At 40.8% G+C, this 139,184-nt stretch overlaps 15 protein-coding genes, 1 long non-coding RNA gene, 1 other non-coding gene and 1 pseudogene across 27 annotated transcripts; 10 read left to right on the forward strand and 8 right to left on the reverse strand.

Annotated features, from left to right (window-relative positions):
- The first annotated feature begins 4,827 nt into the window (after positions 1–4,827).
- Positions 4,828–6,496, forward strand: LOC107275750 (benzyl alcohol O-benzoyltransferase). Its single transcript, XM_015782896.3, has one exon. The coding sequence runs from the start codon at positions 4,880–4,882 to the stop codon at positions 6,278–6,280; it is 1,401 nt and encodes a 466-aa protein (XP_015638382.3). The 5' UTR covers positions 4,828–4,879; the 3' UTR covers positions 6,281–6,496.
- Positions 6,330–12,600, forward strand: LOC136356528 (uncharacterized; annotated as a pseudogene).
- A 7,043-nt stretch (positions 12,601–19,643) lies between these two features.
- LOC9268709 (uncharacterized) lies at positions 19,644–23,398 on the forward strand. The gene is made up of 3 exons (XR_010741694.1): positions 19,644–19,789; positions 21,819–21,874; positions 23,213–23,398. It is a non-coding gene; the product is annotated as an uncharacterized lncRNA (long non-coding RNA).
- A 3,352-nt stretch (positions 23,399–26,750) lies between these two features.
- LOC4337857 (uncharacterized) lies at positions 26,751–29,693 on the forward strand. Its single transcript, XM_015782490.3, has 3 exons — positions 26,751–26,974; positions 27,581–27,678; positions 28,865–29,693. The coding sequence occupies exons 1-3, from the start codon at positions 26,846–26,848 to the stop codon at positions 29,502–29,504; spliced, it is 867 nt and encodes a 288-aa protein (XP_015637976.1). The 5' UTR covers positions 26,751–26,845; the 3' UTR covers positions 29,505–29,693.
- Positions 29,694–30,406: 713 nt separating this feature from the next.
- LOC4337858 (protein disulfide isomerase-like 2-1) lies at positions 30,407–33,775 on the reverse strand. 2 transcript variants are annotated; one of them, NM_001402498.1, is made up of 11 exons: positions 33,546–33,775; positions 32,982–33,066; positions 32,674–32,771; positions 32,529–32,584; positions 32,067–32,184; positions 31,946–31,973; positions 31,762–31,853; positions 31,362–31,518; positions 31,155–31,279; positions 30,969–31,068; positions 30,407–30,878 (listed from the first exon to the last, which is right to left on the reverse strand). In NM_001402498.1, exons 1-11 carry the CDS (start codon positions 33,716–33,718, stop codon positions 30,810–30,812), a joined length of 1,101 nt encoding a protein of 366 aa, NP_001389427.1. In that variant the 5' UTR covers positions 33,719–33,775; the 3' UTR covers positions 30,407–30,809. The 2 variants fall into 2 exon arrangements, with proteins under 2 accessions (NP_001389427.1, NP_001389426.1); NM_001402497.1 differs by having other exon boundaries at positions 30,969–31,071.
- Positions 33,776–35,995: 2,220 nt separating this feature from the next.
- On the reverse strand, positions 35,996–36,069 carry TRNAN-GUU (transfer RNA asparagine (anticodon GUU)). The gene has a single exon. It is a non-coding gene; the product is annotated as a tRNA-Asn (tRNA).
- A 2,872-nt stretch (positions 36,070–38,941) lies between these two features.
- Positions 38,942–43,433, forward strand: LOC4337860 (dnaJ protein ERDJ3B-like). The gene is made up of 10 exons (NM_001420213.1): positions 38,942–39,210; positions 39,466–39,614; positions 39,858–39,990; positions 40,858–40,978; positions 41,183–41,299; positions 41,421–41,507; positions 42,059–42,118; positions 42,215–42,292; positions 42,705–42,776; positions 42,885–43,433. Exons 1-10 carry the CDS (start codon positions 39,143–39,145, stop codon positions 43,041–43,043), a joined length of 1,044 nt encoding a protein of 347 aa, NP_001407142.1. The 5' UTR covers positions 38,942–39,142; the 3' UTR covers positions 43,044–43,433.
- A 231-nt stretch (positions 43,434–43,664) lies between these two features.
- LOC4337861 (tubulin gamma-2 chain-like) lies at positions 43,665–48,317 on the reverse strand. The gene is given in 12 exon segments (NM_001420212.1): positions 43,665–44,079; positions 44,515–44,576; positions 44,651–44,755; positions 45,068–45,196; positions 45,277–45,321; positions 45,397–45,471; positions 45,638–45,742; positions 45,832–45,885; positions 46,088–46,488; positions 46,701–46,812; positions 47,004–47,204; positions 47,961–48,317. Coding segments are annotated over 11 exon segments (1,410 nt in total). The 5' UTR covers positions 48,090–48,317; the 3' UTR covers positions 43,665–44,079; positions 44,515–44,522.
- An 854-nt stretch (positions 48,318–49,171) lies between these two features.
- On the reverse strand, positions 49,172–55,535 carry LOC4337862 (dihydrolipoyl dehydrogenase 1, chloroplastic). 2 transcript variants are annotated; one of them, XM_026025310.2, is made up of 15 exons: positions 55,133–55,535; positions 54,146–54,292; positions 53,537–53,671; positions 52,839–52,956; positions 52,015–52,139; positions 51,566–51,691; positions 51,398–51,478; positions 51,072–51,134; positions 50,906–50,980; positions 50,733–50,811; positions 50,537–50,637; positions 50,167–50,280; positions 49,880–49,993; positions 49,712–49,783; positions 49,172–49,578 (listed from the first exon to the last, which is right to left on the reverse strand). In XM_026025310.2, the coding sequence occupies exons 1-15, from the start codon at positions 55,436–55,438 to the stop codon at positions 49,462–49,464; spliced, it is 1,773 nt and encodes a 590-aa protein (XP_025881095.1). In that variant the 5' UTR covers positions 55,439–55,535; the 3' UTR covers positions 49,172–49,461. The 2 variants fall into 2 exon arrangements, with proteins under 2 accessions (XP_025881095.1, XP_015637430.1); XM_015781944.3 differs by having other exon boundaries at positions 49,172–49,615.
- Positions 55,536–58,789: 3,254 nt separating this feature from the next.
- LOC4337863 (uncharacterized) lies at positions 58,790–70,340 on the forward strand. 2 transcript variants are annotated; one of them, XM_015784215.2, is made up of 25 exons: positions 58,790–59,074; positions 60,634–60,714; positions 61,232–61,331; positions 61,420–61,504; positions 61,590–61,639; positions 61,723–61,788; positions 62,753–62,832; positions 63,057–63,122; positions 63,878–63,977; positions 64,051–64,128; positions 64,282–64,349; positions 64,422–64,490; positions 64,602–64,679; positions 64,771–64,866; positions 65,679–65,749; positions 66,750–66,827; positions 66,926–67,031; positions 67,593–67,697; positions 67,846–68,057; positions 68,163–68,277; positions 68,374–68,505; positions 68,582–68,689; positions 68,773–68,882; positions 68,986–69,081; positions 69,273–70,340. In XM_015784215.2, the coding sequence occupies exons 1-25, from the start codon at positions 59,003–59,005 to the stop codon at positions 69,733–69,735; spliced, it is 2,685 nt and encodes an 894-aa protein (XP_015639701.1). In that variant the 5' UTR covers positions 58,790–59,002; the 3' UTR covers positions 69,736–70,340. The 2 variants fall into 2 exon arrangements, with proteins under 2 accessions (XP_015639701.1, XP_015639702.1); XM_015784216.2 differs by lacking the exons at positions 58,790–59,074; positions 60,634–60,714; positions 61,232–61,331; positions 61,420–61,504 and having other exon boundaries at positions 61,589–61,639; positions 61,723–61,792.
- A 714-nt stretch (positions 70,341–71,054) lies between these two features.
- On the reverse strand, positions 71,055–75,561 carry LOC4337864 (pyrophosphate-energized vacuolar membrane proton pump 1). Its single transcript, XM_015782402.3, has 4 exons — positions 74,607–75,561; positions 72,947–73,326; positions 72,460–72,546; positions 71,055–72,362 (listed from the first exon to the last, which is right to left on the reverse strand). The coding sequence occupies exons 1-4, from the start codon at positions 75,441–75,443 to the stop codon at positions 71,354–71,356; spliced, it is 2,313 nt and encodes a 770-aa protein (XP_015637888.1). The 5' UTR covers positions 75,444–75,561; the 3' UTR covers positions 71,055–71,353.
- A 1,078-nt stretch (positions 75,562–76,639) lies between these two features.
- LOC4337866 (DNA-directed RNA polymerase V subunit 7) lies at positions 76,640–80,318 on the forward strand. 3 transcript variants are annotated; one of them, XM_066310389.1, is made up of 2 exons: positions 76,640–76,776; positions 79,511–80,318. In XM_066310389.1, exon 2 carries the CDS (start codon positions 79,521–79,523, stop codon positions 80,046–80,048), a length of 528 nt encoding a protein of 175 aa, XP_066166486.1. In that variant the 5' UTR covers positions 76,640–76,776; positions 79,511–79,520; the 3' UTR covers positions 80,049–80,318. The 3 variants fall into 3 exon arrangements, with proteins under 3 accessions (XP_066166486.1, XP_015639920.1, XP_066166487.1); XM_015784434.3 differs by lacking the exon at positions 76,640–76,776 and adding an exon at positions 77,828–77,934; XM_066310390.1 differs by lacking the exon at positions 76,640–76,776 and adding an exon at positions 78,498–78,625.
- Positions 80,319–80,852: 534 nt separating this feature from the next.
- LOC4337867 (universal stress protein PHOS34) lies at positions 80,853–82,972 on the reverse strand. Its single transcript, XM_015784435.2, has 4 exons — positions 82,688–82,972; positions 81,418–81,527; positions 81,217–81,335; positions 80,853–81,120 (listed from the first exon to the last, which is right to left on the reverse strand). The coding sequence occupies exons 1-4, from the start codon at positions 82,878–82,880 to the stop codon at positions 81,039–81,041; spliced, it is 504 nt and encodes a 167-aa protein (XP_015639921.1). The 5' UTR covers positions 82,881–82,972; the 3' UTR covers positions 80,853–81,038.
- A 1,566-nt stretch (positions 82,973–84,538) lies between these two features.
- On the reverse strand, positions 84,539–88,520 carry LOC4337868 (uncharacterized). Of its 2 annotated transcripts, XM_066310388.1 has the most exons (13): positions 88,323–88,520; positions 87,934–87,982; positions 87,666–87,799; positions 87,431–87,583; positions 87,026–87,162; positions 86,871–86,940; positions 86,592–86,682; positions 86,425–86,494; positions 86,243–86,338; positions 85,876–85,975; positions 85,696–85,782; positions 85,374–85,450; positions 84,539–85,108 (listed from the first exon to the last, which is right to left on the reverse strand). In XM_066310388.1, exons 3-13 carry the CDS (start codon positions 87,709–87,711, stop codon positions 84,962–84,964), a joined length of 1,074 nt encoding a protein of 357 aa, XP_066166485.1. In that variant the 5' UTR covers positions 87,712–87,799; positions 87,934–87,982; positions 88,323–88,520; the 3' UTR covers positions 84,539–84,961. The 2 variants fall into 2 exon arrangements, with proteins under 2 accessions (XP_066166485.1, XP_015639918.1); XM_015784432.2 differs by lacking the exon at positions 87,666–87,799.
- Positions 88,521–93,217: 4,697 nt separating this feature from the next.
- Positions 93,218–100,252, forward strand: LOC9270066 (uncharacterized). 2 transcript variants are annotated; one of them, XM_066310391.1, is made up of 9 exons: positions 93,218–93,664; positions 93,767–93,907; positions 94,380–94,501; positions 94,800–95,069; positions 95,161–95,291; positions 99,411–99,618; positions 99,696–99,761; positions 99,857–99,934; positions 100,033–100,252. In XM_066310391.1, exons 4-9 carry the CDS (start codon positions 94,974–94,976, stop codon positions 100,054–100,056), a joined length of 603 nt encoding a protein of 200 aa, XP_066166488.1. In that variant the 5' UTR covers positions 93,218–93,664; positions 93,767–93,907; positions 94,380–94,501; positions 94,800–94,973; the 3' UTR covers positions 100,057–100,252. Both variants share the same exon structure in this region; 1 of them encodes a protein (XP_066166488.1).
- Positions 100,253–104,731: 4,479 nt separating this feature from the next.
- LOC4337870 (uncharacterized) lies at positions 104,732–108,302 on the forward strand. The gene is made up of 9 exons (XM_015782559.1): positions 104,732–105,189; positions 105,318–105,458; positions 105,895–106,016; positions 106,482–106,751; positions 106,838–106,968; positions 107,373–107,580; positions 107,683–107,751; positions 107,841–107,918; positions 108,015–108,302. The coding sequence occupies exons 1-9, from the start codon at positions 104,811–104,813 to the stop codon at positions 108,036–108,038; spliced, it is 1,422 nt and encodes a 473-aa protein (XP_015638045.1). The 5' UTR covers positions 104,732–104,810; the 3' UTR covers positions 108,039–108,302.
- Positions 108,303–118,289: 9,987 nt separating this feature from the next.
- Positions 118,290–121,896, forward strand: LOC107276124 (uncharacterized). 4 transcript variants are annotated; one of them, XM_026025372.2, is made up of 4 exons: positions 118,290–118,527; positions 118,737–119,651; positions 119,731–121,441; positions 121,513–121,896. In XM_026025372.2, the coding sequence occupies exons 2-3, from the start codon at positions 118,737–118,739 to the stop codon at positions 119,995–119,997; spliced, it is 1,182 nt and encodes a 393-aa protein (XP_025881157.1). In that variant the 5' UTR covers positions 118,290–118,527; the 3' UTR covers positions 119,998–121,441; positions 121,513–121,896. The 4 variants fall into 4 exon arrangements, with proteins under 4 accessions (XP_025881157.1, XP_066166475.1, XP_015638514.1 ...); XM_066310378.1 differs by having other exon boundaries at positions 118,290–118,504; XM_015783028.3 differs by having other exon boundaries at positions 118,290–118,504; positions 119,755–121,441.
- A 12,797-nt stretch (positions 121,897–134,693) lies between these two features.
- On the reverse strand, positions 134,694–135,456 carry LOC136356529 (uncharacterized). Its single transcript, XM_066310546.1, has 2 exons — positions 135,318–135,456; positions 134,694–135,211 (listed from the first exon to the last, which is right to left on the reverse strand). The coding sequence occupies exons 1-2, from the start codon at positions 135,454–135,456 to the stop codon at positions 134,694–134,696; spliced, it is 657 nt and encodes a 218-aa protein (XP_066166643.1).
- Positions 135,457–139,184: the final 3,728 nt, after the last annotated feature.

Raw genomic sequence — 139,184 nt, forward strand, 5'->3', positions numbered from 1 at the left:
GCAGAGATGAGCAGATCCATCGACGTGTACTGCCGTCTGGAGATAATTATGTGATTAACATGTCTAATGACAGTGAGCCCCATATGTTTAATCGCCACAGCCAATGACCATGCATGCTCATAGTAACAATAGCACTTGCTTATTTATTTTGTTTTAATAGCTTCAATCTTTTTGAATCGTACATCGGGTTTAAAATCCATTTGAACCATTACTTTCTATTCGAATTATACAACAAAACGAGTCCAATATCGAATATATTCGGACACCGTGATATTTAAAATTTCTGGGCTCACATGTCATATAGACACGTCTCGTATATATTTAATAAAGTTAGGTGGCAGATAATATTTTCGTACAAAATTAAATGCCCAATTTTTTTTTGCACAAAAACTCATCAAACACATATTAGATGGGTAAAATATGCTATCTGGCTGTCATGTCTTTTCCAATTGTGTCATATTTTTAACATTTACTAATGGGCCCAATAATATAATATTTTGTAACATAAATTAAAAGTAATTTGCCCGACAGCTAAATATCAAAAAGCTATTACATTACACCAAACGAGATTATCGTAATCCTCAAACCCCTTAAAAATCAGCGACAGATACGATAGTTGGAGAAAAGGCAATAGAAAAACAGCCTTTTAGCCAGCTCCACTACCACCACTATGAAGTCCAATATGACGGTGGCACCATCAACGACGACTCACCCCAGCTAGCTTCAAAAGTCCAAGGATTTAGATAAGAGATGATATGAAAATAAAAATAAAAATTCAGAGTAGATGGGAAGAATTTTATTTAAATTTTTTTTTCACTTCCAATATAGTTACTTCAATTATAAAAAAAGAGTGACATTTCCAACAAATAGCCACGAGTAAAATTAAATCAGAATTGCTTTGCAGCCACCTTACCAACTACTCGCTATGTTCTCTATGTTCACTTTATAAGGCGTACTTTCATTTTAGAAAGTCCTTATAACTAAATTTTGACGTTAGTTTCTCTCTTATAATATATTTCTAACTTGTATAAAAATCAATATTGAGTGGAATTACTTGGAAGCAGGAGCAGTTCTATTGTGTTAGTGTAGGTAGGTGACACCATCGACTTTTGATAAAACCTATAGCAGAATTACTTATTCATTTATTATCAGCCTCATCATTTCGCTTATAATTATGCTTATAAGCTAAAATTTGAATTTTTAACCTTAAATTTAGAGTTGATTTAGAATTTTTTTTCTCATAGTTTATTTTTCAGTATTTGCTTTTAGATCGTTAAGAACACGTATATATAAGTTTTATTCACAAATTATTTTTCGTTTGCAAATATGATGTTTGACGATGACATCGTATAACACTATGATCTGCGTATAATTAGCAATGCTATAACATTGATAAGCACGTCCAACAACTAACCAATTTTCTGGACCCACTACCTTGAAGTATGAATCTAATGGTGTAATTTTTATACATAAACATACTCGTATGTTAACTTAATAAATTGTTGGTCAAAATATTTGAACCTTAACTTACTAATTAAAATCAAAACACGTTTTATGAAAATTGTTCAACTTTTTTTGAACGTACAAACAAAAAAGTTGGTCCAAGCCTATCCAAGCCCTTTGGGTCAACTTCTTTCCTACTGAAGACTATTCAGAGTGAAGTTTAATTTGTCAAGACTTAAAGGTTATTAATAGCAGTCAACCGACCGAAGTCTGTGGTGGCCTTGTTTGGGGAGTTTTACTCGCTGCGGCTTCTCCTTTGCACAATGTAGATTCGATTCTAATTTGCAAATATATAATTCAAAAAATAAAATAGAATATAAAAACTGGAAAACCCAACCTAGAGTACGAGAAGGTGGCTAGCTCTATCTAGGAGCTTCTGATATAGTCGTAGTTTTTCCCCAGAATCAAAAGTAAAAGTTTTCTCAATCAGTCTATTTTTTTTTATTTTAAGAAGCTGCAGTTGTTTAATCAAAAAATAAAGAGAGAATCTCTTATGCCACTGAAAATTGGTCTGATCCCTTATATGCCACTGAAAATTGGCTCTTCCCTTATATGCCATATATTGGTCCAAATTTACGCACCCTCTCATGCCACTACCGTCAGTTGACCGTGTGTTGACCGTTAACTCTCAAGTAAAAAAGACATATTTGCCCTCTCTGAGTTGTTAGGCATGCCCTATACTCAGAAGGGTAAATACGTCTTTTTTCCTTGAGAATTAACGGTCAACACATGATCAACTGACGGGAGTGGCATGAGAGGGTGTGCAAATTTGGATCAATGGCATATAAGGGAAGAACCAATTTTCAATGGCATATAAAGGATCAGACCAATTTTCAGTGACATACAAGGGATTCTCTCAAAAATAAACTCAGTTGAAGCTAGATGCCAACCATATGCTTATAAGAATCTTAAACACCCCAGACATATCCTACATATCAATCAACTAATTTTCAGAATTTTAAGCTTCTCAAATACGATCTTAGTGTAGTTTTATCTTTCCTGTAGTTTTATCTTTCCATGGAAGATTATTCAGGCTGCGTTCGTTTCTCCAACAAATAAAATTTTGGATACTCGTGACACGCTTTTCAAACTACTAGATGGTACGTTTCATGCGAAAACTTTCTATACGAAAGTGCTCTAAAATAGTATAAGATTAATCCATTTTTCAAGTTTGTAATAATCAAAACTTAATTAATTAATCTTGTGCTACTCCTTAAAGCTAATTAATTAATTAATGGTGCCAACCAACACCCAAATCAGTGGTGACCGGTAAGATCATCTGCCACCCACTACCGCCGTTTCCTATACGCCGGCATGCACAATAATTAAACTAAACTAGATGAATACTCTGCCGTGTTGCTGTGAAAAATTAAGTTAAATAATGTGTACATATAAAATGTAATTTTATTATTAAAACTAAAATAATTTGATATCATTTTGAGCCTAAAAATAATTAAGATTGTATGTTTTTATGATAGAAGAAAGAAGAGACAATTTAGACCATAGATATATCATCTAAATGTTATAGAAATAATCAGGGTGATGTGGCTCAATGAGAGAAGAGAGAAATAGTATTATCTACAGAGGATGAACTATATATAAGTATATATAAGTATATTGGATTCCGGCCCCGGTGCACAATAATTAAATTCCGGCAAGGCGGCGGCGCTGATCGATCGAGCTGACCGGCGCTGTCCACGAAGAAGAGGTCGTCGATCGTGGGCTGTGGCTATAGCTCGTCGCACGCATGAAATCTCAACGTCGTCGAATCTTGAGGAATTCGCACTATGCCACTATCGCTTTTTACGCTAAAATCCGGTGTAGTGGTCAACAGATGGAAGAGTATTTCATCCAAATTCAAAAGATGATGGAATTAAGAAGAAGAGTCGTCTAGCTATACAGTAGTGCATGCTGGATCACTTAATTTATGATTTGATCATCATTTGCTCAACACATTCCTGGTTTGATTGATTGACCAGGATGCATCAGCTGACCGGCCGTTGATGGATGTATAGTGTGTGACAACGTTGAAGATTAATTAAGATCAAAGTATATGGCATGTGTGTTAGAATTTCGTAGGTGAGAGTAAGATCAAAGCTAGCGTGTATGACTGGCTGTTTTTTCTTTAAGAGTAAATTTTGCAAAACTATAAAAACTTTAACCAAGCCATTGCAAAATTCGTACAGAGATTTTGAGTGACATGTCGCATAACAACGGTTTTAGTACTAAACTTATATAAAAATACATTATTAAGACGATGTATTGCAGATTAATAAATTACAGTTTTAATAATAAATTTACGACAAAACTATGAATGTTAAAGTTTAGATGTCCATGTCAGTACTGTTTTGCTAGAGTTATAAGTATACAGTTTTGAGATTAATTAAATTGGCATTCAAATATTTAGTTTTACAGTATTTTTTCGAAAAATCTATAGTTTTCCTTAAAAGGGTTAAACTACTATATGAAATCAAATAATCAAACATATTGATGCATTGGTTGCAAACATTTGGTGGACCATTTCGAAGGATAATCATCGATGCCCCTAGGGGCTAGGTGGCCAAGGCATATTATTTCCATCATTTACCCTTCTACTTAATTATAAGAAGCATCTAAAATTTGAATATTAAAATTTGATTTTGTAGTTAATTATAGGTTTTTTGTCGTAGTTTATTTTTCAGCATTTAATTTTAAATTAATTAAAACAAATATATATAAAAAATCAAAAAACCTAGACAACGGTATCCCGTTGGAATGGGATATCCTTCTATGAGACAGTACCTGATACCTGATAAGTGATAACTGTTGTGGTACCAGCTACATGGTACCCGATACCTGTGATACATATTACCTAGTATATATGATACCTAGAACTTGATACTTGTGATACTTGTGCAAAAGAATAGTTAATATGTCTATCTCGTTGGTACCAGCTACATGGTACCCGATACCTATGATACATATTACCTATTATATATGATACCTAGGACCTGATACATATGATACTTGTGCAAAAGAATAGTTAATATGTCTATCCCGTTACAACGGGATCCCGTTTTATAGCAGCCCTCACAAAACATTACATGCAAATACTTTTTTATAAGCTGTTATGGCTTATTACCTCCGGTCTAAAATATAACAGCTTTCAACCATGAATCCAAACATCTAGTTGTGCAGCTAAAAATCCTTATAAGACGAAGGAAAGCATAATACAATCATAAATAAAACGATGACGGTCAGGAATTCCATAGGTTAGTCTATACCTACCACCACAACGCCCATGCACGCGTATATATATTGCTCACATCGCCAATCACAATGCAAGCAAAGCAAGCAGCAGAAGAGCTCACGAAGAGATTGTCCAGCTAGTGTGAACATGGCGAGGACGATGTCGTCGGTGCGCCGCGGCGCGGCGGAGCTGGTGGCGCCGGCGAGGGCGACGCCGCACGAGTTCAAGCCGCTGTCGGACATCGACGACCAGGAGGGCCTCCGGTTCTACCGCTCGGGCCTCTTCCTGTACCGGCGGCGCGCCGCCATGGACGGCGTCGACCCCGCCGCCGTGCTCCGCGCCGCGCTCGCGGAGGCGCTCGTCCACTACTACCCGCTCGCCGGCCGCATCGTGGAGGCGAGCCCCGGGAGGAAGCTGCTCGTCGAGTGCACCGGCGAGGGCGCGGTGTTCGTCGCGGCGGAGTCCGGGGTGGCGATGGATGAGCTCGGGGAGGTGACCGGCCCGCCCGTGCCGCGCCACGAGGAGCTCCTGTGCGCCGCCGACGGCGCGTACGCCGACGGCGGCGTCGTGGGGCGGCCGCTGCTCTACTTCCAGGTCACGCGCATGCGGTGCGGCGGCTTCGTGTGGGGGCTCCAGATCTGCCACTGCCTCGCCGACGCCGCCGGCGTCGCGCAGTTCATGACGGCGGTGGGGGAGTTCGCGCGCGGGGTGCCCGGCGCGCCGACGGTGAAGCCGGTGTGGGCGAGGGAGCTCCTCTCCGCGCGCCGGCCGCCTCTGCCGCGCGACGTCGCCGCGCCACGCCACCCGGAGTACGAGGCGGTGCCGGACGCCGGCAGGGACAAGGTCTCCCACTCCGACGCGCTCGTCCACCGTCCCTTCTTCTTCGGCCGCCGCGAGATCGCCGCGCTGCGCGCGCTCGCGCCGCCGTCGCTGGCCTCCCGGAGCTCGCGGTTCGACCTCATCGCCGCCTTCACGTGGCGGTGCCGCGCCAACGCGCTCCAATACGACGCCGCCGACGCGGTGCGCGTCCAGTTCGTCGTGAACGCCCGCGGCGGCGGCCGCGGGCGCCGCAGCAACGCCCCGCCGCTTCTCCCCGACGGCTACTACGGCAACGCGTTCGCGTTCGCCGTCGCCGAGTCGCCGGCGGGGGAGCTCCGCCGGCGCCCGTTCGCGCACGCGCTCCGCCTCGTGGTGGACGCCAAGGCGCGCGCCATGGAGGAGGGCCACCTCCAGTCGGTGGCCGACCTGATGGCGGCGCGCGGGCGGCCGCGGTTCGCCGTGGCACGCACCTACGTGGTGTCGGACCTCACGCGGTCGGGGCTCGACGGCGTGGACGTCGGGTGGGGCGCGCCGGCGTACGGCGGGCCGGCGACGGCGACGCTGGCGACGTTCCACGTCGCCGGGAGGAGGAGCGGGGACGGCGAGGAGGGCGTCGAGGTGCCTATTCGGCTGCCGGCGCCGGCGATGGAGAGGATGGTGGTGGAGGTGGCGAGAGAGCTCGGTGGCGTCGATGCACATACTGAAGCGTGCTTAGCTGCAAGGCTCTAGGCAAGGGATGAAATAATATTGGTAACTCCGTATCAAAATATAAAAACTGATGAAGTTAGGGTTAGGGTTTTGGCGGCGCCCGGGCGACTGGCGCGCGGCAGCCATTTTCTCCAATGGGAGAAGAAAATGGATGGAGTTCTACTCCGATCTACTCAGGACGTCTGCAGAGCCTTCGTCTGCGTTCCTTCCTTATCAAGGTATTCATACTTTCCGACCTGTTCCTGGTTCCTTTCCCTTTGGATTCTTTGTTTTCCAATATGGGAGGAATCGACGATCGGTGCTGCAAAGGTTTCCAACATGGTCCATTATGAATTATGGTATGAAGATTGGATCTGCTATATTCTGGTTTGGGATAACGGGGTTTGATCTTGGTAAACAAGAATCCTTGGGTCCGAAGGTTTATCAAGATATCCTCGGATTAGATGTTTTGAGGAAAATATCTGTTACGATTAGTTTTCCTAGCCTGTGGCAATATATACCTGCAGAAGTAAGGGAGGCAATTACACAAAATTCTCGATCTCGTCACACGCCTCGATCAGGTTCTAATCTAGGGTTCTTCCTCCGAGTCCTTGCGAGTCTTCCCATGGCAGCTACTGGTGGTGGGGGCGACAAAGGGACTATCAATGCGATAGTTACCCGCCCGAAGCTACTCGGTGCTGCGATGGCGACGTCCAAGAACATGAGGAACTATGAGGATCTGGCTATCCAGGTTGTTCAATCTGAAAATTTGGAGGAACAAAGTTCTGATCTGAAGACTCAAAATCCAGCGCGGGATAAGAGTCTGACTGGGGGAGACCATGAGAATACTTCATCAAGCCAACGCCCGACAGCGTTCATGCAAGGTGAAATAACAGTTGAAGATGATGATGCAGTGGAGATTGAGTTGGAAGAGGATGAAGTGAAGAAGGCCGGTCAATGGACTGTTCTTGCGAGGTTCTATTCCCTTAAGTTCCCTAACCAGGTAGCATTGTTTGAGGATATGCGAAGAGCTTGGCGCCTGCGAGCAGAGATGAGTTATAAATCTTTGAAGGATAATCTGTTTATAGTATCCTTTAGTGCAGAAGGAGATCACAAGTTCGTTCGTGGCTTCATAGAGGCGATGCACTGCTAGTCGCAGACTTTAACGGGTTGGTGAGTCCTTCTATGGTACCCCTAGAAACAGTGCCTATTTGGGTCAGAATCTACGATCTTCCCCTTGTTATGATGAACAAAGAAAGAGGTGTAATCTATGGCAGTAAACTAGGCAAGGTTCGAGAGGTGGATGTTCAGGAGGACGGCTGTAATAAACATGATTTTTTCAGAATCCGTGTGGATCTCCCAGTCAATCGTCCACTGAAGAGGATGTTAGCTATCAAAATCAAGGTGAAGGGGGCTGAGGAAATTCGGAGATTTAATCTGAGATATGAGAGGATACCACACTTTTGTTTCTTCTGTGGATTTATTGGGCATTCAGATAAGGAGTGTGAAAAAAGGCTTGCAAATGAGGAAGATCCCCTGATGTTTTCTGTTGAACTTCGCTGTTCTCCTTTAAAACCTTTTGAGAGGAAGGTGAGTAAAGTGAAAGCTTTTCAGAGTTATGGGGTTCAGAGGAAGTTGTCCTTCAGAGGTGCAGGAAGCGCAAGCTCTTCTTCGGCTGGTCAGATGCAGAGAGTTAATATCCACGAAGATACTCTACCAAGAGTTGATGCATTTGATGGGTTTGATTCCAAAGAGGGAAAAGGGGAAGAATCGGTTGATGCACAGTTAGCGGATAAAGCTAATCTTCTGTCTGTTTCTGAGCAGAATTCCTCGAAGAAGAGGAGTGAGCACAAAGTCGGGCCTGTGGAGGAGTCTGCCTCTCTGCCGTCAATGGAAATGATCCCAGCAATCCGCAATTTGAATTCTCACCAAGAATCCCTTGAAGAAAGCTCTAGTGCAGACTGTATTAGTCCTACTAAGAGGAAGGCTTTGACGGCTCCTGTTGCTAAGGGCTTGGGGACTGTAAAACAAGCTATCCTAGAGTATGATCAGACCAATACAGGAGCCGTGTCAGGGGTGACACCAAGAGCGTTGAAGCGCCTTAAAAAGGGAGCGGATATGAATGCTAATGGTAAAGATATGGAAGCAACCAGCCCCGGGGCTGCTGGTAAACTGGCGGGACCTAAGAATGGGTCTCGCCAGGAGCAATGAGTTGTCTAGCCTGGAACTGTCGCGGTCTGGGGAACACGGCGACAGTTCAAGATTTGCGTGCCTTAATCCAAAAGGCAGGTTCCCAGTTAGTCTTTTTATGTGAAACTAGACAAAGTGTGGAAAAGATGAGTCGTCTTAGAAGGAAGTTGGCCTTTAGAGGTTTTGTTGGTGTCAGTAGTGAAGGTAAGAGTGGTGGTCTTGCTTTGTATTGGGATGAGTCTGTTTCAGTCGATGTCAAAGATATTAATAAAAGATATATTGATGCGTATGTGCGATTATCCCCTGATGAGCCTCAATGGCATATCACCTTTGTGTATGGCGAACCTCGGGTTGAGAATAGACATCGTATGTGGTCACTACTCAGGACAATTCGACAGTCATCCGCTCTGCCTTGGATGGTTATTGGAGATTTTAATGAAACCCTTTGGCAGTTCGAGCACTTCTCAAAAAACCCACGTTGTGAAACTCAGATGCAGAATTTTCGTGATGCCTTATATGACTGTGATTTACAGGATTTAGGCTTCAAAGGGGTTCCGCATACATATGACAATAGAAGAGATGGATGGAGAAATGTGAAGGTCAGGTTGGATAGAGCAGTGGCTGATGATAAATGGAGAGACCTTTTTCCAGAAGCACAAGTCTCACATCTTGTGTCCCCCTGTTCAGATCACAGTCCTATCTTGCTAGAGTTCATAGTGAAGGATACCACTCGACCCCGTCAGAAGTGTCTTCATTATGAAATTGTGTGGGAAAGGGAACCAGAGTCTGTGCAGGTTATTGAGGAAGCATGGATTAATGCTGGTGTTAAAACTGACCTCGGCGATATTAATATTGCCCTCGGTAGAGTTATGTCTGCTTTGAGATCCTGGAGTAAAACAAAGGTGAAAAATGTTGGAAAGGAATTGGAAAAGGCAAGGAAAAAGTTGGAGGATCTTATAGCGTCAAATGCTGCTAGATCTTCTATCCGCCAAGCAACTGACCATATGAATGAAATGCTGTATAGAGAGGAAATGTTATGGCTTCAACGCTCTCGGGTAAATTGGCTAAAGGAAGGAGACCGAAACACTCGTTTCTTTCATAGCCGCGCAGTTTGGAGAGCTAAGAAAAATAAGATCTCTAAGTTGAGAGATGAGAACGGTGCTATTCATAGTACGACATCGGTGCTGGAAACTATGGCTACTGAGTATTTTCAGGGAGTTTATAAGGCTGATCCGAGTCTTAACCCAGAAAGTGTCACCCGGTTGTTCCAGGAGAAAGTCACAGATGCTATGAATGAGAAGCTCTGTCAGGAATTCAAGGAGGAAGAAATTGCTCAAGCAATATTTCAAATTGGACCCCTTAAATCCCCTAGGCCGGATGGCTTTCCAGCCAGATTTTATCAGAGAAATTGGGGCACCTTAAAGAGTGACATAATCCTGGCAGTCAGGAATTTTTTCCAATCTGGGTTAATGCCTAAAGGAGTGAATGATACAGCTATAGTTCTTATCCCAAAAAAAGACCAACCTATTGATTTGAAGGATTATCGGCCGATAAGTCTTTGTAACGTGGTGTATAAAGTGGTTTCTAAGTGTCTAGTTAACAGGTTGAGACCAATTCTTGATGATCTGGTTTCTAAAGAGCAAAGCGCATTCATACAGGGTCGAATGATAACTGACAATGCCCTATTAGCGTTTGAATGTTTCCACTCGATTCAAAAGAACAAGAAAGCTAACAGTGCTGCTTGTGCGTATAAGTTGGATCTCTCAAAGGCCTATGATAGAGTAGACTGGCGATTTTTGGAGTTGGCTTTGAACAAGTTGGGTTTCGCTCACCGTTGGGTTAGTTGGATTATGTTGTGTGTAACCACGGTGAGATACTCGGTTAAATTCAATGGAACCTTACTTCGCTCTTTCGCTCCAACTAGAGGTCTCAGGCAAGGAGAACCTCTGTCGCCATTCCTATTTTTATTTGTGGCCGATGGCTTGTCCCTCTTGCTCAAGGAAAAAGTGGCACAAAATTCCCTAACTCCGCTCAAGATTTGTCGCCAAGCCCCGGGAATTTCATACTTATTGTTTGCTGACGACACACTGCTCTTCTTTAAAGCTGAAAAGAAGGAGGCAGAAGTGGTGAAGGAGGTTCTGACCAATTATGCTCAAGGAACTGGACAGCTTATTAACCCTGCCAAGTGTTCGATCCTCTTCGGTGAAGCTTCTCCCTCATCAGTAAGTGAGGATATAAGAAACACTCTGCAGGTGGAGAGGGATAACTTTGAGGACAGATACCTAGGCTTCCCTACACCTGAGGGAAGAATGCATAAAGGGAGGTTTCAGAGTTTGCAAGCAAAAATCGCGAAAAGGGTAATTCAATGGGGTGAAAATTTCCTTTCTAGTGGGGGAAAAGAAATCTTGATCAAGGCTGTTATCCAGGCCATACCAGTCTATGTGATGGGGCTTTTTAAGTTCCCAGATTCAGTCTATGATGAACTGACTAAGATGACAAGGAATTTTTGGTGGGGTGCAGATAATGGCCGGAGGAGAACACATTGGAGGGCCTGGGATTCCCTGACGAAAGCAAAAATCAATGGGGGTTTAGGGTTCAGAGATTACAAATTGTTTAACCAGGCCCTGTTAACTCGTCAAGCTTGGCGATTGATCGAATTCCCAAACAGCCTATGTGCCCAAGTGCTCAAGGCTAAATACTTTCCGCATGGTTCTCTGACTGATACAACTTTTAGTGCAAATGCTTCTCCTACTTGGCATGGCATTGAATATGGTTTGGATTTATTGAAAAAGGGAATCATCTGGAGAATTGGGAATGGTAATTCAGTCAGAATATGGCGCGATCCCTGGATCCCGAGAGATTTGTCACGAAGACCGGTATCAAGTAAAGCAAACTGTAGACTGAAATGGGTGTCAGATCTAATTGCAGAAGATGGAACTTGGGATTCAGCCAAGATCAATCAGTATTTTCTAAAAATAGATGCAGACATCATTCAGAAGATCTGTATTTCTGCTCGCTTGGAGGAGGATTTTATAGCATGGCATCCGGACAAAACTGGCAGATTTTCTGTTCGAAGTGCTTACAAGTTGGCCTTGCAGCTCGCCGACATGAATAATTGCTCAAGCTCGTCCTCGAGCAGACTTAATAAATCTTGGGAACTAATCTGGAAATGTAATGTCCCACAAAAGGTCAGGATTTTTGCTTGGAGGGTGGCTTCTAACAGCCTAGCAACCATGGAGAACAAGAAGAAGAGGAACTTGGAAAGATTTGATGTTTGTGGCATTTGTGACAGAGAAAAAGAAGATGCAGGACATGCACTGTGCCGTTGTGTCCATGCAAATTCACTCTGGGTGAGTATGCACAAATCAGGGAGTATCTCCTTGGACGTCAAATCAATCCAGTTCGGTAATTTTTGGCTCTTTGATTGTCTAGAAAAGCTTTCAGAGTATGAGAGAGCTCTAGTTCTCATGATCATTTGGCGGAACTGGTTTGTGAGGAACGAAGTTATGCACAATAAACCAGCCCCACCAATGGAGGTTTCGAAAAGATTTATAGAGAGTTATGTGGACTCTCTGTTCATGATCCGACAAAATCCCTAGGTGAACTTGGAGAAAGGTAAATATGTGGTGAGTGTTAATTTCCCGAAAACTACAGCAATCAAACATACCCCTGGAGCGGAAAACCGTCGTTGGGAAAGGCCGAGGAATGGGTGGATGAAGCTAAATGTGGATGGCTCCTTTGACATTAATTCTGAGAAGGGAGGTATTGGAATGATTCTCAGAAATTGCCTGGGTAATGTGATCTTTAGTTCCTGCAGATCTCTTGATAGTTGCAGTGGCCCCTTGGAAGCCGAACTGCACGCGTGTGTGGAAGGTCTTCACTTAGCGCTCCACTGGACTCTTCTTCCAATCCAAGTGGAAACTGATTGCAGTTCTGTGATCCAGCTCTTAAATCACCCAGACAAAGATCGCTCAGTTCTGGCTAATATAGCTCAGGAGGCTAAATCACTAATGGCTGGGGATCGGCAAATTGCCATAAGCAAAGTTCAGCGTAGTCAGAATGTTATTAGTCACTTTTTAGCAAATAAAGCTAGAGCTGAGTCCCTCTCTAGTTTTTGGCTAGGAGAAAATTGTACCTTTATCTCGCATTTTGTTGGCGAGGACTGTGATTAATTTATTCTCCTTCCCCCGCAAAAAAAAATATAAAAACTAAAACATATACTCCCTCCGTTTTAAAATGTTTGACACTGTTAACTTTTTAGCACATGTTTGACCGTTCGTCTGATTAAAAAAAATATAAAATATGTAAAACTATATGTGTACATGAAAGTATATTTAACAATGAATCAAATGATATGAAAAGAATAAATAATTACTTAAATTTTTTGAATAAGACGAATGGTCAAACACGTACTAAAAAGTTAACGGTGTCAAACATTTTGAAACGGATAGAGTAGTTTTTATATTTTGAGAATGATGGAGTACAATATATTCGTAGCTACTTCTACGTGTGGAGTGTATTTGTTCATAAGAAAGTTGGAGCATGTATAATTTACTAATTTTCACGCAATAATAATGAAAGAAGCTATTATTATGAAGAAAAAATTGTGGGTTAGAAATTTTCGTTTCACAATTTTGAGTTGAACGCCCACATAAATTGTAATTTAGCAGCTTTTGGGGAAAAAAGAACAGGCTACTCCATGTAGATACATATACCGGAATCAAGTACTCCTATGGACATCATGGCTATTTTAGGGCAGTAGCAGTGCGTCGCACAAAAGCGAGGAGCAAGTTTGTCCACATAGGAGAGAAACTCAAAAAAAGAAGTCAAGCTCCTCACTCCACAGTGCACGCGCACGCGTAGGCGTGGCTTCAGGGACGTAATTTTTTTAAGGCCGGTCCCATCACAAATTTTGCTACAGGACACCATGACTTCGCAGTTTTACTGTAGCACATTGCACGAAGTGACTTTTGGGGGAAAACACTCTTAAAAGTTGGATATTTGCTGGTGGACACCGCATTCCGATTGAAGATGAGAGAAAAATCGTGTGGAATGTCAGAAACGCCCTTGGGCCCACATGTCAGCTCTCCTATCTCTCTTCTCTCTATCCCCTCCTTCACTTCTCTCTCTAATTGATCTCTTCTTTCTCTATCCCACATGTCAGCGATGACGGGCGGCAGGTGAGGTCAAGCGGCGGTGGCATCGGGAGGGTAAGTGTGGAGCGGCCGCGATGACGGGAGGGCGACGTCTCCGGCCAGCGGTGCGCCCAGACAGCGGCACCGGCCGCTGACGGAGCCCTTCCCTCCTTACTCCGCGCACTGTAGCCGTCATCGTCCAGCCACGCCGCCGCTCCTCCATACACAGCTCGCTTGCTGTTCGGGCGGTGCTGCTGTCTAGGTGCGCCGTTGGTCACGTCCGCTCTTCCCTCGCCCTCCCGCCGTCGGACCTCACCTGCTCACCGCTGTCGCTGACAAGTGGGATAGAGAGAGAAGATATTAGAGAGAGAAGTGAAGGAGGGGATAGAGAGAGAAGATAGATAGGAGAGCTGACATGTGGGCCGAAGGGCATTTCTGACATTTCACGAGATTTCTCTCTCCTCTTCAACCGGAAATTATTACTTTAATACGTGCGATGTCCATCAGCAAATATCTAACTTTTGGGAGTGTTTTCCCCCAAAAGTCACTTCGTGAAGTGTCCTATAGCTAAAACCGCGAAGTCACGGTGTCCTGTAGCAAAATTTCCCTTTAATATTTGATGTTAGTTAGTAAAAAAATGTCGGGTCCCAAAACTAATGATTCAGTAACCGACATGTTTAGACTGTATCAAGCCCTGGATTAGTAGATTGATACAGGTTCAACAATCTGGATCTTCATTGCATACGTTTGATCAAGACTCCAGAGGAGATGTTATTACAAAATATATGGGTATTTACAAACTTGTGGCTAACTAATACAGCAGAAGCTATATGATGACTCAACTCTGCCGTTTTGCTATAGAATTAAACCATCTAACAATACTAGACTTCAAGACTAGGTTTAAAGGGAACTAACTTATGTGATTGAACTCTCGGCTTCGATAAGAACTCCAAATGGACTCTGAAAAAGGTGGGGGTTGAAGCAAGGGTGAGTACAACGTACTCAGCAAGCTATTATATTCAATATGAATGTATGAATTAGTAGTATTTGAGTAGGGCTATGATTACTTGCAGAAAGCAGAGAATATAGAAGGAGAAATCCTGCAATGTGTTTGATGCAACAGTATTTAATAAAATCTGGAATTAAGTTTCTAACCAAATACCATATGAGTCTCGGTACTCAATTCCGTGAGCACAGCTATTCGAATAGTTTCATGAATATTCTACTGCAGTAGATATATGCTTTACCCGCAGTCCACGACTTGCTAATATTCATTAGCTTAGTCATGGCCCAGTATTAGGTTATTAACAATAGTGGCACATGTTCCATGAACTCTAGTCCCCATGCGCTCTGAACGTAACGTTATCAGCAGCAAGAGGAGTTCTGGCGTTCCCGGGGTTTCTAGAGAGAACTGGATGAGAGACCCCATGTCATCTCAACCAGGTTTCCATAAAATCACACACACAGCTCATGAGCGAAAATCAGTATATTTACCTGCGCCTCGGTAAATATCATAAGATGCCCTGCTCAGCATAAGATTGCCTCCTGCGCGAGGACTTACAAAAGGAACCACTGTACAGAGGTACCACATTGTTAATTAACATAATATCTAGGTCTGTCCCCATTCTAGAAGCTGCGGTCGTACTCGTTCGTTCGACATAAGTATTTGGTGGCAATTATATCGACCGGGACAGTACTAGCCACCCGGAAATCAACCAAATCTTACGTACTGTCCCAATCTAAGTTCATTATATTTTTATGCAGTCTAACTAGGCAGGGCTAAGCAAAAGCTAGCATATCTGGTTTGCTATATGTTCAGGTTATGCATTCAAAATCATGAATGGCTAATGCATAGAATAGAAATATAGAATATAGGGTAATTATGCTCAAGGGGAGGAATAATAACTTGCCTTGCTCCAACACAAATAAATCCGAGATAGGCAACCTGATTATTCGATCCTTGAGATACCACAGGTTGCCATCCAAAATAAAATAGACTCTACTAAGAAAGATGAAGAACCAATTTCAATAAAATCCATAAAATAGCAAGAAAGAGATAAACGGTTAGGAGGGCTAGGGTTTAGGGTATAGTCTATCTCTTTTATAGGGTATATGGATTACTGTGCTGATATTTTATGCGGAGGTTCTAGAGAGTTGGAGGCTAGAGGGGATTAAGCAACTACTGTTGCTTATATTTCATGTGTGGGTTTGATTAGTAGGAGGATGGGAAGTATACTGGATGATTGAACTGGTTGAACGGTTATATAGCTAGTATCGGCTGATGGTAGGTTTTGGTAGGATCATACCTAGGGTTTAGTATTTTTGGGTAGCATATCGGCTAGACTCTATATTTTATGTGTAGGTTCTGGTAGACAGAAAGTAGGTGGCTGAGAATATGGTGGATAGGTAGTATTGTAGAGGGTATGGAATTTGGATGACAACTGGGATTTGACTAGCAAGGTATCGGCTAGGGTTTGGTTGTTTGCTAGTCGTTGCTAGAGTTGGCAGCATAACGGCTAGATTTAGTGTCTTCTCTAGCCGGTGTCGACCGACAATATATCGGCTAGAGGAATATGAGGTTGGTGTAGGTTTGGTGGGGCGAAAGTGTTACTCCGACAACCGTGAGTGGCGGCGGAGCGGCTAAGATCACACAGAGCCCGAGAGCTAACTGTGCGGCGTGCTGTGGAGGTCGAGGGAATAGTGAAGCTCCGACCGCTATACGCATCAAGGCGTGGGGTGCCAGGAGCAGCACTTCGACCTTAGGTTTGGTTTTTGCCGGGCTTTACAACCAACAGTCCGACGTCGGGGATAGTAAACCGCGAACGTCCCTGTGGAAGGCGTAAAGTTCCAACTGGCGGCTTTTTAGTGGCTAAAGGGGTAATTTGGAATAAAAGAAAATATTTGAAAAGCAAATATAAACTTAAGTTGTAAATTCAATTATAAGATTTAATCAAATATTTATCCAAATAGTATTTGAATAAATTAAGGAAATTCAAATAAAATCTTAAAATAGCAAATTTGGTATCAAAATATAGATTTTGAATTTATATGAATTTAGGTCCAAGTTTGACTGGAATCGGATCTACGGTTTAGGAGATATGGGCTTCTAAAGATTAGGATTTGAATTAAATAGAGAAAATACGAAGAGTTACTGTGCAGGGGCCCACCTGTCAGCCTTTCTTTTTCTTTTTCTTTTCCTTCTTCCTCCCGTTTCTTTCTTTCTCCTCCTTCCAGCCGGGTAACAGAGGGGAGAGAGGGAGGAGGGGCGCCGGCTCTTCGATAGTTGGAAGACGGCGACGCCGGTGTCGGGTGGTGTTCCCGAGTACCGCATATCCAGGGAAGGCGGTAGCTGGCAGAGAGGGAGAGGGAGGATGCCGGAACGGCGACAACAAGAGCTCTCTTCGGCCGGCAATGGTGGCTAAAGGAGAGGGGAAAGGGAAAAAACGGATTCACCTCGCCGAGACAAGGCCGATGGCGCGAGGGTTTGGGTTGTGGAGCTACGGAAAGGGAGATCGGGTGGGGGCGGCAATGGCCGGACATGGCTAAGAGAGAGAGAGCTCGAGGAGCTCGGCTTGTGTGGAGGAAAGGGGAGGGGTTGCTGGCTATTTATAGGTCTCGGAGAGGCGGTTTCCGAAGGCGGTTGTAGAGGCGGTCGTCGACTCGGCCACGGCGACGCTGTCGTGAAGAAAAGACGGCGCCGCTTCGTCTCTGGATTGGTCGACGACGGTGATTCGTTCCAGGGACTGACGTCGACGGTATGAGGTGGCGGATGACGTCGGAAACGATTTCTTAGCGTCGACGGCAAGCTAGCGGCGGCGGCGGTAGGATTGTGGGCGACGGCGCACCGATGGCGCACGGCGGTGGCGTCCACAGAGAAGGATGGAGCGGCTGCTTCTGTGCGGTGGGGCCGGCTGGGCTAATTGGGCCGACTTGTACTGAGGAAAGGAAAAGGAGGAAAAGGAGAATTCGGCCCAAACGTAGAAGGAAGAAAGTCTAATTTTTCCTGGGGCTGAATAATTTGATTTAGAGGAGAATTTGTATTTGGAAGGAATTTGAATAGAAGATTTTGAAAGGAAAATATATTTGGAGATAATTTGAATAGGGAAGGTTGAAAGGAAATTATATTTGGATCTAATTTCCAAAAGAGATATTTTCTAATTTGAGTGCAATATTTTTGGAAGTGGAATATGGTGGAATTTAATGCACTCAAATGAGAGGGGAATTAACAATATAATTCCTCAATGTGTGTGTGTGTGTGTGTGTGTGTGTGTGTGTGTGTGTGTGTGTGTGTGTGTGTGTGTGTGTATATATATATATATATATATATATATATATATATATATATATATTGTAACGTACCTGAATTCTAGGATTAAGGAATTTCCATCAAAACTAGTTGAAAGGGAAGTTCTTCAATTTTGTAAACCAAAAATTTCTATTTTAAACCTAGGTGGAGTTGATCCAACTCTTGCAAGAATAAAATTTGAGAACAAATTAAAAACTTTTTCACCTTTAACCTAGGACTTGGATGCAACCCAAGTGAAAGCATGCATACTTGCATAAATCATATTTTGACTTGAGTCCTTCATATGCATTTGGATTTTCGATTTGCATTTCATAATAGGTCTCATGAATATAATTGCAATCTAGACAAACAACTAAACCATTAGGGCCTAGTGCTAACTAATGGAAAATAATACACAGAAACCATACACCTTAAAAAAAATCAACATGGCTAATGTCAAGCCTCACAAAACTAATTTGGATATCCATCTGAAGACATGTCATGAACATGAAAGTGAACAAATAAATTATATCATATAGGGTATATTCTATTTTAATCATCTCTATAAGCATTCTCTTAATTTAATACTAAAGTAAACTTATGCATAAATAGGGAAGGAGCTTATGACATGTGTAAGGTAAACTGTAATTCTAACATATCAACATCACCTCATGTTAATGAGAGTCCAAATATAACTTTTATAAACATTTTCATGCATTTAGGAAAGGGAAACACATATAAGACATAAGTCCTGCGAATTATCTAAAATAATTCATGCAAGATAAAATCATGGGAAAATTCATGTAGGCTCTACTCAACACATACAACTCACTGTAATTTTGGTATAATTTAATAACTAAATTTGGTACCTCAAATAAATTAGTCAAACTAATAAAAACTAGATTAACTGTAGTTCTTAATCGGCTAAAACCATACTTTGTCTAAAAGTGCATTTAACTGCATAAAAGTGTATAAGTAAAATAATTTATTCAAATACTAGGTAATTTATCATGAATAAAAATAATTTTTCCAGAATTTATCTTCTCTGTTTAGGTCTCCTAAAAATTCGAACTAGTTTCCAAAGAACCCATATTCCTCTAATTTCTGTGAGTAATCTATCCATAATTTTTGAGTGCAATCAAAGAAAATGGAATCTAGGTATCTTCATCTACCTTCAGAAAAATCCACACTAAATTATTCTACCCACAAATTAAATAATTGAAATACTAAAGTGGGAGAGAGAAATAATCCTTAAAATCATTCAAACCTTTTGTTCACCCACGTTTCTGCCCAACCCTCTCACCCTAGCTTAGTTTGCCACGACCTGGACCCACTTGGCAGCCACTCTGGCTCGTCCTCACCCTGTGCAAATCTTCCAGCCGGACCAAAGACAGCCGAGAGAGAGAGATTGGCGCCGGCTGTGTACGACGCGTGGCCTCGACGTGGCAGCGCCGAACCGAGGCTTCACCTCCACCCAGCTGCGTCGCCATTCTTCACCCACCATCCCAGTGCCAATCCAACCGAGGGAGGAAGCTCCAGCTCTCCCTCTCCACCTCTCTTTCGTCGCCGGCCGCCAAGAAGAGGGACATCGCCAACCGTTGTCGAGCCCTCTTCATCTCTAACTCATACTCGTTCCATTCTCATCTCACCATGACGAACAACTTTGGTTTTGATCCCATTCCATTTCATCTTCTACAGCAGCGGGAACGCCGCCATGTCATGGTCGCTCTAGAGCGCGCTCTGTGCACCGCCGCAGCGACATCATCGCCGTTCCCGCTTATCTGGACCAAGCCGGGCCAAGCTGTCGCGCCAGCGTCTTCGCCTCGACCTCCTCTCCATTTCCCCTCAAGAATCTCGAAGGATGGTGCTACGAGTGTGGAGATCGTCCACCGTCTTCTCCACCTCCGGTCACCGTCGCCGTTGCCGAATCCACCCCCTCCGGTGAGTACCAACCCAATTCCATGCATCAGTAGCATCTCTGGGGCCTCTCTAACCTCATGGACACACATGCATGATAGTTCTTGGAGCTGATTGAGCCATCGCCGTTCACCCAGAGGTTCTTGCCGCCGCCGAGCCGTTACACGAGCCACCGTCATAAACCTAGCTACCCCAGCCATGTCTACCATCTCGGTGAGCACCCTTCAGCCTATAGAACATACATGCATGCACCCAATTAACCAATACATGATTGTAGAAGCACATGCATCACCACCCGAAAACATCCTCCTTTCGGACTCGCCGCCGGCGTTACTCCGATGTCCACTGACCGAGAAAAGTAGAAGAATGGAATCGCAATAACATGATCTTCATTTTGTATTTTGGTTGCACCCCCAAACGAGCCATCGTTTGTCGCCGGTGAGCTCGAGATCGAGCTCAGCCATGGCTGTTCTGCCTCTGTGCGTGAGAAAAGAAGTCAGGGACCTTGTTTCGAGAATTTAAACAACTATAAGGTTTAATGTGCAACTTTTCAACTCACTGACATATGAGGCTAGGTCTGCGGGTTGATTCTTAGAAACCTCAGGGATCTTTTTGTATATTGATCATTCACTGACAGTGGACCCCTTGGAAACAAAAATCTGAAATTATAAAAGGAAAGTACCTAAAACTTGTAAAATCCATATAAAATTAAATATAGCTCATTTTAAGATGATACAAATTTCTGTCAACTCACCAAATTGTGAACTTTAGTGTTATGGAATAAAAACTTGCACTCACAGTACAAATTTAGCCTCTAAAATTTATCCAAGTTAAATCACACATAAAGCATGCACAAATTTATAAAATGCATACAAAATTCATTTCAACTCATTTTGGAGCAAACTCAGTTTCTACAGATCCACCAACTTATGTTCTCCTATAAAGCAAAATGAAATAGTATACATACTATACATCGAATGCCTCTAAAACTATTACCTTTAAAATGACTAGTTTTACATAAGCTGAACTTTAGAAGTTTATATAAAATTCATCTTAGATCCTTTTTGAGTAAACCCAAATTCAGTAGAATCATAGGGTTGTGCACTTCAATGTTATAAAATAAAAAGACATACTTACAGTATAATGAAAACCCCTAAGTATTTAAGTAAGGAATAAGCAACATGGAGCATACCTTAAATAGTAACATTTGTAGAAAATTCATCTATAGTCTAAATGAAGTGAACCAAATTTTCTATAGAACCAGCAAGTAATATACTTCAACCTAGTAGAGTGAATTATAGCACCCTCTTACAGACCATGGCTCTGAACCTTAATTTGGTAGAATAGGTACTAAACACATAGTAATGGTTAAACAATACATATGAAAAAGTATATATATGCTTGGTAGCTCCAAATAAATCCAAATAAAACTTGTTGAACCAGTGAAGGCATAGATCCATCCCCTTCCACCAAAACTTAGTATCCTTAACTTATATAATAATCTCCAGATTGATATGTTAAGTTTCTAACATAGAACATCCCCTAGCTTATAAAATGTGAAGTAAAGTAATTTGAACACTAAAATTTTATAAACTAAGATTAGATTAGTTAACTAAAATACTCATTTTATACAACACTAGCAAGTTAGAGCAAGTTCTGGACCTAAATCTCCAAAGCCATGTACACATAGGGAATATATGCCTAGAACACGTTAAAACTTGTAAAATACATAAATAATTCATATTAACTCTAAAAATTATGAAACCAAATTTGTTAGTCTTAGAAAACAAATATCTTCACCCCAGCAAACATAAACTTAATAAGAATCACCTTACAACAGCATTTCACAATAGTAACTAAGTAAATCCTACACTATACCGACGAAACTTCTAAAATTCATAACTCCCAAATAAAATGAGATAAAATAGAAATTCTTTCACCTAAATTAATTTTAGACCGGTACCTATTCACTGTGCACAAATCATCCATTTTAGAGCATTTTGGATTTTTCGCATATTTCGGTGTTTAATTGCATAACGTGTACTTTGTATAGATGATTGCTTAATCGGTGAAGAAGTGATTTAGGTGCTGACATTTTCCAGTTGCAAGGCAAGTCCCACCTCCCTCTCTTTGATCACTTTGAACCTATCTTTTGGAGGTTATTGAAAATGTTTGCAAATCTTGCATGTCGATTGTACACTAATAAATTAAAATTTTGTTAAACTTGTTAGATAAACTCCTATTATTTGCATTATCACCTTAACTCCACATATATCCATATTCCTCATTCCTAACCTTAGGAACAATATGGCTATACCACTTTATATATGAGTTTTGGTGACACTAGGTTACTATAAAGCATAGCCATGCTTAGAATGGTCTTCCTTGTCATTATGGGCTCATTTCAAACATGAAAATTGATTTTTAATTAATCTGGACAGAACTTTAATACTTGTGATTTTGATAAATAAAATGGTGGAAAGCATGGATTTTAGGTTTGGGCCTCAAGTGGTGCACATATGGTGATTAGTTGTGTACCGATAGGGGGAGAGTGCGCCCAAACCGACCTAAGGACTTCACTCAATGTCAGTTCATTTCGTATACAGTACAACCACATGTGCTAGTATGGGATAGTCCAAACTTAGTAAATTATTTATGGTTTAGCCTTACATTCTGGTAGGCCGGTGTGTATGAGTTCGGATAACTCAGAGGAACTTCCTATTTACCCCGACGTGGTAGTTTAGGTGACTAAGTCTGTCCAATACAACGGTATTGTGCCACGTGGGTGGGTTCCCGTTGTGTCCGCCACCACGGCGTTAAGTTCAAGGCGTGGGCCCGCCACTTAACGGTTCTAGGTCATATTTCCAGTATGACTAGGATGGAGGAACACGTATCGTGCTGGTGTAAGGCTAAATCATGAATTTTGGAAAAGCTTTGTTGCGGGTAATAAATCGGGTACTTATGTATCGCGTGCCATGCTCTTGCATGATTATTATTTCGCATCATGTGGGTAAAGTGTACAAACTCTGCAGAGTTAAAACTAATCGATTAGCCGTGCTCGCGGTCATGAGCGGCGTGTGGATATGTATTGAGTATAGACTTGTGTTTATTCTCCTAAATGCTGAAATTTACCTTCAAATTGTGATGAGATTTGAGAATGATCTCTTTGCTGCCATGGATGGCAATGAGGTGAATATTTATACATGATTAATGCCTACTTTGATGCCCATATGCTAAGTACTAGCTTGCTGAAATTTTATTTGAAAGCAAATCCGTTTTGAATGTGTTTTATGCAAATAAAACTTGCTTTATGCTAAAAAGAACCATACTATGCCTTCCTTGATTATATACCTTGCAAGTAGGGTGTTAGGCTTGTCTTGGTGCTTGCCAGTACATTATTTCTAATAATGTACTGACTCTTGCTGTTGAATTAACTTTTGCTTGCAGGATTTAGACTTAGTCTTTGAGTGATGCGGGTTATCGACTGCTTCTTCTAGGACTTGAACATAATGGGTAAACCCCTAGTCGGTGTGCTTGTGGATTGGGTAGACAAGTTTCCGCTGTTCTATTATTTATTTGGCCGGTCGGCCAATGTAACTAAAGTAGATGTAGTTTATAATCGCTTTCATCTTATTTGTGTTTGCTATGTATAATCATGCTTGAGATGAAAATGTGAATCTAGTGCACATCCTGGGAACTAGATTCACATGAGTATGAGTTAGGAATATTTGAGATGTTGTAGAACTTTAGCCATTTTTGTCAAGTCTCCTGAATGTGTAACACATCTGGTCGCCGCCTTCGAGTGGTTTGACGGGCACGTCTCAGGCTGAAGTTGACTGGCAGGCTAAAGGCCTAGCAATATCTCCAATATTCCTCTCTCGAGGCGTCGGATATTTCATTATGCTTGTTTGATGACTTGAATTATTCACTTCATCTCTCAATTATAATGGAAGGTCCGGAGAGCCTACGACATATATATATATATATATATATATATATATATATATATATATATATATATATATATATATATATATATATATATATATATATATATATATATATATATATATATATATATATATATATATATATGTTTGGAAGAGAATGATTGGAGGTAAAATAAATAGGATTTGAATCCTAAATTTGATAGTAGAAGTATTTGAAGAATTATTTGTGGCTAATAGGGAAAGTTGAGTGAAGAATATAAATTGGTATTTTCTTAGCACAAGAGCAATTATTCACAATATTTGCAATAATATTATTCTTGTGCCAAAAAGGAAATCAAGCCACAGGAATTAAATCAGTGGCTAGATCAAAAGGAAGAATTTGGATCAAGAATCAAATAATAGGTTTAAGATCAAAGGATGGGTTAACAATTAATTCTAATAAAATTGGAATTGCTTTGTTTTAGGTTCTAGGACAGTATGGGAAGGTTTCTTGGACCATAATTCATAAAAGTAAAAAGGGTTTTCAAACTAAATTTGAATAAAAGAATTTTAGTCAAAGGAAGGTTTTAAATTAAAACCAAATCAAGAAACACCTTAATTTAACCAACTATATTTTTAAATGAAAAACACAAAAGAAGTTAAATACCAGAAAGAGATTTTATGCAAGTTAGTTTTAGAAGGTCCCTCTAATTGTATTTTCCTAGGTTTAGGAAGTTATTGAAAACATAAAAAGCGGCATGATGCAGGATTAGAAAATGGTTAGTTTTCAGTATGTTAAAAAAAAAAGGGCAAATTTTGTGATAGGACACCGTGACTTCGCGGTTTTAGCTGTAAGACACTGCGTGAAATGACTTTGAGGGAAGACACTATAAAAAATTGGATATTTGCTAGTGGACACCACACTCATTAAAATAATAATTTTCAGGTCAGGAGAGAAATCGCGTGAAATATCAAAAATGCCCTTGGGCCCACATGTTAGCTCCCTTATCTCTCTTCTCTCTATCCCCTCCTTCCGGTGATGCATCGCATCACGCCGCATCTCGGTGGGAATGTGAGCGTGCGTGACGGCTTGGCACGTGCCCGTTGGCAACGGGCGGCGCAGGGGGTGGCTTGGCCGAAGGCCGGGACGGCTATAGTGGGCCCTCCCGCACCTTCTAGAGGCAGCGACGTGGCCAAGGGTGGCTAGAGTCAGGGAGCGCCATGGCCGGCGGCGCAGTGGGTTTGGGATGGCGATGGCGATGTGGCTATGGTGGATGGCGGCTCGATTAAAGGAGAGGAAAGGGCTTTGGAACTATTGAGAGGCAGTTTGGAGCTGCGCAGCGGCGAGGTCCCGAGGCGGCCGGCGGCGGCGGCTCTCCGCTCAACTTCCCTTTAAATTTTTTGAGGGAATAGAGTTAGAGAGGTCTTGGGAGCGTGATGGCGCGAGGAAAAACAGAAGGGACTCAACGAGGTGTTGGTTTGTTTGGTGCAGGGGATGCGGCGTTGCTCTGGCCAGCGCAAGGCAGTGGCGGTGGTGCGAGCAGGTCGCTAGCGCCGACGTGGTGACGGCTGCGACCGAGCTGATGGACGGTGGCACAATGAGGAGGGCACGCACCAAGGAACTCGCCGTGAGGGCGAGGGCGACGACTGTCATGTGGATCCAGGGCGGCATCGCCGGAGCTACGCCAGTCGGAATTGGTGTGGTGCCGTCGCCGCCGTTCCCTGTCATCGTCGTCCGCGTTGCCTGGGGAGTGGGGTGTCGAGGAGGAGTTCCGGAGGCCATGTCGAGCTCCGACCCGATGCTGCGCTAGAAGGAGGGGATCGAGAGAAGAGACATATGAGAGTTGACATGTGGATCAACCCAAGGACATTTTTGATATTTCACGCGATTTTTCTCTCCTCCTTATCCGGAAATTATTATTTTAATAGATACGGTGTCCACTAGCAAATATCTAAGGGCATGCCCAACACAGGGTATAGCCCCATAAAAAAAGGTGATGCCAAGTGGGATGAAACCACACCGGTGATATCCCTCACACAGTGCAAGCCATACCCCTATCTTATTTTTACGTTTCAGTACCTGTCAGTCGGTCACATTTTGCATTTTAACCCTTGGATTATTTTTATTTGCATATACATACAATATTTGCAATATACCCCCTAAAAATCACAAACATATATAAATACCACCATCAGTCCTCTCATGACCATCTCCCCTCCCAATCTCTCCCCGGCGCTCCCCTCCCTGGCGGTGCGCCTCTCTCCCCGACACTGGATTGAGGCGCAACAGCAACGGATGAAGGCGGCGGCGGCGAATCGAGGCGGTGTCGCCGGATCGAGCGGCGGATCGAGGCGCGGTAGTGGCAGATTGAGGCGCGGCAACGCCGGATGGAGGCGGCAGGGGCGGATCGAGGCACGTTGGCGCCGGATGGAGGCGGCGGCGCCCCATCTTCTTCTCCCCTGCCTACTTCCTCGCCATCTTCGACCTTGGCGCAGGAGGTAGTTGGCCTCAACGTCCTGGGGCTACGGGACAGAGCGACACCTCTCCCCCAATTCGGTTCCTCGCCCATTCCTCACATTTTCCTCGCCAAAAGCTGACGAAACCATACGACACTCTGCAGGGGGTCGCGGAGCTCTGCGAGGGCACGGTCCCAGTCGAGCTGGCACAAATATTCGCGTCAAGAGGGGTGAGACCACACTCTAGCGTGGAGCGTTGGGCATGGCCTAACTCTTGAGAGTGTCTTCACCTAAAAATCACTTTGCGCGATATCCTACTGCTAAAACTGCGAAGTCACGATGTCATGTAACATCATTTACCTTAAAAAAAAAGGGACAGAAGGAGTACAACTTAAAGGTAGGAGAAAAATAGTCATACGAGTGAAGAAAAACAGAACAGAATATTATCATTGGCTCAAGTATTATGCATTAATGGGGCCCCATTTTGCTTTCCGGGCCGTTAATCGGCCGGCCCAATTGCAAATGATACTTTCTTTTTTCTGGAGTAAAAAAAAAAAGGAAACAAACGAAAAAAAGACCAAAGCTTCTCCTCCTCCTCCGGCTTTCCCTTTTCTGTTCTTCCTTCCACTCGCAAACTCTCCAAGAAGAAGAAGTTGCGAGCCAATCCCCGCTTGCGATCCCGACCTGGCCACGGATGGTGGGCGGCGGCGGCGGCGGGGAGGCGGCAATGTCGCCGCCTTCGGGCGGCGGGAAGCGCGGGAGGGATCCGGAGGAGGACGTGTACGTGGACAACCTCCACTCCCACAAGCGCTACCTCAGCGAGGTCTCTCTCTCTCTCCCTCTCCCCATGGGCCATGGCAGCGCCCGCCCTCTGCGTCCGGGGAATTTTCGTGGCTCGGTGTTCTTGGGGGGTGGCCGCCGCGGCTCGGATTCGGGGCGGTTTCGTTTCTTGGTTAATTTGGGTGTCGGTAGAGAGAGAGGATTTTCTCCGTTGTTCCGTCGATTTGTGTGGCCTTTTTTTACTCTGTGATTATTGGAATTGAAGCGAAATGGGACTCAGGGATTCGGGTAATTTACTTTGATTTATTACTGGTTATATCACTAGTCTTTTTCAGGTTTAGGGGCTTTTTTTTGGTGCTTTGCACGTTCCCTTCATTCTATTAATTAATTAATTACCTATTCTTGTTTGTCTCGATCCGTGTTCATTTGACTCTGATTCTTGGGCGATTTCGTCGTTTTGGATGCTGAATTGTACTATGTTCTTCTGTTTCTTTCTTTCCTCTCGCTCTGTGAAACGGTGCTGCCTTGCTTCAGTTCTTGGTGTACTAGTTCATATCCCACTCTAGAATGCAATTCATTTATATTATTACTGTGAGACCAAAATTCCAGTGTTTTACTTATATGTTAGATTGGATATTGGCTATTGCAGATAATGGCATCCAGTTTGAATGGATTGTCTGTCGGAGATTCACTGGTTGACAATATCATGGAGTCCCCTGCGAGGTCGGAGAATACCTCTTATTTCAGGTATGTGTGCTCAGATTTTATCTACATTTTTCTTACAAAGTTGATGAACTTCGTCTGTGCTTGTTCATGTATACATGCTCAATTTTGTGGTGTAAGAAATCGGAGTATTCAATATTGAAGGTAAGAAGATGATGGTGAAGGCCTCATTATTATGTGTGCATTATTCATTTACTTGCCGAAGTTAATAGTTAGTCTAACTTGTAGAGGCAAATAAAGTTCTATGTCAACTTCAGACTTCAGTTGTAACGTGATCCATCTTTTGCCCCCAAAAAAATGGTTAAATGGATAGGTGTGATCAAAATTTAGAAATTTATCTATGTTTTTTTTCCTGGATCAGAATGTTTAGCAAGTTAGTAAGTTGTAAGCATGCTTTATGATTGAGGGGTTGTAACCCATGATCAATGGGAAGTAATCGGGATTGGCTGTCCTTTTCGTCTTAATTGAACGACATACAGACCTCCTATGGGTTCTTCAAATTAAAATCAATAGTTATCCTCGATATCTCTACTTTAACCGAAAGCCATATTTATAGGTAGCTTAAGGCACCTCACAACATGACATTTTGTAGGGTGAATATTTCAATTTCTTATTGTTGCAAACTTCATGTTAATTTCTCATACCATGATGGATGTATGAAATTTCTAGATTTTTTTTTAGTTGGTTCTAGTAGTTTTGCATGTGCACTGTTTGCTCATGGATAATCTGGACAGCAATCTGTTGTCTGTATGCTTTCTGGGTGAACTGGTTGTTCTGGAGAGCGTGATTTGATCTCCTCAATGATTGCTTGAACACTTGCACCGGCATGTTGACATTGAAACTCATGAAACATAGGTCTTTGGCATGTTCCTGCACATGCTAAGCAAACAAGATGCCCACAAACTTACATATCCATGGCACAGGCCATGTGGAAGGAGCACTTTGTTTGATGACAGAAACTCTGGCACAAGTAACATTTTTCAACATGCCGATGAATACACACTTAGATACACATGCTGATGACACAAGTACTTTACAGTAAGATAATTAAATATCATCCAGAATATAATTTTCTAATTAGCTAATATATTCGATAGAATGCATTGCTAGTTTTGTTCAATCAAATTTAGCTCTTATACTTCTCAGCACATATCATGGTCTAGTTCAGGTCTGTGTTTCACCATGAGTCTTGTTATATGTCTCCTTGCAGGGATGAAATAATATCCCAATACTCACCAATGTCTGAAGATTCAGATGACTACCGGTGCTACGACACTCAATTACCCAATGGAAGTCAAACCGATGCAATGGTTAGCCCTTCAACTAGTCCAATGTCATCCCCACACCGATTCCAGAAACCACAATCTGGTCTTTTATCCGCAAACCCGTACCCTCTGCCCAGCTGCTCACTCTCGTCGGTCGTCTGCTCTAATCCTCGTCGTGGCTCTGAAAATGAAGGCCGGTTCCCATCTTCTCCAAATGACATGTGCCATGGAGGTGACCTGAGGAAAACAGCACTACTGAGGTCAGTGCAAATGAGGGTTCAGGGACCACATGCATATGAACTGTCGTTCTGTGGCAGACAAGAACAAGAACATGCACACGACCATGAGGATGAACATCAGCATGAACATCTAGAGGGTTTGGAAGGGGCAGAAAGATCGTCATCACATAGAGAAACAATCAGTGATGGAGTCAGTTACCAGATGCCGGAAAACAGCTATGGGCGACCAGAGCATGATATAGATTACATTGAGGATTGCACCCCGCATGGTTGTCTGAGTGACCTCAAGTTTAAGCAAGAGGACAAGGACTGTAGTAAACTAACCAGCATGGATAAGAATAGGTAGCAGAGAGATCACACCATATGCCATTTTCCTGGAAATTATTTTTGTGGGAGATTATGGCTCATATGCTTATGATAATTCTGATTGATGTTCAATCCACTGTAACCCCTAGTATGAACATGTGCTTTTCGAGATCCTGAAATTGTAACCTTTGAGTAAAATTAACCCCTGAAATGCGGTATTTTAGCGCCATTTGATTGTCTACACAACCTCAAAATGGTATGAACTGATACATCATTCTGTGCTATAGCTTCGCCGGTTGGGATCATGTACAAATGGAACTAAATGTTCCTGGATGAAATTTAACCTTAGCAGTTACTGCTGCAGAACTTTATTTTCTGGATTTGTGCATATCACCTCAGGTTATTAGTACTTGACAGTATTTACTGCTGCAGAACTTCTTTATTTTCTGGATTTGTGCATATCGTTCTTATTTAACTCTCAGGTTATTAGTACTTGACAGTATTTACTGCTGCAGAACTTTTAAATTTTCTGGATTTGTGCGTATCATTTTTGGGCAGGGCCATTATTTTTTTTTCCTCTTATCTTATATGTATTGTTGATTTGTTCCAGCTCTACCGGATGTCTGCAAAGACACTCCGCAACTTATAATATTCAGTTGATAATCTGAACGAACGGAATTACAGTTGTCGTTCAAAATCGTTCCAATTACAGTTGTTTTTCTGCATCTACAAGATTAAACTTATTATGGTTGGTTTGAATAAACGTTTTGTAGTCTATCTCAGCTGAAACTGGTTTCTACAGTTGCTTTCTAACTATATATAAAACGCTGATATAATTAAAATATTTTAATTTCGAACCAAGCTCGAAGAAGGCAGAACTAGCTTGATGCCCATCCCCTACACATACACTGAACAAAACAAAATAGGAGCAACTCCACATTCTTCAAACCCAAAAGCAAAAGCAACATATGCTCTCTTTCACCAGGGTAAACAGAAATAATGTAAACTGAATTATCAAATTATTGGATTGACAAACGTAGAACGGTGTCATCACTCATCACGGGATGGTTACAAAACCTCTTGTGTTCTTGAGTAAACTAGCTGATTGCTATGTCAATCCCTGTAACCACAAAAGCAAATAGCAGAAAGAAAAAAAAAAGATCATGCCGGGCAGTGGGATACATGTTTGTTCAACAGAATACCCAACTAACGAACTTCCATTGCCATCTCTTGCTGATATCGATATTGCCTTTTCTTTTCATTTCTTTCTGTTTTCCATTCTTGGAGACAGGCATTGCGCTACTGACTATACCCCAATTGCTCGTCGGGGTACGTGGGACACCCTTTAAGAGGAGAAAGTCGAAAGGATGTTCTTCTTGATGACGAATTCATCGGCTTTGGAAGGACTGATCGACTGTCATATGATGAAGCATGGAAATCAGATTCTAGATTAAGTAATATGATGTCCAAAGTGAATTGAGGAATAGAAACTTTTGTTGCTCACCTTCTCCAACATGCGTTGAAGCCTCTCAGATTCCTTCTTAGTGTATTCAGAGCCCTTCTCCATGATCTTCTTTGCAGAGTTCACATAGATCTTTCCGTACCTGCTTTAGCAAAATGGTTAAATTCACACAGTGACGATGCCAAACCTACATAACAAAATTTAAAAACAGAGATGAAAATTTAGTACTTGGCAGCAGGGCCAGTGAGCTTCGCAACATCCTCTTCCATTTTGGAGAGGGCTTCTTTCCGCTTATCATTTGCTGCACCAAGGAACTCCTTCACAAGAGGAGCCAAGCTTTCGACAATGCCAGCCTACAGAAGCAACCAATAGATTATATTGGAATTGGATTATGTAAATTTAAGTATTTAAGTACCTTCTATATAAAAGCACTACCTCTGAAGTAAGCTGACCCTTTGAATCACGGCTGGTTCCACATTTCTCATTAATAAACTTGACGAAGTCATCCAACTCGCGACCGCCATCATAATCTTCACCAGCTTTGTTTCCCTTTGGGAAGAATTTCAATGTGGGGAAACCAGAAACTCCATACCTGAAGTGGCATGCATGATTAAAAATTCTCTTATGGGGAAGAAAAACATACATGACCAACCACACATCCTATAAAAACAGGTATGTGTATGTTAGATCTAACAGTTAGGAGAAGTACAATAACAGTAGAAAATTTTCTTCAGGAAAGCAAATACCATTCCAACATAAGCTATGCCGTTACATCGAAATGTCGAGGGTAATCAATGTAGACAAGAACTATTAGAACAAAGTTCAGAAAGCATACTTCTCTGCCAAGGCAGTGTGTTTGTCAGCATCAAGATTGGCAATAACAACACCCTCATCTTGCTTATAAACAGAAGCTAGCTTCTCATAAATCTAAAACAAGTGCAAGTTTGAGTTTAGACAAAATAGAAAAATGACAATGCATTATTTTGCAACTTTGCAAAATACTGAGGTGTACTACTAACCGGAGCAAGATGCTTGCAGTGACCACACCTGCAAAACAAAGCAGCATCCAACAAAATTAAATTCATTGATACAGCATGATAAAAAGGTTTGATGAACAACAGGCTGATCATAATAGCATACCATGGGGCATAGAACTCTACAAGGACATCTTTGGTTTCATCAAGGACAACAGAGTCGAAGGTCTCTGGGGTAAGAACCACGACACTAGAAGGAACTGCAGCTATCTTTACATTGGTGGCTGAAAGACAAGGCAGAAAGATTTACAACAGTGTTGGGACTTTGAAAGCTAATATAGCATGTTGGTTTGCCAATAGCCAACTGTTCAACAAATAATGAAAATGAGACATGACAACATGTAATGAGAAAGCAGTGATATGTAATTAGCTGCAACAGCTTTTGGGCTCCATAATAGCAGGAAGTAGCCAAGTAGCATTGATATTTCAGTACTTATTGCTTATGAAATAATCCTCTGACTGGTGAAAACTGAAATATCATACATAATATGTTTCATGGTAATAAAAAATGCAGTTAATTTTCCAAACAAGGAGACCGATAGCTTGGTTGGAAAGTGCGTTCGTCTACCTGCTTCAGAGTTAACATATTCTGCAAGGGCTTCCGCGGTACGTTGACCTTCATACCTAAACAGTAAGTTTAACATTAGGGTCATTGTTCTTTACGACAGAAAATGTAGTGATTGAGTAATCAACAAAGAAGCATGTATTCTCACTTCTTGGGCTCCAAGGAACCTTTGGGGAACCATTGGATTGTGGGGTACCCAGAAACTCCATACTTGCTGCACACACTCTTGTGCTCATCACAGTCAACCTGGATAGACAAAATGGAGTCAATTCATCAACAAACACATAAAATTATTAGATCCTAATAACATATATCCACTAAACAGGAATGCCATTTTTATTTTCTTTCCATATGGAATGCAAACGATAGAGAACTACTGGCATGCAAACAGCGAAGATATGACACAAAACGGCCTTGACATTAAATTTCCAAACACCTAAAAAACATGAGATTTACCTTCGCAATTAGGACTGATTTGGCTTTCTTGAAACTTGCACCGAGTTTTTCGTATTCAGGGGCAAGCTTCTTGCAGTGACCACACCTGAAAACAAAATCAATCACAAACATTTAAAAAATATCGAATTTCTCTATACATAAACCCTCCCCCAACACCAACCACCGCAAGATATAACATAAAAGCCCTAAAAACCTTGCAAAATCTCACACATCTGATCGATACTACAAAATAAGGGACCGGAAAAGTAAACGAATCTGTGATGTCAAGAAAGATCCACGCAACACTCCGCGGCCAAGATCGATACTTCAGCCAAAGATCCGAATATTTTTCCAGCCTAACATCAACTCGATCCACTCCACACAAGCCACCCAAAACCTCACCGATCTCAAGAATCCGCTACGAAATTCCGAGAATGAGAGCTACGCCGCCACCGATCCAGCCGCGATCCCGAGCCCATTTCATCATCACAGAGATCCAGAACACACACACGCCCCGCGCGGATCCGAAAAAGAAAAGGAAGAAGAAAAACCCAAAGATGCACGCACACCATCATCGCTTATTACCATGGCGCGTAGAACTCGACGAGGGCGGCGCGGTCCTGGCCGACCTCCTTCTCGAAGGTGGACTCGGTGAGGGCGAGCACGTCGTCGGCGGACGCGGTGGAGACCGCGGCGGCGGCGGCGACGAGGAGGAGGAGGGAGGCGAGGGCTTTGCGCGAGATCTGAGGAGTCGCCATGGCTGGGTGCGCTTGAGCTGCGAGCTCGTGAGAGGAGAAGAGAAGATGGAGGTTAACGAGTTTGTGGGAAAAATCTCCGGCCGTTAAATCAAACGGAACGGGGAGTTTTGCGAATAGGACCCGCACGTTTGGTGATTTTTTTTCTACCTAAATACCGGTGCGTTGCAACGGGAATTTAAAAAGAGAACCCTCAACACTTTAAAGCCCTCAAAAATATTAAAAAAATATTCTCTCTGTTTGATGGTTTGAGGTTGGGGAAGGGACAAAAGTCCACCTACCCACTATTTGAAGACCCATATGGCAGTAGTGATGGCTTGTGGTGGATTCACCATTCACCATCCACCATCACCATTGGGTGTTTTAAAGGAGTATAGATATAGATATTGCTATAGTCTAATAGTAGTATTCAGTTATCAAGTTGTTCAATTGTTTAATTTTCATATACTGAGTGCCTGGTAAGACTGTCAATGGCATTATTTTTTTTACCTCTGCACTTCGTAGAGAGCTTATTTACTACTTCCTCTGTTTTATATTATAAGATTTTCTAGCATTGCCCATATTCATATATATGTTAATCAATCTAGGCATATATGTATGCCTAGATTCATTAATATCTATATGAATGTAGGCAATACTAGAAAATCTTATAACCTGAAACGGAGGTAGTAGAAAGATTATGTTAAGAAAAAGTTTTTTATGCATTGAAGAAGGCATCCACGTTTTAGGGTTTCACATGCGATGGTTACCGTAGTAACCAGGTTTATTGTTCATCGCCGGGGTTCAGTAACGGTAAGAGCTTGGCAACCTCACCAAGTTCAACGGAATTAAAATGGAATTTTGATTATTTTTTAATAAATTGTATCCGCTTTTTTATGGTTTACCACAGAAACTAAGCTTACCATCCATCACGGAGGTAACCCCTCCTCCCCTAGTAAGAAAAAACCATGGCTCCTTTTTGAAGCATAGGTTTTGCAATTTTGTAAAAATGTATTTACTAGAGTGAGAAGAGAACTATGCAGGATTTTGTAAAAAAATATCTACTACAATAAGAATAACGCAGGAAATACATAGAATTTTGTACAAATTTAATTACTAGAGTGGGACTACTCATTTGGAGAGTGCTAGGGTGAGAATTATATAGAATTTTGCCAAAAAATATCTACCATAGTGAGACTGGTCCATTTGAAAGGCTATATTTGCAATTTTGTAAAAAAAAATCTACTAGAGTGAGAATTGTGTAGGGAAGAAAGAAAAGGAAAAAATTAGACTTAAGAAAAAAAAATGAAAGGCTATGGTTGCAATTTTGTTAAAAAAAATTAGCTTAGAGTGAGAATTATGCTACGTAAAGAGAAAAAAAAAGAAGGCTATGATTGTAATTTTGTAAAAAGTTATCTACTAGAGTGAGAAATGGTCCTTTTGGAAGGCTATATTTGTAACTTTGTAAAAATTTGTCTGCTAGAGTGAGAATTTACTGAATATTGCAGTTTATAAAAAAAATGAAAATTTAGTGGGGAGAAAGAAAAGAAAAAAAATGGAAGAATTGGAAGGCTATGTTTGCAAATTATAAAAAAAATTAGAGTGAGAATTTAGTGAATATTGCAATTTGGAAGGCTATGTTTGCAATTTTTAGAAAAATTAAAAATAAAAAGTTAAGAAAAAATTGGAGTGAGAATTTAGTAAATATTGCAATTTGGAAGGCTATGTTTGCAATTTTTAAAAAATAAATAAAAAATAGAGTGATAATTTAGTGATTATTGCAATTTGGAATGCTATGTTTGCAATTAAAAAATTGAAAAGAAAAAATTAACAAAAAAATATAGTGAGAATTTAGTGAATATTTCAATTTGGAAGGCTATGTTTGCAATTTTTTTAAAAAAATGAAAATAAAAAAAGAATGAGAATTTAGTGAATATTGCAATTTGTAAGGCTATGTTTGTAATTTTTAGAAAAATGAATTTAATGAATATTGCAATTTGGAAGGCTATGTTTGTAATTTAAAAAAATAATTTGGAAGGCTATGTTTGCAATTTTAAAAAAACTGAAAAGAAAAAAAGAGTGAGAACTTAGTGAATATTGCAATTTGTAAGGCTATGTTTGCAATTTTTAGAAAATGAATTTAGTGAATATTGCAATTTGGAAGGCTATGTTTGTAATTTTTTAAAAAATGAAAATAAATAATAGGATTTTTAGAAAAATGAATTTAGTGAATATTGCAATTTGGAAGGCTATGTTTGTAATTTTTTAAAAAAATGAAAAGAAATAATAGAAAAAAAATAACGCTAGAAGGAGGGCTTGAACCTCCGACCTTGTGGTTAACAGCCACACGCTCTAACCAACTGAGCTATTCCAGCTACTGATTAGTATGTCTCCAAAAGTTCTAAAAACAAGTATTGCATCAGTCCTGTATTAGCAGTTCGCTTGTGCAAAGGATGTAGCGTGTTTGGTTTAATCTATGTTATTTTTACATATTTTTATCAAATTATTGTCGTAGATTGTTTGTTCCACGATTTAATAAATATGATTTTCTTTTTCAAAGAAAAACTTTCTCATGCTTCTTATGTTTCTTATACCACTTAGTTATTTGTTAACTTTACTTTTTAAAATATTCAAATTATCTCTATAATTAAGTAGATAGATTGTGAAATTAATTTAATTAATGAATAATCTGTTTCAAATGCTACCTATCAGCTTATAGAGAAAGAGAATGTCACTGCTTCGGCGAGAGGATACAGTTTCCTGAAAATATAACAGAATCTATCTTTCAACGAGCTATGCATAGTTTTTTCTGTTTTATGGACTAGCAAAAATGCTTGTACGTTGCAACATATGAAAGAAAATTTTCATAATTAATAAAAACCCTGTTAATTTAAACGATAAACTGAAACAAGACAAAACAAAATTAGAAATCATATAGCATTGAGCCAAGTTGCGCTTGCTTCATACGTCGTCACATGAAAAACACCACATGTACACATTTACATAACCTCACAAATCGATTGGGTGGCTCTTCCATAAGTTGATGTATTTGTATTTAGATACACTTCATCGACCGAAGTTTGAAATTTTGAATATTCAGTTAGTGGAAGTTTTTTTTATTGTAGATACAAGTTAAACAATGACAATTTCAAAAGACAAATATTTATGAGAAGAGAAAATAAGAGGATGAAAAAAGAGAAAAAAGGAGAGGAGATTGGAAGGGGAGGGAGAGGATCAGGAGGAAGAGAGAGAAGATGGTGATCGAGTGAGGAACGGATGGGAGGGGGTAAAAAACCCCGTATGTACACATTTTCATAAACTCACAAATCGATTGGGTGGCTCTTCCATAAATTGACGTGTGTGTATTTTGATACACCTCATTAACCAAAGTTTAAAATTTTGACTATTCAATTAGCGGAAGTTTCTTTTTACTGTAGATACAACTCAAGCAATGACAATTTCAAAAGAAAGATATTTACGATAAGAGAAAAATAAGAGGATGAAAAAAGAGAAAAGGGAGAAAAAGAAGAGAGGAGATTGGAAGGAGAGGGAGAGGATTCAAGATGATCATGAGGAAAAAAAAGAGAGAAAAATGACGGCGATCAGGGAAGGGACGAGCGGGAGAGGATGGCGAGATGATGTGGGCCGGTTGGGTTGGGCTGGGAGGGGGATGGGTTGGGTTAGGTTGAGATGGAGAGTGTATAAATATAATAGTTATTTTAGACTCACATCGAATTGGATACGAGCGACATAAAACCTATTCAAACATGGATGACGTAACGACTCAAAAACCAATTCAAACACGGCTGTCATACCTAAATTTCAGCGAAAACATCTTCGGTTTTTATAATAGTAGAGATAGAGATAAATGACACTGGCTAAATAACTGAATGATTTATAATAATCATCCGCGTGTACAAAAGATCTGCATGCACTTATGTGAGGCATTCCAACACCTCAATCGACGAGGTTTAATTACATAAAGAATGATGTTTTCTTGTCTTGATTTCGATACCATTTTGCAAATACGATAATTAAAATGGGATGAGAAAAATATAGCCTACTCACTCCGTATCAAAATATATGGCAAAACCAATTTTCCTAAGTCATAATATAAGACGTGCATGTATGCATACATAACTATCGCCTCTTGGCCCTTTAAATTTGGTTTATTTTAAATCCTCTAACATTAAGCTCCCCAATCACATTGCCTACATGTATGAATATGATCAACGAGAAGGTGATTAAATTATTTCTTGGTTTCTATGTTAGGAGTGATTGAGCCTTATATTTAGGATATGAGGAGTATAACGGTGGCTCTATTTTTTTTTCTCTCATATCTTTCTTAATTAACTTTTGTATGAGAGCCGACCCTTCTCATTATTTATTCTCTTTCCTCCATAGGTGTTTGTAGACGGTTTAGAGTTTACTACTCCTTCCGTTTCAGGTTATAAGACGTTTTGACTTTGATCAAAGTCAAACTACTTTAAATATGACTAAGTTTATGCACAAATATAATAATATTTATAATACCAAATTAGTATCATTAAATCAATAATTGAATATATCTTTATAATAATTTTGTGCTGAGTTAAAAATTTTATTATTTTTTCTACAAACTTAGTCAAACTTAAAGCAGTTTGACTTAACCTGAAACGGAGGGAGTAGTAGAGCAAGTTTAATAGTATAGGCAACTACTAGCTCCAATTCATCTATAGCCAATCTAATAGCTCATTCATACAATAGTTACATACTACACTATTGATACTTGGCCCACCTGTCATACACACACTATATCTTGAAGTCCGTGCTACAGCTGGTTACAAATCTGTAGCCGCTGCTCTTCTATCTTCTCATTTATCTTCTTAAAATATGTTTGCAGCTGACTTATAGTCTGCTATTGTACTGCTCTAATAGCACGTATTTTATTTATTGTAAAAGAATACAACCCAAAATTAATGGAAAAAAAATAATATTGTACTCATCAGCGTGCCATGCGGGGCAAGTTGGGTTTACCAACGACGCACACGACAGGTCAACCCACCGTTTGCTGACGTGTACAATCCTCCGGTGCATCGCCTGACTCAAAAGGCAAAAAGGACTTCCCACGTGGCGCCACCCCATTCGCTACCGCCACCCGTTCCCCGTCCCCGATTGGTCCACGTCATCACCTTCCACGTCTCCCCCCCAACCCCACCACAACGCCCTCGGGTTTCTTCTAGAAGCTTTTAAACCGCGAGTGAGAGAGAGAGAGAGGGAGAAAAGACGAGACGACTCCGACTCGACGGCGGCGGCGACGCGGAGGCGAGGCATCGCCGGCGAGCGCGCGGAAGGAGGAGGAGGAGGAGGCACACCCTCTCGCCTGACCCTAGATCCGCGACCCACCCGCGGGGAGACCCTAGGCGCCCTTGGCCGCTCGGTGAGAGGGCGGCGCGGGAGGGGACGGCGATGGCGGCGCCGCGGTGGATAGGGCCGCTGCTTCTTCTGCTGCTGCACTTCGTGGCGGCCGTCGCGGGGTAGGGTTTCCGATCAGCTCAGCTCTCCCTCTCCCGCTTCGTGTGAACTTCTCTTCTTTTTTATCCCTCCTCATGATCTGATCCAGTTTATCTCCCAATCGCAATGGGCTCTCCTTTTTTAACTTTTTATTATTAAATCAGCTTGAGATCTGTATGTATCATGTTGGTGCGCATTCTGTTCGAGGATTATACTGGATTGGATTCAACTGAAATTTTGGTGGATTTTTTTTTCCTTTTTGGGTGTTTGTGAATCAGGAAGAGCTACTACGACGTGCTGCAAGTGCCCAAGGGCGCGTCCGAGGATCAGATCAAGCGTTCCTACCGCAAGCTCGCGCTCAAGTACCACCCCGACAAGAATCCCAACAACGAGGAGGCCAACAAGCGATTCGCCGAGATCAACAATGGTAACGAATCCACCCCCCTTTGTTAAGACTGCAAAGTTGGTGCCCATTGTTGGACTGAAAAATTGGAGCCCATTGCTGGACTGAAAAATTGGAGCCCATTGCTGGACTGAAAAATTGGTGCTCGTTGTTGGACTGAAAAATTGGAGCCCATTGTTGGACTGAAAAATTGGTGCTCATTTTTAAGACTGAAAATTTGGTGCACATGAGGGGGAATTAATGGGTAAAGGTGTTGTATTGTTGCAGCTTATGAGATCTTGACGGATCAGGAGAAGAGGAAGATCTATGACCGGTATGGCGAGGAGGGGCTGAAGCAGTTCCAGGCCCAGGGTGGGAGAGGTGGCGGCGGCGGGATGAACATTCAGGACATCTTTAGCAGGTGAGGCCAATGTGCTATCTACTCCATCCGTTCCAAAATGGATGGTGTTTTGGTTTTGTCATAAGTATGGTGTTCCAAATCCTGACTTTGACTAGGTTTATGGAAAATTGTGCCAACATCAAATTAGTTTCATTAAAATCCACCATGAAATATGTCTCAGTAGTGTACTTCCTCCGTTTCATATTATAAGACTTTCTAGCATTACCCATATTCATATAGATATTAATGAATCTAGACATATATGTGTCTAAATTCATTAAAATCTATATGAATGTGGGTAATGCTATGTCTAGATTCATTAATATCTATATGAATATGGGTAATGCTAGAAAGTCTTATAATATGAAACGGAGGGGGTAATTATTTGGTATTGTAGATATTAATTAGGTTTCTATATACTTGATTAAAGTCTTTGACTTGGGACAAAACTAAAACAACTTACATTTTGGAATGGAGGGGGTAGCATTTATTGTTTTAGCCTTCTCTGAGCTATAACTGTACATGTGAGCTACTTTTATAGGTGGTAGTAACAAATTGAGTCTGAAGATAAATGCCTGTACGCCTCCATATATCAATATATATCTGATTTAAGAGGTCTTTTCATGTAAATATCTAGCTCTTTGTTCGACAATAACACAAACCCCTCCATTGTGGAACAAAATTCTAAATGTGTTGGTGATGTGCTCACCAGGAACTAACTGAATATATAAAGTTTAAGATCAGGAAATCTAATGTCAACAGTCTGCATGTAAACACATTAGACAGTAGTATCTTAGCTAGATGCAATTCAACCTAATTGGCATTTACTTTTATTGTATCATTTTGTTCTTAATCATCGCTTTACTGTTTTGTTCCTGAACTCTGTAGCTTCTTCGGTGGTGGTGGTGGTGGGATGGAAGAGGAGGAAGAGCAGATTATAAAAGGTGATGATGTGATCGTTGAACTGGATGCTTCATTGGAGGACTTGTACATGGGCGGCTCACTAAAGGTAACCAAGTTTGACTAGCTGAGGAATGAGGACAAGAAAGATGTAGTGTAGATAAGTTATATAAATTACATAAACAATATGTAAATCAAGTGATTACATTACCTTGCCGCTCTATTCAGTAGCATGCTTGAGTGTCCGTGAAGGCTGCACTGACATGGAAATTACCGCTCCAAATTTACTTTGTTATTTTTGTTTATATGATAGGTTTGGCGGGAGAAAAACGTCATAAAGCCAGCACCAGGAAAGAGGCGATGCAATTGCAGAAACGAAGTTTACCATAGACAAATTGGTCCAGGAATGTATCAACAAATGACCGAGCAGGTATTGATTGCCCCTTGCTGTGTTATTCCACAGTTTGGCATGATTTAACATAAATATCTTTATTTTTATTCTTTTATTGTTTTTTTCACTCCATAATAATAGGTTGCATTTGTCTTTTTAGGTCTGTGACCAGTGTGCAAATGTGAAGTATGTGCGAGAAGGTGATTTTTTGACTGTTGATATTGAGAAAGGAATGCAAGATGGGCAGGTACAGAGCAACTGTTCTGTTCACTTTCTAGACATTTGTGCGATGCGCTGTGATTTAGTGTGTGCCTTCCTCCATTATTTTGTCAACATTAGATAAGATTATATGTACTATGGTTGTAAGTGTACCACATGCTATTGCTACTTCTAGATGCTAAACTGCTAAACTAATAAGCTGTCATTTATGATCAGCACTTCATTGTTTACTATTAGAATTTGAAACCTTCAGTCAAACTGGCTGATTCATGGATCACAACACTAATCAGTGGCTTGTTAATTGGTATTGTTTGCTTTTTTTATGTTAAAGCCAATCAATGCTTCTTTTTACCTGGTAATTGGCAAATTACTAGCAGCTTTTGGAATTTGGCCTGATACAGGAAAGAGATCTTGATCTTTCATGTGAACTATTGAATTTATGTGGTGGCCTTTAATTTCCTCAGGCTACTAACATGATCAGAGACAGTTGTTTGTCATGAACATTATATTCTATTCATCACTATAAGTTCTACTTTACAGTTTGGATGTTGATTTGGCCGCACCATTTTATATTTGCAGGAAGTTTCATTCTTTGAGGAAGGAGAGCCTAAGATTGATGGTGAACCTGGAGATTTGAAGGTTTGCTTAGCACCTTTTTCTGGTTGGTTAAAGTTTATTGTGAGGGGGTGATCTGTTTTACTAATATTTATCATCAAATGAATGCTTCATGAGCAGTTTAGGATCCGAACAGCACCACATGAGCGATTCAGAAGAGAAGGCAATGACCTGCACACAACTGTTACAATCTCCCTGGTACTGCTCACCCCCGTCTGTTATGCATGTTCTAATTAACTCTCTTTAAAGGTGTAGTTATCCTGTGAAAATTAGCCTGATGACAACCTTGCGTGAAAAACTTGGTCACATTATAAGGACCAAAGTCCCAAGATGACAAAGAAGTTTATCATCTTATATGGATAAAAAAAAATCCAAATATGTTTCCGGCTTTTCAGCCACTGTGGATGGGAGGAGTTCCATGTCCAGCCACCTCAGTAACTTGATAAAATCCAAGATCTGGCAAAACCCAAATCTTGGAGTGCCAATCTAGCAGTGGAAACCATGAAATCCCTTACTACTAATCATTGTAACTAACTGTAGAGCTTGGGCTGTTCTTTTAGTTTGTTCATCACTTTAGCCTGTATTTCCTGACCATCCTTTGGTCCTGCAGCTCCAAGCTCTGGTCGGCTTCGAGAAGACCATTAAGCATCTGGACAATCATATGGTGGAAATTGGCACCAAGGTTTAATCCACCCCCCACACCATCAAGAATTCTTGTACACTGTAGTCATTCTCATTCATCACCTGCAATACTGCAACTGATCATCACAATTTCGTCGTGAATATTTAGGGGATCACCAAACCCAAGGAGGTTAGGAAGTTCAAAGGGGAAGGAATGCCATTGTACCAGAGCAACAAGAAAGGCGACCTATATGTAACTTTCGAGGTTTTATTCCCGAAAACCCTAACCGACGACCAGAAGTCCAAGCTGAAGAGCATTCTCACATAACCGAAGGCCCAGGTTTTCGCTTTTATGCTGCAGCTAGTTCGTTCTCATTTGAGGTGGGAAGGAAAACTGCCTCAAAAAAGGAAATTTTCCCAGCTTACAAGCACCAGCAGCTGCCTTTTCTGTGGGTGTGATTTTGCGTTGGTAATTGTTAGCAGTTCAGCAGTTTAATTTCTCTTTTACCTTATTTTGTTTCTCATGTCATTAACAACCGGGTGTAGCATTTAGGAAGTTGGATGATCATGAGCTGTACCAAAATATTTGTATTGCTGGAAGAATATATTGATGGTAGAATTGTAGCTTACACTTCCCAAAAATGTATTTACTGGTTGTACAACAGTCAGCAGTAAAATTAAATGGAATTTAAGTCAGGGTCATTCGTTGTCCTGCTGGTGAACTATACTCGAGTACGTCTAGGGCTCATCTGGTGAATGATCAGACCAATACGAAAGAATTCCAGCTAGTAATTTATCACATCAAATTAATCATAACTCACTTTTCAGGGCTTATTTACTTCGTTGCCTAATTTTGGTAAGGTATTGTATAGACCGATGGTTTTTACTTTGAGACCTTACCAAATTTTAATAGAAGTTTTGAGAGTAGAAAGTTATGGAATTACCAAAGTGAACAAACTGGCTGGCTGGATGCAAAACCATAGGCGCAGCCAAAGACGCGAGCTGTTTTTACACTCTAGTACATTACAGTAATCAGCCAGATCTGTCAAACCATTTGTCTGCACCAACAATTAGAGCTCTGCATGCTATTCTGGCACAAAACCCATCAGTATCAGTACATCACACGCATCCACACATACAAAGCATCCCAGAAGGGATTGCAACCCAAAACGGAACAGCACAAACTACGGCCAGTTCGAAGTGGGTCAAGATATACACTCATGTCGCACAGGCTGTAACACTAACACGAGAAGCAAACTTGAAGAATGCTGAGGAAACGCATCTAGCACTAGAGTGGGAACGAGTCGAGCAGCTGCCATCGAACTGATGACCATCAGGCAATTAGAGTTGCATTCTTGTAGGACCTGCATGTACAAGTCATAGCTCATGACAAGAGGTTTAAAAGACAATATTATAACCCCTTCGTCCTAAATTCCAGGTTTCAAAATTCTACTCACAAGCATACATCATTTAATAAGGGACATTACTGTCTTTTATTCTTAAACTTAATCTATGCTAAACAACATAAAAGGACAACTATATTGGGACGGGGGAGTAGCTAACAGAGTGAAAATCAAAGGAGTAACGAATTTAGTAGTGTCACTGTCGATACACCTAATTTAACACCATAATATCTCCAACTCTCCACAACACAAGGACTGCTGATAAAATAAATGCACTTCTTTAGGAGAATAATGTGCTCATCAAGGCCATGTACAAAATATTTCTCCAAAAAGTTCAACAAAGGTTCCAGGTACCCGTACAGCAAGCTATATCAGGAATGGAGTCCAATGCGTTACCTTCATATTTACACCACTAACTTCGAATCAAGTGCGGCCGCAACGTTTGCCTCTCCAGCATCCTATTTTCCAACAGATTGCTCAGCATTTCACATAAAGTAAATAACAAATATACTGAAATGGAGCAAAGACGTACCTCCATCCCCCATTTGATGTAGTCTGGTGATTCGCAAGCCTTGTACTCATCAACTAAGCTCTCTATTATTTCTCGAGATTCATCAAATTCAGAGAGATCATTGTCCTGTATAGAGAGGCCAAAACGTTGAGTATTTTGGACAGAATAATGGACAGGTTTCCTCACAAGATCATATATAGTACTGAAAGCATTTCACTTCAAGAAAAACAAGAAACTTATAGTGCTACAGTTCATGTTTGTTTTATACTTTAATGTAAAATTGCTAGTGGAATGTTCAAAATTGTTGGTGTCAAACAGGTTTTGAACAGGGAATTACATTGTAGCACTTCAAACATACCTAGTTTAACCAGAAACTTCAAATTTGGAAATTACTCAGGTAATGAAAATGGATGAAATTGAAGGAATAGAGTTTCTTACCTCAAACATTGGGAACTTTCTGTAGTTGTCAAGAAAAGCTTGCTTTTTCCTTAGCTTTTCATACTGTCCCAGGCATTTGCTGAATAAGTGACGGATACTAGTATGATTCGCCAGCATCAATCCACTAACCTGTAGACAAACATTAGTGATTCAAACATTGCACTTGAATTGACAAAAAAAAAGATAGTGAGAGAGTGAGAGAAAGGTACCCTATGCGTGGTTTGTACATATGGAGATTTTCTTGATAAGGCAACCTGTGGCAGTTGAAATAACAATAAATCAATATGTCAAAAAGGTTTAACCTAAAATTATTCTAGTTGTATAATGACCTGAATGCTTGCAGGTCCCCACTCAATGAAGTTAACAAGCTTCCTTTCACGTATCCTTTGTAGGCTCTCATGGACCTAAATGCATGAGAATACCAAAAGATAAGAATGGAATGAACAAGCAATTCCAAAGGATCAGAAGAACGAGATCTTCATTCTGCTTCAGAACTAGGCAAATTTCATTTCAATATTCCAGCTGCTATGGATAAAGCTAAACTAATAAACCCATTTAACAGAACTTTACCTGTGTAGGATCCACCTCTCCCTGAATGATGTTAAGTATGGAGATGTATTTAGCCTGACTAGCTTCCTTATTTCGAGCATATGATGACACCATTATATTTTTGGTCTGCAAGACAACAAATAAAGGTCCAAAATTTAAATTTCATAAAGATCATAAAGTGGCAAGCATCCTATTCCTAAGGAAGCAAAGAATACCTGCAGAAGTCGCCTCATAACATCTAATACTGTTGTCTTGCGTATCATGTTAACCTGCAATTGAGCATATCATTATATCATGAACTGAATTTTTCCCCATTTGTCACAAAAGAAGGCAGGGAAAGTAATATGTATTTGACATAGTATATACTAGTCTACCAACCCCCAAACTAAACTCAAGAAAAGTAGTTACTAAACAGATAAAATGTGAAATCAAATGTTACATGAACCAATGCAACAAATATGATCAAATCACCTGTCGTTCAACAGTCAATGGAGTGTAACCTGTCATCAGAAAATGACACCTTGGAGTAGGGATCAAAGAGGCAAGAAGGCCAACCAGGTCATTGTTCATATATCCAGGATACCTCAGAGTAGTTGTGCTTGCAGACATAACTGTTGAGACCAAAGAGTTTGTTTGTGCAAAAGTAGGATTTGCTAAATGAAGACGTTCCACAGCAATCCTATTAAGGGCCGTATTGTCAAGAACAACCACACAGTCAGCATTCAGTGTCAGCCGCTTCAGAGTTAAAAGCGAATTATATGGCTGGACAACAACATCACTTGTTTCCATCTGATTTGGGAAAACACTGTATGTCTGGACAAGCTTTTTGCTGTATCGGTCATTCAGAGTCTCCAACAGGTAAGAACCCATACCTAAATGAGGGAAGAGTGAACAAAATTAGATAACTATTGTAAGAAAACTGACATGTGGAAATACTACTTTTCCATATTGCAACTACAGCATCCCATATACACACTAAGCCACATGTTAAAACACCAATATACGCTCCAGTTACAATAGATGGTGATTTACAGAAAACTAAGACAAATGAATGAAACCAAGAAAGGAGATCGAGATAAATGACCTGAACCAGTTCCACCAGCAATTGAGTGGCATAACACAAAACCCTCAAGGCTATCACTTCCATCTGCTTCTCTGTCTATCATATCCATGATATCATCAACAACTTGCTCACCCTATAGTGTGTAAATAGGAAAAAAAACATTAATGTGAAAGATATATTAAACTCTGACTGAAGAAACACAGGCACAATTGATCTAATGACAGAATATAACAAAACCTATAGCATTGGTGATCGGCTGACAAACCTACAGAATTGATTAGCAGTGTAGCAGATGAAATATGGATAAGACAGATCAAAGTATACCTGGTGATATCCACTAGCCCAGTTGTTCCCAGCACCACCTCCATGCTCAGCCACAAATATATTCTCATGATTGTATAGATTCCTGTACTCACTGTTCTGTATTCCGTTGATCACTCTCGGCTCTAGATCCACAAGAAGAGCCCTCGGTATGTAATGCTGGTCATCAGCCTGGTAGAAGAAAACATCCTTCCTATCTCCTCCCTGCAGAGAAACTTGAGTCTTTAGCACTCTTTGGTTAACATAGCTACCAACAAAGGAAAATATGCATTGAAATGAATGATAGACATTGTAACCGTTCTAGATGATACGAAAAGAAACATAATATTTGGATGCTATTGTATTTAGGCTGTGCATTTAGATCGTAGCTGCACTTCTCAGAGCAACAAGGAGTCAGATTGAGATTGAACCATTCATCGAATTTGGCACTTTAAGTCGTAATTCAGTTAACTGGGATCTATTTATTCCCCTGCTTCCAGTATCAAAAGGCATTTAAAAGTTGAAACACTGAACTCTTAAACAACAGGACCTGCGCGGAACAGTTGAATTCCCTCTAGTTCCTATGGAAATGAATTGTTTCCCATGAAATTCCTATGTTGCAAGTATGCCCCAATCACGCCTCATTCTTACACTTGGAAATGAGCAATCCCCAATGCCAACAAAATGCTGGTGCCAGTTCAAACGTGCCGGTGTTCAAGTGTACTACTAAATTACTTGTAAAAAAAAACACTAGACATAGCGCTCCAAGCATCTGCAAGCCCAAAACCCACACACACTTCACTCCACTAAACCCTTAGACCTAAACAAAAAGAGAAGCGCGCCCATTTCTGATGCGGAACATGGAGAAATCTTGTAACCCACACGGATCAGACCAACCACACCGCCGATCCGGAGTGTTCCCGCGGCGTGGGGGAGGGAGGGAAGGAGGAGCAGAGACAGGGGGGGGGGGGGGGGGGCAACCTGGGGGGCGAAGTCCTCGAGGAGGCCGTCCTTGCCGATGCCGTGCTCGAGGCAGAGCTGCTTCCAGAACTCCATCCCGATCTGGTTCCCGCATTGCCCCACCTGTATCGTGATGATCTCCCGCGGCATCTCTCCCCCCGACTGCGGCGCCGGTCGCTAGGGTTTGGTTAGGGGCTTAGGCTAGCCACCCGGATGGCGTCGTGGCGGGGGTTGCAGCTCGGGCGCCGCCGACGGCGGCGGAGCTAGGGTTTTGGGGGGTTTGCTTCGCGTGGACGCTAGGGCTTGCGCCGCCGCGGGCCACCAACTGCGGGGAGTGGAGTGGTGGGTGGGTGGGGGACGAAGCGGAGATTTGTGAGCGACGGGGAAAATGGGGAGAGGATTGAGGGGAAGGGAAGGAAGACGGGCGCAATTTTCGAAATTTTGAGGTAATACTAGTTCATCCGTCTATCATTTTTTTTAGCTCCCTCATTTATCTCAAAATAAACTAAAGTATTTATTGTAACGGAGTCTATAAAAGTAAAGAATAATTATATTAGAATTAGATAAAGTGATAAATAGTTATAATGGGATTTGATAAAGTAAGAGTATTCTAGTCACCTCTTTTGTATTGGAATATTTATGATGGATGATAAATGAATTTATTTTGGGATGAAGGGACGTGCAAAACTTCTCCGCCTCGAACCGTGACTGTTTGCAAATTTTATGAAATGCCGTTTGATTCCAAACACGAAAATTTTCGAGTGTTCCACACGAAACACGAAAATTAATGTGTTCCACGTCTCCCGCATAACTACCTAGCAAAGTGAATTTTAGCGGGACAAATTACGAGTTTAGAGCAAGTTTAATAATATAACCATCTACTGACTCTAAATTATCTATAGATAATCTAATAGCCTATTTATATAATAGTTAACTAAAAAATATACTTATAAGTGCCTAGGAAACTTCAGTCTTCATACCATAAAATTGTATGTATGAAATTATCGCGTTTCAAATTGGGTCTATGTCAATAGGTTTCTCCTTTTGTTCGTCAGATACACGAACCAACCAATGAACAACCAAACTGTACATGAACAACAGCTACTAGTAATTAATTAATGACAGCTCTTTCATGGTTTCCCCAACTTACTGCAAAATTAAGGAACTTTCCATGGTCATAATTGTACCAAAAACTCTTTACTCTACAAAGTACAGTACAAACTCTTCTTCCGAATTCTGAAATTCCGTCCTATATAACATATTTAAGCTGAGCAGATAAATTATTTTTATGATACACAGGACCAGCAGCAGAACTGATTATTTCGATCAAGTCTACACCAGGGCTACATATTACATGACAATCAACCTTTTTGCCTCGAGTTCGTATAATTAAGCCCCTCGTATAATTAAACCAAACGAAAAACTACAAAAATCTGGAAATGTTCATACACAGATGGAAGCTACAGAAAGATCGGCGCTATGAACCTTTTTGCCTCGAGTTCGTCAGAGGCTCCTCACTTAACTATGGTTGCCGATTTCGTTTCTGGGAAGTGAGCAGGCGCGTGACGAAACTAAGGACCTTCAGGAGTGGTTGTGGTGGATGCTTTGGCTTGCGCTCCGGCCCTTCTCTAGGCTGCAACTGGTTCATTTACAGAATGAGAAACACCCGAATTAACCTGTTGGGAAGGAAAAAAAAAAGAATAGCTTGCAGCTGTTCAGAAATGTGGTCAAGGATTCTAAACACAAGAGAAAAATGGAGCGCTGAAGTGTACCTTGGCTGCTTTAAAGAGTTCGTCCAGCACCTCGGACAATGTTGGGTGTGCATGAACAGCAAACTTGATGTCCTGCGTGGTGGGAGTGATCATGTCAAATTCAAGTTATACTGCTGAAAGGCTAACAAAGACGAACCAAGTGAAGAAAAATAATATCATTATACTCACTTGCAACCGAGTTCCTAGGGCAATGGCATTTGATGCCTCGTGGATGAGGTCAGCAGCGTGCAAACCCAAAATGTGCACACCAAGAATTTCTCCAGTGTCAGGCCGGTAAATCAACTGCAGAAAGGAACATACAATTGTCAAGCCCAAAGTATGTCACTGAATGAAGCCATGCAAGACAGCAATACCCAGGTGCCAATTTGGAGACAAGACAACACAACTGATAGAAATAACCCTGCAAGGAAAAAAAACTGATAGAAATAAGTGGCACAAACTAAAAACATGTATACCTTAGCAAGTCCATCTCCTTCATTTTCTGCCAATGCTTTTGTATTAGCCTTAAAGCTGGTCTTAACAACACTTATCTCAAATCCTTCTTTATCAGCTTTTTCTCTGGCTTGTGGCTGCAATATTTATTGATAACACTTGGTCAAGGAAATCATAAAGATTGCATGGTTTAGATCCCCTTCAAGAAGCAATGGATACATACCAAATACAGTAAAAGGATAACGAATTGGTTACGTCAAGGAAAAGACAAAATATCAAGACAGAAAATATAAGACTAAATATCAAGACAGAAAATATAACAGAAGTAGATGAAGAAGTAACGCATAAACAGGGCAGACTAAAGAAAGCTATATGGGATTACACCCGACTTACCTCTGTAAGCCCAACCATACTAATCTCTGGATGAGTGAAGCAAGCAGCGGGGATGCTTAAATGATTTAGGATGTGGTCCCTCCCAGAGATTTGTTCGACAACTACATTTTCATAGGAATTACTTATCAGGCAACTATACGATAAGCAACATAGGAGCGATAGAAGAAGATGAAATCTAAACAGATTTGCAATGTACCAGAGATTCCCTGTGCACTGGCAGCATGAGCAAGCATGAGTTTACCATTGGCATCTCCAATGCAATATAAGTTCGGAACCTACAAATAAAAATGCATGGCATGTTAGATCCCATACAAGCCAGGAAGAGGATTATTCTGAACAAAGCATGGTAATTCATTTGTTTCAACATACCACATTGCCATCTGCATCCATGACTCGCATTCGCTCATCAACAGGAATAAAACCACGCTGTGTAACAACATTGATCTGAAGAAAAAAAGGGTCCGATTCACTATGCTTGAAACTTAACTGTAGGAAATGTTCTGACAGCAAACAGTTTCAACCTTCAGGTACTTACATTTTCCAAGCCAAGTCCTTTTGTGAATGGTGCCCGTCCTGTGGCTATAAGGGCTGCATCCACCTAGAGCCACATTTTAGATCTTCCACATAAGCCATTATGGAGAAATAAAAACTATGTTTATAGTATCAACTTACTACAGATGAACTAAACAACAATAAGTTACATAGAAAAGAGACAACTGTCCATACATTTGATAATCAGTAAGTCATATAGCTATAGGAGTATATGAAGAGTGAAGTATCTTAACAAAAAGTTGGCTAGTAAAACTGCAATTGGAGATACTATGTACAAGGACTGAAAGATTGTTTAAATGTAGTTTTTACCTCGAGGGTTTCTTTGTGTTCCTTTGTTTTTGCATCAATGAGCTCAATCTGCACAGGTTTTCCATCCTTTGCTGGAGTAATCTAGAAAAAATCATCAACAATTTTAACATAGAGATGATGAAATGTGTCTGCGGTATGAAGAAAGCTAAGGTAGAAGGTCTAGTTAACCTTGCTTGCAAAAACACCAGTGTGATAGTCTATATTCCGAGGGTTGATAAGGACTCTCTGGGCTAATTTTGCAATTTCAGGATCAAAACCAGGCATTAGCTGGTCAAGAGCTTCAACAAAAGTAACCTGAAGAATGAAAACTGTCAATTCAGGGGGCATGTGAAAACAAAAATCAGCATGCAGTGATACAATACTACTGTAATAGAATCATTTGTGTAAGTTGAAAACAGTGTAGTCAAATTTGCATCCAATCAAATAACAGGGTGGACCTCACTGGTCACTATATGCAAAGCAAAAAGGATAACATATCCAGATAACTACAGATGCAATTTTTCCAGTTATACCCATTGTAGAACCATGTTTCTGCAATAATTGCATGATTCCATGCTCACTGTATGATTCTCTAAGCCATATCCTTGAATTTATTCACAGCAAGAACTTTCATGTACCTCACTTCCAAGAGCTGTATATACATCACTGAATTCAAGCCCAATGTATCCACTTCCAACGATTGCTATCCAGTCCGGGACAGACTCAAGTTTTAGTGCATGATCACTGGTAAAAACAGTTTTCCCTGCACAAAAGTTGCCCAGCAGGCTTCTGTAAGAACAATAGGTATAACAAGAAATGGTAGGCAACACATTTGGGTCTGCAAACCCAATTGTGCTAATCTTCCATGTCATTCAGCTGTAGGACATAATGTAATAATGGTAATGTGTCTCCTCTATGCTGAGATTATAACATCAAAAGATGGAAGCAGTAGCAGAAGGGCACAAAGATCATGTGGCTTCCAAGATCGAATGCTTTCTATCGGGATCTCTAAGATATCCAAATACAGACACACATTTAAGGTTATTCAGGCATAACAAATAGTAAATTATGTTTTATCTATTGCCACTAGTGATTCTAGAAGTCTAAAACTAATAAAACATGTGTGGCTTTATTATGCTAGTTATGGCACATGCCGCAAGTTGCAACAAAATGGGTTTTATTAACCAAAATAAATACCAACAGTCATGGACAATTAGAAAAACATTTAAGTATGTAAATTGTAATAAGGAAAACTTGTTTCAGAATAAGCTACCACAAAGCTTGTATATACAAAACAATTCAGTAATCACATGGCACACAGCTAAGACTATGGTCACTACAACTGAGCTAGAAGTACATGCTTCTTTCAGCATTTGATCACTTGCTTCAATGTTCAGTCTGGAAACTAGAGCTAACTAAATGAGATGCATGATCCATCAAGAGAAGAAAAGGTAGTACTTACCATCAACCTCTATGCCCTTGGGAACAAAAGGAACTGATCCAGTAGCAATGATGATATTCCTTGCAGTGATTTCTTTGTCTGGAAAACCAACTTTTCCATACCGTACCTTTTGTTTTCCCTGATCAAATCATGATAGGAATAGATTAATGTCGGCAATCCTCTATTATGTCATATTTCGCAGATGAGATATTCCTGTATGCATTTTCTACCACAAGATATGATTGTTGTCAAGTTCAAAGAATAGGTCAGCTTATTCCATCAGCGACTGAATTGGCCACATCAAATAGTAACATGATACATCTAGTAGTGATGTATGTACATTTTAATGGCTCATAACTAAGAGAACCAATAAACTTGCTGCTTTCCACAAGAAATTACTGCTAATTTAGTATATATGTCAATTCTTGAACCATAACAAAACATGGGGCACATAAATGCACTTCCAGCTATAACTTGGTAACATTTGAATAGACTTGATTGTAGGACACACCGACATTGATATGCAACCAAAAGCTAAGCATCTACAATTCAACAAAGTGCTATCCGTAAGGATTTAACTCAGTGGTTTACATATAACATGTATATAAGTCAAGAGAAATATTAACATCTGTTCTTGCCCAAAAATGAGAATGTAACACTCATGTGCATAACTCATGATTGTACATGACAGTGAAGTTATGGTCTTATGGATGACTTACAACAATTGCACCAAAACCACTCAATATATCCACTCCCAGAGCTTTCATTGAATTAGTCAAGTTGCTTCGGATTTTAGAGGCGAGATTGTTTGCATGATCAGCAACAGCTTGTCTGTCATATCCAGGGGATGAAACCTGTTGTACAGAGAATGGGCTTAATGATTTATGCAGGACACAATGCAACACACAAGAATGAGAAAACAGCCGATGCCCAAAGGCCACAGGTAATAGGCCTAGTAACTGGTGACATTAAATTTTGGACAATCTCACAAAACACAGAGATACAGACTCATAGACATATAGCAAACCTGATGCATTGTGAGTAAGAAACAAGGTAAGCTCCATAGAGTTGACATAGACATCAATTTCAGGACACAAATGATAAACATGAAAACAGGAACCTCGCACGCTTTACACTCCCTGTGTCAGTACCTATTTTGTGAACCAGCTTTAATGGACTGGTCGTACCTAAAAGAAATTGACTAAAAAATACTGTAGAACACAAATCTTTTAAAAGTCCACTCATTTGTCAATTGTTATGTGAACTATTTTCAAGTTTCAACACATCAAACAAAGAGGCTAATGCAGTAATTCATCCAAACAAAATACCTGTAGACCCAATGACTTCATGTGATGTTCATCATGAAGCTCCCTCATGCGACCGCTGACAGCAAGAAGTGCTTTTGATGGGACACAACCTCTGTTTACACAAGTCCCACCTACAACATCTCCCTCAATAATTGCAGTTTTCAAACCCTGCACAAATTTGGGCCAGTTAACACTTAACACATTGAGACAGCAGTAGTGGACTAGTAATAACGAACAGGTTATTACATTTATAACTCTGCAATCTTATTTGCGTTATATGCTACAGAAAAGCCTTGGATTGTAAACAAAAAAGTGTGTGCATTTTTGTATGTTGGCCTGTCGGATATATCAACAAAGAAGTAACATATCAAGTAAGCCAATAATCCAACTAAACTGCTACTGCTTGGCACTTGGCAGGCTCCAACAGGGCCAAAGTGTGCCAACATTGAAATTTGTAAATAGATAACCACCAGAACAACCGAGTTGTCACTATTTTGCTGGTGCTGCATTCAAGATAGAGTTGGTTTACAAATGCGTTGAGTTGCACATTATATATTCTTTACCTCTACGATCATCAATCCATCAAGACAAAAAAAAATATTTCAACTAGAAAGGAAGATTTTCTAGTTTCATAGTGATAGTCTCAGCATAAATTTAATAGACTATCAGCGCACTGCAATGGACTAACCACTGAAGTCCCAAAGCAAAGCTCAAGATAGCACTCAATTTAAACAGTTTACCTGTGCTAGCACCAAATTACTTACTAACAAAAACCTCCAGTTACCATTTCGCAGTGTAAATTTCAACAAAGCATGAGCTCTAGCGAAGTAGTTCATTTGAAATTTTGAATTCAGCTAAGTACTTAAGTTCGCAGCTCCATAATACCGGAAATCCCATAGATCATTCTATACAGTCATCAGTTCAAATGTCAATAGATCACGGGTACAGCGCCGCCGACGAGAAACGGCTAGAGCTCTACACCGAACAGTAAACATGGTCCGCACTTACCTCCTCGACAGCGTGGAGCGCCGCGCCGTGCCCACCAACGCCGGCGCCGATGATGACGAGGTCGTAGTCGAACCCGCCGCTCCCCGCCACGCCGTTCTCCGCGGCCGCCCTCGCCGCCACCGCCGCCCGCCTCACCGCCGCCCCCTGCGAGATCCGCAGCGAGCGGAGCGCCACCGCCTCGCCCCCGAGCCCGCACACCCTGATCCCGCATGGCCCCCGCGCGGATCTGGCTCCCCCGCCGGCGCCGCCGCCGACCACCCACGCCGGGGCCGAGGCGCACGCCGCCGCCGCCGCCGCGGAGTTCATCGCCCTCACGACGAACGCAAGAGGAGGGGAGAAGAGAAGCCGGAGTCGCGAGGGGAATGGGAGGCGGCGGCGGAGGAGGCGAGGCGAGGTGGGGGGCAGAAGGAGAGCGAGGCGGCGGGCGGGGGGTTTATGGGAGCGAGGGGGCGGAGAATTCGAAGCTGTGGCGCCTAGGCGGGGGCGGAGGGAAGGAGGGGAGTGGGGGTGGGGGCCACCTGTCAGTTAGGGGGGGGGATGCGGGCATGGGTTTGAGTGGGTTTTGACGAATTTTGTCTAAATTATAAAAAATAATACTCCCTCCGTTCTAAATATTTGATGTTGTTGATTTTTTTAAATATGTTTGACCGTTCGTCTTATTCAAAAAATTTAAGTAATTATTAATTCTTTTCCTATCATTTGATATACTTATATGTATATATATAGTTTTACATATTTCACAAAAGTTTTTAATAAGACGAACGGTCAAACATGTGCTAAAAAGTCAATGGTGTTATATATTTAGAAAACGAGGGAGTACCTAGAAGTATAACTTATACTATATTGCAACAACATTTATACGATGAATTACATCATGTTCTAAACTACAACTCTAAATTACAAATTCCCCGTTGTTAGTTAGCACACAACTTAAAGTGCTAAAGGGTGCTCTTTTAAAATATATATATGTATAAAAGTTTCTTTAAAAAATTACACAAATATATTTATTAATCATTAATACTTGATTAATCATACCTAATGACTTTTCTCATTTTGTGTGCTAAAAAATCCAACTGGTGCTATACAGAACACAGCCTTGGAAAACTCATATATGTGTTTTTCCTATGCTTGTAGTAGATGAAAGAAAAATGGGTTAATGATGTAATTTTATGAAACTATTAGGTCATAATACTCGTGGTTACGTGCAACAAGCCAAGCCTCGTGGTTTTTGGCAATTTGGACATAATACCATTATTTTTTAATAAAAATACTCAATAAACAAATATGTGTCTTCATAACACATATGACGATAGTTCTTATGTATGTTTGAACTTCAATTTAAGAGAATGTGGAGGATACTTTGTCTGTGTTTATTTAATATGGATGAAAAGGCATAACATGTATACTACGCTTTACTCTCTTCGTTCCATAATATAATAACTTATAGCACTTAAAATTTATCCTATAATATAACAACTTTTTCACTAATATTGTCTTCCCAACCAATCATAACTCCTCGCTATTCACTTTTCTCACATACATCCACTTCCCTACGAATCACAACTTATCCCTATTTGATTTCATATATTTTCTTAGTAACTATGTCCAACTCTAAATTTTTTTATATTATGGGATGAAGGTAGTATTCTCTATTTTTATATGGTAAATACCTAACTTACGTTAACTTTTAAAGCAATTATACATCGAATGTTCAATTAAACTTGTAGTGCTAACACACAAGAATTTTGCTAAACATCAAAACTGAACCTATTAGCAGCTAATTGTCCAATTTACCGTAAACAACATTAAATATTACATCGACATTTATTGCAGTCGTGATCCTCTCTAGCAAGAATATAATAGGGTGTGTGGGTTGCTAACATGAAACCATTGTCTTAGGGAAAGTAATGGTTCGTAATAGGAGGATTCTAAATATAATCTTTGTTTACATTTTGGCTTGTAAATCGGGGATCCCAATCAACGGTTGGGTAGAGGAACCTCTCAAATTTATTATTAGTTTGCTCTCAGGTGATGAAATTTTATTTGCAAATTAATAAAGTGCGCCATAAAATGATTTAGTGTAAGAAAAAGGGAAGAAAATTAGTATTATAAAAATCTAGATCGGTTGATCGCTGACTAGTAAGTAGGACTAGCCTAGTCAACTATGAATTCTACCTAATGTTCATGCTTTTGTTTATGATAGGCTAGTGACTAAAGAAATCCACTTCTCTTTACCTTTTCGAGAAAAGTAAGATCAGTTTGTTTACTGCAGCTAAATAATTCTACAGATGAAATCTTGCAATGGGAACCAGCTTTGCATCCCACGAAGTCTACTCTCTAACCAAATATCCTTTCATTGACTAACATCAAATGATTCTACTGATAATCACTCATCTAAATGAAGTCCAATCTCTTATTTCGACAAGTCCAATATATCTTATATTTCGACTATAGATAAAAAAAATTATAGAAACCTTTTTTCTATAGTTTTTTATAATTTGAAAGTCTCACTATTTTACTATGCGCATACGGAAAAAATATCATAGATATGCATGATTTATAATGCACCGAGTAGTACAACCTAAATATTCTCACGCACTCCTTGTTTTTTTCCTTAAAGGTGCTTGAGTGCTCATATTTCATTACGGTCAATCTGTTTACATTATAGATAAAAATCTATCATTTAATTGTGGAAAGACTCAATGCTACGACATGATTTAATTACAAAAAGTCATTACTCTCATCAAAGGATAAAAAATGCTGATACCACAAAATCAAGTTGACATGTCCAAAAAAAAAGTCATGCATAAAAAACACTAACCATAAAAATAAAATAGCTATGTTATCAAGCCGGTGAACTTCATCGTATGCCAAGGTTTTAAAGCGCATATGGATTCAACAGAACTCTTGACAATTAGTTGGGATATTACAAGCGAATAGATTAAATATTAGAAGGTTGAAAAGTTGATTGAAGAGCATTAAACTTAAACCTTAGATAAATCAATTTATTAATTTTATAACCATTAATATTTAATTAATCATATGCTAATGATATTTTTCGTTTCGTGTGCGCGGAAAATCTCCCTCCAACTCGAACATCAATAAACAAATGAGACCAAGGAGTTGCACTAGCGCATCTGGTTGGTTCACCGTGGTTCGAACCGGTCGGCGCGAGTTTGACTCCCACATTTTCACGTTGCCTCACCGAGGTTTTTCCCGGCTCCCAGGGATCACGTTTAGGTGGTTCTACTAGGGAATATGGTTCACACACGCATGTGCATTCAATGGGACTATACGTTTCCCGTGCAATGGGACCTAGTACCTCCAATCTCAACCCTATCGTATATTAGGATGCACACACGCGTGTTGTGGTGTGTGTTTGTGTGAGTTCTAAATTGTACCCCCTCAAAAGAGAAACAAACAAGTGGGCCCAGACGAACTTTTGATGGTGTACGCGTAGCAAAAAGACCACACCACGTAAAATATCCAAACTGCCGTGTCCATCGTTTTCCTTCTCCCACCCCCCGCAATTCCTTTTTTCCCCCCTCCATTCCGCAAGCGAACAAAACACACACACACAACAAAAGAAAAGAAAAGAAAAACTCGAGGGGGCCAAACGAGAAAAAAAAATAGACGCAGAGGAGAAAGCCGCGAAGCGAGAAGAGAGAGAGAAGGGAGGAGAGCTCGCTCGCTCGCTCGCTCGTGCTCGTCAATGGCGGGTAGGGTTTCGCCGCTGCCCTCCTCCTCCTCCCGCTGCTAGACCTCGCCCTCGCCCTCGCCCTCGCCCTCGCCGCCGCCGCCCCCCGATCCCCGAGTCCGCCCCGATTTCCATCCTTCCCCGGCGGTGAGGCAGGCCTAGGGCGGGCGACGATGGGGGAGGAGGAGCAGGGGCCCCGGAGGAAGCAGGCGGGGCCGGACGACGCGGTGCAGATCAGCATGCAGGTGAGCTTCTCCCTCCCCCTCCCAGTCCCCGCATATCTCTCCCCCCTGTTAGAAGGATCTAGAAGGTTCGCCGATGATGGGCGATGCAGGGCCGGTAGATCCCACTCGCGGCGGTATGTAGGCTTTCGTTTAGCGCCTTTGGTGGAAACTTCGCTTGGGAGTTTCGGGAATTCGACAAGGTTGCTCGCTCTGGTAGTGGTTGATTCGATATCCTGACCATGTGCAGGATTTGGGGAAGAGTGTGATTCATTGGGTTTTTTTTTTTTTTTTGGGGGGGGGGATTTCTGGTTGAATTGTGAGGGGAATGTCTCGTTGTGTGCTGTGGAGCTTACTATTTCAGGTGCCGATCACCTGATCCCTTTCTAATCATCACTCGTAGATCACGGTTAGCAACTCCATTCTAACAGGGAGTAGAGCTTTTCCACCTGCTCCGCCTCATAAATGTAGATGCACTTTTCCACTTGCGTGGAGAACGGTGGAAGGCAGGTCTGGTGAACTGTTTTGGCCTTTACTTTCTCCATAGGGTAGAAACAGATCGGGATAGCGGACATAAAACTATTGAAATCGAGTATGCTCTTTCTTTTTGTCAAAGCGGAATCACAGAACAGAACTGACATGATAAGACAGAATGCAACAGAAACAAGGTATCACGTTTTGGTTGGGTTCAAGAGGAGTCATCAGCTTTTAGTTAATAACCTCGAATTGTGTTTCACTCAGAACATTTTAGTTCCTGTTCGAACTTCAGAAAACTTCTTGACTATTATGCGAACAAGGATTTACACAAATCCCATGACTACTTGGGTTTTCAGTTTTCACTCAGAAAACCTTCAGTTCCATTTTGAGCGCCAGTTAATTTTCACTATTCCCCGACAAATGATTTACACAAACCCCATAGGAAATGTTAGTAAAAAAAATTTGGTTTCCTCATATTAGATCTTGGATAGTTACTTGATAGTAACAAAATGGCATGTGTACATTCATTACTCCGTCCTATAACAAAATGCCTTGAGCTAATTGATGTTTAGACCATACCATGTATAACTTGCCTATATTGCATGGAATTCCAGTTTTTTGTAATTATATGCTATATTATGTTATGTTTTACCAGTAGCCATTTAGAATAAGGATTTTTTGGTCCATCCTACTTCAGGAAGACTATCTCAGTTATTTGTTTACTGTCCTACTGTATGATCTTAAACTAAAAACTTGCTGAAGCAATGTTTATCTATTATGCTATCTTACGTCTATATTAAGATATCAGCTTATCATATTTCGGTTAACAGGGAGGTAATTCTTGGTTAAGATCCAAAAGACTTAAAAATAATATTATTACACCATGCCATCTTTCCAGACAATAGCCCGAAAAGATGCTTTGCTTGCAACTGTTAATCTATTTAGTGTTGTCAATTACACCATACAGAGATACTTGTGAACAAGCCAATGATACAAGGCCCATGCCACAAAATCAATTCCAAGAATTGTACCTTTTCTGTGTGTATTTTTATTTTGTGATATACAGCATAAGCACTACTATTAACATTTGAAGAAAAATGTTCCAGCGAGTCAAAGTGTACCGATTGACTGATGATGGGAAGTGGGATGATCAGGGAACAGGGCATGTTACCATCGACTACATTGAGGTATAATTTTGTCTGAATATTGAGTTGAAACCTTATATCCTTTCCTATGCTGCAGTGATTTTCACTAAATATGGTTTCTCTGATGATACCCTCTTTTTATCTTCAAATCTTAGTTTCTCTATTGGACTGATATTTATAAATTTGTATAAAGTTTTTATTGAATATCGATCGTGCTGTTTTCATCATTAATATGTTGAAGTTAATTATGTTTCCAGTTATTTGTGGGACAATATATTTTTGGCATTTAAGCTTATACTGTTACACATGAGTGTGCTTTTTCAAAATGCTTCTCATGAAATTGGATAATCTGTTTTTATGGAAACACTGATCTTCATGTTCGCATTTAAGAACAAAACAGAGATAATATTCTTATCACAGATAAAAGTAACACAGGAAGCAGCGTGTTAGAATGGCTGAACTACTTGTAGAGTGTGACACCAAGATTGCAGTTAAATTTTCAGTCTTAATCTCGGACTTGCCATTTAAGGTTCACCTTTTCAACCTTTATTTGACTTAGGGATCAAGAGAAATTGCTCTGACTGTTGTGGATGAAGAGGATAGTGACACGCTACTGCTTCATCACATTACATCTGATGATATATACAGGAAACAAGAAGGTGAAGTGGTGCAATGTCCTTCTTTTAAGATTGGCCATACTCATTCTCCTAAGTCTTAATGTACTATCTTTACCATTTTTGTTGGAAGAAACAATCATCTCATGGAGGGATCCTGAAAAGGCACTAGAGTTAGCATTGAGTTTTCAAGAAGCTGCTGGATGTTCATACATATGGTGATTCAACTATAAATGGATTGTTTTACTATCATATTTCAAGTTTCTTATTCATGTCTGCTTAAATTCTGATGGTTTTATGCAGGGAGAGTGTGTGTACCATACAACGAAATTTACAATTTAATGTCCTTGATGGTATTTTTTCTAACCTGTGTAGTTTTAGCCTGTTATTCTTGTGAGTTGCTTTTTACAGCATTTACTTTTTCTATATCCTACAGTTCAAGAAGCCGCTCCACCCGCAGCATTTGAATCTTTAGAAGCCTCTAGAAATCCACCTTTTCATGGTAGGTAACTACACATTCCCTTCTTCATGGAACTGTGTACATATGCATGATGTGCCCTCTTGAGAGTTATGTCACGGAGGGTTGTGCAACATTTGAAGGTTGATTGTATGATCTCTCTTTTGCATGGCTAGGATTTAATTTTTCCCCATTTCAACTTTAAAATCCCAATAACTCGGTTTAATTCTTGAGTAAACTATTTGATGGGCTTGCTTAATCTCATCACATACGCTGTCAGGTTCGGACATGAAATGTTATGTTCCGATTTTATCTATTTGCTCACGTGAGAGCTAGGTACTAAATAGCAGATTGGTATTGACATAGCGGATTGCAGACGCTATATTTCTATAGTGGAATTAAAAAGTACTCACAATTTTAAGTTAATCTAATCATGCAGACATGGTAACTTTTAGTACAATATGATATGTTCTGGAAGTTCACTAAATGGAGGACATCAACCAAAGGTAGAACTGAAAGGCAATATAGCACATATACATAGCTACACATGTAACAAACCAGTATATTCCAGCTTCTGGTCATTGCACAGGAGGAAACTCACACATACAACAAGCTAGCAGTGGCATATTTGTTCTCTTCTAGTGTAGCCTGTCTTCAGACCACGTTGGTGCATGCTGCAGCCTGATGCCCTACACCGCTATTTGAATTGCGGGCTCGTAGTGGCAGTAGGCTGCTACCGCAATAACGGCCGCAACGACTGCTAATTGGTACCATGCCTGAGAGGCAATGCTGAAGGTTCTTATTAATCTCCTGCCACCTGATACCTAAATAAAGTATTTTTTTGAAAGGATACCTAAATAAAGTATTTAAGGTTCAGAAAATTGAATTCTTATATTTATACAATGTAATGTAATTTGAGTGTACCATTTCTTATTGCCTTATGCTTGTAGCTGTCTGCTGTGTATGGTTTTGCTAAAAATGTGATAGTGACTTGTTTCTTTACCTGCAGATGAGTCCTTAAGTTCTACCAGCAGAGAATTAAAGAAACTTCCCCCTCTTGATTTGTCCAGTCTATCTTCCATCTTAAAGGTGTGGTGGGCTACCTTTATTTTCTTTCCAGTGCCATTTACTTATATACCGCTCTCATCATCTGATTTTTGATGCATATTTTTGGTTGCCACATTAGAAACATTATATGTAGGGTATTAGAGACCTGAGTTAATTTGGTCAATATGCCTGGAAGCAGATACACACGTTTCCTATTGAATTATACTAACATATTGATGTTGAAATGCTGTTGACCAAATATGCAGACTATATTGGAGTGCAGCATGACAGAGCGGATGCGTGTTTCTGTTGCAGAGTTAATATTACAATATGTAAGTCATGAACTATTCTATGTCAACATGTTGGTCATGTAGCTTGCCTCTTCCTGCAGGCATAAAAGTGTACATGAGTGTTACAAACGTTAAGGCTAAACTAGTGCAGGCTGCCCATTTATTTTTGGACAATAGGCCATTCCCCAGCTCCATGCTGTTAGGCATAGGAAGATGCCTCTATTCATTTTCTTTATTTCATTTCACAATTGATGCCTAGGCTCCATTTGGCATTGCAGCGGATTTTTGGTATAACTTATATTTTCTAGTTGGAAATAATCCTATTTTATTGTGCCATAATTGTATTATCTAATAAAATAGTGAAGATCCAAGTAATTGACTAGATTCCACAGCATAGGATAACAACCACACACTGGCCCTCAGTTATGAGCTTCATTGCTCCACAAATTTGGATCTGCTGTTAAACCAATGTAATATCTTGTTGGACTGTGGGTGTTGTAGGTGCTCTAAGTCAGTAATTTAATCACAAGAGCATGCTTGGTTGCAGTAGATGATTTTGCAAGATAAGCTTCAGGTCACTGGTTTGTCGCACTTGGTTCTGGTTCGTTTTTGCTTGAACAGTTGATAAGCACTATAAAAATTCGTTTGCAGATAAAACAAACCACACACCGTTTTGTCAACTTTGGTATATTCTTACATAGGGTGAACTGTGAAGTTTTGAAATCTAGAACATTGATGGATATTTATATGAGTATTATGATGCTCTAAACTTTTCAATTTTCCCCAATATGTTGCAGCATGATTTCTTCCCCCAGCTAGTGAATCTTTTTAGAACGTGTGAGAGTTCAGGAAACATGGATGCACTCCACATGATCTTTAGATTAGTAAAGGGAATCAGTAAGTACATGGCAATTTAAGCTTTGTCATAGGTTATGTTTGATTGCTGCTTATTTTGTTTGTCCTTCTGCAGTATTGTTGAACAGTTCTGCGATATATGACAAGATTTTCTCTGATGATTTTATTCTTGAGATAATAGGCGCACTTGAATGTAAGCAATTACCCTTGACCTCTATAAGTGTCTACATCAGTAATGATAAAGTCTTGCTTTGTCATTTTAACGGGAAATTCTACATAGTAACATACCTGTATAATTGCATACGCTGTTTGTTACTAATGGGATACAGTGATCTGATCTGAGCAGATGATCCAGAGGCTCGCACTGTGCAAAATCATCGCACTTTCCTGAAGGAGCATGTAGTTTTCAAGGAGGTAAACCGAGTTTTATGCATCATATCCTGGTTAAGATGGAGTGATTTTCATGTCAAGATTTCTTTTGCATAGGCTATACCCATTAAAAATGCTTCTGTGGTTTCAAAGATTCATCAAACATACAGAATAGGCTATATAAAGGTCAGTGCCCTCTGTTCTCTGCCCCCTTGCTACATGGAGTTTTTAGTAGTTTTGATTCTGTTGCCATTTTTGTGCTTGACTGTTTTGGTCTGGATTGCTTGGTATTTACAGGATGTTATATTACCAAGAGTACTTGATGATTCTACCATGGCAAGCATTGCTGCAATCATTCATGCGAACAATGCTGCTGTTAGTATTTCAACACTATAGATTTTGTACATGTTTTGAATCAACTTTCTTCTGTAATTTCGCTATTTCAGATTATGTGATTCTCCTGTAGGTTGTTTGTTTACTCAAGGACGATGCTTCTTTTGTAAAAGAACTGTTTGCTAAGATGAGATCTTCGAATATTTCTGCTGAATCAAAACGCGAACTGGTGAGACTGTTGGTTTTTTTTTTTCTAACATATTTAGACACACCCTTCCCTATGAGAACCTGGGAAATTTTCTTTCTAGTCATAATCTTAGTAAGGTTATAGTATGTTCTGTCAAATCTTCAACAGAACTACCCCTTCCAATCGCTGAGCTGCTGGAAAAGAAAAAGAAGGGTCAATGCTTGCTAGTTTCTTTCATGAATTAAAGTGTTTTCATGGTGTTCTGTGAGTTGTGATTTTGTGCGCGCTTGGAGGGAACAAGACAAACCAAGGTTGAGTTTGTGTGAACTAGATACTGTGTTGGCTTTACTGAAGCCAGTTACTGGTCAAAGAGTTTTATTGGATCATCTTGTACTATTGGGATGCTTCTTTTGCAGTTGAGCCAAAATATCTTATGCATGCTGAACATTTGCTTCATCATTTGAGTGCTTATATGATGTGGGCTGTGAGTTTTTGGAGACATCAATTTTCTTGATATTTTGTAGTTTGTACTTCTGTATTATGCACATTGTTGCCTTCTACTCCCCCCATCCCAAAATATAACAACTTTTGCGTGGATGGGACATCCTAGTACTATAACAATTTTTGGGTGGATGAGACATATGACATATCCTAATACTATGAATCTTCATAGTACTAGGATATGTCCCATCCATGCAAAAGTTGTTATGTTTTGGGATGGAGGGAGTATGTCATTTCACACAGTTCTTTAACATTGATATAATGTTACTGATTGTGTGTTGTGTTTGGGGGTGGGAGCTGGGGAGATTATTCTTGTGTATGCTGTTTGGATTGACAACATTTTGTTTTTTCAGGTCCTGTTTTTGCTTGAGTTTTGTACTCTCACTAAAAGTTTGCAGGCTGTTCAGCAATTACGTCTATCTAGGTTGGTGTTTTGAGAACCTTCTCTCTTTAGTACTTCCTCCGTCCCAGAATAAATTAATCTAGTACAGGATAAATTATTCTAGTACAGAATAAATTAATCTAGTACATACAGAATAAATTAATTTAGTACTTACTCCGTCCCAGAATAAATTAATCTGGACACTCCTGTCTAGATTCGTAGTACTAGGATGTGCCACATCATGTACTAGATTAACTTATTCTGGGATGGAGGGAGTAATGAAGTTGTATGTGTGATGCCCAAACAAACATGATGATGATAGGTTATGGCCCCAGAACAGGATGATGTACCTGGTTTAGTATTTCATCTATTTTTCTTATTATTTCAGTTTGCTTATGTGTACAATGGAACCATATATTTAATTTTGATGAGAAAACATATTTCTTCAAATACGAGGCAATTACTGGCAACAAATATAATGCACACATTTATTCATAAGATAGAAGGAGGATAGATAAAATTAGACAATTATTTTAGATATATCTATACTCTACAAAAAGTAATGTGAATCCAGCTCATTTTAGTTTGAAGTTTGTTCCTAGCTTATTCAGAAGATAGAGAAAAGTAAACAGCTTCATTTTTTTTGTTTCACTTTCATTGGCAAATCACATGGGAAATGGGATATGATAAACTTCCATAAGTTTCAGGGAAAACCCCTTCCATTTGTCATGTTACTCCTGTGGCCTATGTGTGTTGTGCACCCTCATTCACCTCATGACAAGCCAACACTATGATTCTATGAATCATGTTCTCTGTCTTCTACAATGCAAATTTGCTTAAGCGCAGTCTCCTTGTGTTTATAAGGACATTGTTCACCACTATGAATCATGATTGTTACCCTGTCTTCTTTCGTGCTATGCAGATATACCTGTATTAATAATGCAACCAACTGTTCAAATAAATAGCATTTAAGTGCAGTTTTGTAAATTGGATAATTGGAGAGACAATTCTAGCAGGTTAATCATTTCTTTTCCCTGTTCAGGGATCTTGCTAGTGAAGGTGTGTTTGACATCATGTCTGATGTGTTGCAGAGTCAGGATAAAGTGCTCGTCTCAGCTGGGTAACTTATGCAATCTAGAGCAATGAGCAAATTATATTTTTGACTTTTCCTTGCATATACTATTTCTAATCACACTGTTTCTTTTTTGGCAAATGCAGGACAGACATCCTTGTATATTTTCTTAATCAAGATCCTAACTTACTGAGATCATATATTGCTCGTCAAGAAAATTCTCAAGAAGGAAATTCACTTCTTGGTCTTCTGGTAAGTAAGTTGCACCCCTTTTCTGGGTCCTGGTTTTGGATTTATGTTCCCCTGTCCTATACATGGTCCAAGCAGTGAATTACATTTCTTAATGGCCTTCATGTTCTGCAACTTTTGTACCTTCTGCTATTTTAGCTATATTCTCTGCACTTTGCGACTCCTGGATTTGTTGTGGAGCCTTTGGAGTTCGAATCATGTCTCTTCTCATTTTTTAATCTTCAAATCTATGCAAATGCTTCTCTTTCCTGTTTGTTGTCGACACTACCAACAGCTGCATGCTTGACCGTTGACAATGTGATGTACAGCTGATTAATGAACTCAGAAATCTTGGGAAAGTTCTGTGTGCAAATGGTAGCGATGGTTATTTTATAATCTGAGGACCTATCATTTATTTGTAGTTGAACCATTAAGTTACTAGTGATTGAGGTATTTTTCTCAGGTGCCTCCATTTCTCTGTTATGTCCAGGAATGTTGGAATACATTTTTGCTAAGCTTCAAATCTGCTGTTTGTGCCTCAGCTAGCGTATTTACAAATACTGCTCGCTATTACTGAAATTTCAGGTTCAAGGCATGGTAACTGACTTTGGTGAGGGAATGCACTGTCAATTTCTGGAAATTTTGAAGATTCTGATGGATGGATTTGCTACAAATATGCCTACAAACTATGTAAGATGAACTAGCCTAAATTGTGAAACTTTTGATATTTCTTGAACCAACATGATTTTCTGCTCACTTCAAAATATTGAAGCATGACTGTTAACGTGTAATTTGTATTGAGTTACTATGGAAATTTTGTTATCTCTTTCTGTCGCAGAGAGGAGTTATTGATGTTTTTCATGAAAAGCATCTTGATAAGTTGATTGATGTAATAGCATTGGCTTCCTCCCCTATGGACATTACCCAATCAACATCTAGTCCAGTTGGTGTGGGTACAAGAGTTGAAAACCATTCTGTGAAGACTGAAATACTGTCTAACATCTGCGAGCTTTTATGCTTTTGTGTAGTTCATCACCCCTACAAGATCAAGTAATACTCAATGCAAATGCTTCCCTTTCCTTTTTCTTAATTCAATATTTCCTTTGGACATCTCATGTCTTGCTGTTTTGCTAAAAGGCAGGTCTAATCTTGTAGGGTCAACTTTTTAAGAAGCAATTCCGTGGAGAAAATCCTTACTTTAACCCATAGGAGAGAGAAGGTTTTGGTCGTGGCAGCCGTCCGATTCATGAGGACTGTTATTGCTAGAAATGTATGACATTTACTTTTTTTCCCAGTTTGAATTCTAATTGTAGGTTCATTGACATCATTGGGGAACTCGAGATAAAGTGTTGTATGTGCTCTGCAGGATGAGCTTCTTCTTAGCCATGTTATCAAGTTCAACTCATTGAAACCAATTATCGAGGTATTTGTTGAAAATGGGGATAGGTACAACATGCTACATTCTGTTGTCCTTGAACTGTTGGAATACATACGAAAGGTAACCTAGCGGGAGTTATTTGCCAATTGTTATAATGCTACATAATGTGCTGTCAGTTGATGCATTATTTGTACAGGAAAATCTCAATTCACTTGTGATACATGTTACCAAATCCTTTTGGGACCAACTTGTGAGGTTCGAAAAACTAGGGAGCATTCAGGCCTTTAAACTCAAGTATCAACAGGTTGAAACTTATAGTTCTGTGTATTCTTGCATCCTGTTGTTACTGTTGCCTCATTTGAATGCTTCTCCATGTCTTCTTGCTAGTTAATGGAGAGTGGTGAAACAACACAAAGTATTAGTCTAGTTGACATGAGAAAGAAGCCAGAAGAAAGAGGTCTCGACAAAGAAGAGGAGGACTATTTCAACAAGGGCAGGTTTGTCCACTTCAGTTTTGCTGCTTGTTTGTGTTAAAGAGTCCAATTGAGTTCATAGATGGCGTCCTTAACTGACATGGAATTTTTTATTTTAATACCTTAGTGATGAGGAAGATTCTGATAAACAGACATCATATGCACAGAAGGAATCTTTGGATAAGTTACCCAAGGGAAGTGACATCCGTCATATCCCTGCAAGGTACATTATCTCATCTTCTATAACTTGCGATAACTTCCTGCCAACTCATATTGAAGATTTATTTACTGGCTTCTTCTTCTTTATATTCATAATAACTTGTTACGTTTTACATTCTGTGCGCACATTATGCAATTTCTGGACTCTAAAACATACTTCAGTTCCAGTGTTTAGCAGATCTTTTGTTTTTTCAGGTCTAAATCTGGTGGGCTTGTGGATTATGACGACGATGATGAGGGTTACAACCCACCTCCCAAAAGGGCTGTTAAAGCTGATGAGGATGATGAGGCCTTAGTCATAAAGCGTAATCCAGTGGATGACAAACAAGCTGATGGGAGGTCTCCCAAAAAACCAAAGATGGAACCCAGATTTATCTGCTCAAAGATTGTCGCTGCGGCTAGTGTGGCAGGCAGACGCTCGAATTTGGCAGATAAACAGGGTCCCCATCCACCTTCCTCAAGCACGAAAACTTCTGAAGGCAATGGTGATGTAGGGGAGGAAGGCCCAGGTTCTCAGAATCTACAACATGACCCAGGAAGCTTGGATTCCACTCATCAAAATGGAGATGACTGTACCAAAGATGCAGGGAACTCGCCTTCCGAGATGACTGTAAATACATCAAAAGCAACTGATTCAGAGCCTTATTCAGTGAGATGACAATAAATATTTTTTTTCCTCTATTGGCTTCAAGTCGATTGCTTTTCCTTGCGACGAAAAGGAATTGCTTCACATTTGGCTCCGAAGAAGGTCGTTGAATCCATAGCATTCTGACCCTCGAGCCAGCAAGCATGGTCGGAGGTGAGATAGTTTTGGTCAAAGTTGTATATCTCAACCGCGATTTCGGCTCAGCTGAACATGTAAATTGACACTCAAAGAGAAGAATACCAAGCTGAGAACCAACATGCCATTTGGTGCTGCACTATAGACAAAAAGGAGAGGGTCTTGCTGTTTTAGCTTCCGCCTAAAGATCAATGTGAGCTCTCTCACGGGCACAGAATGTGCCCTTCGATTGGACTATTTACATCTCTTATTTTTAATCAGCCTATGGGATGATCCACTAAGCTGTCACTCATGTAACAGAACCATTTTACAACAGCTTGAAGTATCTTGCTCAAAACCCCCCATTTACACGGTAACAAATTCTTGGTATCCTGTATATACTAACGTGGACCATTGTCGGGCTGTTTGGAATGCCTAAATTTCACATGATTTTGATGGAAACAGCTTGGAACATATGAAATTCAAACGATTTTGATGGCAAATATCTGTCCACTGTGAATTGCCCATTGCTGATTTGAGATCACTTTAAGATGAAGCTGCTGCTTCTTGCACCATTGTCCATTGGTTTCCAGCAGATACGTCTACGTATTTAGGGGAAAAACAGAGCAAATTGCACTCGTCGTCAAACTTGTAGGAAGGTTTTACCTATGTTAATGAACTTATAAAGCACGTTTCAACTTGATTTATTGTACCATCCCAATCCAATGTTTGCAAAATTGTGTCGAGGCAAAAAGTTGCTCTGTTCTGTTGGTCCTCATGCAAAACGTTGTTGTGTCAAATCAAAGATTGTGTGGGTGTTCAGTTTACCGCTCATTTGCACGTTCTCAAATCAGGCTTTCGTTGGAAAAACAACGCCGACCCCAAACTTAACCATCAACAGGTAATAATTTGGTAATTTAAGACGACACTACTACACATGGGATTAAGAGGCTGTGTTATCAACAGGTAATAATTTGGTAATTTAAGACGACACTACTACACATGGGATTAAGAGGCTGTGTTTGGGGGAGAGGGGATTGAGAAAATTGGGAAGATACGCAAAACGAAATGAGCCATTAGCGTATAATTAATTGAGTATTAACTATTTTAAACTTTAAAAATAGATTAATATGATTTTTTTAAAGCAACTTTCATATAGAAATTTTTTTTAAAAAACACACCGTTTAGTAGTTTAGAAAAGCGTGCACGCGAAAAACGAAACAAACAAACTCCCTTTGTTCTCCACACGAACGCAGCCTAAGTCTAAAACAACATTGGATTACATCCTAAGTCTCAAACCGCATTACATATCCCAAGCAACAAGACACTTTGGATTACATCTGACACTGCATTATCCCGAGCTACAATTATTACTCTTATCGGTTTCAACTGGTTAAGGAACCCTAATGCTCATCGTCTTCTTCTTGTTTATCCATGCGTGCATGCAGGTGCAGCTGATCGATCATGGCGAGAGCATGCATGCAGCTTAATTTATTAGCAATGGAGCTCAGCTTCATCAGAGGTGGTTGAAGACGATGCCGCCATGCGCGGCGAAGAAGGGGGCGAAGACGAGCGCCTCGACGGCCATGAGCTTGACGAGGATGTTGAGCGATGGCCCCGAGGTGTCCTTGAGCGGGTCGCCGATGGTGTCCCCGATCACCGCCGCCTTGTGCGCCTCGGAGCCCTTGGGCCCCAGCGACCTCGCCTCCTCCGTCGCCCCGGCCTCGATGTACTTCTTGGCGTTGTCCCACGCGCCGCCGCTGTTCGACGCCGAGATCGCCACCTGCACCCCGGACACCAGCGCGCCGGCGAGCAGCCCCGCCAGCGCCTCCACCCCGAACAGCGTCCCGGCGACGAGCGGGCTCGCCATCACCAGCGCCCCCGGCGCCACCATCTCCCGCAGCGACGCGTCGGTGGAGATCCTCACGCAGGTGGCGTAGTCCGGCGCGGCGAGCCCCTCGGCGAGCCCCGGGATCTCGTCGAACTGGCGCCGCACCTCCTCCACCATCCGCAGCGCCGCGCTCCCCACGCTCCGCATCGTCATCGCCGAGAACCAGTAGGGGAGCATGGCGCCGGCGAGGAGCCCGACGAACACCCTGGGGCTCACCACGTTCACCGTCCGGATCCCCGCCCGGCTCACGTACGCGCCGAACAGCGCCAGCGACACCAGCGCCGCCGACCCGATCGCGAACCCCTTCCCGATCGCCGCCGTCGTGTTCCCGGCGGCGTCGAGCGCGTCCGTGCGCTCGCGCACGCGCCGCGGCATGCCGGCCATCTCCGCGATGCCGCCGGCGTTGTCGCTGATGGGGCCATAGGCGTCGATGGTGAGCCCCGTGGCGATGGTGCTCAGCATCCCCAGCGCAGCCAGCGCGATGCCGTACATGGCGGCGAGCCGGAAGCTGGCGTAGATGGCGCCGGCGATGGCGAAGATCGGCACGATCACCGACTTGTACCCCACGGCGAGGCCGAAGATCACGTTCGTCGCCGCCCCCGTCCGGCACGACTGCGCCACCGTCTGCACCGGCCTATCAATTTGAAATTTGAACGCAAATTTCATCAAAATTTGAAATTTTACAAAATGTAGAATCATCGCGAATTTGGGTGGGTAGAATTCGTTTTCACCCGTAAGCATTGCTCGTGAAGTACTCGGTGACGTAGCCTATCACCAATCCCGCCCACAGACCAGCTGAGACGCAGATGAACAGGTGCCTGAATTATTCAACAAAAATTCAGACAAAACTATTATTATTCCATAATTTAATCAAATTTGGTGCAAGTACAACTGCTAGAGTCATAGGTGCATGGCTCCACCCAACAAGATTCAAATCTTGGTGCTTATAAATATTACGCACTGTAACTAGGTTTTTAACATGATTTCTCCGAAATCAAGAATGTGTTGTTGAATGCACATAGACAGGGATGTGAGTGTGGTATTATCTGTGCACGTGTGTCTCCCGTGTAATTGTAAAACTTTTAAAAAAAATGTATTGTATACAGGGATGTGAGTGTGGTCTTGTTTGTGTGCGTATGTCTGCCGTGTAATTATAATTTTTTAAAAAAACCAAAAAAAAATAAATTACACACTATGTAAGGTTTTTTTTTCTTTTACCAATTTTTGACGAGCTTGCGTTCGCCGAAGTCGAAGAGGGTGAAGGAGCGGGGGAGGGAGAGGAAGGTGACGGCGGCGACGGCGGCGGTCATGAGCACGGTGGAGATGAGGATCTGGCGCTTGAGCGCGGGCGCGACCTCGTCGGCGGCGCCGAGCTCGCCGGCGTCGGTGGCGACGAGCGTGGTGGCGGCGCAGGCCACGATGCCGGCGGCGCTCACCAGCAGCGGGTACATCATCGCCGCGAAGTCGTGGTCGGCGCCGAAGGAGGAGATGGACGCCACGAACAGCGCCGCGCACGACGACTCCGCGTACGACCCGAACAGGTCGGACCCCATCCCGGCGATGTCGCCCACGTTGTCGCCCACGTTGTCGGCGATCACCTGCGCACATCATATCCACACGCACGTACAAAACCATATATGATGTATCACTTCTCTTTGAAGGAAGGGAACGATGGGGGTGAATTTGTAAGCTTCCCAAACTTTTAAACGGTTTTTTAAACGATACAATTATATAAAAGCATTTTATAAAATCTTCTTGTATATATAATTTCTTTCGAGAAAACTATTTCAAACCAAAATCGATCTCAACTCTATATTTTCTCCGTTATATGTTATACAACGTTTTGGCCTCTTCATACATCATCTAAATTCACTAATATCTATATAAATTTGCGCACATATACATATTGTACGTATCTGAATTCATGCATAAATCTATTCAAATTATACCCAAAATATCTTATAATACGAAACGAAAAGAAAACAATATTTAGTTCATTCGTTTGTAACCTCAAATAATCATTACAAATATTCAGATATTGAGCTATTCAGTCAAAAGAACAATCCAAAGTGGATGCATACACAAATCAACTGCCAAAATAGATTTGTTTCAATCGATCTTTTTAAAAAGAAAGTTGGTTTGAATTGAATTCACTTAAATTTCTAAGTCAAATTCAGTTTAAATTTGTCCACAATTTAAATATTTCCTAGCGAGACTTTTTAAATAATTCCTTTTCTCCAAACAAGACAATAAATTTTCAATCTCTCTCCTATATTTCTATGAATAAATCCGGTAAAAATCATGCGTTACGCCTGTGCCAGCTAGCAGAGAACACTGAACACGTGAGTTTCATGCTTCCTAGTAATGTTTAAGGAAGGCAACAAAAAAAGGCCAACTGGACTTGCTTTCAGATTAGTGCAGTGGCTCAGATCGAACCGAGCTCGCATGCAACATGCAAGCAGCTTTGAGTTGTTTTAAAATATGAGATCGAATTGGTTCGGTCATGTTCTTTTCTGATTAAAATTCAGATATTACCTCTGTTCGTATTAGCGTGCTTTTTAAACAACTAAACGATACGTTACAGAAACTTTTTATACAGAAGTTGCTTTAAACTATCAGATATATCAATTTATCAGTTAGCAATAATTAAAACTTAGTTAATCATGTTTACTAGCCTTAGTGTTTTTGTATGGATTTGGTTGGCTGTGTACATTCTTCGGGATGTAGAAGCCGGGTTTTATTTAAATCCTTTATCTTAAAGAAAAGTTAATTATATGCTAATAGCTTTCTCGTTTCATGTGCGTTAACTTAATTTTTATGTGTGTTAACTTAATCTTTAACAGAGTGAGGACGAGGAGAGTGACGTGGCGTGGCTTACCGCGGGGTTGCGGGGGTCATCCTCGGGGATGTTGCGCTCCACCTTGCCGACGAGGTCGGCGCCGACGTCGGCCGCCTTGGTGTAGATCCCGCCGCCGACGCGGCCGAACAGCGCCATGGACGACCCCCCGAGCCCGTACCCGGTGATCGCCTCGTACAGCCCGCCCCAGTCGTCGCCGTAGTAGAGCCCGAACGCGTTCACGGCGGCGAACAGCACCAGCAGCGCGCTCGACGCCAGCAGGAACCCCATGGCGGCGCCCGACCTGAACGCCACCGCGAACGCCCGCCCGATCCCGCGGCGAGCCTCCAGCGCCGTCCTCGCGTTCGCGAACGTCGCCACCCGCATCCCGAGGTAGCCGGAGACCACCGAGGTGGTGGCGCCGAGGAGGAACGCCGCCGCGGTGAACGCCGCGTTCGCCAGCGCCGGGCGGCACCGCCTCGCCGCGTCGTACGGGCACGGCTCCGTCGACGTGGAGAACCGCCCCACGGAGCCCAGCGAGACGAAGATGACCGCCGCGAACGCCGCCATGAACGCGCCCAGGTACTTGTACTCCGTCATCAGGAACGACGTCGCGCCCACGGAGATGGCGTGCTGGATCTCCGCGCACCTCGCCTCCACGCCCCGGTAGTCCACGCCGTCCTCCTCGTCGTCGACGCCGTCGCCGTCGCCGTCGCCGCCGTCGCTCTCCCTCTCCACCTTCCCGGCGCCGCCGACGCCGTCGTGCGGCGGGACGGCCACCCTGGACACCATGTACCACTGGAGCACGGCGAAGAGGATGCCGATCACCGCCGCGAGCGGGATGAGCACCTCGGCCGCCACCGTGCCGATGAGCGCCATGGATGAACGAAGCGCAAAGCTAAGCTCGATCGAGAGCTCCAATGGAGGAGAAGACGAGCGAGTGATTGATTCTTGATGGAGAAGAGATGTGGAGTGGTGGTGATCACCAAGCTAAGCTTGCTCTTTATAGAAGGGAAGATGTCTCACTTTGCAATTACCCACCTGTATTTTAAGATAATTACAAACAAGTCCTTGTATAAGCTTTTTGGAGGGTGAATATGACATTTTTTTCCGCATATTTGTGGCTTGTGAGGGTCTAAATGGAAAGTTTGCTGGTGTTCTCTTTGAGCACTGAACAAACCATGCATTGGATCCAGTGTTCAAGATCAGTTCGACCGTTTGTTATGGCTTGGTGACAGCTTGTGCTCTCCAGGGACACCGTAGAGCTCATGCTGTACATGTGTATAAACATTTTTGTTGTTTTTGCAACTTATTTTGTCACTGTCTTCTATCTCACCAAGAAAAGTAGCGAAAAAGCCGCTACAAACGGCACCGTCTAGAATCCTTTACCGTCGGTTCAAATTAGGTGTATCTGACGCATGAGCATAAGTTATCTACGGTGCGTCTCATTGAGGTTTGGACGCACTGGAAATGCTGACGGACAATGCCATTAGGTAAGCTTTGGGGTTCACCCATATGCAACAAAATTTCCCTCATCATGCATCTAGCTACCTTCATTTCGAATGGTGGTTTTTGAATAAAACAACTCTGGGTCATGTAGATCTTTGGCACTTTTCTCTTCTTTGGTCAAAAGAAACTTGGAAAGGCTACTTGATTTATCTTGCTATATTTCAATTTCAAAGTTGTAAATGTCATAAGTTTTCCTGTGATGATAAACTTTAATAGTTTGCATCTCTCTTTGCTGTTAAGATGTATGCAATCCTGTTCTAATTGGAGGAAAGATGGCCAAAAGAAACCAAAGTTGTTACAGCTTCTAGTGAAAAAGCCATAAAAAAAGCTGTTCAAGGGAGCGCACTAGTGTCTTGTGCAGTACAAGTGTCGAGGTTAGATATAATAGGACAAATTAACTTAGGACGCGTTCGGTTCGCTCGCCCAGCTAGCCTAGCAGCACTAAACCATCTATTTGCCAACTTGCTAGCCTTGTTGTAGCTCCTCTGTTTGGATGGTTTTGCTTCTTGTGGCAAGGATTAATGGCTAGCTGCTACAGATGAGTTCCTCTTGTTGCTGAGTTCTTCCATAAATCAATTTTTCCTTTTAGATCCAGACTGATTGTTCGTTGTATTTATGGGTTGGTGGAGAGGGCAATTTACAACAAAATTTGAGCGAGCGAGAGTTCACAACAAGATCTGGAAGAAGAGGCCGACAAGATTGGGTGAGTCATTGAAAAACATCGCTAATTTTACGGCGCCAATTTCATAGAAGTCTGCATCGCCCTTGTTCCAATATTTTCACGCGAACGGAGTTTGCCGTCGAAGGAGAGCTAAATCGGTTCTCACTGGCTAGCAAGAATTTTCTTGCCCTGCAAAGCTAGCTCGTCCCCAAAACCAAAAGCCAGATTATTTTACCAGTTCCAAACGTGTAGCTTTACTAAGCGAGGTTAGGATGAGCCTTGCCCAGGATCCAAACGTGCCCTTAGGCCCCGTTTGGCCTCAAGACAACATTTCTTTGGTAATGAACCTTTCTCGCTTTCAACATTTTGATGGTTTGAACGACAAGTAATTATCACTTTAAATGTTTGAACTGAAATTTAACCGTAGAGAAATAAAGATTAATTTGTAATGAACCGGAAAGTAACATTTTGCATGTCGAGAATGATATGTGGGCCTAGAGCAATATGCCAATGATAAATACAACAACATTTCCATCTTTGTGAGCTTGTGATGGTGTCATGGTTATATTTTCGTGTTGCCATGCTTTCAACACACTTTGGTTTGTTCACTAACAAGGACTCCCTCATTTCCATTTTAAGCATAACCATGAGTTTCTGTCTATTTGGGCTAGTAACCAACCTCCTCTTTTTCTTACCTTCTCTTGAAGTTCTCCTAACATTAGGTAGAAAATGTTTTGTTTTGAATGAAATAAAGAAACGCTTTTACTATATTATTTTTAAGAGAGAATCCGCTGTGTGTCACTGAATTTATTCATATTCTATAATATGCCATTAAGTTTGTCAAGATCTACAATATACCAATAACATACCATCGCCGACTAGTTAGATTCGATTAGTACTGTATAATTATCCTAATGACATTAATAACTCTGGGACAAAAATTTCTAAAATTTGGCCAAAAATTTCGAAATATTAGCATAGAAGAGAGATTGTCCATCTCAAACTTCGCAAAAATGTGCACTTTTAAGTAAGTAAAAAAAAAGAAGATAAATAAAAAAAAGAAAGAAGATACTCGAGTATCCTCCTCCCCCTTGGCGTAAACGAAAATCTCCCGTCTCGTCGTCTCCTCCGCTCCTTGCGCCAGCCAAGACGAGCCGCGGCTGCCGATCGCCATCGCAGGGGAGGGGGAGGGGGATCCTGGTGAGCATCCACGTCCTCTTTCTGATTCATCTCTCTCTCCCACCGGGAATTTGCTTGCGTTAACCCTAGCTTCTCTTCTAGTCTAGATCTGGAAGAAGCTCTCCTCCTCCTCTTTTTTACAGCCTTAAACCTCTCTTAAATACAACCAGTAACAGTTTTTTTTTCTTTTTGTTCCCCAAAAAATTTGGGGGTTCAACTGAACCCCCCATGTCCCAAGTTCGGAGTGCTTTGATTTGCGCCTAAAATGCTCTGCACAAACTCAAGGCGACTTTCATAAATCGGTGGAGTCTTTTTTGTTCATTATCCGAGGTTATATTCTTATTGTGTGTAGCATTGGATGTTAATGATGGGAGAAATCTATCTAGTATATTAAGTTATAGGAAATCTTGATAGTTCTTCCTGGTGTGCACTTGAGAGTAGGCAAATGCACTAGCGGGAACAAACCAGTGTTGTTCAGTGGCTGTACCCTAATTAGGTCACCAGTTGAATCACATGCTTGTTGTATTATCCAAGTGTATGGATTTGTGGAGCTTCTGTATGATGATAACGTCTTGTATTATGTAGGTGCATTCGCAATACGAAACTATGGAGCTGCTATCTTATATTGTAGTAATGTTGTATGAATTCAGGGAGCTTCTGTCTTATGTAGGCTCATTTCACAACAGGAAACATGCAACTGTTAGCTCAAATGGTTTGTTCTCACTCTTGTAGTTGCTGGGTTTCAAAGCCAGCTGTGGGCTCTTTCTAGCATTTAGGACTAACTGTGGGCTGAGTTGCCTTGGCAACTTGAAAACTGTATGGGCCAACTAGGATCTCTGCGGTGGACCGGCTCAACTTAGGCACTGGATCTGGTATCTCTGGTCAGACCATGGGGCTGGTACAGATCTGATGATGCTAAAACAAATAGATGTATGCTGATGGTGCAAGCTGCGCAAATGTTTTGCGGTTTTCTCATTTCCCTTGACTATATTTTTCTTGGAGATATGTGAAAAGTTTATGTAGGAGGACATTATAGCTAGATTTGTGAAAAGTTTATGTAGGAGGACATTATAGCACAACTCTTTTGGTAGATCTGGTTCCTTCTCTACACTTGTTGTGTGTGATATGCATATCATAGATGTTACATTCCTGAAAAAGTGCAGCATTGAATTAAGAATACCATTAAATTGAAATTTTTTAAGTGTATACACCTAAAAGGTTGGATCATGGTTTTACATGATGGCGTATTGGCGTTACAAGGCCAAAGCCAAATATACCCAGTCTTTTCCATCAAGTGGAATCATTATCCATTTTTTTTCTTTGCCGTTTAATCTGATGCTCCTAGTTGTGTATATACTGAATTTGTTCATGCAGACATGAGGAATTTCTGTTGATGTGTCATGTCCTTGAAAATATGTTTGAAATTTTATATTCCTTTTATCAACATTGCAAGTGTGCAATTCATCCTTGTTAGCAGAAGGGGATGCAATTCCTAGCTCTGTGCCGCAATCTCTTAAACATTTGTTGATGTTACTTTTATTGAAAGACTGTTGCATGGGCATAGGCTGACATCTTGAATATTGGGTCTTTTTGACAGGCAATCAACCATGGTTTTCCTTAAGGTGGAGATGTCTTTGAATGTGTTGATCTCACCTAGCCAGCTGAGCCCCCAGGGTCTCTTGCTCCGCAAGGCTGTCATTGTCCGCCTTCTGGAGGATATAGCAAACCGGAAGGCCTCCAAGGATCATGGTTACTACATTGCTGTGAGTGAGCTGAAGGCGATATCAGAAGGGAAAGTGCGTGAGCTGACCGGAGACGTTCTTTTCCCGGTGACGTTCACCTGCATCACGCAGAAGCCTATGAAGGGCGAGGTCTTAGTTGGCTCCGTGGACAAGATCCTCAAGCATGGCATTTTCCTCAAATCTGGACCGATAGAAAGCATCTTTCTGTCGGAGAAGACGATGAGCGACTTCAAGTACATTGGTGGGGAGAACGCGGTGTTCATGAATGAACACTCGAAGCTGGAGAAGGACACCGTCGTGCGCTTCAAGGTCATGGGGTTCCGCTGGATGGAAGCCGATCGCCAGTTCCAGCTCCTTGCTACCCTGGCTGGTGACTATCTTGGACCACTATGAACTGCTTCTAATGGTGGCTCTGCTGCACATTTTGCTACCTTGATGAATGGATTTGAAATGTGTTAGCCTTAACCTGCTGTCTGTAGTTTGGTGTCGTGATGACTGATCATACCTGTATCGTATCTGTGATGCTGGTTGTTGATGTAAATGGCATTAGGCCATATGTTTAGCATTTCAGCATGATGAGAATTGTCATGGCTGATGAACCTCTATTTCCTATGGCTGCTCACCGTTCTACCATGCATATATTTGCTGCCTTCCTTTCTGAGATATTGCCTTTCCAGTGTAGAATTTGCATTATTTCTCTATGCAATTACTTCCCTGTCACAATCAGCTCATTGTGACAAGTAGCATAATACTCCCAAGATCATGAGGTTCAACAGAAAATTAGTCCTGCCAATTCCAAGATTTCCATCACAAACAATCGAAAACAAAAATGTCTGTTCGTGATTGGAATACAGGTTGGAACACGTATTGCAGCCCATGCTATCATCTCATCTCAAAGATAGATCAAGATTCAAAAACGTGCAAAGGAGCCTCTGAAAATTGAGGCCCTTGCTGAAGAATGATATTGCATGAAGCACATGCCCTGATAAGACATTCAGTGTGAAAAAAAAAACAGAAAAAAGAACATGCTCAAGTTGCTTGCGTCACATTGCATATCAGAATTGCTAGACAGGCAACACAGACTGCTATGGGAAACAGCAGGATCCATGCTGAATGATCTTGCATGAACCGTGCTCTGATAAGACATTCAGTGTGAAAAAACAGGAAAAAAAATTGCTCAAGTTCAGCACAGATTGCTAAGAAAAACAGCAGGATCCATTTCATAGTCAGGCTCAGAGAGTGCAAGCACAAAGTACAACTGAGCGTCTTCAGTTGACTTCGTTTATTATTACAATTACACTGCATGGTGGTTCAATATGTTTCAGATAGATGGACAAAGATTTAAGCAGACTATATAACACATGGATATTTATGACAATAGGATCAACCATCGGCTGTCTTGACAACTGTGACTGGGCAAGTGGCGTTGTTCACGACGTAGTCGCTGACGCTACCTAACAGCACCCTGAAGGAACCAGGAAGAGGAATGCAAAGGTTAGAACTGGCAATGATGTGAACAATGTGCATCAATAACAATGGGGGGAAAAGCTTTGGTTACAACCTCTTGAGTTTGCCAAGACCCCTGCTTCCAATAACCAAGCAGCTCATGGGGATTTCGTTGATGGCTTGGCATAGCTTCTCACGGGGATCTCCCCAAAGGACTTTGAAAACCACCACAACCTGTATAAAAGAACCAAAAACCTTATAATATTGCAAGGGAGTGCCAATTAATTGAACCATATGGTATTGAGAGAGTGATCACCTCCTTCTGCCTGGCCACAGTATTAAGCATGTCCAATGTTTCGGCATCAGGCTTTGCTCCATATTTCTTTGCAATTGTAGGTTCAGAGAAATCCGAGAGGGGAATCAATGCTGTATATTAAAAAAACCCAACGAAATCAAGATGTTAAGCAGTCCTTGTTTGCAGACTAGAATAATCAGCACTGAGTGAATAATAATTAATTGCAGAATAACCTTAATAACATATCAACAAAACAGAATCCTTCACTTGCAAGTAGTCTGAATTGGAAATGCATCATGCAAACACACACCTTAATAAGAGATCAGCATAACATAATCCCTCACATGCAACTAGCGTGCGCTGGCGACGCAAAGCACAAATACATGGCCAATACTTACCATTTATGTACATGACAAAATATTTCACTGATGAGTGTTTCAATACTCACAGTATTATTAAGTGCAGTGTAGGTAAATACTCTAGCTGCAAACTCCAAAAGTTTTTTTTTGACCAGGAGCAAACTCCAAAAGTTTGGACAGCTTGTGACATCTATCTTTATAATGCGAAACATGGACATTGTGCGCAACTGCATATGAAAGATGAACTATCTACCATTTTTCCTAAACTGTTCACCGAATCTTAAACTGGAGATATAGCAGGATGTGGGTAAAGATTCTGAAGATACACAGTCACCCATTAATGGTAAGTACACTAGGCCGTGATTCTGCCACTAGCCAACTAGCCAAGTAACCTGTTCTTGCAAAAATGTTTGATGAGACAAAGATGATGCACTATGGTTTGCCTGAAGGATATCAAGGTGAATGATCCCAGGAGCTGGCAGTACACAATTAGCAACAAATTATCGGCCAATCCACTAGTCAATCATCGTTTCTGGGTTGCACAAAATGGTGTCTGGTAAATCAACGGTCGATTCCATTATGGTAATGGGCAAACTAACCCAACCTCACACAAAGAAATCACCCAAACTTAAGTAACCAATCAAGAAACATCATCTACTACGCGCCAAATAAGCAAAAATCCAAGAAGCAGTCCACAGTGACTGAGAAGAGTAAATCACTGAATCACTCAGCAAAAGAAGCTGAAAAGCATCACTGATTAATCCTCTCGATCTGGTCATCGAACAGAGCCTACGCGTGGAATCCATCATCATGCAGATCATATCCGACTTCGATTCGGATGGGATGGATGGATCAACCAACAAGAACAGTAACGCGACTACGCGAGCGCCATGGGAGGTAGAAGTGGAAGAGAAGGGAGAGGAGGAGCGTACGGGAGCCGGTGGCCTCCCAGAGGAGGGTCTCGCCCTGCTCGTAGTCGGGGTCCTTGAGGACGTGGAGGAGGATGAGGTGGTCGCCGGCGCGGAGCAGGTTGTCCGCCGCCCACCGCAGCGCCGCGCGGCTCCCCTCCGAGAAGTCCACCGCCGCCCCCACCCACCGCTCCGCCGCCGCCGCCTCGCCCGCCATGCTCGCTGCTCACCTCGCTCTCGCTGCTGCTTCGTTCTTGGCTTGGCTTGGCTTGCTCTTGCAGCTTCTTGGCTTGTGGAGGTCACTGTGCTGGAAGGGATGGGGAAGCAAGGTAGAAATACTCGCCTGCTTGTTCTCCCTTTATTCTCTTTTCACTATTTTATTCTCAAACAAGAAATTCATAAGCATATTTGTTTGATCCAGAGTTTTAGACATGCCTATCTTGATGCCAGGGATGGTTTTTTAATCTATTTTTCTTATTAAACTTTTATTTTTCTTCAATAAGAGGATATTTGTTGATGCAAATATGTGTTAAAAAAGTTATAGTGTTTGCTCTTTGGCTTATCAATCGTAGTCAAAGTTTAAATTTTAAATTTATATTTTATTTTTATGATTTTTGATTTTATAAAAACACATATGTAAATATATTACACATAAATTACTTTTAATTGCTAAAAAGGTTACGGCTTATAATCAAAGCTGTTATGCTTTCTTAATAAATACTCTCTTCGCCCCCATAAAATTATAAGTCGTTTGATATTTTGCTTATGAAAGTTCTTTGGGAAAAAAAGCAACATCTGTAACACCAAATTAGTTTCATTAAATTTAATATTAAATATACCTTGGCAATATGTTTACTTTGTATTGAAAATAGCGGTATATTTTCTACAAACTTGATTAAACTTATAGAAATTTAATTAAAAAAGAGTCAAACAATATATAATTAACATATAATTGAAGAGTAACTGTTAGGATATTTATTGGTGCAGTCTACTACTTTCTCTAGGGAAAAGAAGGAAAATGAAAATGAGAGATCTTCACATTATTTGTTGAGCCACAGGGCCTTTACTTTCATGTGAGGAAAAAGGAGAGAAATTGTCTAGAGTTGTGCTCTTTCTGCATGACAGCTGGCCAGCATCTGTATGATGATGATCCACGTTGACAAGCAGTCAGCCATGCATGTGTTTCTCCATTTATTTTTTTTGTTTGGTTCCTCTTATCTTGTTAGCTTGTTGTCAATCAGTATTCAAGTGTTAATTTGTCTGTTCCTGTTCTTCAAAATAGTCATGAACCTGTATTTCTTCTATCTAAGATTTTTTTTTTCAAAAAGAAAAGGCGCAGCTAGTTTTGCAGAATGATGAGTTGACCGTGCACTTCCTTTCTGAAGAGGAAAAATGGTGATAAAACAAGCAACAAAGTTTTAATTATGGTCCATATTTTCAACCAAACGCATAATAAGAGACCTTTTCAATTATTTATAATCCATCAATAATATAGTAATGCCACCCAAATTGTAGAACTTTAAATTTAATTGCTCCAAGATAAAATGTCAAAATTTAGCAACTTGCACATGTTCTTTCTCAATCAACAATAAGACAACCAATTGGGTCCCTTGAAAAAAAAGCAAAACATGTGTGCAAGTTGTTCAATTTGTATTTACAAAACAAGAAAGTAAAAACACCATACATAATAATATATGCGTGCACCATCAGTCCAAAACGTCATGTGCCTATTGCGAGAGCGACCGCTCATGGTATAAGATTCCTTATCCAAAGATCATCCACATCCAATTGACCTGATATTAAGAAAAAAAATGCAATATATCTTTTCTAGAAGTATTTTGGCATCTAGAATCTGGAGTTCTGGACCATTTAAAATGCAACAAAGTTGAATTATTTTATTCTATAGTACATGTCCACGTCAAAACCTTCGTTGTCCACTGAACTATATAGAATATTCAAGGTGTACATGCAAACAACAAATGGATTTTTACACCTTTCTTATGGAGTTTTACATGGACTTTATGGAAAGCATGTTGTGACATCCAATCTCAGATGGAATATCTCCTACTTACCAAGCTTAAGAGTAAGTTAGTGATTGATCTGCTGACTGTTGGATTACTGATTTTTGCCACTTAGCCAGAAATGGTTGGTCCCAACTCCCAAACTGTTCATTGGGCAATCAGTTGGCAGAATACCTTCTCACCTTGGCTTACCTTCACAATGCAACTTCCATACTAACTAACTGGATCAAAGTTATCCTATATCTGGATGAGAACTTGGAGATGCCATTTACTAGTTTCAGAGACTTGGCAAGGTTGGGTAACCTTTCACAGGCCCGACTAGTGATAGAGCTTCTTGTAATGCTTCCAGGAGATAATCTGGGTGGTCCTCAATGCGTGCATGGCCAAATTGTGCCGGTATTTTGCGTAGAACTCTTCCAACAATCTGCAACTCATAAGAAAAAACAAAATGAGCAAAACATGACATACAAGACTATTCTAGCAATGATTTCACTTAGAATCCTATCGGATGAGAAATGCAACTCATAAATAAGAAAAATAGAGATCAACATTCATTTAACTAGTTGCTAGGTGTTGGTGCGTCCACTGACAGTATCTATGCTTTAGCCTTTCTATTCTAGCAGGTATTTGCTGAATACTTTAGTATCATTCCAATAAAAAACACTGTAAATGTAATATCAAGAGCAAACCTTGCGAGCATAGCCGCCATAAGCTATCCCTCCAATAAAGGCTTGCTGACAATCAGTCACTCCAGAGGTTGCTGCCCCTAAGTTTCAGTAAGATAAATAAAGTTGGATAGTTCATGGATTAAATAAACATATTACCAGAATATAAAACATTAGTTTGATTGCTCAGTTTCAAAAGGCATAGGTTTAATTGCACACAGTTTAATAGTTCAAGGGCTTAAAATGTGATTTTGCCTAAAGTATTCTTTGACCTCATAAGTTGAACAAGAAAAGGAACAAAGTAAACAAAATCCGGTGACATGTTAAAAAAAAGTAAACAAAATACCAGGAAAAGTTGTAGATTGGAAAAGACCAGCTTTCTTTAGGGATTCTATGGTGTATGAGTTGGTGCCACCAGCCAACTGATAGAAGCCTTCAAAACCATATTATTAGAAAATACTTAGAAATGTGGATGATAACAAAGCCATAACGAGTTTTTTTTTTTCTAAAGATTGACTTTGTTTACCAGGAGGCCTATTTGACATTGAAGACAAATGAACAGCAAAGGATACTGTTTCCCTCGTTGCACCTCGGCCTATGTCGCCACTCATCGGCCGGCCATCTAACTGCTTGTATAAATAAGGTAACTTGAATAACCTCAGATTTTGAGCATATGGATATGGATATGGATATGGATAAGGTTCAGATTATGACATGAAGTGGACCAGCAAAGCATTTACAGAAAAACAGAATGTAGAATCAACTAGCCAACACCAAGAAAATAATTGTCCTAATAGAATTTCAAATTGCTAAAAGTATAGTTATGAACAGTATGATCATGTACAGACAAATTAGAATCTGCAGTTGATACATTTGTTCTCTTCATAGCAAACCTGCCAAAGATTATAGCCTTGAAGATGGGACTGCATTGTTGTGTATATTGCATTCATTAAATTAACTGTTGAATCGCCAACATCAGGCAGGCTGACCTGAAAGGTATGAGTTTTTTTTTTATTCATTATGATGGTAAATGCAATAGGAAACATATCCATCATGAAACAAAGTGCAAACTTACTGCAATCAGCTTCACATTATTGATTGACTCACCCAAGTTGCTCCAGAGGGTATTGAACATATCAGTTCCCCTACAGTAGCAAAAAAAGTTCAGATTAAGTGGTCTGAGTAATGGAGAAAAGGTAAATGTTACTTGGTATAAAAATCATCAAAGAAAAACTTACGTACTTTCCAGTGGTATGTATCTCTATTGCATCAACATCATTCCTTTTCAACAGTTCAGCAGTCATAGCAGGATCTCGAACATACGACATAGCTCCTGAAATGTTTTCAAGCAAGGCTTGTAGCTTCTATAAGATACACAAAGGCGTGGAAGTATCAGATTATGCTTAAAAACATAGGGATGCTACATATACATGTAAAGAACACTGTGGGAACAAAGGTCATGTAAACTATTGTCATGATGCCATAAAGGAAAAACGAAGGAATGCATTACTCAGTGCTCACTTATTCTGTCATAAGGGCAAACCGACAAGCATCGTCCACAGCCGTAGCACCGCTCCGTAATTACACCACCCTACACAAGACATCAGAGGTCAGGTCATAAAATGAAATGAAGAGAATAAACAAAAGCAGAATAAAGTAAACAAACCAATTGATACCTCAAGTTTTCCACATGAAGGATCAGACTGAGAGTGCTCTTCCTCAATCATAACCCTCTCTAACAATATTGCATCAGCAGGACAGACTTTCTCACATGGCTTTGAGCAATCTGGTGGGCAATCCTCAGGATCAAATTCTAGAGAAAAGAGAAAGGAAGTGGAAACCTTTAGAAGCAAAGAACAAAGGTATTCAGAAATCCATAAACATGCAACAGGTCTTGCTAGTGAAAGCAGGAAACCAAGTTCATTTAACATGATACAGCAGAACTTTCTTTTAATTTCAAATTTTCCATACTCAAATGAGGATAATAAAAACGAGACTGTTATTTCAAAGTGGCATTAACAAATATCCAAAAATAAACTCAAAATATAGAGTACAACTTTTGTAAAGAGCACATCATTTACCAGCTTTACGGAAATGAAGATCTCTGCAATCGTCATTAACACTAACCATCACCCATGGCCTTTGAACTGCTGGCACAATTGAGGCTGCTACATCAATACCTTCATTCACTGCACCCACCACAGATGCGTCTGCTGCACAATCAATGCAATCCACTGCATACACAAAATCAGTCCATGATTATCAAGAGTAGATTAACCTAGCACAATGGAATCACTGAATATACAGCTATTTTACCAAGTTTTTGCCAGGTCTGCCGAAGGAGAGGCGGACCAAATTTCATTAAGATCAAGGGTATGCACAAATTTACAAACTTCGAATTCCGACAAGAAGCTGTCGAAACAAAAGGAGGTCGCTAGGAAAACCACCTCCTGAAAACAGCTATTTTACCAAGTTGACATGATATTTTTCAAACACCACCCATTATGTTATGATGCCAGTCTGAATTCTGAAATGCTACATATATGCTCCACAAAAATGTTTATAATTAGAGCAACAAGCATACCTCCGGCAAGCGTGTATACAAGGGAGAGATTCCTGACATCGGCAGCATCCTACACAAGAACAAGAAAATCACATCCCAAGCATTTCACAATTTCCATTCACACTATCACCATTGCTAGTTTCATTACTCAATATAAATTCAAAATCGATGTCCCCGAGACGAGGGATTTGCACCAACTTCATCAGAAATCGTTCCTTGACAGGTCAATTGAGCTGGGTTTCCCTTTGCAAAATTAACAAAATGACAAGAGCAAAAAAAAAAAAATCTCTCTCTCTCTCTCTCTCATTTCTCATCATATCTACTCCGTTCGCAGCGCTGCTCCTCCATCCCCACTTCTACAACTCGCAACTCAGTCGCTTGCAGGGAAGGAAGCGGAAGTGTGCTACTACCTCGAAGCTGGCGCCGCAGATGAGCTTGACCCAGTCCCCGCGCCGGAGGGCCGCGACCTGCGGCGGGTGGTGGTCGCCGGCGAGGCGGCCCCTGCGAGCGGAGGCCGCGGCTCGGACGGCGGCGTGGGAGGCGAGCAGAGACCTCGCCGTCGGCGGCGCCATGGCTTCTCCGGTGGCTGCAGCTTCACTGAGCCAATCGCGATAGCCTCATCGGCGGCGGAAATATCTTGGAGACCGGAGAAGCATCTCCATCCGTCGATCTTGGAATCAACGGCTTGATCTGATCGCGTATAATAGTAGGAGATACGAAAAGGGCTGACATGGAATAATACTATTTTATAAGGTCTCATTTGCAAAAATGTAGGATTCTCTGAAATAAACAGGGACTTGTGTGAAATTCCCGATCGAAACAAACGCAGAAACACGTATTTGTAAAATTCAGGCCAACGTCAGGTCGTCAGGGGCTCATTTGTAAAATTCAGAATAATGTTCCTTTTTTTTTTTCTTCCAATGAGACGAGTAGGAATTAGTTAGTGCAAATATTTCTCAAAGATTATTCTTACCACGCTTGATTCATCGAGATAATGATCTGATCTGACAGTAACTGATAATGGCAATATTTTACACAAATTTAGGATCTGAAACTTACCTGACGCTCAAGTTTGTGACAGCTAGTAGTTGTCAATAAAGTGCATTATCTGCTTCCTTTGTTACAACAGTTTTTTGCCGAAAGAGGCAGAATCTTTTGAAATTCTACAAAGAACTTTCATGATTCTCATTTGTTTATTCAAATCATTTCAATCTTTGTGACCCAGCTAGCTTAAGGTATCAGAAGAGAAAAGGGGAAAATTAATCGAAGATTATTCTTACCTCGCTTGATTCATCGAGATAATAATCTGATCTGACACTAGGTGATAATGGCAATATTTTACACAAATTTAGGATCTGAAACTTACCTGACGCGCTCAAGTTTGTGACAGTTAGTAGTTTGTCAATAAAGTGTATTATTATCTGCTTCGGTTTGCTCCTTTGCTACAACAGATTTCTGCCGAAAGAGGCAGAATCTTTTGAAATTCTACAGAGAACTTTCACGATTTTCATTTGTTTATTCAAATCATTTCAATCTTTGTGAATCAGCTGCTAGCTTAAGGTATCAAGAACAAAAGGGAAAAATTAATCGAGCATGCATGTGCAGTTCATTTGCAGCAGAATGAGGGATAATAAACTAATTGATTGATTAACAAAACGCGTATTGGAGAAAGCAAACTAAGACCTGGAAATTGACGTCCATTTCAGTAGTATTTCACACCAAAACTATATACTAATAACTCAAATCACATTGACCTTTGTTTCTAAGGTAGACTTATCCCCTTGTACGGTCCAATTAATCTAATTGCATTCTTAATTAACCTTAACTAACCAACCAACCAAACCTGCTGGCTGTTGCTCAACTGCAGCCACATATGGATGCATCAACATAATTAACTAATTTCACTAAAAGAACATAATTAACTAACTAGATGATCATCATTAATTATATGATCAATTGCATAATCTTCTCCATGGAATCTTCCTAGAAGTTGCACATATATCTTCAATACATATGCTTGCTCATGGGCAGCACCACCAACTATAGTTAATCTTGTTCCGCAAATCGCGCTGTTGATAGACAGATCGACGGCTGGCGCGAGTGACACGTGTCGTCGGCTCGTCAGATATATATATGCAGGATCAGAGATCATGAGGTACATTGCATGTACATATTATTGTAGTGGTGGCCAAGAGGAGAATATTTGTCATTGTGGGAGAGCATGAGAAGAGAACATGGCAAAATCAAGCCCCAAATCAGGGAGATTAATCTACATGTGCAATGCAATATATTGCAAATTAATATCTCCATTTGCCCTGATTGCATGGCACATTGGGTGGCTATCATGATCAGCTCCCCATAGGGGAACATGGTGGCACACAATGTGAGTATAATCTATGATTCTATATTATAATAGCATCCTCTAAACACACTTAACTACACACAAGGTACATTTATATACCATGCACTAGCTACATAAGTATATACATGTATATCATCTTTTTTTTAAAAAAATGCATGTTGCACATGATGCAGGAGAGGAGAGGAGACTTTTTCTCTCTATGCATGCATGAACTTTTGCTGAGGTGGCAGCAGTCCACATGACACACAACACATGCATAGAGATATTAGAGAGTTGATGATGCAAGGGTATAGCCAGGGTGTTGTGATGAGGAGGCAAATCAAAAGGGAGCTTAGCTTAGCTAGCTAGTGCATGCACTTACATGCATGCTAATTCATGGTTGGTTGGTTTGGTGGTGTGCTTGGATACATGAGAGAGAGAGACAGGTGTTGTGTTGTTGGCTGTGTTAAGGTATATATGATATGATCATGTGGTGGCATGTGGCCTTGAGTTAGGAGAACATGCCCTCATGGCCTCATCCTCAAGCAAAGCTAGCCTCCTTCCTCTCCCATGCATGCATGCACTCTCACACACTAATTAACATAACATTTTGTATCATGTAAAGAGCATTATCCACACATCATCTAATAGCTAGCCATGTTTCATGCAATTAATTAAGCTTGTGATCACATATCAATAATTAATCTCTAACTTTCCATTCATGCCACCTAATTCCCCCACATATACCCCCAACCTTCCAACCTAGCTCCAGCCTTGTACCCTCCTAACCCCCTTCTATATAACCATCTCTACCCCCTCTCTCTAACATACTTAGCCATTTTCACACATCATCATCATCTTCTTCTTCATCTTCATCATCATAATCATCGCCATTGTTACTACTTCGCTAATATAAGCTCTACTGCTCTAGCAATGGTTGCACACGCCACCATCAACAATGGCCGTTGCGACGCCGCGCCGGCGGCGGCGGCGAAGTCGAGGCCGGCGGTGATGCCGCCGCCGGCGAGTAATCATGGGGCGGCCTGCAAGAACTCCGGTAGCAACAAGGAGAGGAGGAGGATGAGGCGGTGCGTGGAGGTGAGGAGGAAGATGGAGGCGCTGAGGAGACTCGTGCCGGGCGGCGGCGGCGGCGAGGATTCCGGCGAGGAGCTCCTGTTCCGCGCCGCCGACTACATCGCGCGGCTGCAGGTGCAGGTGAAGGTGATGCAGCTCATGGTGGACGTGCTGGAGCAAACGAAAGATTGATTGATTAGCCATTCTTGATTCATTATTTAATTATTGATTAGGCTTAATTAATCATCAGAGGTGTAATACATATACAAAGCGTATTATTTGCGCTGTATACGTGTACGGATTTTTTTCTTTTGTTTTTTTGTTCTCTTTTTTTTTCCTTTGTTTCGTGTTTTTGACACGTATAAAATAGGGGTTATTTTATACGGGACCTGGCTATTTAATTTGTTTGTTGATTGTGTCGGTGTGTATGTACATACGTATAGTAGTATGTATGTGTATATGTGCTACGGTTGTATATACATGAGTATACATTAGTTTTATATGTATACATTAATACATACATGTACATATGCGGTGGTAATGTCATCTTTAATTTGGTGTTAATTACTTGAGTATTATTGGTGCATATTCAAAGCTTTACTCTTCTCTCTCTATGGGTACAAAAGAATAACCAGCCATAAATCCACATGTGTCCAGGTTACTTAAATTAGAATGGGCAGATTATATATTAAAAAAAAACTACCCAAAAGAATAATGATAAAAGATGCCTTGTTTTTATCTGGATTATTTGCTTCAAGCTTCAAAAAAATATGTTTTCTTTAAATATTTTCTATTAATGCATTTGTTTTGGACGTGATTATACTGTTGCACAGTTTTCTTCTACTGGATTGTTGTGATAAAATCAATTGTATACCCACCACGATCTAACAATGTTTTTATTTTTCTTCAAACACGTGCTAATTTATACATTGCTCCAAATTTAAGGACCGGTCGTATACTTTACTCTATGGGCGGAGCTTCTTTCTTAATTTAGTCAACTTTTGATCAAGTTTAAGCTAATGTGTGTGTCTAAGTTTATATTGAGGGAGGTGTACACATGATGAAAAATGGTGAGTTATAACTAAAAAAATTTCTTCAACAGGTTCCTAAGCACCCCCTCCCACACTCCCTCCCATACACTACCTCCGCCCCTGCTATTATATATGATGATAAATTTGGGAAGAAAGGAATAACAATTAGTAAGGTAACAAATCAAACATATTCTAACCAATACGACCTTACTAAACATTGATAATACAAGAAGTTTCTAATCTTAAAAATTTTATCAAGATTTGACAAGGTTTCAAACTAAACGCAATAACCAATTTACCAAAATTTGATTGAGCCAAAAATTATCATTATTAAAATTTGGTAATGTTGAAAATATACTATTATAAAAATTGAAGATACTGCTGATACTTTGGTACGTCGTCCGTATCTGAGTATGTTTTTAAATTCGTTTGCTTTTGAAAATACATAAGGAGTCGTATAAGAAATCCTTTTAAAAACATCACATGCTAATTTGGGACGAAAGTTAGACTCCTAATTGTTTTATGACTCTCGCCAAACCATAAAAAAACGACATTATTATCATCATCCCAATAAGGAACTACTTCATCTGTTTCACAATGTAAATCATTTTAGCATTTCCCATATTTAAATTGATGTTAATAAATCCAAACATATATATCTATCTATATTCATTAACATCAATATGAATGTAGGAAATGTTAAAATGATTTACATTGTGAAACGGATGAAGTAGTATTAAAATAAAAATCTCGTATATAGTTTCTAGAAAAAAAAACAATAATAAGATTAAAATAACCCTGCAACGCACGGTATTTTTTTTCAAAAACCCTAAAATTACCTAGCGGCGGCGATCTGGGCGGCGGGGGGCGGCCATGCCCCCCAAACCGAGGAGATCGGTGGCGGCATTGACCGTAGGCGGCCACGACGCTCCCAAATCGTCGCCGGCGATGTCGACCCGGTCCAAATCAACGCCGGATTCCGATCTCCGCTCGCACGACGGCAGCAATCCCAGTCCCGAATCGTGGTCCGGGAGGTTGACTCGCTCCAGAGCAAAGCAGATTGGACTGGTTCTTCCGATTCAGGCGGTGGAATCGCCGGGAATCTCTTCCAACAACAAGAAGAAGAGGAAGAGGAGAGAGATTGAGGAGGAGACGGCGAAGAAGCAGGCGCAGATGTCGGCGGCGGCGGCGGCAGGTGTGATACACAGGGAGGGGCATGGCACATTGGCGTCCCGGCCACTCCCGCCGATGCACCCGCAGACGACACCCCGCGTCAGAAGAAGCTCCCGGATCACCCGGCTCGAAGGTGGTTTCAGCTTTCGATCCACCACTGTTTCTTGTTCAATTTCTTTTTTGTATACCTATCATTATTAACCATGTTAATTTCTCCCCATTTCTTGTTCTTCAGTTGATCGACTTCAGAAGTTAACTCTCCGGCGCGATAAAGAAGACGAGCCCTCCACCGCGGCCGCCTTGCCTACCCCATCTCACAAGAACATGGTGTTGGGCATGTCTCGCTCAATTGTCCGCGTTTCATTCCCATCTTCTGGTAATTTACTCCATCCGTCCCAAAATATGGCAACCTAGTTTGGAGTATGGACACATCGTAGTACGAGTTTGGAGGCATGTTCAGATTTTACTGGCTGAATCTACTATATTTGCTGCAGCTATAAGCTACTAAGTGAGCCATGTGCTAGCATGTCGCGTGTCGTTAATTGCGTTGTTTTACGCATTCCCTACCTAGCATTACATGAGAAAATCATGCTGCATCTCCACATGGGAATTACCGTGGATTTTGTGCTGAACTAGTTATTGATCAAGCTTAACTAGCTGCCGATGCTTAGGGAAAAGCCGGTGACATAGAAGAAAGCTACCGAGATAGGCATGTGTAGTCCAGCAACAAATGGGAAAATGTGTCGCAGAGAGAAAATATGTTTAGTATTCAGTAGCCCGATATAAAAATATGTATTTATCAGCTCCTAGCAATGTAGCTACCTTCTAATCAACTGTATGTTTTTCAGAGGGCAAATTGATCTCTCCGCACACCGGAATCGTCATCAGTTGGGATGGAGCCACCAAGTGTGCTATGATCCTCACACTCTTCACTTACTTCAAGAAGAAGCCGCATGAGCCCCAACCCGAGGTGCATGACCGATTTCCATTAGCTAATCCCCATGTTTCTATCATCCGAGTTCCATTGCCATTTTTGTTAAGTATAGTATGGTCAAATGATTGCTAACTGTAGCTGGGCTGCTGTGCATTTGCTTTGTGTGAACTTTACTCTGCCCTCTGATTTCAATTCTCAAACATTATCATTGTCAAATTGATGTCCTTTTCTTGTATATCCTTAGTATTAGTTCCGTCTCTTTGTGCTTAAGATAAGTAACAATACACCATTAACCTTTCTTTTTCTCGCATTGCCTTCTCTCTCTATCTTCCAGCTACAGGTTCATCTCCCAGATAAGTCTATTGTGCAGGGACGGTTGAGATTCATGAATCGCCACTACAATCTCTCCATCTTGGAGATCACGTCTGAACTACCATTGTAGGTCCCCGCTTTTGGGTCCGCCCCAAAGTATGGCCAGGAAATTCTTGCCTTGTCTCGGGACGAAAATATGTCCCTGGTGGCGAGGCGTGGAGCAATCACGTGGTCGGATGGTTCTTTGATGTGGAGAAACCATTACATGTTTGTGGATTGTGATGTTCCTGAGGTACTGATACATTTACCTTTTCTTCACACTTGCTATTTATTTTACCATCTACATAGTAGTATTTATTTATTTATTTATTTATTTAATGCAGGGTGGTGAAGGAGGGCCTGTGGTTGGCACTGGCGGTAGTACCATTGGCATGGTATACATAGACGGCCCTGGTGCAGTTATCATTTCAATCTCAATTATTTGCACCTTCTTTGAGATATGGAAGCAATTCAGGTATATAATATTTTTCCATCAGTTTTGAATTTCTTTATTCTGTCAGTATTAAAATATACTGCAGGTTGAATCAAAATCGTAGAAAGTAACTTCTTTGTGATAACATCATATGTCTAAGATCCAAAAAGATGGTATGAAGGATTTACATTGCTACCATTTGTGACGCCCCACACTTTTATCACTAAAGATAAATGTGCGAGAACATAGATTATTATTTAACAACCATTATTTTGCCAAATAATAATCCACCATCAGAGATCGCAACAGAGGAATAGTTAGAGCTACCTTTAATTCGTCCCTAGGAGTATTAAGGCCATCTCTAATCCAGCTCACTCTTGCAAGGGATCAAACCTGTACAAAGGGGGTTATATAGCAAGGGTGAGCACTTTCGTACTCAGCAAGTCATTAGTAGCAAAATGTACACGCATGAATAATAATATATAACTCTATATACTACAATACTATACCTTACGTAACATCATCACCTTCATTGTCATCAAAAGTAAAGTATATTTCTATTTTGTAAAAGAGTTTTCAAAAGGAGATTTATAAAAGCTAGAGTACACTCGTACATTGAATAGAGTTTGTAGCAACTCCCCGTAGACTCCAATCCAGGAGACAGGCGTGAATCACGATTTAATTTAGCACTGCGCAGGCTTGTATCACTGTACCCATAGCTACTCTTAACATGTTTGATTGTCGCACTTCACTAGATACGGCACCATGCTAAGAGTACATAACTTTTCCCCTACTTCAATTTACTACACTCCACGTTTGTGTAGAGCCTATCAGCTCTCCACACCACCGCGCTACTATATGCGCTTGGAATGCACTTCATCGGCATTCATGGGGTTTATATCATCTCCCATTCTACTACTACGTACCCATGTGGAGTATAATAAACTTGATAAGGTACTAGGTCCAGCCCATCTTAAGACGGATCTATGGTTGACACGGTATATACGGTTCTCTGATACGAATGATGGGGTGATTAGTCCTTATATTTATACACCGTATGTAGGGAGAGCCCTGACCTGCCATCATCATCAATCATCTCATCCCTGAGCTCCCCCTACCCACCATACTAGTATCCCGATGATCTCCATCATCATCGGCTTGTCAATCATATCATCATCGTTCATATCATTATTCTAGAAAATATATATTGATGCAATACTAGGAGAAATATTTTTATGAAATAGGTTTTTAAGTTGAAATAGAATTATCTCTATCAACATGATCAAATGAGAGGGACTTGCCTGAGTTTTCTGTGATCGAAACTGAAATAATATACTACTGCCAATTGACACGTTCCAACTCTAGCTTCTTTCCTGAAATTTGTTATATACGCTGAGGCTTCAATAAAATTTCAGCACAAGAAATACAAATGCTCTCCAATTAAAATGTGCTCTGCAGAGTTTATTTTATTGTGCCAGCTTTCTTATGTTTAATAGCTAATTTATCTAACTCTAAGCTTGAACTGCACAATACTATTCCGGTAGCAGGTTCAATTTAATGACTTGTGTAGTCTAGTAGTGTACATCTAGCAATTTAATCCCCTTCCATTCTCTCCTTCTCTCTCGAACAGATAAGGCAGCAGCAGCAGTAATTCCTCCGCTTCTTCTTCCTTGCTGCTGTTCCTAAGGCACTTCTCCCTTCCCCAACTAAATCATCCAAGCCATGGCTACCGATCTACCATTGCTAGTGTGGATCAGCTCTGCTGCGGCTACTGCTGTGGCGGTGGTGGTTGCTGCAGCTACGGCTGCGGCTGCGGGTGCTCTCTCTCTCTCCTTCTCTCATCTCTCTGGCTCTAGCACTTGTGCAGTGATGGGTGCAATTTAGTGATGGCCCTAATGGTGATTTGCAGGTGTAGGGGAACAGATGCTTGGTTGCTAGGTGCTAAAAAAAAAAGGAAAGCCAAGTATTGAGGGATTCACCTTTGCCTAGGTGACAAGTTCGTCCATGGTTGTGCTCCCGTGTTCATCTTCGCCGATGCATTGGCCTTTCCTCTTCCTTGGGTAAATCACATTCCCTCCTTGCTGATTTCTCTTCTCCTCTTCCTAGCCGACATAGTGATGGTATGAGTATTTGGCCAAGAACTATTTGGCTACTAATCATAGGGGATTCAAAATTTGGTGCTTGCAATGGATGGGGCACAATCTTGCATTTCGCTGATTTGTTGGCTATTCCCTCACTCCCTACTTCTCTCCTCCTCCTCTCCTGAGCTGCTCACTCCTCACTAATTGGTTGGAGCTCATATGCATGCATCTGCTGCCATTGCTGTCGCCATGCTTTGAGTGCTTGACCAAGGTGAGATAGAGTCTTGACTAAGGTGGCTGAAGTTGTGCTACTATCTTTGTGGTCTTGTGTGAAGCTTCCTATGTGGAGCTATGTGATTGGTGGAAAATTAATACTTCTGGTGAATTGAGGTCCCTTTGGTGAGATTAATTCTTTATTTGAGATGTGTGGCTTCTTTGTGTTAATTAGCCGGATGACGAACCCGACTTAAGTGAGGGGTGCCAGACGGTATTAGCCGATCTAGGTATCTCGGTGAACGGTTGAATATACACCACTTTGTGTATGGGTCTGACGGCAACATTTATTTACATATTACCTTTTGTGTATAAAAGGGGTCAAGCTATGTATGTCCTGTGCAACCGTATATTTAAATATATGCGGCTGTGTTCTTTGCCGTGAGTCCTCAACACATCTCCCTCGTTTTCCGTGTGCACGCTTTTCAAACTGCTAAACGGTGTGTGTTTTGCAAAAAGTTTCTATAGGAAAGTTGCTTTAAAAAATCATATTAATCCATTTTTTAAATTTTTTATAGTTAATACTTAATTAATAATTCGTTAATCTATCTCTCCGTTTTGCGTGTGGAGAGGAGGGGTTCCCAACCCCTCCAAAAGAACACAGCCAGTGTACGTTTATGTATACATGCTGACTGTTTATAGTGATGTTTGTTCGTATAATATTTCCATGTTATTATTATTAGTATATTGTGGTGGTATATTGGACATTATTTATTTGTTTTACTTCAACAGATGTGAATGTTATAAATTTTGAGTGGCTTATTCTTGTTTCCAAAAATTTTGCTAGTTAACTGATTAATTAATGATATATGTCACATAATTTTTAATTTTTTTAAATAGCTTAAAATTCCGGGTTGTTTCACCATTGAAAAATCTTTGGATTAAAACACTATATTACGTACAAGTCAAATAGAAAATTGAGAAAGCATCTAAATTTATCTATGAATAAAACAAAAAACAGGGAACTAGATGAGCAGAAGTAAGGGCAACACCAATGTATCTTGTTTAACTAGGTAATAAGTAGCAGGGCTAAGTAGTAGGTCTTTGTAAAGTGGGTCCCATGAGGAAAAAAATATTGCTTTTTAGTTGCTTTTTGTCCAACTCAGCATGCAGTAGTAGCACATCTTGTGTTGGAAGGAGAGAGTGAGAGAGATTTTAATGTTTTTTTATTCTTATGAGTGGGTCATAAGCTTACTATCTAGCATTAGTTACTACCCACTTCCACAATGCTTATTACTAGATCATAGAAATATTATATTGCTTAATACCTGCTTTTTCCTAACATTGTGGATGCCCTAAGTAGTAACTTGTAATTTCACTGGAAAATGATAGATAGAAATTGGCAATCGAAGACATATTTGTTTTAGGATATGTATTTCCACCTGATTACACAGATTCTATTCTGCACATCTGAAACTATCTATATAATGGAAACAGCACTAACTTTTTAGATGCCATTTTCCCGTAATATTGTCTTCCGCAATTTCTTGAAGTTAAATGATCTATCTAGCAGACTAGCACGTAAACCCACTAATCACGATATATTCTTATTAATTGAACGTTTGTGGATAAACCTTTTATATCTATGGTATTAGCGGTTTAAAATCCAATGTTGAAAAAAATCTATGAAAAAAAAACTAAAATCAACTTAAAATTAAGTTTTAAAATTCAATTTGCTAAATAATAAGCACAGGCTATAAAGTGGTTGGCGCGCCAACATGCGTGCTCATTTTCTACTAATAGACTAAATCCATCTTATCTGTAGCGCTCATTGTCTACTAATAGACTAAATCCATCTTATCTGTAGCTGTGTTGCCCGCCCTGTGTTTGAGGTGGATTTAAAAAGTGTGGAACTAGCTGGTGTGTTATTCCGGGAGGAGCTCTCTCTGAAACATAACATCAATGGTGGCTTCATTGTTGAACGCATTGCTGATGATTCTGCTCTTGAGCATCTTGGTGTTAGACGGGGTGACGTGATCTTTTTTGAGGACGAGTGTGGGACTACTTTGCCTGAGGTGAAATGAATTCTGGTCTCAAGTAATAGTTTAATATAAATCAACATTTGTTAAGAATAATACAAATTCTGGAACAGATTGAAGATTATCTCCTTTCTCTTGGTTGGAGATACCTGCAGGGGATGAAGTCGATGGTTCTCAAGGTCTGATATTACACAATAACAAAAATGGCACTTGTTTTTTTCTCTTTTTGAAACAATGGGAAAAAATAATTAACAGAACTGCCTTTCTTGTGTAGTTGCTAGTACATGACATTGAAGGTCCATGTAAGGAGACAATTACCTTGCCCTTAGAGTTTTCTGTCGATTCAGGAAAGGTAAACTTCTCTAAACTATTGTACAATTGTCCATGTTTGTTTGTTTTAATCCCTATATATTTTACCCCTTAAGCATTGACAAATGTGTTGAATTTTAGGTAGCCCGATGGAGGATGGCTTGAAGATGTACAGCAAGACTGAAGTTACCTAGAGATGATAATTTTGTGAATGTTAGTAACTTGAATGTTCTTTGACACGATCTTTTGTCGGGGCGTTTAACCCTAATTTTGGCTGGCTGAACTATGCTAATATTAATTTAAACAACTGTCATATTCAGCCCGATTGGTCCCTTTTGAACGAAGTTTGATATTCATGTCCCCACATTGTTGCCTGTATCTCATGCCATCTACACGATGTTGCCTAGCAGCCTAGTAGCATATCTCATGCCATCTACTCCATTGTTTTTCACACGTTTTTCGAACTGTTAAATGTTGCATTTTTTGTAAAAAACATCTTATAGGAAAGTGTTTCAAACAAATCATATTAATTCATTTTTAAGCTAATACTTAATTAATCATATGTTAATGACTTGCTTTGTTCTGCGAGCGCGTGAGAGATTTGGAACACAGCCTGTAACTTGGTAACTTGCCCCTCTGATTGTTCCACAAACCTGCTTTGCAATGTTTTGCTGATGTTTCAGCATGAATACTAGTAATGACATTCACATTATGTGTATTGATGTTCAGTTCGGCTGCTTTGATGAACAGTGACTGATTCAGGTAAATTGTAGGTCATTGTTGGATATTTTGGATTATATATGCATATTACCAATATATTTCTACAGTTATTTGTAAGATTTCAGAGAAGCTGTACAGGACTGTGCTGTGGAGGATAATGGGGATAATCTGAGGTCCATGATAATCTCAGCCCTGGTTTGATGAGCTTGGAATATGTAGTGGAATATGTAGGTAGGATGGAATTAAATAGAGAAAATTCTCTATCTAGGACTACATATGCAAATTTGGTTTAGAAAACTTTAATGTGATCTGGATGGTTATGGTTATCTATGGATGTGAATTTGGATGCTCTCTAAAATTTATTTGGTTCATTATTGTGTTGCGTACATGCTGTTGTTGCAAACATACTGTCAAATTTCTCTAAAAAAGAAGTACGTTGTTGATCTAATTTTCTCATATTATATTGGCCAAAAAAGAAGTATGCACAGACTTGAACACGGCTGGACACTAAATGAAAAAACAAAGAAGAAAAAAAAAGTGAACAGAGAATGGGAAAAAAGTATAAAATATAGAAGGGCAAAACCGTCTTTTCTCATGCTGGTTAACACCGTCACCATCAAAACTAACGGAAGTGCTAGATAGGGAACAAAAATTTTGAGGGTGCATAGATAGGGATCTTTTGAAGTTTGGGTGCTATAGAGGGAAGAGCAATTTTTTCTGATGCTAGATAGGGAATTTTGTCAATTAAGTACTGAGAAATTATAAGAGTTGAGGTTTGCTCACTGCAGAAGAAACGGGTGATCTCAATAGGTGTTTGCTCGATGATTTATCAGTATAATTTACTTCGTGTCATCCCTCCGTCTTATACTAAAAGACATTTTGGGTCTGATCTATGTCAAACTTATTAAAGTTTGATCAAATTTATAGAAAGAAATAACATCTACAACACCAAATTAGTTTTATTAAATTCATCATTGAATATGTTTTTATAGTGTATTTGTATTATGTTGAAAATGTTGATATCTTTTCTATAAATTTTGTCAAACTTAAAAAAATTGACTATAGGACCAACCCAAAACGACTTATAATATAAAAATGGGGAGTAAAAATAATATAAAAGAAGAAAGGCGTAGTCAACAACAGATTTAGAAGAATGTTCACCAGAGTACTGAATTTACAAAGCACTTGAAATTGATTTAGATACTATCATATCAAATCTATCCAATTGGCGCCTTTCAATGAGAAGAGAGAGAGAGAGAGAGGAGTTTGCAATAATATGAGGAGAGGAGATAAGGATGATGACTTAAAAAAAGGGAAAATTGGAACCATGCCATTATTATTTTGCAAAATTTGAGATATGCCATCCTAACCCACGTGTCATTAACTCATGTGGGTCCTACATGTCATTGAGATACCGATGTCATATCTCAAACTTTGCAAAATTATAATGGCATGGTTCCAAATTACCCTAAAAAAAATGAAGTGTCGGAAGGAAAAGGAGGAGGTAAGTCCGACTTCTAGGTAGACCTTTAAGAGGCCGGGCTTCCGAAAATACATTTTCTCATGTGGTTGTTTAAGAGACCCGCCTAGAAAAATAGGCTTATTTTTGCATATGGCTCTTTAAGAGGTCCACTTGCGAAATAGAGTTGCATGCGGGACTTTTAAGAAGCCATATTGCGAAAATAGAGATCGATTTTTGCAGGCGCCACCAGTTACGGTCAGCCTGAAATGTATATGGGCCTTAAAAAAATCATTTATGTGGCAGTGAACGAAGGATCAAACATCATGATTGAAATTCGAACGGAATAAATAAATAATTGGAATCAAGACGTTGGTACATGAATCAAAGACTTAATACATGCTTAGCTTAGTAATAGGAAAAAAGACTTAATACATCTTTGCTATTATTATATGTGGTTTGTGAAAGATCATCTATGCTCCTAGTGGGTTTTGGTTAATTGATGACAAACGATTAAGGGACTAATGCGCTTATTGAGTGTATAAGCAAGTGATTAGTCTGATGAAGAAGCCCATGAAAAAAAATTGTATATGCAGCATAATTCTTAAAGAATAAATTCAATATTTAAGGTAATATCCGTAGGATTCTTATGCAATGGCATTTTGACATCATGAAAAAACTCACATAGCATATGCTTAGCCAAGTTGATGCACCAAAATATTAAATTGTCAAGTTCTCGTAGTAGAACGCACACACTTATCAAGTTGTTGCACTCAGATATTTAATTCTCAAGTTTTTGCATTATATTGCACCCACCTACTAAGTTGTTGTACCGTGGGTACAATTGACTCATATTTTCTATATAACTTATGGAGCTTGATTGTTTGTTACCAGACGCAATTCACTTTATATTTGCAAATAGTGTGGTGTTCATGACTAAGTACTTCCTCCATTCCAAAATATAAGGCACAACCATCCTTCATCCAAAAACCAAGAAATAATAATTATCATCTTGTAGTTTGGATCATCCTAATAAATATAATGCATACATCCAATAGAGTTAGAGAACGTGAGAGTGAAGGATTTAAAAAAGTAGTAATTAATGGAGAATATGTCATAGTTAATGGCATGCATGCATGCATGCCTTATATTATGGAAGGGAGAATAGCCAACATGATCCTTGAAGTTTTGCTCTAGGATCAATTTGGTCCCTAACCTTTTATATTGTCCAAACGAGTCCTTATAATTTGTCATGTGGGCTAATATAGTCCTTGGGCCCACTTAAATTGCCACATGAGCATGCCATGTTATGCTCTCATGCAAAATATATGGTGAAATGTCCAATTTACCCTTCCATGTACCATACAAAAATAATGAAAAGAATTTACAAACTTTATTCAATGCGACTGGATATATGGCAAACTTTTTTTCACCGGATTATGCTAATACAAAGTTAAATTAGCAACAACCACTAAATATATAATTATCATGCCAAATAAATTTCATGTGAGTAGTTGCATTTCAATGTTAAAACTCTAACGGATATTTAATATGCAGGATCACCTACTTCTTTATTATTATTATTATTCTCCTTTTCTTTCTCTCTTATTTCCCTATGACGATATGTGTAAGGGCAAATTGGGTATTTCATCATATATTTGCATTGGAAGATGACATGGCATACCCACGTGGCAATTTTCGATGGGCCAAGGACTGTATATGTCCACATGATAAAGTTTAAGGCTTGCTTGGACAATTTGAAAGGTCAAGGACTAAAATGATCTCAGAGCGAAACTTCAGGGACCATAGTGGCTATTCTCCCATTATGGAACATCTAAAAAAAAGTGGTTGTGCCTTATATTATGGAATGGATGGAGTATTATTTTGCAATATGTATACTAGGGGGTAACCTCCCCAACTAATTGCAACCAGTAATACGCCCGTGCTAACGCTACGGCGATATCTGATAATGAAAATAAAACAATAAAAATAACAATATGTGTTTTAGTGATTAAGCATATATTATTTTAGGATTCATGCAACAAAAATGATAGAAAGAGAGCTACTATATTGTGGAAGAATATATTGATCAACTTACCATGCGCATATGCGAATATATTGATCCAGGCATCCCACCTTCATCCCTCCATCCAAACAATATATAGGATCATTCCAACCTATTATATCCCTCAAAGTGGGCAGAGCTGGGCATGGAGGCGGGGGCAGAGGGAGCAGGCCGGCAGAGCGGAGCGCGCAACAGCCGGAGCATGCCGGCGGACCGTGGGCGAAGCGATGGCGGGAGGAGGAGGGAGCAGCAACGGCAGAGGTGGCCGGAAGAGGAGATCGAGCGGTCGCCGACGAGCGTGGTAGCTGTGGCGGGTGCGACGGTGGTTGACAACGATTTGTGGGCCCTAGTAGTTTTATTATTTTTTCGATCCAATTGTCACATAAGCGCCACATCAATACCACGTAAGACAAAGAACCAAAACCGGAAGACAATACTGACGAGGGACCTCCTTTTCATTGGTTTTGTAAGCTGAGGGGTGCGTTGTATCTGGTTTTGCGGTGCAGGGATGAATTTCGAACTTGGTGACAAACTGAGGGACCTAAAGTGAACTTATTCCACTAATAAATACTCCTACAGTAACAGGCAAAAGAAAAGAAAAGGAATCCGACTCGAGCGGTATGAGGATCTAAAGAAAACCCTAGCGGCGGCGATTGGTGTGGCGGGAAGGCGGCCATGTCCCCCAAACGGAGGAAATCGGTGGCGGCCTCGAGCGGCGGTCCCAAATCGTCGCCGGCGGCGAGGTCGACTCGGTCCAAATCGAAGCCGGATTCCGATCTCGCCGAGCACGACGACAGTCCCAGATCGTCGTCCGGGAGGCTGACTCGCTCCAGAGCGAAGGTGTTGGAGGAGTCGGCGGGAGTGTCTTCGAGCAAGAAGAAGAGAAGGATCGAGGAGGAGTCGCCGGCGGCGACGACGACGACTTCGACGACGGCGACGACGGGTGTGATGCACAGGGAGGGGCATGGCACCTTGGCGTCCCGGCCACTCCCGCCGATCCACCCGCCGACGACACCCCGCGTCAGAAAAAGCTCCCGCATCGTCCGGCTCGAAGGTTTTTAGCTCTCGATCCGTCGTCATCGATCCTCTCCCCACCACTGTTAATTTCTTCTTCTTGTTTTAATTTCTTGTATACCTATTATTAACCATGTTAATTTCTCCCCATTTCTGCTTCTTCTTCAGTTGATCGACTTCAGAAGCTAACTCTCTGGCGCGATAAGAAAGATGATCCCTCCACCGCGGCCGCCTTGCCTACCCCCTCCGACAAGAACATGGTGTTGGGCATGTCTCGCTCAATTGTCCGCGTTTCATCCCCACCTTCTGGTAATTTACTCCATCCGTCCCAAAAATATGGTAACCTATGGACAACATCTTAGTACAAGTTTGGAGGCATATTCAGATTTTACTGCCTGAATCTACTGTATTTACTGCTAACTTAGCTACTAAGTGAGCCATGTGCTAGGCTGCTAGCATGTCACGTGTGGTTAATTGCGTTGTTTTACGCATTCCCTATCTAGCATTACATGAGAAAATCATGCTGCATCTCCACATGGGAATTACCGTGGATTTTGTGCTAAACTAGCTGCAGATGTTAAGGGAAAAGCCGGTGATATAAAAGAAAGCTACCGAGATAGACATGTGTAGTCCAACAACAAATGGAAATATGTGTTGTTTAGTGTATTTAGTAGCCCAATACAAAATATGTATTTATCGGCTCCTAGCTATGTAGCTACCTGCTAATCAACTGAATGTTTTTCAGAGGGAAAATTGATCTCTCCGCGCACCGGATTCGTCGTCAGTTGGGATGGAGCCACCAAGCGTGCTATGATCGTCACGCTCTCCACTTACTTCAAAAAGAAGCCGCATGAGCCCCAACCCGAGGTGCATGTCTTAGCTAATCCCCATGTTACCATCATCCGAGTTCCATAACTGTTCTTATTAAGTAGGGGCTAACCCAATTGCTAAAAATGACTTTTCATGCCTGCCAATTTCTTTAATTTCTTGGTGCAAGTGTAGAACACCGATTTCCATTAGGCAATCCCCATGTTTCTATCATCCGAGTTCCATTACCATTTTTGTTAAGTATAGTATGGTCAAGTGATTGCTAACCGTAGCTGGGCTGCTGTGCATTTGCTTTGTGTGAATTTTAATGTGCCCTCTGATTTCAATTCTCAAGCGTTATCATTGTCAAATTGATGGCCTTTTCTTGTATATCCTTAGCATGAGTTCCGTCTCTTGTGCTTAAGATGAGTAACCATTAACCTTTCTTTTTCTCGCATTGCCTTCTCTCTCTATCTTCCATTAACCTTTCTTTTTCTCGCATTGCCTTCTCTCTCTATCTTTCAGCTGCAGGTTCATCTTGCAGATAAGTCTATTGTGCAGGGACGGTTGATATTCATGAATCGCCACTACAATCTCTCCATCTTGGAGATCACGTCTGACCTACCATTGCAGGTCCCTGCTTTTGGGTCCGCCCCAAAGTATGGCCAGAAAATTCTTGCCTTGTCTCGGGATGAAAATATGTCCCTGGTGGCGAGGCGTGGAGCAATCACGTGGTCGGATGGTTCTTTCATGTGGAGAAACCATTACATGTTTGTGGATTGTGATGTTCCTGAGGTACTGATACATTTACCTTTTCTTCACACTTGCTATTTGTTTTACCTTCTACTTAGTGGTATTTATTTATTTTTTAATTAATGCAGGGTGGTGTTGGAGGGCCTGTAGTTGACAGTTGTGGTAGTACCATTGCTATGGTATACAGAGCCGGCCCTGGTGCAATTATCATTTCAATCTCAATTATTTGCACCTTCTTTGAGATGTGGAAGCAATTCAGGTATATACTCTTTTTCCATCAGTATTAAAATATACTACAGATTGAATCAAAATCGAGCAATTTCTATGTGGCACGTAAACCCACTGAATCACGATATATTCTTATTAATTGAATGTTTATGGATAAATCTTTTATATCTACTATGTTATTAGCGATTTTAAAAGCCAATGCTGAAAAAACTACGAAAAAACACCTAAAATCAACTTAAAATTAAGTTTTAAAATTCAATTTGCTAAATAATAAACATGGCCTACAAAAGTGGTTGGTGCGCCAACATGCGCGCTCATTTTCTCCTAATAGACTAAGTCCATCTTATCTGTAGCGCTCATTTTCTACTATAGACTAAATCCATCATATCTGTATGCTCATTGTCTACTAATTGACTGAATCCATCTTATCTGTAGCTGTGTTGCCCGCCCTGTGTTTGACGTGGATTTAAGAAGTGTGGAACTAGCTGGTGTGTCACTCCGGGAGGAGCTCTCTGTGAAACATAACATCAATGGTGGCTTTATTGTTAAACGCATAGCTGATGATTCTGCTCTTGAGCATCTCGGTGTTAGACGGGGTGACGTGATCTTTTTTGAGAACGAGTGCGGGACTAGTTTGCCTGAGGTGAAATGAATTCTGGTCTCAAGTAATAGTTTAATATAAATCAATATTTGTCAAGAATAATACAAATGTGTTGTGATTTCTATTTTTAAAATTCTGGAACAGATCGAAGGTTATCTCCTTTCTCTTGGTTGGAGATACCTGCAGGGGATGAAAAAGTCGATGGTTCTCAAGGTATGGTATTACACAATAACAAAAATGCCACTTTTTTTTTTGAAAAAAATTGGTAAAAAATAATCAGCAGAACTGTCTTCCTTGTGTAGTTGGAAGTACATGACATTGAAGGTCCATGTGAGGAGACAATTACCTTACCCTTAAAGTTTTCTGTCGATTCAGGAAAGGTATACTTCTCTAAACCACTGTACAATTGTCCTACTTTGCTTGTTTTAATCTCTAGATTTTACCCCTTAAGCATCGACAAATGTGTTGAATTTAAGGTTGTCCGCTGGAGGATGGCTTGAAGATGTACAGCAAGACTAGTTAGAGCAAGGTCAATAGTATAGCCCACCGCTGACGGTACCAAATGCCACGTCATTTTACAGTTAGTGTAAAGCTAACTAATACAATAGATTGGCTATTGTGCTAACTACATAGAAGCTATTAAACAATTAATTTTGGATACACAGTACGATCAAGAATGTACTCCATCTTTGTAGCCATTTGTGCTGTCATGAGCGTGAGTAGTCTACCGATGAAGAAAAAGAAAGAGTTTGGTTTTTGCTTTCCTAGCTCATCTCCCGCACAGCTTTAGATTGAAATCAACACCAGAAACAGCAACTAAAAGAAAATGACTGGTGGTTTATCCTTTTATCCATCTCCATTCACACGGAAGCAAAAATGAGAGAAAAGAAAAAAAAACAAGAGAATAGCAAAGAAGAAAGATGGGTTTTGCAGCTAGGCAATGGCTGATTCATACCAGAGCAAACCGAGCGGTGGGTTATGTCGAGTCACAGATTAAGGAGCTCCATCCATACATCGATTCGCTTCAGTTCGGAAGGGAGGGCGTCGACCCCAGCAGCAAGAACTCGATTTTGAGGTTTGAGAAGCTTGATTCGTGCCGAGAGAAGATCGACCCAGCGGCAAGGGCGTCGGTTCGCGTGCATGAGGTCGATCAGCGCGAGCTCGAAATCAGCTGGTGGAGCTCTCGAACTCTCCTGGGGTGAATCATTGCCGGTGTAGTGACGTGACGCTGGCCAACATTCCGGCGAGGAACCAAGCACATCGGCGCACGCCGGAGCGGAGAAGGAAAAGGCGAAAAGCAGAACATAGGTGGGAACACAAGTATGAGACATGAGATCCGATGAGTATAGATAGCCAAAGGGCCTGCCCGGCACGGCCCGGCCCAGGCACGGCTGGGCACGGCCCAGCAGTCATCGGGCCGGCACGGCCTGATAGGCACTTCGTGCCGGGCCGTGCCGGCCCATGGGCTGCACCTCCTGCCCAGGCACGGCCCACCAGCTGTCGGGCCGTGCCGTGCCGGCCCGAAGGCATAGGTGGCCCATCGGGCCTTTTTAAATTAAGTCTATTTTTGTTCCTCCTCTTTGGGCTATTTCATATGTATAGCTAAAATAAGTCTATTTTCCGTCCCTCCTCTTTGGGCTGACATATGTATAGCTAAAATAAGTCTATTGTCTGTCCCTCCTCTTCGGCTGACATATGTATAGATAAAAAAAAGTCTATTTTAGATCCCTATTCTTTCGTTCATGGCATATAATATGTCTATTTTTACTCCCCTATTTTTTCTGTGTATCGGGCCTAGCTGCCGGCCCATCGTGCCGGCCCATCGTGCCGGGCCGGCCCGGCCGGGCCGTGCCGAGCCAACGTGCCGGTGGAGGGGCCCAGGCACGGCCCAGTGGTCGGCCCGGGCCGGCACGGGCCCGACCTCCGTCGGGCCATGCCGTGCTTGGGCCGAGCCAAAATATCGTGCCATGGGCCGGGCCGTCGGGCCTCGAGCCTTTTGGCCATCTATACCGATGAGGGTGGTTGCGGGACCCACAAAATGTATTTTTTATCGTGCGACACGTGCTATCGCCGGGCGCTTAAATAGTCGCCCACTTCAATCTCTCTCTTCAGTTATTCTCCTTCCACCTAAGAATATGCTGACATGGAATATTTTGGAGCCTGCTGACTAGACTTATTGTACCTGCTCTTACCTGGGGAAGATAATTTAGTGAATGCTAGGGCATCTCCAATGTGCATGTAAAGGTGTGTTTATAAGCAATAAATATTAGTACAACTTTGTGTATAGAAATGTGTGTTTAGAAGAGAATATTGTTATGGCTAACCTTAAGCTTAGAGCTAGCCAGAAGGTAAACAGAAGAACTTAAACCATTGTAACATTGACTATAATTAAGCAAAAGATATGTGGGTTTTATCTTATGGTTATTGTGTGGCTCAATATTAAGGATGCCCTTATGTAACTTGAGAAACTGAAAAATGACTTGTAGAGCCAAACTCTGAGCCCTGCTTTGATGAGCTTGGAATTTGTAGTTAGGATAGAAAATAGGAGTACTGAATTTATAAGAATTGAGTATTTGGTCACTGCAGAAGAAACATGTGATCTCAATAAGTGCTTGCTCGACTTAATTACCTTTGTCTTTTGGATATTTTCTTGGGGAATTTTTCCCTAGTGTCACCTCAATTTTGCTGGATTTTGCTAATATATACACCAATGGTATATCGGTATAATGTACTTAGTGTTACTCTCTCCATTTCATACTCCACACAAAGACATTTTGGGTTTGGTCTAAATTAAATTTATTGACGTGAGACTCGAATTTTGGGTTTGATAAAGAAATAATCTGGTTACGCGAGAGGGGTCTACAGACACGGGAGAGATTTGCAAAAGTGTAGTCGCAGCAACACGAGAGATGAGAACAAAGACTATTGCAAAGGAGAGGGAGAGAGAGTGAGAGAGAGTGTGTGTGTCCAGTCTTGCAGAGAGTGTGTCGTCTTGTAGGGAGCAGCTTTTGCATCTTTGCTGTCTGCACAATGCTGGGCCCCGGTGATATCTTTGCGGGCCAAGGGCTAATGTTTGGATGCTAGAATTCCGGAGAGCTTCCCGTCCGGGCACAGACAGCAAGCACCTTGCTCAGGCCATGGAAATATGTTTCGGTTTTTTCCAAGCCCTCCATTTTTCGCTCCGTTTGAGATAGTACGACGATTGATGGCCAAACTATTTTTTGTGATTGCTATTTATGGATATAAACAGTGGCGAATCCAGAATATGAATTGAGGTGGTAAAAATATCAGATGACTAAAACAACTAGCTTTTGTCAACTCGATATTGTTCCTAAGAGACCTATACGCATGTAATGAAAAAAACATATTACTTGACATATAACAAAATTTGTGAAAAATCGAGGTATATGGTGTACTTATTTTTCTTATTTGCAACTCTGGGCACTAGCATGAAGCAGTGAGACAGCTAGCGCTCTGTATCCTTGCCATACAACTAGCTTTTGCTAATCATGTTTAGTCATTGGTAGCTAACAAGAGGCAGGGGATTATGGAGGTGGGGCTGGCGCCCCAACCAGCCCAAAGAGAGAATCCAAGGGCTGTTCACTTTGTTGAAAAAAAAAAACCTTACCAAAATTTTGGTAACTATGCTAAAATTTTGGTGACTTGTCAAAATTTTGACAGGATTTCTTATATAGGTACCAAAATTTGGCAGCAAACTAAATATAGCCACTTTTTGGGCAACTTTACCAAAATTTGGTAAGGTTGAAAATGGCACTAAAGTGAACAGGCCCCAAATATAAATAAATAAATTAATTGTAGTTGTTTAGAAAAGTGTTCCTATAAAAATTTTACAGGGATGCAACACTAAAAGTTTGACATCTTGTAAAGAGAAAAAAAAATCCAAAGTCCAGAATCGGAAAAGAGCAGGGTCATCATAATGACACCAAATATTATATTTTACTTTCAAACCTTTCAATTTGTAAACATTATTAGTAAAAAGAAAAAGATGGCATGTGCTAAAGTATACTCCCTACCAGTGTAGTGGAAAAAAGCCGTATATATATACTGTAACGACAGCAAATCCATTCGGTTAATGTGATACGATCCACATTTGTTATTCATGAACGTCAAAACTCTGTTTTAATTTAGTGATTAATCGACCATATTCTCCGTTTAATCGTCCGAATAATCACCCGTATGTTGTACTTGATGATGACCTAAAGTAGTCTTTTAGGACTTTGTTTAGCGTTTTATTTTTAACATACTCTTTAGTTTTACTTATTCAATATGACCAAACATGTCAATGTTTGGTGTATAAATGCGACGTTGGAAGCTACTCCCTCCGTACTCGTAAAGGAAGTCGTTTTGAACAGTAACACGGTCACCAAAACATAACTTTGACTTCTTGTTTCTATAAAAATATTTATTGAAAAGTGATATATGTATACTTTTACGAAAGTAGTTTTCAAGACAAATCTATTCATATAATTTTTACATTTTCTAACTCAACAACTTGAGAGTTATTCATGATTTATATTTCCAAGGTTTGACTTAAACATTATTCTAAACGACTTCTAATACGAGTATGGAGGGAGTATATATTTTAAGTTAATGTTAAGTTATTCCTGTTCAATTAAAAAACAACGTGAATATATTCAATTTATATAGTTATACACATTTACATATTCAAATAAGTGCATAATATTATAAAGTGTATACACATATTTGCGAACGTCAAATTTCTACATAATTCCAATTAATCGATGAACGGTAATTTTTGGTCTGACAAACGTAATTTGTCTTCCATAACATAGCTCTCTCTGTATGTTGATAATACTCGTTGTTTTGCATAGGCCTGATGTCACATTTTAAAATCTTTGACTATAAATAATTTCTAAAATACCTGTTTTAGAAATGGAGACCATATGGATAGATTAGTCTAAAAAGTACTTCAATAAAATCATATATTAGTTGATATTTTCATATATTATTATTATTATTATAGAAAATAGTGGTTAAAGTTAAGTATTATAAATCCGGAGAGAGTTATAAATTATGGTAAATAGATAAAATTTCTAACTTACTCATGAATTTTCACTCAATCTCTTTCGTGTCTATGAATTTTTCCTCGTCCTCTATATGATACTGAGTTTTTATTTTGATCCTCTCCATACCCATACTGTTAATTGCCTACAAGTTGACCGTTTGAATTTTCTTAAAACGACTAAATTTTGTGTGAATTTTCTCTTGTAAATATGTACATAACAATTTTGTTATTTTTTCTTAAAAAAAAGGGTATAGCCGCCTAGACCGAGACGAACAAAAACGAAGAGAAGGAAAAAATGACAGCAAAAGATCGAAAACACGACAAACACACCCAAGTACCCTACGTGTAGATAGATTGTGTTTAGGGATATCTTCTCCAATCCCGTAATATTTTCGATTATTGTTGTAATGACGCAGCATAAATAAGTATAAATACGTGGAAGAAAAAAATATATATATAGCGTGCATGTCGTCCCGTTCGCAGTACATCGTCCTGATCGATCGATATATCGGCCATACTTCTCTTCGATGCCTTTCCATGCACAGATGCACTCTCAACAGCTTTTGGCTCTTGGCTACCCCATATACTCTTGTTTTCTCTTCAACCTTGACCCGTTGACCGCACCTAGAATATCCCGAATTTATGGACGCGCTTATTTTCTTTTTCTACCGACCGACCCATACAGAAATAGAAATGGTAAACCGACAAAAAAAACAAAAATGGTAAAAAAATGGAAATGATTTGTTGTTTTACCAACCGTTTTCATATTCAACCATATTTCTATGCATGGAAATTACCATTTTTACAATACTATAATTACTGTGTTTCTGCGGAAATTACCATTTCTACAATATTGTAATTGCCGTATTTCTAATACCTATATGGTCATGCATCTGTTTCACCCAAAGTGTAAAAGTCAATCAACTTTTTAACCAAATTCCTAATGTAATTAATTACACGGCTAAAACAGAGATATAGGTTGTAATTTATTATGTGGTGTAAGTTTTAATTAATTTACAGTCATATTATATAGTTATGGTGAACTAAATATGTGATGATTTTGCAGTTTCATGTTTTCGACAGCAGTTACCGGTTCCGGGTTGATACCGACACATTTTCATCCGTATAGTTCTATTTCTAATTTTCTGATATTTAATTTCAGTACTAATTTTTTTCCAGCTCTACGTTATAGATTCTGTATACGAAAGATATATCGTTATGGAAATGGGCGAGACTGTTGTCAGACCGTTTACATGCATCCCATGTAACAGTATAATAGCATGTCCTCAGTAACAATAAGTAGTCAATATCGATTAGTTCGGGCAGTTAGGACTATATATATAGTGTCATCGCATCTATTTAATTAACACCAAAACAACTATCTGCTAACAACCAAATCGATAATAAGCCAAAAAATTTCATTTTTTTTCGCGAACGCGCAAAATGATTACACGTCAATATATTAGAAGAATAGACAAAAGGGCATGTAGCCTAGTGGTTACAGTGACCTAAGTAGTACCCTAAGGTCCTGAGTTCAAATCTCCTATGGAGCAAAATTCAGATTGGGTTGTTTGCGGGGCTAAGTTCTCTATCTCAATGGCCGTATATATCTGGTTGGACATAGAGGCTGGGTAGAAAATACCCTTCTCCCTAAGGTCCTGAGTTCAAATCTCCTATGGAGCAAAATTCAGATTGGGTTGTTTGCGGGGCTAAGTTCTCTATCTCAATGGCCGTATATATCTGGTTGGACATAGAGGCTGGGTAGAAAATACCCTTCTCTAAAAAAAAATTAGAAGAATAGAGTTTTGATACACGACGCACTCAGCCAGACCGGCCTATACCAAGGAAGGAAGAAAAACAAAGAAAGGAAAGGAAAAAAAACTCGAAACGACGGTAACTTTACTCCAAAAAAATTCATTCGGCTAATTGTTTGACTAATAACCGAACAAAACCTGTACCAAATTTAGCTATCAACGCCTAGCCAGTTCAAACTTGAAAGTAATACTCCCCTTATACACTGTCGATACACACAGTCATCTACTCCCCTTATATTGTTTAATTGACAATTTTAACAAAAAGTTCAGCTAGTGACTGGCTACATTTCTTTTCATTTCATTATTATAGGTGGGGCTGGTCAGCTAGTGATCTTGGGTAAATATACGATGGAACCTTAACTTAGGTGAAAACTATTGTAAACTCTAACAAAAAGTTATCTAAATTCAACAAAAACTCACACATATGGATAAGATGATAGTTACATAACCATGTAAATCTCGTACAAACTCGACCTCATTTCTGAGATATAAAAGCAACAAATTTTGAAAAAAAAATCATTAGGACAATTTTTTGGTTTGAAATTTGTTTCTTCAAATGACCAAGACAGTTGCAAGGTTTCATATTGATGAAGCAAGAAAATATTATAAGATTACAATCTTAGAAAATTAATTGTAGCCGAAAAAAAACAAACACACGGCCACTGCAAGCTGGTAGCTCTTTGCACATCCTAGGAGAACAAGCTAGCACCAAGCCAATCACCGCTAAACCTATAAGGTAGTCGCAAACAACCCACCGAACATCGACTCCACACAGAAGATCATCGATGAGCTCTGGATTATCCTCATGTAGAGGGGTTGAGGAGAGGGAGAGGGCGAGAGAGAAGGAGATCCACTCGTCCCTCACTCCAACCTGATGAGGGCAATCTATAACCGTTGACGACCAAACCGAGAGAAGATGACAACGGCGAGGAACAAAGACCTTCTAGGCAATGGCTACAGGGAGGTCATGACGTCATAGATGCCATCGTTGCCCGTCCTACCGGACTAGGTTTTCACTCGGAGAGTCCTGCTAGAGAGGGGAAGTGTGGCCGCTCGATAACGCCCCAAGGAGAGTCACGACGCCCGAAGAAGTCGTTGTTGTCGGCTCAGGAAACCCTCCAAGCTAGACTTTTGCCTACAGCACCCACTCTTGCACCCGTCGCCACCACTTCAAAGCTCCACCATTGCCAGCCACGCTGCCCTCCTTGTCGTCGCCGCACCCGCAGTCACCGGCCGTGGCGACATCCCGCCGCTCCTAGCGAAATCCGGAGCGGGACCTAGATCCGGTTGCCTATAGATTCGCCACTACCGCGTAGGCTCCTCCCCCGCCACCCGCCACTCCTCCGCAGACGAGAGGAGGGGGGGGGGGCGGGGCACTAGATCTGGCTAGGGTGATGCCAAACCCGACGACACAGGCCCCTCCCCCACGCGCAGCCTGCCATTCCTCCACGCACTGTCGCCGTGCCATCTACCCCGTCGCCTATCACTCCACTGTGCACCGCCTCCATGCCCTCTTCCACTCCGCCACCGCCTCCTCCACGGTTCTCCTCGCTAACTCCAGTGGAGGAGACGCAGATCTGGGCCATGGTACCCCAGCCGTTGAGGTTTCCATGGGGAGAAAGCGTCCGCCGCTACTATCCTTGTGGTTGTCCGGCTTTGTTGACGAGCCGCTTGGGCAGGGACGAGGTGAAGAGGAGGAAGAGGGAGGGAGGCAACGGTGGCATATTTTTGCCTTTCGAGTCGTCCCTGGGGTGGGAATGACGCAGACATGAGAAACGGAAGCTTTGTTTCACTAGATGGATCGTATCAGCTTGGTTTAAATTTCTTTATTTTTTATCTCACAAAAGAAGCCGAGTTTGGACAAGATAATGCATGTTTATATATAGTTGTGTAATATCATCTCGTCCACATGTTTGAATTAATTTTGTTTTTTGAATGTAGAGTCAAGGTTTACACCATATTTACATACCCGGTTATCCTCGCCGAAGTTGTGGGGAGAGAGTTGAAGGCTGCTGCGTATATGTCGTGTTGCAGGGAGAGCTGTATTGAAGGCAACTGCTGCAGTTCTGCACAGTACTATTCTTAGTATTCTTTGGTCCATATCTTTTTTCTCTACAGCCTTTGGGCAGTGGTGCAGTTTCCATCTTCAGGTAAGTCTAGTCTGCATGGCTAGAGGCAGCTCCTTGGCATTAACATCAGCTAGCGATGGCCGGACTGAATGCTCCCTAGCAAGTAGCAACCTGTGTTCTTGAGTCCCCCAACAACCAGTGTTCTCCACCTCCGGTCCATGGCGAGCTCTCTCATGTCTCATCTCATCACTACTGGAGGAGCTGGCCGCGGGTGAGAGGTTGCAGAGATGTCCGGGTCTTCTCTCCGCTCGTGAGAGGTTGCAAGCAAAACAGACGGTATGCATGCATCATCTATCATTTCTTTCATCAGTTGGTAGATCTACTATATATATATATATTCTTGCAAGAAGCCAAGAACACATCTTGAAAAAGTTTTGCTTGTCCATTCATCGCGATCTACAGTTTGCTTTTCCGGCGAGGTTGTGGACTGGAGATAGCGCAAGCGCACACACGCAGTCCGTCGATCGATCTGCCTCGATCTACAGTTTGCTTTGCCGGCGATCGAGGTTGTGGACTGGAGAGCGCAAGCGCACACACGCAGTTCGTCGATCTGTGCCGCACAAGTTGCAACGGTAAGTCCCTCTTCTTCCCTCGTAGAACAATCGTATATATATGGGAAACTATTCTAATCCCTCGAGGGGATGTTCCCTCGTTTGCTCAAAAACCATCTAAATGGTTATGAAAAATTCTGGAAAAATTTGACAACATTCATACAACACATATATACAACTTCACAAAATCTTAAGTCCAAACTCAACTCACACGTCGAGATATAAAAAAGACAAATTCAGCGTATGAATAGTAGCGTACTGTTTATATCTAAATTTTTCTTTTTTGTTTCTCGATGTGTAGATCGAATTTGAACATGAATTTTGGTGGACTAGTAGGTATCATTATAATCTACATTGTCAATTTTTTTCAGATTTTTTTACAACTATTTGCATCGAATTTGGAAGAAAAAAGTTATACGAGAGGATATCCCCTCGAGGGATTAGAATCCACTCCCTATATATATGTTATATATATGTTAGTTGTCTTTTGGCATTTTGATTTCGTTCTCTCTGCTGTACCTGTGTGATGCCGATTTGGTTTTCTTTCCCTGCTTGGCTAGCTAGCTGCTGCTACTTTTCTACTACTGTAATCCATTCCATCTCATGCATGCATGTCCACCAACTAATCTCAAGTATACATTACTTTTGTCTCCTAGATCTGGATATATAGATGTCAAAAAAATAGATCTGGCTTCTTTTTTATTTTGTACGATATATAGATGTCAAAAAAATAGATCTGGCTTCTTTTTTTATTTTGTACTTACTAGTGTATGTTCATTTTAATTAACTTAAGTTGCGCGCCTTTCTCCTGTCTAGTCCTTCCTCTCTTGAACAGCTAGCTCCCCTTCCATCGGATTCGGGCATGGATTCTTTTTTACATCATCTAGATCCAGAACCGATAATGGCGTAAAAACCCTAACCTAATGAGAATGGATCGATATAGAGGTCCAAAACTGGGGTAGTAGAATGTAAACCGGCCTGCCTGTGAATTCTTCGAATTGGGCTTCAAAGTAAACCATTTAGATGGGCCCTTTTCGTATTAGAATAGGGACTGCATAGAAGCCCATTTGACGAGCCCACCCACCATCAAAACCGATGGCCATCTCATCACAAAAGAAAAAGAAAGTTACCTCCACGTAAGCACAAAGCCATCCGCCACGTCTCAACCCCTGCCGCGTGGACAGACACTTCTCTTCTCTTCTTCCTCACGAGTCACGCACGCCGTTCACTCCGCCTCTTTCTTTCTCTCTTTCTTTCTTTCTTTCTTCCTGCTCCCCTGAGCTCCTGCCTTATTACCCATCGTTGCCGCCGGCGGTTGGCCGGACGCATGGCGATGCCGGGACAGCTTCAACACGCGATGGCTGCCCTGGATCCATGCCGCCTGATTGGCATGGATACGCGGCGGCCAACGCTGGGGTGGCCTCGGTTCGTGCTGCCGTTGCTAACGGGTTCACATCCTTTCTTTTCTTTCCCTTTTTTTTCGAGTTCACATCTTGTCCTTTCTATTCGATTTCTATTGGTTGGTTTGTTTGTTTGTTTTGAATTTTGGTTTGCAATTTCATTTACTTTAAGCTTTTTATGTGTTCTCATTCATTCTTGTCTTCTAGTTTTTGTTGATTTTTCTGAAAATCCATCTCACTATCCTATCCTTCTTTAGATGGCTGATTTAAACAACGACAACGTCTTCCCTGCCCCGCATCTTCTCACTCATCCAGCAAAGCATCATCTTGTTTCTAAGACTATTCACTCTGTTTTCAACATCGAGGTGAATGTGAGGCATCAAGAGGAAGATAACAAGTCTGCTTTCCGTCACTTCTGTAGAATCTTAAAAAGGCTCCCCATTAATAAGAATCTGGATAGAGCCGAAATAGAGGAAACTACTATTCCGACTGAGCTCTGCACTGGGTTTGTTATTGAGCAGAGGGGAAATATACTTTATCTTCTAACCACAGCCCATGCTTTGGATGATTACTATGATGCAAAGAACCATGACCTTACCCCAAAAGATCTTAATAAATCATTTATTTTCAAAGTCTTGTGCATCCATCAGGAGAGGCACCTTCTTTCTCTCCAAGGAGTGGATGATAAGAGTGAGCATCTGAACAGATACTTCTGCGATGCAAAAGTAGTTGCGGTTAACACTCAAGTTGATCTGATGCTTCTTAAGTTGAACCGTGAGGATATCTACTACTCATATCAAGATGCGGATAATTTTATCATTTGTCCCGAGGACCATACACGTATCAAGCTAGGAAAATCACCACCAGTTGAGTCTGAGAATGTCTTTTTACAAGGGTGGCCAGCATTGCGATCACAAACTTCAGTTTGGGGGCACATTAGTCATACTAACAGAAGATACGACACACTTACTAGCTTGAATGTGAAAGGATATAAGATGAATCTGATTGAAGTGCCTGAGTTTCAATGTGCAGCCGGAACATCGGGAAGTGCAATTCTGAATGGGGCAGCACGTTGTGTTGCGGTTTATCACGGTATACAAAAGAATTGTAAAGCCGGATACGCAATCAGTTATCAAGATGTGAAAACTTTTGTAGATACTGCACTTGCAAATGTAAGTTCAATTTTATTTCCTTTTAACTCTTCTCCTTTTCTCTTTTCAATTGCTTAGTGACTTAGTCGGTTAGTCCTAGTTCTGTTTGTTTTCTTCTTTTCAGCTGCCAGGTGATGGTGATGGTGATGGTGATGGTGATGGTGATGGTGATGGTGATGATGATGACGACGAGGAGAATGACGATAACGACAGCGACAGTGACTATGATGAAAGTGATGAGGAAGAGGAAGAGAGAAAGAGGAAGAGGGGCAAGGGCATTGGCAGCGGCAGGGGTAGGGGAAGGGGCAGGGCGAGTGGGAGTGAAAAGGGGAGGGGCAGTGGGAAGGGGAAGGCGAAGATGAGATGAAAGACGAAGACGAAGACTGAGAGATGGCTGGTGGCTGCGCTACTGTGTATCGCTTCATGTCGAGATGGCTAGCGCTACTGAAGTGTCTAATGCTGCATATCTGTATTCCAGTTAATTAGAGAACATGTCTGTCTGTATCCCGTTAATTAGAGAGTTATTCACTAGAACTATTGCCACTAGGCGTATCTAGCTAATTAATTAGAATTGTTCACTAAACATGTTGCCACTAGGCAGTACTATGGCTAATCATCAAAACATTGTCTATTAATTAGAGTTGTTCACTAGGCAGTACTAGGCAATGGAACAAGGGGCGCTGGGCGGCTGTGGCTGCGACAACAGCATGATCTTGGTTCTTTGCTGTTTTAGATGCATTTCGGCACCCTTGTTTATCCAGCCTATAAACGCAAACCTGACTGTCTGATGGCCACTTTGCAATTGCTATCTGCAATAGACCAAGATGGCAGCTGAGGGGAGTATATCTAGGAATCCGTTTCTTTTTGTTGCTGTTTCATTCTTGCATGCATGGGCAATTTGCAAATACTGTAAATTGTTGTGTATTGGTGCCTAGCAATTTGCAAAGAGAATCAAGAGGTCCATGTGCTTCTGAAGAATGCAGGTCGATGTGAATCAAGAGGTTCCACAAGGCATTGCAAGTTCATCTACAGGTTTCTGAATCAAAGTCAGGAGTAAATAAATATTGTGCAGTTTGTTCAATTTCCACGAAATTAAACTGTGCAGTTTGCCCAATGTGGAGTACTATCTGGGCATTTTAGAAGATAACACCTGTTCACCTGTCTGGAAACACTCACGTGTCTGCATCATGTCTGAAGTCCATCGTCTCTGCTATGAAAAATATTCTACTTTCCCAGCTTCATTTCCTATGTAAATAATAGAGGCATACAAGTTGCATTATCTTTTCTGATAATTGAGTGTTTTATGATCATTGGGTCTGCAAGACAGCAAGCTCCGATTCAGTATACTACTAGGGCTTACTCTACATCATGATGAACTCATGGCTTGTGTAGTTGTGTATAGTGTCAGTTTTTTCTCTGCTCTGATTCAGTATTGCCGAAATCCTGTTACTCAAGATTTCAGGCACTGCATAGGTAATGAGCTAGAGTAGATTTGCTGCACATGATTATTTTCTTTGCAGTTTGGACATTAGTTATGTACTGGTTCTTTCTCCAGTAGCCTGAAAAGGAAGGTTGCATAGTTACTCCACACTTTACCTTGTGCAAAGATTTTATATATATATATATTTGAAAGGCGGGATTTTTTTTTTACTTTGCAAAGAGAATCAGGAGTAGAATAATGTACGCTCATGTGCCTGGATGCAACCAGATTTAGCACATGTTATTTTTTTCAGGTAAGCATGTCTTCCTTTCGCAAGTCATCATGGACACCACCTAATTGCAATATCAGAAGGGAGCCATATCTCTCTCAGGTTGGCATGTCCTTCTTTTCTTTGTTTAAATCATGAAGAGGTACCTTTTAATTGGGAGTAACTCTGAACAGGTGGAGGCAGTCTACATGGAATACTCTAGCCAGATAATGCTACCAAGAAGAGGACCGTAGTGGGAGTAGATTCTAAACTCTCGTTTTTTTTAACTTGTAGAAGTTAAATTTGACCTTTGCATGTTTGTGGAGTGATTTATCACATATTAATCTATCTTGTTAAATTTTTTCATAATTATTTGGGTGACATGCAAACAACAAGGGGATGTCCCCTCGAGAGTTTAAAATAGTTTCCCAGACCATAGTGGTTAGTGGTTAGTTGTGCTGATTTCTCTTTTCCAGTTCAAAATCTGTAAAGAGATGACTGGCCCAAATCTTTAAAGTTGATTTGGACTATAGATTTCAATGTGTAAAGTGATGTTAACTCATTTGGAGCATATTTATAAGTGATTTTATTATATTTAGAATAATTGAATGGTTGATTTGCAGTTTTTAATTGCACCATTCTTGCAATATGATTGAATTAGCACAGGAGTGTCTGAACTTGAATTCAGTGCTCTGCATATGCAGTGGATGAATACTCGCAGTTTACAAGAAACCTGGAAGAAATCAACCTCCTTTATTGCACCATAATTTTATTAATTTTATTTTGTTAACTTTACAAGAGTTTTGCTGTTAACTTTACAAGAAATTGCAAACATTCACATTATAGACAATTCTGTCAATTCACATCAACGTAAAGCGGTCATCAGGAAGTTGGCGTGGATATGGAGTAGGTGCGAATTTTTGAAACTGGAACATCTCTGAAACTGAGGTACATCTATGAAACATCAGTGCAGGAGTATCTCCGAAACATCCCACAGGAGTATCACAGCTTGCAAGTTTATGATCTGCAAGCTTGCAATAGCTTGCAGATCAAACACTATAAAAACAAGCATGCCAGTATGCTACAGATAGCCAGATAGAGTCAAGCATTCTGTCAAAAGCTGCTCTTTCCTCAAAACATCAGACGCCTTTCTCTTAAAATCAGGTGAAGCAGCAGAATTGCATCTTCCTCAGAAAATTGCAGCTGATTCAAAGCTGCAAATTGCACTGAACTAGTGAACTCTGTACTAATCATGAATGGTTGTTTGAAGTTGCATCCAATCAGATTGCCAACTGACATGCTCACGCACACACCTGGAGCCTACACTGCACGGTGTGCAACCTGCAGATATGTTAACCATAAACATTAATTAGCCCCTTCCCCATCTTAATGAAATTTGGTCGCCATTCCTTCGGCCGACCTGGCAAAAAAAAAACATTAATTAGCCCAATGTCAAAGCGTCATTGTTCTTACATAATTTTCATCACGGTCGATTAACATCATGCCCAAACGATTGAACAAATCAGACAACAGATGGCTGCGATGATTGTGACTTCACACTAGTGAAAATTACAGTTGGAGTCAAAGTCATCCAAGTGTCCCAAAATGAACTGTTGTCACAAATCAAGAACATGTTCATCCCAAAAGGATTTGGGGCCTGGGGAAGTTGACAACTTGAATGATGATTGATGAACAACAACAAAGAACAGAAACCCGCACCAGAGCACCAGGAGCATCTTCTCCTTTTTATCCTTCGCCCCTTCGCCTCCTCGCCGGTTGCCACAGTACGCACCAGAACGCAACCACTACTACTAGTCAGCGAACAAGCTCACTGATGGAGCAAAGCTAGGAGAAGGTAGACTTGCCGGCGTTCTCGGGCCCACAAGCAAGGTGGCGGAGAGCGGTGCCCGAGCGGGCGGCCGAGGGTGACGGTGGAACCATACGATACGACGGCGAGTCGGCGAGGGCACGCGAGGAGGAGGGCAAAGATGAAAGCAACGGTCGTGATTGAACTACAGCGTTAAATTACATTACAAAAAAAAAAAAAAGGAGACTCCCGATTGACCTAGGACGTCAAATAAAAGTTAAACATCCCAGAATCAATGGAGCGTAGGGCTTATTCAAATTGATATACCTCTTCAAAACATCTTATCTCTAGTTTTTTTTATCTCTATCTCTTTTCTATCTCTATCTACTTCTATCTACTACTAGCAAAATGCCCGTGCTTCGCTACGGGTAAAATAAAGGGTTAAATGCTATAAAATACACAGTTAGCATGTATATAATAACTAGCAAAATGCCCATGCGTTGCATTGGGTGAAACATAAAAAAAAACAACGGTTTTGCTGGCTAGCTGTCGACAGTTTTGGAGGCTAAAAACTTTCGATTTTCTGGCCGTACGATCCGCGCGAGATGATTTTCTAGCTGTGCGATTCGATTTTCTGGCCGTACGATCTGCGCGAGATGATTTTCTAGCCGTGCGATCCGCGCGAGATTTGGAAAAAAAAAATCTGTACACGTGTGCTTGCAGGGGCTCGAACACAGGGTCCCCATCATGGAAGCCATGCGTGCTAGCCACTTGATCTGCTGCATGTTTTGGAAAAATTAAGTGAGTTACATTTTAGTTATAACTACATTGTAACTACTATGTAACTGCACTGTAACTATATTATATATATATATTATTTTAATACTTATATATGAGTTACATTATAGCTATAGTGAAATTATATTGAAATTATATTATAGTTAGATTTGAAAGTTTTCTCCTTAAAAAACTTTCGACAGTTCTCTAGATAGTCCCAAAAACAACAGTAATGGGTGTGTAGGAGCAAATCGAATCTTTCCGGTGCAAGTAAGATACTAACATGACATAATTATTTGTTGATCTAAATCCATTGACATGAATGATTATAGGAAAAGTATTAATACCACTTTAAAATAAAATTATGTATTATAGACTATAAAGTTTGAAACCCAAAAAGTATTTACTTTTGTCATGTATTATTATGAGTTGGTTGCAATACATGGTTATTTTTTGGTACTTGATATTGATAAACACATTTTTTTTTACATATTGTAAAGAGTAGCAATAATATAAGAAATGTTTCTCGCTATCTATCAGATCAACCTCATTGCACTCCAATCGCATAATCATTTTCACTCAAAAAATTAGACGGAAATCATACGATGAATAGAAAAAAAATTGGATGTAAACACGATTCATTCTGTTGGTGATTACATTTTTTTTTAAAAAAAGACATGTGATTGTTTTCTATTTTCTAAAAATAATTTATTTTGTCGTAAATAATTCATTTTGTTGGTGATCACATGTTTTTTTTAAAAAAATACATGTGGTTTTTTATTTTTAAATTAATAAAATTGCTCGTTATTTTTATATGATTCTTGGTAGACGTGGATCCAACCTTTTTTTTTTTGGTGTAGTAGCCTCGGGCAAGCCTTCTATTATTTAAGCTAGTGCTGCCCAAGCTAGGCAAAATGTGGTATTATTTGTGCACTGACATATGACCCGTGTGGGGCCCACTTGCCATGTTAGTTAAAACTGGCCACGATACTGCTGAGGGATCGAAATTGACATGGTATTGTAAGTTAAAGGATGAGGTTACCTGGTATTTTTATTTAGGGATGGATTTCATATTCGGTGATAAACTAAGGGAGCTAAAGTGAACTTATTCACGTTTGCTACAGTATCGCACAGTACTGTACTGGGCTGCTGCTTTGCTATGTGGGCTGACTGCTAGGCTGCGTTTGCTTTTTGTTGGGCCGGCCTGCTGCTGCTTTAGTTGGGCTGCTTGCTAGCTTTCTCTCTTTTTTTTTCCGTTTCTCTTTTTATTTGTGGAGCGTCAAAATCGCCGTCACGCGTCGCGATTCGCATTACTGGCGAAAATCGCGTGGGCCCACCCTTTAATGACGGACGAAAAAATTAACCGGAAGCTTTATCTATTTTTTAATTAGGTATATATTATATATATATAGATATGTTTCATTCGTCCGTTTTAATAATAATAAAAAATAGCGTAAAAAACAAAATAAAAAGAGAAAGAAGTCCGATTCCCTTAAAAAACGGGGAAAACAAAAAAAAGTCGGAGAAAAATAGAGAAAAAACAAAAAAAAGTCCTTCGTCCGTCTAAATAAAAAATAGCGAAAAAACCAAAAAAAAAGTCCGATTCCCATAAAAACGAAAAAAAAAGTTGGAGAAAAAAATAGGGGAAAACCTATTCCCCTTAAAAATGGGGAAAACCAAAAAAAAAATGTCCGATTCCTATGCAAGGTTAAAAAAAAAGGGTCCGATTCATATGCCAAAAAAAGCGGCGAAAAAAACAGTAGATCCGATTCTCTTAAAAATTGGAAAAAAAATCCTATTCCTATATAATCCTATTTCGTACGTATGGTTTTTCCGTTTTTCTTTTTTCTTCGTTTCTTTTCTTTTTTTTTCTTTCCCTTTTTTTTGGTTTTTTATTTCTTAAACTTTATATACACGTATACAAACTTTATATACAGTATATTTTTTCTTTTTTATACGTACGTATATAAGTTTTGCATACTTCTCTATCTCTACTATTTAAAAAATTCAAAACATTTCCTTTGTCCGTCCCTACTTGAAAAATCACATCTTTTATCTATCTAAAAATTGGAAAAAAAATCATATTCCTATATAATCCTATTTCGTACGTATGGTTTTTCCGTTTTTCTTTTTTCTTCGTTTCTTTTCTTTTTTTTTCTTTCCCTTTTTTTGGTTTTTTATTTCTTAATACTATGCATGTATACAAACTTTATATACACGTATACAAACTTTATATACTGTATATTTTTTTCTTTTTCATACGTACGTATATAAGTTTTGCATACTTCTCTATCTTTACTATTTAAAAAATTCAAAACATTTCCTTTGTCCGTCCCTACTTAAAAAATCACATCTTTTATCTATCTGATTCCCTAAGAAAATGGCAAAAAATGGTTAGTGAAAAATAAAAAAACGAATGAGAAAAAAAGTACAAAGGTAGGAAAAAAAATGCGGCAAAAAAAACTCTGCTTCTATTAGTTTCTGTGGTCCCTATATATATCTCTCCTCTAGCTCTAATCTAATCTAATGTAATCTAACTACTTAAAAGAGAAGTTTTCATCATACAACTAAAAAAAGAAGTTTTCATCGTACAACTAAAAAAAGAAGTTTTCATCGTACAACTAACAAGAAAAAAAATACGCGAGAAAATAAAAACGGTTAAAAAAGCGTGAGAAAAAAAAGCAAAAAAACGCGTGAGAAAAAAATGTCTGAAAAAAGCGCTAAAAAGGTTTCCGTCATCCCTAAAAAATAAAAAAATACATGCGAGGAAAAATCTATTAGAAAAAGCAAGCATGCCATTTCTAAAAAAATTGTTTGAAAAAACCTCTCATGAAAAAAACACCATTTATGAAAAACAAGCTGCTCTAAAAAAACGGTCAGAAAAAACGCTAAATTGATAGACGCTTGGGTCGGATTGCTCGATTTTTTTTCATCATCTATTATCAGATATAGGTAATATTCCTGATAACACATCATATAGAAATTATATTTAAAAGATAAACATATTTTTAATTGTTATTTAGAGAAGAGTGCACAGTGACTCTATTTTGTGTAGACTTGACCATGCGAGAGAACGTTGGATTTGATTGATCCTATTATTGGTTACAATAATGAGATCGAAAGAGTATGTTAGATTATATGTATGTTGTCACGTGAATAATCCAATTATTTTAGGTAAAGCAAGCATTGATGATGTATGTTGTCATCGTCGAGGTTGGACCATTACATCGAAGATGTTCCAATTTTCTAATTGTCTTAGCTACAAACGATCCATACAAATATTGTCATTGACATGGCTATGTATGAAAAACGTATATTGTCATTAGAATTTTTTTCACCCGTTGCATCGCACGGGTATTTTATCTAGTTATTATAAAAATTTAACATGTTTTTGCCGAACTTTTTTTTACGCCGTCAAAATTTGTCTTCGATTTCTATTTGACTTGGGCTTGACTCGCGATGCCCGATGCGGAGCGGGCAGCGACAGCGACGGGTATGACAAAGCCAGGATGGACCCCGGTACATGCCGGAGCAGGTGGAGGCGCTAGAGCGGGTGTACACTGAGTGCCCTAAGCCTAGCTTCTCCTGCCGCCAGCAGCTGCTCCGCGAGTGACCCATCCTCGCCAGCATCGACCCCAAGCAGATCAAGGTCTGGTTCCAAAACAAAAGGTGAGCAAAAGCATGCAAAGATATACTATCAAACTGGTTTGCCTTCTGTGTGTCTGGCTGTGAAATGTTCTGGACAAATTGGTTGACAATGGAGCAATAGCAATGGTAGTGTTCAATTGTTTGCCTTGGTTGTGCATACTCTGCTTCAACTATATATATATATATATATATATATATTTTTTGAGGGGTCAACGGCAGGAGCTCTGCCAATTTCATTAAGGAGAGTAGAGAAAAAGCAATACAGGTTTTTTACAAACCCAGATTACAAAGGATCCCAAGCATTCTTCTATCAAGGCAACCTGGGAGATAAGGTGGTAAAATTTTAAGAAAATGAGAAGCAACTAGAAGGAGAGTGTTTATACCCAAATTTGGCACCTATGGACGAAATAGGGGAAAATTGCCAAAGTTTGGAAAGTGACGTGTTTTCTTACTCGGGAAGGCAGGTTCGTGTTTCCTTTGGTTTCTATCCCGAGTTGGATGTGGAGAAGGGCCTGTAGAGGGTAAGACCAACCCCTATTCAAGGGAGAAGGCCGGTTCATTGTAAAACCCCCGAATACAATCTACTTGAATTGTTCTTTTACTATGTTTTCTATTTTACCCTAGTTTTAGTCCATCTTTGTCGGTTTGCGCCATAAACCGTCCGCCGCCGCTGCGAGAGTGCGACACCTCTTTGTAGGTTTGTCATGAAAACCTTCCGTTTTGCCCACGAGACGGGTAGTTATCCTCATATCGATCTAAATCGGCCTAGAGGCTGATTTTGATCTCTAAATCGGCTTCGCTAGCCGGTTTAGCTTTTCTTTTTACAAAACCCATCTTGATTTGGCCCTTTGGCTAGATCGAGGTGGTTGGCGACTTCATATCACCGCAAGGCGTTTAGGTGTTGCGATCGTGCTTGTCGACTTGTCACAAAAAGTTGCCAACACGATTTTTGGCGACTCCGCTGGGGAGGAGATCCGTTCATCGTCAACTCAACTTCGACTTCGCCATGACGAAGCCATCATCCAAGACGGAGGCGGAGCCATCTAATGTGATGCTGGTCACATTGGATGACTTCGAAGGAGAAGATCGTAAAACTATGGAGGAGTACATCAACGAGCTCACACGGGAGGCATTGATGAGAGCTACTACTAGGACTCGTCAAGGCGTGATCATCAAGCCCGGGCCACGTCCCAAGCTCGCTCCCGACATGGTAAGTAATGACGAGGTATCACAATCTATCCAACAACAAATTGCATCTACAATAGATTTATCTATGGTTAATTTTAAAGATAGATTAGATGTAATGTTTAAGGATAAGGTTGATGGATTTTTAAGGAGTAGGCTAGGCTCTTTTATGGATGATTACACATTAAAGGATAAAGCCTATACCACTGTTGATCAATCTCCTATAGATCCAATGGGTAGTTAAACTGACGGGACGGCGTTCATGGTCGGTCCGACCGAGCCTGACGACCGGTCAGACCGTAACATAGCCGTCGGTCAGACCGGCCAGCCGGCCGGTCAGACCGGGTATTACCCCGGCGGTCAGACCGGCCAGCCGGTCCGACCGCACATCATGATGCCGGTCAGACCGGGCCTTGGGCCGGTCAGACCAACGCAATTGTTCCAATACAGGGTATAGATCCGATGACTAATGCTAGTTATTTGTATCACTTTAAAACGTTTGATCCTCCTGTATCTACTGCTACAAGTAGTCCTCAAGTTCCCCCACATGTTCCTAATGTTTATAATGATGTTGCTAGGGGGTATCCTCCCGATACTAGACAAGGCCAATATAATCATATTGCGCCACAAACACAACCTATTAGGCCACCTAATCCACCGCCAAATCAACATGGGCCTAATAATATGGAGGATATAATTAGTGAGATTATTAGGAATAGATTCGGGACTGAAACTAGGAATCGTGCTAATGTTTACCAAAAGCCGTATCCTGACTATTATGATGATGTGCCGTTTCCTCGTAATTATAGAGTTCCCGAATTTACCAAGTTTAGTGGTGAAGATAGTAGGACCACATGGGAGCATGTAGGTCAATTTTTAGCGCAATGTGGTGAGGCTAATAGTGATACTTTTAAATTGCGCTTATTTTCTTTATCTTTGTCCGGTACTGCTTTTACATGGTTTACTTCTTTACCGGCAAATTCTATTTCTTCCTAGGCTCAATCAGAACAAAAATTTCATGATTATTTTCACACTAATGAAACTGAGCTTAAGTTGTTTGATTTAACATCGGTTAGGCATAAATATAATGAATCTATTGCTGATTATATTGAAAGGTTTAGAGATATTAAAAGCCGATGTTTTAGTTTGAGAATAACTGACAAAGATTTGGCCAACATTGCATATGATGGATTGCTTGATTCTATTAAAGAGAAATTGAATGGCCAGATATTTCTTGATATTGATCATGTGTTGCATGAAGCTCTGGCTCAGGAAAGCCGAGTGGATGATAATAGCTTAAATACTAGTTTATATGATAGTGCAATATCATGTGTAGCCGAACCAAGCGACGATTCGGATTGTGTTAAAAATTTGTGCAATGATGCCATAACGATTATAGCCGAACCAAATGTTGGTTCGGATTATCTTGCTAGCGTGGATAATAATGCAATAACCATTATAGCCGAATCAAGCGATGATTCGGATTGTGTTACTAGTTTAGACAACGATGGAATAGCCGAACCAAGTAATGGTTTAGATTGTGTTGCTAGCTTAGAGAATAACATCATTAAAAATATAGCCGAACTAAGTGACGGTTCGGATTGTATCACAAGCGAAAGTGAAATAGCATTGTCACCTAAGACCGAATCACAAATCGGTCATGTGGATGTTGGAAAAGATAATGACAATGTCTTACGGGATAGTGGTGAAATAGAATCCAAAGTAGCTATGCATACATATCAAAGGCCATATCCTGAACATGTAGATTCGGTCCCATACCCGCAAGGATTTGAGGTGCCCAACTTCACGAAATTCACAGGTGAGAATGCTATGACTACAATCGAGCATATCGGCCGCTTTATTGATCAATGTGGTAAGGCCGGTAGCGATGATTTGCTTAAGTTGAAGTTGTTTCCCCTTTCTTTGTCAAACTTTGCATCTACATGGTATAGTTTGCTTGCTCCTAGTTCAATTTGTACATGGTCACAAATGGAGCATGAGTTTCATGATTATTTTAAAGATGCAAGATTGATGGAGAAAAGACCGGTTGATGATTCATCGGTCACTTGTGAGACTATTTCGGTTACATCTATGCCTAAGACCGGAATTGTTAGTGATCCTCTCCCTGTTAGTCCTATTGATGTAGACAAAAAGAAAGGGAAAAGTGTTATTATTGGGGATCTTCGGCCCAAGAATAGGATCAAAAATGCGAAGGCCGAAGATCATAAAGTTGCAAAGGATGGGTCATCTAATTCCCAAAAGACCAAAAAGCCGAAGCTCACTTTTGAGATGCTTATGGCTAAATACAAGAAAGGATTAGCCGGTCAACGATTTGATAACCAAACTAGTGATTCGAAAAGACTAAGATCATCTCGTAGGAAGAGATTTGGTCAAACATCAAAGAAATCGGAGCCATCAACCATACCAACTCCATATAAACCTCCGGTTGTAATGCCATGGTATCCATATCCAATGTCACTATATGGTTATCCTTTTATGTATTACATGCCATGGATGCCTCAATTCTCTACGCCGTTTCATCAAGGATGGGAGGAATCACCTAGGTCAGTACCGAATCATTCATCTAATTCAAGACAAGACCGTTTCCCACAAAAGAATCGGTCCGGTGGATCAAAGGTGAAGAAGGTGTGGGTGAGGAAAGAAGCTAAAGCTCCGGAGGTCGTTGCTGTCAAGGAGGAGTCTCAAGATGTTCATGTACCTACTGGAGATGCGGCAAAAATTGTACAAGTGGAGAAGACTGAAGCCGGCGCCGTTACTGTCAACGTCGGCGGTCTGACCGAGGCGTCTGGCAGGTCTAACCGCCAGACAACGGCCGGTCTGACCGACCCTCCTGGCCGGTCTGACTGATGGCTTGCAGCCGGTCTGACCGGGCCCAGAGGCCGGTCTAACCGGGGAGCATTGGAGAAGAGCGGGAAAATTGAGAGCAACATAGGAGCTTCTACTTCGACCAAGAATATTAAGAATCATTGTTTAGCTCCTAGAAAACAACCACAGCCGAAGTGGATACCTTCTGGCTTATCTCGTTCTCAGAAGAGGAGGTTACAACGTCTTCGGGCCATAGGTAAAAAAGAAAAGGAGGCCGAAGATGTAGAGAACAAAACATGTAATAATTTAGAGCCTCGAACGACACCTAAGCGAGTGTGGAGACCTAAAGAAGTAAAAGTTAAGAGATCGGTGATTTTCCAAAGTAGTGATATATCCAATTTGATGAGAGAAGAATCATCGGTCATTAGAGATAAGTCTCCTTCGCATGGTGCTATGAATGTTGGTGCGGTGTTTGTCTTGCCTTCGAAATAGTGCAGTCAAGAGAGCCGATTTTGCTCGGGGGGCAAGACATTAATATGCTCATGAGGGAACCAAGAGAAGATGAACGGCGATGGATACAACATCACATCTTTGAGCCGCCGTTTGTTGGATGCTAAGGCAAGGTATGGGTTTATTGTGTTCAACGTTATATTATATGCCTATGCCATGTTAGAACATTGCTTGATATCTAGCACATGTGTGTTTTTGCTTATCAAATTGATATTATGCATACATGTTGCAAATGCTAGTTCTAGGTAGTGGAATTGGTAGGTTGGCATATAATTTGTTTGAAGTATGATTTGGCTCATGAGTCTTTGATATTTATTTAAAGCCAAATCATATGTGTTTTTATGGATCACCATATAATATATATATTTCATATTTATTGCATCATGAAAGTTTTGCTTATTAGTAATTCGGCTAATGTCAATGGTCAATGTGATGATTTGTTCTAGAGTTATTGTATTTAGGAACATTGGCATTGTTAATATTTTGCATACATGCTTAAGCCGATTACTTACATTTTTAGTTTATTGGAATCTATGCATGTGACACATATGACTTTGGTGATTCATTATTGATTATGCTTCAATTGGCTAAGTGTTTTGATGTCATGATGATTATTGTTTCAAAAGCCAATTGAATTAGTATTCATCTAGACATATTAGTTGAATGTTATAATTTTTCATATGTCTAGAGAGAAGGAATTTTGGTCCAATAATTTGATATACCAAGCATCTGGCTATTATGTGAAAAAAAAATTATATACTAAAGGCCGATGCTTGATTTCAAAAGTTTGGACGAAATTGACAAAGTCATAGACCAGGGGTGGTCTGACCGGCATTGCACGGCCGGTCTGACCGGTGGTACCCGCGGTCTGATCGGCTCTGCATGGCCGGTCTGACCGGGCAGACAGGGTGGTCCGACCGGCATTGCGTGGCCGGTCTGACCGATCCCAGACAGGAGGCTGGGGGGCACGTTACAGTTGATTAAAAGGCCGAATTAATTGTGAATTCGGACATTTGTGCCCATGAGATAGAAATAGCTTGGCGAATTCCTTTGATTAGATATTTGAAAGATCCTACACTTAAGATTGATCGGAAGATTCGGCGGCAAGCGTTCAAATATTATATCGCCGAAAAATAGATGGAGTATTGTTGAAATGCTTAGATAATGATCAATCTAAAGTTGCTAGGAGAGAAGTTCATGAAGGGATTTGTGGAATTCATCAATCGGCCCGTAAGATAAATTGGTTGCTTAGGAGAGTGGGGTTTCATTGGCCGACAATAATTGATGGTTGTTTCAAATACTATAGAGGGAGTGAAGCTTGTTAACGGATCGGCAATGTTCAATTAACGCCTACCGCTGTGTTGAAATCTATCATTAAACTATGGCTGTTCCGAGGTTGGGCTTTGGTTTTCATTGGTCAAATTTATCCTTCGCCATCAAAATGGCATTGGTTCGTGCTAGTTGCAATGGATTACTTCACTAAGTGGGCCGAGGCTGTGCCGCTCGAGAATATTACTTATGCGGAGGTAATTGACTTTATTTTGAAGCATATCGTTCATAGATTCGGTATTCCTCAAACATTAAAGGAGCTTCTTTTATGTCCAAGGAAGTGAGAAGTTTTGCCGAATCTTATGATATTAAGTTGTTGAGTTCTTCTCTTTACTATGCTCAGGCTAATGGATAAGCCGAGTCGAGTAATAAAACATTGTTGAAATTGCCGTTTTGCCAGTTGAGGTAAATCTTGACACTCTTCGGTATTTCAAGCAAGGCGACTTGTCGGTTGAAGATTACAAGACCTTGATGGGAAGTAATTTTTGAAGATGTCATCGACGAGCGTTTGAAGACTTTGAGGGAGATGAAGACACTTCAAGACGGTGTTTTCAGGGATAAATTAATGGGAAATACTTGAAGAAATACTTCCCGAGCATTTTGCAAGATGCTTAGGAAGTCCTATGGCCGGTAATTGGATTATCGCCCTGAGATAACATGTTCTATGCTTTTAGGTTCACGTCTGTTCACCAAAAAGGCAGGGGGGCATGTGTTTACACCCAAATTTGGCACCTATGGACGAAATAGGGGAAAATTGCCAAAGTTTGGAAAGTGACGGGTTTCCTTACTCGGGAAGGCAGGTTTCGTGTTTCCTTTGGTTTCTATCCCGAGTTGGATGTGGAGAAGGGCCTGTAGAGGGCAAGACCAACCCCTATTTAAGGGACAAGGCCGGTTCATTGTAAAACCCCCGAATACAATCTACTTGAATCGTTCTATTACTATGTTTTCTATTTTACCCTAGTTTTAGTCCATCTTTGTCGGTTTGCGCCGTAAACCGTCCGCCGCCGCTGCGAGAGTGCGACATCTCTTTGTAGGTTTGTCCTGAAAACCTTCCGTTTTGCCCACGAGACGGGTAGTTATCCTCATATCGATCTAAATCGGCCTAGAGGCTGATTTTGATCTCTAAATCGGCTTCGCTAGCCGGTTTAGCTTTTCTTTTTGCAAAACCCATCTTGATTTGGCCATTTGGCTAGATCGAGGTGGTTGGCGACTTCATATCACCGCAAGGCGTTTAGGTGTTGCGATCGTGCTTGTCGACTTGTCACAAAAAGTTGCCAACAGAGAGTACGTGCACTACTCATCTAGAACATGCGCTCCGACGTAGGCTTTGCACATAGCGATAATTGAATCAACCACTTGCATCACTGTGCTATAAGTGCCATTGAAGATTCTTGCATTGCGCTGTAGCCAAATGCCCCAAGCTGTGCAGATGAAGAGGCCATCAAAATTTCTTCTTTGTTCTTTGGCCATCTCTCTTCTGCAGGTTGACCACCATCGTAGCATATCTCCATCGAAGGTGGAAGCCACAGGCATGTGGAGCCCCGCCTTTAGCCATATCTGTCTCCATACCTGTTTAGCAAAGGCGCATTCCATGAGGAGGTGCGTTGCTGTTTCCGGTTCTACTCCACACAGAGGACAAATGTGGCTGTTGTCCCATCCACGAAGCTGGAGTTTGTCGGCTGTGAGGATCTTTCTGTGAATCATGAGCCAACCAAAGAATTTGCATTTGTTTTCTACCTTCGCCTTCCAGAAGAAATCAGACCTATTGTCTTGTATGCCTCCAACGAACTGGATCCTGTAGGCGGAGTTTGCTGAATATGATCCATTTGGAGTCCATCTCCAAGCTATCGCATCGTCTATTCCTTCCTGCAACTCCACTTGTTGGATTTGGTGCCATAGAAGGATGAATTCCCTAACCTGTGTTGTGGTATTCATTCGTCTCATCTGTTTCAACCAATGGTTCCCTTGTATCTCCTGTGCCACTGATCTGTTCTTTCTTGTGGCCAACTGATAGAGGGAAGGGTAAAGTTCTTTCAGGGGTGATCCGTTCAACCATCTGTCATGCCAGAATTTTGATTTGTTGCCATTTCCAAGGGTTATCGTGGTCGAAGCTCTGAACAGCTGCTTGTCTGTTTCATCACAAGGAAGACTCGATCCCTGCCAAGGCTTGTCGACGGCGGTCCATTCCTGCCAAAGCCAGCGGAGTCTTAAAGAGCGCCCAAAAAGTTCGAGGTTTGTTATACCAAGGCCTCCCATGTTTTTTTGGTCTACAGACCCTCTTCCAGTTAACTAGGCAGTGTCCCCCCTGTGCCTGTTCTGACCCTGTCCAGAGGAAGCCCCTACGAATTTTGTCGATCTTTTTTTCAGCCCATTTTTTAAGGGGGAAAACAGTGAGGTGATAGGTCGGGAGGGCGGAGAGGGTAGACTTTATCAGAACCGTCCGACCAGTCTTGTTTAGTAACTTTCCTTTCCATGTTGGGAGCCTAGCTGAGAACCTATCGATGAGAGGTTGAACATCTGATTTTCTGAGTTTCCTGATGTGGAGTGGAAATCCTAGATAGGTACAAGGGAAGTGTTTCATCTGTGCCGGGAAGGGGGAGAGAATATCCTATAAGTCGAGGGTGTCACATCTAATGGCATAGACTTCGCTTTTGGATAAATTGGTCACCATGCCTGTCGCGAGGCCAAAATTTTGAAGAATCATTTGGACCGTATGGAGTTCCTGTTTATCTGGTCTAAGGAACACTACAGCGTCATCTGCATATAAGGCCATATTGAAACGAGCAGTCCGCCTGTGGAGCGGTTGGAGGAGACCTGCTTCCTGTGCTGCGGCAAGGAGCTTTTGCAGGGGATCAATCGCAAGAATGAAGAGCATGGGTGATAGAGGGTCTCCCTGACGTAATCCTCGTCCATGCAAGAAGCTGTTTCCTGCCTTCCCATTTAGGAGGATCTTTGATGAGGACGTTGCTAGAATGGAAATAATCCATCCAATCCATCTGTCTCCGAATTCCAAATATCTGAGTTTGTCTAGAAGATAAGGCCAGCTGATCGAGTCGAAAGCTTTTGCAATGTCGAGTTTTAGCAGAATCGTGGGGGTTTTGGACGATTGGAACTCACGCACCATGTTGTTTACAAATAGGAAGTTGTCTTGGATGTTTCTGCCTTTTATGAAGGCACTTTGATTTGTTCAACTATATTTAGGAATTGCAAGTCTATGTATTTATTTGTTTTGCCTCCTTTCTTGCATAATGGAACAACCTTTATATAATCAAGGAAGTATACTGTACTTACCAGTTACCAGAGTATGTGCCAGATTAAGCCATCCATTAATTAGATGTTGAAGTAAACTAGATGACTATATTGCGATGTATTCTAAGTCCACTACTTATAAAACTGTAGGGTATAGGATTTGCTTATTTCTAGTAAGATAAGCTAAACGAGGATCCTTTAGGTGATATGGCCAAACTAAGACACATATACATAACGTATTATCATGCATCTGATAGGAATGCAAAACAATGCTGTCCTATTTACTTTAACTGCAGGTATTTAGGCTCGTCTTTTATTTTTCTCAAGAGGCACTTAACATAATATACAAAATTTGAAGAATTGCATTTTATTTTAAACTTCTATGAGTTCTGCCTTTTCTTTTATGATTGTTATCCATGGTGTGCCTAAATAATTGTTCGATCTAGAGGTGATCCAAAGATTCGTATATATTAGACGTAAAAATAATGCAGTGTTTTTTTTATTTTTTAGTCTACAAATGTTTGACAAGAAAAGGATGAAAGAGTGACATAGGCGAGCTCTGTAGCATACTAGCACCCTTCCCTCCATGTCCCCGTTATGGCGGCTCGCGACTTCGTCGCCCCTCCCTGCCCACTGACGGTCTCCCTCTTTGATCCACTCCCTAGCACAGATTGCTTGCCTCCCTCTTGAGATTAAGTTGACTCGCTCATGCCACTGCTCTTAAGGTAAGAGAAGCTGAGAAGAGGAGTGTGTGGGTTCTCTTTCCCCTGCTTGATTCGGAAGAGGGGTAGAAGATGGGGGGGCGGGGAGAGCGCGATTGGAGACCGTCGTTGGCGAGGAGAAGCGAGGAAGGAGGGAAGACGATGTGGCGCCGTCATGCAAGGGGAAGGAGGAGAGAATAGGGTGGGGAACAGTGGCGGCTAGGGTTCGGCGAACCGAGGGGATAGGGATGTTATCTTTTTCAAAAAAAAAACCCTTTCTTTTCATTTTCTGAGAGTGCGGTCCTATATTAGGAATTTCGTCTCCTTCACGTAGGATATACTAGGACACAGATGGCCGTTACGTAAGAATACATAAGACAGTAAACTTACATTGAGGGACTTAAGAAAGATTGTCAAGTTAAGCGAGGACGTTTTTGCAAAATTTCCAGGACCAGCGCCGGATGATGTGGACATCAGCGGAATTGAGCACGTCGCCCCGAAAACGCCCGGAGCACTGTGGTGCGAGCACTTCGCCCACATCTTTAATACCTCCGTGTTAACGACCAAATTTGGTAAGATATGAACCAGGTTCGACATTGGAATCGAAGCGGATTCGGCGAAGAAATAGACTCGAAGAACAGAGTATGCATCGGTTGCGAAGGCATTTGTTGGCGTTTGCATCGGCAGAGATGGATCGGACAGAGGATAACTGATAAAGCCGATGGGGTCGGTACAGCCGATTCTGATAAAGATGGCTTCGGGGCTGTTTCTAGAATCGATCAATGTGCTTCATGAGGATTGCCACGATAGAGATAGAGCTCTGAACAAGGCAATTGTATCTATTAATTAGGATATTTCGTGTAATTTTCTTAGAGATATGTTTGGGCAAAAGTCTGCCGCAAAGACTTATGATATCTTAGAGTTTGTTAGAGATAAGAGTCGTGTCCGGCAAGGACATATTTTGTATCTTGGGTATAAATATGACCCGAACTCAATGTAATCAACAACAACAGTTCAGTAACACTTTCAGTGCATCACCACCCTTTTTACTTTCGTTCTATTTCGACGAGTTCTTACTTTCGGGTTGAGCTGCATCGATTACGATCTTCAACTAGAGGTAAACTTGTCATGGCGCCTTGCGTTCTCGGGATTAGTGCTTCCATCTTTATGACACTCTAATCTTGTTTATGTGATTCGTCAAGTTATCATATACACGTTGTAATCTCCGCTAGTTGCGATCTATAACTTGTCATCGGTTAGAAAGTAACCGATAGAGTTATGTTTTGTTATTAATTTAGATTATATCGTGTATCTACCATCTCTTATAGGTTTTCATCATCTTGCCTAGATCCTATATTTATATTTACGCTTAATGCTGCATCGGTTGAGTTCGATCTATTAAGTAATATCTATAACTATAATATCTGGCTTGTTTTATGATCATCGAGAGATATAGTATCGGGGTTTCAGCCGATCTTACCTGATCTAGCTTCTTTATATCTCACATGCTTGATTGATATACTAGATCTGCCTTTTAGATTAAGATCTTATTGCATTCAAGTATATTAGGCTCCTTGTTTGATATATTCTGCCTGTTCTAATATCCTAGTTTAAAGTGGTATCAGAGTATTAGCCGATACATACTGGATCTATTTAATCGGCTATGCTATAAACGTCTATATAATCATTGCTTTAATATATATTTCGACTTAAGTGATTTATACTGTCTCGGCATAGCGACCGATCTATCCCAATCACTTAGTTTAAATATATATCGAAGGAAGGATTATATGTCATTAATATCTACAGCCGATTGAGTAGATTTAGTTTTATT

Source organism: Oryza sativa, chromosome 5 (assembly GCF_034140825.1).
Source record: "Oryza sativa Japonica Group chromosome 5, ASM3414082v1".
NCBI classification, from domain to species: Eukaryota; Viridiplantae; Streptophyta; class Magnoliopsida; order Poales; family Poaceae; genus Oryza; species Oryza sativa.

Excerpts from the sequence above, each read along its gene's own strand:
- LOC4337862 (XM_026025310.2), bottom strand. The coding sequence starts at position 55,438 with ATGAACTCCGCGGCGGCGGCGGCGGCGTGCGCCTCGGCCCCGGCGTGG. Across the intron at positions 51,479-51,565 it reads CTGGTGTTTTTGCAAGCAAG|ATTACTCCAGCAAAGGATGG; the intron begins GTTAACTAGACC and ends GATTTTTTCTAG. Across the intron at positions 50,812-50,905 it reads TGGATGCAGATGGCAATGTG|GTTCCGAACTTATATTGCAT; the intron begins GTATGTTGAAAC and ends TTTTATTTGTAG.
- LOC4337863 (XM_015784215.2), top strand. The coding sequence starts at position 59,003 with ATGGGGGAGGAGGAGCAGGGGCCCCGGAGGAAGCAGGCGGGGCCGGAC. Across the intron at positions 61,789-62,752 it reads TAGAAATCCACCTTTTCATG|ATGAGTCCTTAAGTTCTACC; the intron begins GTAGGTAACTAC and ends CTTTACCTGCAG. Across the intron at positions 63,123-63,877 it reads CAGAGTTAATATTACAATAT|CATGATTTCTTCCCCCAGCT; the intron begins GTAAGTCATGAA and ends AATATGTTGCAG.
- LOC4337870 (XM_015782559.1), top strand. The coding sequence starts at position 104,811 with ATGTCCCCCAAACGGAGGAAATCGGTGGCGGCCTCGAGCGGCGGTCCC. Across the intron at positions 105,459-105,894 it reads CGTTTCATCCCCACCTTCTG|AGGGAAAATTGATCTCTCCG; the intron begins GTAATTTACTCC and ends AATGTTTTTCAG. Across the intron at positions 106,017-106,481 it reads CGCATGAGCCCCAACCCGAG|CTGCAGGTTCATCTTGCAGA; the intron begins GTGCATGTCTTA and ends TCTATCTTTCAG.
- LOC4337867 (XM_015784435.2), bottom strand. The coding sequence starts at position 82,880 with ATGGCGGGCGAGGCGGCGGCGGCGGAGCGGTGGGTGGGGGCGGCGGTG. Across the intron at positions 81,336-81,417 it reads CTGTGGCCAGGCAGAAGGAG|GTTGTGGTGGTTTTCAAAGT; the intron begins GTGATCACTCTC and ends TCTTTTATACAG. Across the intron at positions 81,121-81,216 it reads GGTCTTGGCAAACTCAAGAG|GGTGCTGTTAGGTAGCGTCA; the intron begins GTTGTAACCAAA and ends TGGTTCCTTCAG.
- LOC4337868 (XM_015784432.2), bottom strand. The coding sequence starts at position 88,484 with ATGGCGCCGCCGACGGCGAGGTCTCTGCTCGCCTCCCACGCCGCCGTC. Across the intron at positions 86,495-86,591 it reads GAGATACATACCACTGGAAA|GGGAACTGATATGTTCAATA; the intron begins GTACGTAAGTTT and ends TTGCTACTGTAG. Across the intron at positions 85,109-85,373 it reads ATGGCGGCTATGCTCGCAAG|ATTGTTGGAAGAGTTCTACG; the intron begins GTTTGCTCTTGA and ends TATGAGTTGCAG.
- LOC9270066 (XM_066310391.1), top strand. The coding sequence starts at position 94,974 with ATGTCCCTGGTGGCGAGGCGTGGAGCAATCACGTGGTCGGATGGTTCT. Across the intron at positions 95,292-99,410 it reads GAGATATGGAAGCAATTCAG|CTGTGTTGCCCGCCCTGTGT; the intron begins GTATATAATATT and ends TCTTATCTGTAG. Across the intron at positions 99,762-99,856 it reads TGAAGTCGATGGTTCTCAAG|TTGCTAGTACATGACATTGA; the intron begins GTCTGATATTAC and ends TTTCTTGTGTAG.
- LOC136356529 (XM_066310546.1), bottom strand. The coding sequence starts at position 135,456 with ATGGTTGAACGGATCACCCCTGAAAGAACTTTACCCTTCCCTCTATCA. Across the intron at positions 135,212-135,317 it reads GAATGAATACCACAACACAG|CAAACTCCGCCTACAGGATC; the intron begins GTTAGGGAATTC and ends GATCATATTCAG.
- LOC4337866 (XM_066310389.1), top strand. The coding sequence starts at position 79,521 with ATGGTTTTCCTTAAGGTGGAGATGTCTTTGAATGTGTTGATCTCACCT.
- LOC4337858 (NM_001402497.1), bottom strand. The coding sequence starts at position 33,718 with ATGGCGACTCCTCAGATCTCGCGCAAAGCCCTCGCCTCCCTCCTCCTC. Across the intron at positions 32,185-32,528 it reads ATATGTTAACTCTGAAGCAG|CCACCAATGTAAAGATAGCT; the intron begins GTAGACGAACGC and ends CTTGTCTTTCAG. Across the intron at positions 31,280-31,361 it reads AGGGTCAGCTTACTTCAGAG|GCTGGCATTGTCGAAAGCTT; the intron begins GTAGTGCTTTTA and ends TTGCTTCTGTAG.
- LOC4337857 (XM_015782490.3), top strand. The coding sequence starts at position 26,846 with ATGGTGGGCGGCGGCGGCGGCGGGGAGGCGGCAATGTCGCCGCCTTCG. Across the intron at positions 26,975-27,580 it reads ACAAGCGCTACCTCAGCGAG|ATAATGGCATCCAGTTTGAA; the intron begins GTCTCTCTCTCT and ends TGGCTATTGCAG. Across the intron at positions 27,679-28,864 it reads GAGAATACCTCTTATTTCAG|GGATGAAATAATATCCCAAT; the intron begins GTATGTGTGCTC and ends GTCTCCTTGCAG.
- LOC4337860 (NM_001420213.1), top strand. The coding sequence starts at position 39,143 with ATGGCGGCGCCGCGGTGGATAGGGCCGCTGCTTCTTCTGCTGCTGCAC. Across the intron at positions 40,979-41,182 it reads ACATGGGCGGCTCACTAAAG|GTTTGGCGGGAGAAAAACGT; the intron begins GTAACCAAGTTT and ends TTTATATGATAG. Across the intron at positions 42,119-42,214 it reads GTGAACCTGGAGATTTGAAG|TTTAGGATCCGAACAGCACC; the intron begins GTTTGCTTAGCA and ends CTTCATGAGCAG.
- LOC107275750 (XM_015782896.3), top strand. The coding sequence starts at position 4,880 with ATGGCGAGGACGATGTCGTCGGTGCGCCGCGGCGCGGCGGAGCTGGTG.
- LOC107276124 (XM_066310378.1), top strand. The coding sequence starts at position 118,454 with ATGCCGCCTGATTGGCATGGATACGCGGCGGCCAACGCTGGGGTGGCC. Across the intron at positions 118,505-118,736 it reads CCAACGCTGGGGTGGCCTCG|ATGGCTGATTTAAACAACGA; the intron begins GTTCGTGCTGCC and ends ATCCTTCTTTAG. Across the intron at positions 119,652-119,730 it reads TAGATACTGCACTTGCAAAT|TTCTGTTTGTTTTCTTCTTT; the intron begins GTAAGTTCAATT and ends GGTTAGTCCTAG.
- LOC4337864 (XM_015782402.3), bottom strand. The coding sequence starts at position 75,443 with ATGGCGCTCATCGGCACGGTGGCGGCCGAGGTGCTCATCCCGCTCGCG. Across the intron at positions 72,547-72,946 it reads CGCAAGCTCGTCAAAAATTG|GCACCTGTTCATCTGCGTCT; the intron begins GTAAAAGAAAAA and ends TGAATAATTCAG. Across the intron at positions 72,363-72,459 it reads TTCACGAGCAATGCTTACGG|GCCGGTGCAGACGGTGGCGC; the intron begins GTGAAAACGAAT and ends TCAAATTGATAG.